At 36.8% G+C, this 144,179-nt stretch overlaps 5 protein-coding genes across 6 annotated transcripts in view; 2 read left to right on the forward strand and 3 right to left on the reverse strand.

Moving 5' to 3' along the window:
* Positions 1 to 19,173: 19,173 nt before the first annotated feature.
* Positions 19,174 to 57,094, reverse strand: LOC121866443 (palmitoyltransferase ZDHHC17-like). Its single transcript, XM_042366111.1, has 14 exons — positions 56,994 to 57,094; positions 56,105 to 56,251; positions 49,437 to 49,558; positions 48,434 to 48,511; positions 47,908 to 48,117; positions 46,972 to 47,134; positions 45,350 to 45,475; positions 37,875 to 38,075; positions 37,494 to 37,655; positions 36,580 to 36,736; positions 32,434 to 32,568; positions 29,828 to 29,934; positions 27,714 to 27,776; positions 19,174 to 24,751 (listed from the first exon to the last, which is right to left on the reverse strand). The coding sequence occupies exons 1-14, from the start codon at positions 57,054 to 57,056 to the stop codon at positions 24,557 to 24,559; spliced, it is 1,929 nt and encodes a 642-aa protein (XP_042222045.1). The 5' UTR covers positions 57,057 to 57,094; the 3' UTR covers positions 19,174 to 24,556.
* Positions 57,095 to 58,857: 1,763 nt separating this feature from the next.
* Positions 58,858 to 72,910, reverse strand: LOC121866444 (methylthioribose-1-phosphate isomerase-like). The gene is made up of 6 exons (XM_042366112.1): positions 72,100 to 72,910; positions 68,671 to 68,903; positions 66,258 to 66,463; positions 64,108 to 64,316; positions 63,289 to 63,445; positions 58,858 to 60,149 (listed from the first exon to the last, which is right to left on the reverse strand). The coding sequence occupies exons 1-6, from the start codon at positions 72,229 to 72,231 to the stop codon at positions 60,031 to 60,033; spliced, it is 1,056 nt and encodes a 351-aa protein (XP_042222046.1). The 5' UTR covers positions 72,232 to 72,910; the 3' UTR covers positions 58,858 to 60,030.
* A 1,457-nt stretch (positions 72,911 to 74,367) lies between these two features.
* Positions 74,368 to 101,308, reverse strand: LOC121866445 (hyaluronan mediated motility receptor-like). Of its 2 annotated transcripts, XM_042366114.1 has the most exons (24): positions 101,118 to 101,308; positions 99,944 to 99,987; positions 96,992 to 97,092; positions 95,664 to 95,810; positions 92,366 to 92,526; positions 90,211 to 90,303; positions 88,970 to 89,097; positions 87,869 to 88,014; positions 87,330 to 87,554; positions 85,646 to 85,825; positions 85,240 to 85,407; positions 84,625 to 84,834; positions 83,901 to 84,089; positions 83,392 to 83,496; positions 81,988 to 82,166; positions 81,189 to 81,445; positions 80,476 to 80,624; positions 79,593 to 79,841; positions 78,655 to 78,828; positions 77,358 to 77,591; positions 76,882 to 77,039; positions 76,536 to 76,704; positions 76,196 to 76,372; positions 74,368 to 75,104 (listed from the first exon to the last, which is right to left on the reverse strand). In XM_042366114.1, exons 2-24 carry the CDS (start codon positions 99,984 to 99,986, stop codon positions 74,889 to 74,891), a joined length of 3,858 nt encoding a protein of 1,285 aa, XP_042222048.1. In that variant the 5' UTR covers position 99,987; positions 101,118 to 101,308; the 3' UTR covers positions 74,368 to 74,888. The 2 variants fall into 2 exon arrangements, with proteins under 2 accessions (XP_042222048.1, XP_042222047.1); XM_042366113.1 differs by lacking the exon at positions 101,118 to 101,308 and having other exon boundaries at positions 99,944 to 100,103.
* A 628-nt stretch (positions 101,309 to 101,936) lies between these two features.
* LOC121866446 lies at positions 101,937 to 111,987 on the forward strand. The gene is made up of 3 exons (XM_042366115.1): positions 101,937 to 102,224; positions 109,342 to 109,842; positions 110,178 to 111,987. The coding sequence occupies exons 2-3, from the start codon at positions 109,395 to 109,397 to the stop codon at positions 111,533 to 111,535; spliced, it is 1,806 nt and encodes a 601-aa protein (XP_042222049.1). The 5' UTR covers positions 101,937 to 102,224; positions 109,342 to 109,394; the 3' UTR covers positions 111,536 to 111,987.
* Positions 111,988 to 123,372: 11,385 nt separating this feature from the next.
* The window catches only part of LOC121866447 (NFX1-type zinc finger-containing protein 1-like), a 34,210-nt gene continuing 13,403 nt past the window's right edge, over positions 123,373 to 144,179 (forward strand). Inside the window, 10 exon segments of the mRNA XM_042366116.1 lie at positions 123,373 to 123,852; positions 130,900 to 133,890; positions 136,908 to 136,991; positions 137,311 to 137,413; positions 138,033 to 138,201; positions 138,726 to 138,872; positions 139,772 to 140,857; positions 141,119 to 141,308; positions 142,051 to 142,207; positions 143,130 to 143,241. Coding sequence (XP_042222050.1) covers positions 123,510 to 123,852; positions 130,900 to 133,890; positions 136,908 to 136,991; positions 137,311 to 137,413; positions 138,033 to 138,201; positions 138,726 to 138,872; positions 139,772 to 140,857; positions 141,119 to 141,308; positions 142,051 to 142,207; positions 143,130 to 143,241 — 5,382 coding nt within the window. The 5' untranslated portion in view covers positions 123,373 to 123,509.

Raw genomic sequence — 144,179 nt, forward strand, 5'->3', positions numbered from 1 at the left:
ATTCACTTCCCCAAAGTCGATAATCTAATTTCCCGAAAATTAGAAAATCTATCTACTTTTCGGGAAACCAGATAACCAACTTCCGTGAAAGTAGATATTTCCATTTTTATGATACAAATTTCCTGGCTTTATGATAAGTTATTTTCGAAAGTTGGTTATCTAACCAACTTTCGCGGAAAGTAGATATTTCATTCTTTATGATGCAAATTCTCTCTGCTTTTTATGATATCTATTTTCGGCAAATTTGGTTATCTAACCAACTTTCTGAAAGTAGATATTTCCCATTTTTTTGTGATACAAATTTCCCGTTTCTATGATATTCCATTTTGGCAATTTGGTTATCTAACCAACTTTCCCTGAAAGTAGATATTTCCATATTTTGTGATACACTTGCTTTATGATAATCTACTTCCCAAAATTAGGTAATATTTCCGAAAATACGAAAATCTACTTCCCAAAAAGTCGAGGCAATCTAATTTCCCGAAAATTAGAAAATCTATCTACTTTTCGAAACTAGATAAACCAACTTTCCGTGAAAGTAGATATTTCCATTTTTATGATACAAATTTCCCGTTTCTATGATAATCTATTTTTCGAGAAAGTTGGTTATCTAACCAACTTTCGCGGAAAGTAGATATTTCCCATTCTTTATGATACAAATTTCCGCTTTCTATGATATCTATTTTCGGCAAATTTGGTTATCTAACCAACTTTCCCGGAAAGTAGATATTCCATTTTTACGATACAAATTTCCTGTTTTCATGATATCTATTTTCGGCAATGGTTATCTAACCAACTTTCCGGAAAGTAGATATTTCCCATTTTTATGATACAAATTTCCTGTTTTATGATAATCTATTTTCGGCAAATTTGGTTATCTAACCAACTTTCCCGAAAGTAGATATTTCATTTTTTTGTGATACAAATTTCGCTTATGATAATCTACTTCCCAAAATTAGGTATTTCCTGTGGTCATGAAAAATCTACTTCAAAGCGATAATCTAATTTCCTGAAAAATTAGAAAATCTATCTACTTTTTCGGGAAACCAGATAACCAACTTCTTCCGTGAGTGATATTTCCCATTTTTATGATACAAATTTCCTGTTTTCTATGATAATTCATTTTCGAAAGTTATCTAACCAACTTTCGCGGAAAGTAGATATTTCCCATTTTTATGATACAAATTTCTGTTTCTATGATAAGTTATTTTCGGCAAATTTGGTTATCTAAATCCAACTTCCCCGGAAAGTAGTATTTCATTTTTTATGATACAAATTTCATTTTCTATGATATCTATTTTCGGCAAATTTGGTTATCTAACCAACTTTCCCGGAAAGTAGATATTTCCCATTTTTGTGATACAAATTTCTGTTTCTATGATAATCTACTCCCAATCAATTTATTTCCCGAAAATACGAAATTTACTTCCCAAAAAGTCGATAATCTAATTCTCCTTGAAAATAAGTCTATTCATTTTTCGAAACCAGATAAATCCAACTTCTCCGTGAAAGTAGATATTTCCCATTTTTTATGATGCACTTCTGTTTATGATAATCTATTTCGGGAGAAAGTTGGTTATCTAACCAACTTTCGCGGAAAGTAGATATTTCCTATCTTATGATACAAATTTCCTGCTTATGATATCTATTTTCGGCAAATTTGGTTATCTAAACCAACTTTCCCGGAAAAGTAGATATTTCCCATTTTTACAGATACAAATTTCTGTTTCTATGATAATCTATTTTCGCAATTGTTATCTAACCAACTTTCCGGAAAGTAGATATTTCATTTTTTGCGATAAATTTCTGCTTATGATAATCTATTTTTCGGCAATTTGCTTGTCAATCAAACTTTCCCGGAAAGTAGATATTTCCCATTTTGTGATACAAATTTCGTTTCTATGATAATCTACTTCCTAAAATTAGGTAATATTTCCCCGAAATACGAAAATCTACTTCCCAAAAAGTCGATAATCTAATTTCCTGAAAATTAGAAATCTATCTACTTTTTCGGGAAAACTAGATAACCAACTTCTTCCGTGAAAAGGAAGATTCTATTTTTATGATACAAATTTCTGCTTTTATGATAATCTATTTTCGGAAAGTTATTATCTAACCAACTTCGCGGAAAGTAGATATTTCCCCATTCTTTATGATACAAATTTCCCGCTTTCATGATAATCTATTTTCGGCAAATGTGGTTATCTAACCAACTTTCCCGGAAAGTAGATATTTCCTATTTTATGATACAAATTTCCCATTTTCTATGATAATCTATTTTCGGCAAATTTGGTTATCTAAATCCAACTTTCATTTTTTTGTGATACAAATTTCCCGTTTTCTATGATAATCTACTTCCCAAAATTAGTAATATTTCCCTGAAAACACGAAAATCTATTTCAAAGTCGATAATCTAATTCTGAAAATTGTAGGTAAATCTATCTACCGAAACTAGATAACCAACTTTCCGTGAAAGTAGATATTTCCCATTTTTTATGATACAAATTTCCTGTAAATTCTATGATAATCTATTTTCGGGAAAGTTGGTTATCTAACCAACTTTCGCGGAAAGTGATATTTCCCATTCTTTATGATAAATTTCTGCTTTCTATGATATTTATTTTGCAATTGTTTATCTAACCAAATTTCCCGGAAAGTAGATATTTCCCATTTTTATGATACAAATTTCCTGTTTTCTAGATAATCTATTTCGGCAAATTTGGTTATCTAACCAACTTTCCCGGAAAGTAGATATTTCCCATTTTTGATACAAATTTCGTTTCTATGATAATCTACTTCCCAAAATTAGGTAATATTTCCTCGAAAATACGAAAAATCTACTTCCCCCAAAAAAGTCGATAATCTAATTTCGAAAAACTAGAAAATCTATCTAATTTTCGGGAAACCAGATAACCAACTTCTTTCCGTGAAAGTAGATATTTCCCATTTTTTTATGATACAAATTTCCTGTTTCTATGATATTTGCTGGGAAAGTTGGTTATTCAACCAACCTTTCCCCGGAAAGTAGATATTTCCATTTGCGATACAATTTGTTTTCTTTTATGATAATCTATTTTCGGGAAAGTTGGTTATCTAAATCAATTTTCGCGAAAGCAGATATTTCCATTTTATGATACAAATTTCCCGTTTCTATGATAAGTTGATGGGAAAGTTGGTTATCTAACCAACTTTCGCGGAAAGTAGATATTTCCTATCTTTATGATACAAATTTCCTGCTTTCTAGTGATATCTATTTTCGGCAATTTGTTTATCTAACCAATCCTTTCCCGGAAAGTAGATGTTTCCCATTTTTTATGATACAAATTCTCCTGTTTTAAATATAATTATATTTTCGGCAAATTTGGTTATCTAACCAACTTTTCCCGGAAATAAGATATTTCCATTTTTGTGATACAAATTTCTAAGATAGAATTACTTCCCAAAATTAGGTATTATTTCCGAAAATACGAAAAATCTACTTCCCCTGTGTCGATAATCTAATTTCCCGAAAATAAGAAAATCTATTCATTTTCGGGAAACCAGATAACCAACTTTCCGTGAAATAGATATTTCCCATTTTCTATGATACAGATTTCTGTTTTCTATGATATTTATTTTCGGGAAAGTTGGTTATCTAACCAACTTTCGCGGAAAGTAGATATTTCCCATTCTTTATGATGCAAATTTCCTGCTTTCTATGATAACTATTTTCTGCAAATTTGGTTATTCTAACCAACTTTCCCGGAAAGTAGATATTTCCCTATTTTTTATGATACAAATTTCCATTTTCTATGATAATCTATTTTCGGCAAATTTGGTTATCTAACAAACTTTCCCGGAAAGTAGATATTTCATTTTTTGTGATACAAATTTCCCGTTTTCTATGATAATCTACTTCCCAAATTAGTAATATTTCTGAAAACAAAATCCATTTCCCCAAAGTCGATAACGCACTTCCCGAAAATTAGAAAATTCATCTACTTTTCGGGAAAACTAGATAACCAACTTTCCGTGAAAGTAGATATTTCTATTTTTATGATACAAATTTCCTGTGTTCTATGATAATTATTTTCGGGAAAGTTGGTTATCTAACCAACTTTCGCGGAAAGTAGATATTTCCTATTCTTTATGATACAATTTCGCTTTCTTTATGATAATCTATTTTCGGCAAATTTGTTTATCTAACCAAATTTCCCGGAAAGTAGATATTTCCATTTTTGCGACATACAAATTTCCGTTTCTATATAATCTATTTTCGGCAATTTGGTTATCTAACTAACTTTCCCGGAAAGTAGATATTTCCCATTTTTGTGATACAAATTTCGTTGCATAATCTACTCCCAAAATTAGTAATATTTCGAAAATATGAAAATTCATTTCCCAAAGTCGATAATCTAATTTCTGAAAATTAGAAAATCTATCTAATTTTCGGGAAACCAGATAACCAACTTTTCCGTGAAAGTAGATATTTCCCATTTTTTATGATACAAATTTCTGTTTTATGATAATGCATGGTTATTATCTAACCAACTTCTTTCCCGGAAAGTAGATATTTCCCATTTTTTTATGATACCCTCCTGTTTTATGATAATCTATTTTCGGAAAGTTGGTTATCTAACCAATTTCGCGGAAAGTAGATATTTCCCATTTTATGATACAAATTTCCTGTTTCTATGATAAGTTATTTTCGAAAGTTGGTTATCTAACCAACTTTCGCGGAAAGTAGTAGATATTTCCCATTCTTTATGATACAAATTTCCCCGCTTTCTATGATAATCTATTTTCGGCAAATTTGTTTATCTAACCAATTTTCCGGAAAGTAGATATTTCCCCATTTTTTTTATGGGATACAAATTTCCTGTTTTATGATAATCTATTTTCGGCAAATTTATTATCTAACCAACTTCTTCTGAAAGTAGATATTTCCCATTTTTTTGTGATACAAATTTCCCGTTTTCATGATAATTCATTCCAAAATTAGGTATTATTTCGAAAAATACGAAATCTACTTCCCAAAAAAAAGTCGATAATCTAATTTCCCGAAAATAAGAAATTCATTTTTTGATACAAATTTCTGCTTTATGATAATCTATTAAAATTAGGTAATATTTCAAAATTAGAAAATCTACTTCCCGAAAAGTCGATAATCTGCTTTCCTGAAAATTAGAAAATCTATCTACTTTTCGGGAGATAACCAACTTTCCGGAAAGTAGATATTTCCATTTTTATGATACAAATTTCGTTTTCTATGATAACTACTGCAAAATTAGGTAATATTTCTGTAATTCGACAATATCTACCTGAAAGTCGATAATCTACTTTCCCGAAAAGTAGAAAATCTATCTACTGGAAAGTAGATAACCAACTTTCTCGGAAAGTAGATATTTCCATTTTATGATACAAATTTCGTTTTCTGTGATAATCTACTTCGCAAAATTAGGTAATATTTCAAATTCGATAATCTACCGGAAAGTCGATAATCTACTTTCCCGATAAGTAGAAAATTCATTTACTTTTCGGAAAGAGATAAACAACTTTTCCCGGAAAGTAGATATTTCCATTTTTATGATACAAATTTCCTGTTTTCTATGATAATCTACTTCGCAAAAATAGGTAATATTTCCTTAAAAATTCGAAAATCTACTTCCCCGAAAAAGTCGATAATCTACTTTCCCGAAAAAGTAGAAAATTTATCTACTTTCGGGAAAGTAGATAACCAACTTTCCCGGAAAGTAGAGATATTTCCCATTTTTGCGATACAAATTTCCGTTTTCTATGATAATCTACTTCGCAAAATTAGGTAATATTTCCTCAAATTCGACAATCTACTTCCCGAAAGTCGATAATCTACTTTCCCGAAAAGTAGAAAATCTATCTGCTTTTCGGGAGTAGATCAACTTTCCCGGAAAGTAGATATTTCATTTTATGATACAAATGCTTATGACAATCTACTCGCAAAAATTAGTAATATTCAAAATTCGATATCATTTCGAAAATTGATATTCATTTTCTCCGAAAGAATCTATTCATTTCGAAAGTAGATAACCAACTTTCCCGGAAAGTAGATATTTCCATTTTTATGATACAAATTTCCGTTTTATGATAATCTACTTCTGCAAAATTAGGTAATATTTCCCCAAAATTGAAAATTACTTCCCGAAAAGTCGATAACTACTTTCCCGAAAAGTAGAAAATTCATCTTTCTTGGAAAGTAGATAACCAACTTTCCCAGTGATATTTCACATTTTCTGTGATACAAATTTCCCGTTTTCTATGATAATCTACTTGGAAAAATATGTTAATATTCCAAAAAGTCGATAATCTGCTTTCACGAGGGAGGGAGGGGTGGTATGGGAGGGGAGGGAGGGAGGGGTGGTATGTGGAGGGAGGAGGTGTGGTATGTGGAGGGAGGAGGGAGGGAGGGGTGGTATGTGGAGGGAGGGAGACGTGGTATGTGGAGGGAGGGAGGTGGTATGTGGAGGGGAGGGGTGGTATGGAGGGAGGGAGGGGGTGGTATGGGGGAGGGGAGGGGAGGGGTGTGGTATGTGGAGGAAGGGAGGGGTGGTATGGGAGGGAGGGAGGGGTGGAGAGGAGAGGGTGGTATGTGGAGGGGAGGGGTGATGTGTAAGAAGGGAGGGGTGGTAGGGGGAGGGAGGGGAGGGTGGTGTGGAGGGAGGGAGGGGGGTGGTATGTGGGAGGGGAGGGAGGTGGTGGTATGTGGGGAGGGAGAGGTATGTGGAGGGAGGGAGAGGTAGTGTGGTAAGGAGGGAGGGAGGTGGGTATGTGGAGGGAGGGGTGGTATGTGGAGGGAGGAAGGCGTGGTATGTGGAGGGGAGTGAGACGTGTTATGTGGAGGGGAGGGAGGGGTGGTATGTGGAGGGAGGGAGAGGTGGTATGTGGAGGAAGGGAGAGGTGGTATGTGTATGAGGGAGGGGAGAGGTGGTATGTGGAGGAGGGGAGGGAGGTGGTATGTGGATGGAGGGGGAGGGAGGGAGGGAGAGGTGGTATGTGGTGCAGGATGGAGAGGGGAAGGAAGAGGTGGGTGGTGGGGAGAGGGAGGGAGAGGTGGTAGGTGGTGGGGGAGGGAGAGGGAGGTGGTATGTGGAGGATGGAAGGAGGGTGGTATGTGGAGAGGGGAGGGGGGAAGGAGGGGGGTGGTATGTGGAGGGAGAATTGGTCTGTGGAGGAAGAGGTGGTAGGTGGAGGGAGGGAGGGAGGGAGGGGTAGTATGTTGAGGGAGGAAGGGATGGTATGTGGAAGGAGGGAAGGATGGTATGTGGAGAGAGGGAGGGGTGGTATGTGGAGGGAGGGAGGGATGGTATATGAAGGGAGAGAGGGAGGGAAAGGTGGAATGGGGAGGGAGGAAGAATTGATTTGTGGAGGGAGGGAGGGAGGAGGGAGGGAGGGTGGTATGTGGAGGGGGCGGGTGAGGTACATGTGTGGAGGGAGGGAGGGTGGTATGTGGAGAGGGAGGGAGAGGAGCTATGTTGTGGGAGGGAGGGATGGTATGTGGAGGGAGGGAGGGGTGGTATGTGGAGGGAGGGAGAGGTGGTATGTGGAGGGAGAGAGGGAGGGAGAGGTGGAATGTGGAGGAAGAAGTGGTACGTGTTGGGAGGGAAGGAGAGGTGGTATGTGGAGGGAGGGAGAGGTAGTATGTCCTTTGCTGGACAGGCTCACTAGTCTGTAATTATTCGTGAATTACATGTGATATACTGTATTCCAAATAAATTCATAAAAATATATTGTATGTACTGTACATTATTACTAAAGCAAGTTTAGGGGAATTAAACAATCTGATATTTATAGTAAATTTATTGACCAGTCACTCAGATCTAGAATAAGCCCACCAGCTGATAACTATTTACATGGAAATGGAATAAAAAACCCATATATACTGTACTGTAACTAAAATCTGAGGAGCAAAGAATATCTGTATGTGATTTGTGCAACTGAACTATTTCTTAAAGCCAAGGATGGGTAACAGTTTATCTAGTAAATACAGATACAGTAACCAATTTCTGTTGGCTCTTATGATCATCTTCATATACAGTATAGTTTAAGATAATCATATACTGTACTGTATAAGAATTTATTGCATTAAGAATGAGACTAATGCTCATATATTTAGTCAAATACTTTTGGGAAATTGGAAGTTGCTGCTCAAGGCACTTAAAGCAAATTTATGTCATATGGAAATATACAGCAAGATTCATCTACTTAATTTTTTATTATTAAATGATTAATAATGTATGTAACATAAAGGATGAGGGATTTAATGAAGGGTAACTTAAATGGCAAGTGTAATTTTGTAAATTGCATTATTTATAGCAATCCATGTCACAAAGTTTCCCTAATCACATACAGTATTTACAATAATTCTACAGTAATACTGTCCAAACATGAAGGAGGCCTCCACATGCTGTATGTCATATTTTCTTTATACTGTACTGTACCACATGAGCATACAAGCTTGTGGTTTAATACTATTGGTTATGGTAAAAAACAACAAAAAACACATGGTTTGATACTATTGATTACGGTAAAAAAATATATATGCCATACACATACAATACAGTATATAATGTATTGTAATGTATCTTCAAATGTTGCATACCGGGGTAGTTTATTTTTTTTTAACCTTTTAAATCAATTTCTTCACAGACTATCCCATATAATGTGATGCAGGTACTGTAAGCTTGTAAAAGTAACTTCTGTTTTTAATGTTGTTTTAAGTACTGTACAGTATACTGCATTGAATTGAATCATGTTTAATATCTCATGGACTTGAAGTTGCTCGTTTCGTTTTTACATGTTGTAGGCATTTAGTTTTGTTATTGACATTATTCAGACATCTTTGATAAATTGAAATATATAGACTATCACCAGTACCAGACATTTGTGAACAAGGAAGGATTTGAGTATGAAATCCTACGTTATGATTTAAGGGGAATAGAAACAAGTGACCTGTGAGAACACTGCCATTAAATGTCCACTGTCTCCCGTAGTTTAATTTCAGGTTCACACACTCCAGGTAAACAATGTCTCTGATGCATAAATCCATGTGAACTTGGAAGAAAACGAAAGTTCTAAAAATGAACAGACCAACTGCCTGAATGGCTAGTAAGCTGATAAGTGGTAGAAATGATAACTTGAAGCAAAGCCTTGGGAACCTTGATGTTCTTACACCACTTCGAGAAATAAATGCACCATCACCTGATTTAAAACTAACCTATACCCCCTAAAGGTCTAAGAGAATGATATATCCTTCAAAGAAACAGAAAAAATCTTTCAAAACAGTATGAGGATATAATGTTCTCTCACCTATTTTCTGACACAATAGCTGAAAAGTGATAGAAGAGAGGCTTTGGACCAAGTTCAAACAGGATAGGAAATTTTAAAAACATACCATAAATGATACTACAGATCTCACAGACCAAATCTGACATGACTCCTGACATTTAAGAGAACTGTTTGCTTACAGGAAGATTCATGAAGAAGATGTACAGTACTGTACATTAATCACTTTAAAATAAACTAATGGGTGATTGGGATACAGTATTCAATGGATAAATAATCAACTCTGGCTAACATTACAGGGGTAATATAAATACAAACTTTACCCCTTCCTCAAGAAAGTACAGTAAGTCTGTATTACAGTACTGTACAAGGAGCTGCTTGAAAGAGTACATCTTCTGTATTAACCAGTAAGATACAGTAATTATATGCCATTGAAAACTGAAAGCTTTTGTAAAATTATATGTAGTTTGTGAGAAGGTATGCAGCAATTTATTTGAATAACACTTGGCTAAGTTATACTATAATATATACATTCCCAATCCCCATATTTCATTAAGTCTTCCATGTATCTGATAGAAACTGTTGGTAAGTAACTGGATTCTTATTGGACTCTGAGACAAACATTAGTTCATAGATTCTGATGGTCTGGATTTTTTTTCCTCACTATCAGGCTGTGTCCACCTGGACCTGGATAGCATAGCCTACCATTGATCTACCTGTCTACAGTATAATATGGTCTCTCTAAAGGGCATAGAGCACTGTCACTAGCAAACTTGAAAGAAAACATAACACAGTAAAGGACTGCACAAATACTCCTGAAGTTGTACTTTAGAAATATAGTAAAATCCAATTTATAATTAGGTAATGCTCTGGATTGTCTGTTGATTGATGCAGTTACCAGTTCTTAAAGTTGTGAGTTGTTACAATGGTGAGTGGGGAACTTAGTTGGTTTAGAAATTGTGTTCGGTAATGGAAGCTCCAACATGGTTTTATCAAGGTAATAAATCCACACATCACGAGCTTATTAAACAGATTTCCTGATCAAATATTATTCGTACATATGAAGTTGTAAATTGCAATAGAATCATGAGAAAATATTACCCAAAGAATCATAGAATAATTACTTAAATTTTACCAATTTACACCTGGTAATATAACATAAAGTTCATGCCAGTTACATCACAGATTGCACAGTACTGTATGTGATATAGTACGAGTATTAAAGAAAAAATCATAAAAGTTTTTTTTGAGAGATTAATATTACTATACAAGTGATATGTCCATTAGCCAGAACAATTGGTGCAGAACACTTGCAGGAATGAGAGATTTCCGGGTAACGAGACAACTCTCTCAAAGCCGGAAAATAAATTCCTCATCCCCAGAATTTTCTGGGTAACGGAAAAATGTAATCGTAAGTTCCAGAAATTGCCCAGTATATCATCTCTTGAACCCTGAAAAAAAATCCCTCATCCCCGGAATTTTTCGGGTAGTGGAAAATTTTTCTCGAAATTTACAGAAAATGCACCTGATTTTCATCTCTCAAACCTGGAAAAAATTCCCCCATCCCTGGAATTTTCCAGGTACGTATTGGGAAAATTTTCTCAGAATTTTCCAGAAAATCATTTCCAAAGCTGAAATTTTCCGGAAAATTTCGGCTTTTGGGAACAATTTTCCGAGAAAATTTCAATTCCGGCTATAAAAGAGTTCCGGGTTTAAGGGATTCCGGCTAACGGAGATATTACTCTTGACAGTTCAGTTATTGTGACTCCCCATAACTATTTATTGTACAGGTATTAGTAGAAGAGGTTTTTACTGTTGTGTTATACCTGTAAAAAGATATACTATTGTAACACGAGCATGTAAAGGTAAACTATAATATGCTGCACACATAAGTACAGTAATATAGTACTGTATAAACTTTCTTCACACTGCAATAATTATTTCAATGTTTCCCGTTATCCTAAACAGGGATTTTAGTCAAACCGATTCTAGTGATATGCTGTACAGTACTGTACTGTATTTATATTGAATGCCATTAATTGTACTCACTAGGTTGTTTCCCCACAAAAATCACTTCACCAGTGTCAGAGTTGGAAAATTATGTGTTTTAAATTAAGATGATATAGGAAGAGTTGAAAAATTTATTGTACAGTACAGTACAGTATATGGATTGTGGATTTTGCAAGAAGTGTGATTTTGAGAATACTGTATCAGCTATTGATTTTTTTTCATTTATAATGTATTCATAAACATGCCAAGAGATTTAGATTACTGTACAGTACATGGTATTGCTTCATTTTGTAAATACTGTATGATGATGAAAAAATTTACTGTTTTTTAAATGCAGTACAGTGTAACATGTATTGCTTGATGTTTAAGATATACTGTACTTGTACAGAACTGTACTGTACTTAATATACTCATACTTATTGACTGCTTGGTATCTTACTAGCTGGTTGGCCAGTTGGTTAGTTCTCTTATAGCACACTAGTATTGGCACATACCAAGCAAACATAGACTTTTGATTGTGTCTGAACATGCGATAGTGTTTGACAATCTTGGGCATGAAAGAGTTCAGCTTTGGTGCTGTCACAGTATCTCTCTGGTAGACGGTGCCATGATGGTACTCTCACTCTAAAATAGTTCTGACAGCGTAATGCTGTGACCTCTAATGGAATGGCCCCAAAAATGTTTCATGGAATTAAATAAATTTTTTTTTAAATTATAAAATTTTCTTGTTGTCAAAATCTACTTTTCTTTTCTGACTCACAACCAAACCTTACATTTTACTTTCACCTGTACCTCAACATTAATTCCATAATAAGTTATCTTTTACGTATTTCACTTACCAGTGCCTTGAGCATAAACCAGTGACTTAAGGCAGGAGATGAATGCTGTTTCCCCTGGGCAACTACACCCCTTACTGTGCAGGACAATACACCTCTTCCTCTTTCTCGTCTTCACTGAGAATGTAGCCAGCATGGGATTAGGATGTTAAGGTAAAAACACTTAATTTTGTTCATACATTGAAAATTAAATTTTTCTTAGTCTTTTTCTTACGCACTGATGAACTATTTTTGAAAGCAGGCAGTGAAAGAAAGACGTTTGGGAAGCAGCATTGTGTGTGGATGGTGGGGTCCAGACAAAACCCCCCTGGGTTAGGTGAGGATAGGTTTGTTCAAGGGGGTTGTCTTACACTCATGGATGATTGAAGGGTAACATTCTGAACTAATTTACCAACTCCCTTCACCAAAACAGCTTAATAAATAATGAATCTGTCTACCAGTATTTAGTTATCTTTTTCAGTTTTGAATTTTATTGTACAATTGATGCTATACATTGTAATAGTTTTAATACTGTACAATTATTAGGGGGATAAATTCCAGTAAGGGATGGTGTCATTGGTTCTTAGACTTGACCCTTTATTGCACAATGGATTTGCAACTACAGCTTGGGTAGCCTTTTTGTACACATCTGGACCTCTCTGCTTCGATCTGAAATGGTATTCATTGTGAGATAAACGGTAGTTCTCGCCGAGGCTGGCTGCTTTGTTTATATCAATTACCACTCTCCTGAATATACAATACAGTGGCCCCTCGGTTAACGAACTCAATCGGTTCCAGAAGGTCGTTCGTTAACCGAAACGTTCGTTAACCGAAACCACTGTTTCAATGGGTTTTTGGGTAATTGGTTCCAGCTCACCGAAAATTTCCTAAATTCAACAAAAATGGTAGAAAAGTTCACTTACTTTGAGGTGTGTATGTAGAAGGCTCCTGATGATGATGATGATGATGATGGGATTTAGAATGGGGGTGGAGGAGAAGGAAGAAGAGAAGGCATTGGGGTGGAAGAGAAGTCACCCCATGGTGCCATTTCACCCATAAAATTTTAGCTCTCTGGTTTAATTCAAGATTATATTCTTTAAATCAACGCTGCACTGCATTATATATTGTCAATATATAAAATATATTTCAAAATGACCAATAATTTGCTTGGAAACACAGAAAAAAAGCATTTAGTTGAGAGAGTCTCAAGCAAGATGTTACCTCCAGTGAAAACAGAGAGAGACTGACGCCTGTTTGCTGTGTTAAGAGGCTGGATGCCGCGCATTAAACTAGTCACTTTACCTTCAATTTGTTCAATAATTGTTAAAATGACTAAAAAATTGAATATTAAACTTTTAAAATTATTGAATAGTATAAACTTCTTGATATTTACAAAAATAGTAAGGAATTTAAGCCCTAGAACCGATTAATGTATTGGCGGACTGATACTAAAGCTGGTTGCCCGGTCAGTGCAAGCGAAAACATGTTGAGGTCGGTTCGTAAGAAGTTCGTTAAGCGAATTTTTTTTCGTTAACCGAATTGAAGATCCTTATGGAAGGCAGTTCGTTAATCGAAATTACGTTAACCGAGGTGTTCGTTAAACGAGGGGTCACTGTATAATATGTAAAGAACTTGTCTGAGAACTTCTTCAAGCAGTATCAGTTGTCCTAACGCTTCAAAAGTGGTGACATTGCTAGCTCTGAGCTATCTTGTAAATAAACTTTCCTTAGCTCTGAACAAACTGTTTGGCAATTTTCTCAAATAACAGGAAAAAATTCTCAGGGTCATTCTCATCAAAACTAGGTACTAATTTAACATGTTTTGGAGCATCAAAAGTAGTGGCATGTGAAGTGTTTACACTGTAAATTTGATTATTTCTAAGAAAATCCCTTTCCTTTTCCTCACTTTCCAGCTGTTTTATAGCCAATTCATGTGCTCTCTGAGCTTTCCTATCATTTATTTCTAGAATTTTAAGTTTCACCAATTCACAAGAACCTTCTTCACACAAATTTAAAACACTAAGTGGTAACAACTCAGCACTAACCATATAAGCAAGCACATTCTTTTTAATCTCTGCTTTAGTTGCACCTGCTCTGTACTCCACTTTATAGAATTTAGCAAGAGCTATCCAATCATCTTTCTTCATGTTTACATCAATCAATTGTTCGATACTTGGGTTATTGGTAAATTCATTAACATTAAACTCCATGGTTACACTTTAAACAAGTGAATCAACGGGCGTATCAACTGTTGGACCAAATAGTTTGAAAATCTGGGACAGGCCCCCAATATTTGTAACGTGTCAAAGGAGCAAGGCTCGTAAAAAAGAAAAAGTTAATGTATTTAAAGAGAATTAAAATATATGGTTCTTTAATTTGTATCGAAAAGAACTCCAACTACGGTGTAATGTATGGATTGAATGCAGCCCCTTTTAATAACTGAATACTTGATGATTGGAGTAAAGAAACTTAAATAAAATGTATAATTATATTTACAAACGTTTACCCCTAATAACAATGAAATAAAGCTAATCAAATAGACATACTGTACTAGGTTACTTTAAGGTTGTCACGTAACAATAACTTTAAGTGGGGAACCTTTCAGTGGATGAAATACTTGCACTATGGTTATCAGTTCATTAACAAAAAATGATATGGCATCTGCCATCAGTGTGTCAAGAATCAAATGATTCTTTCATCAAATGCTGGTTTGTTCTACACCTTTAAATTCATTATCCAATTGATAGTTCTATTGTTGAATATTATACAGTACAGTAGTTAAAATATGAAAAATATTAAGTACATATACAGTGATACACATAAAATTTACTATATTTCAACCCAGGATTACAGCAACAGTCCTTGATATATAACTCGGTTAGTGTACTTGCCAAACGTATTGAGGGATGATGGTGAAAAGTTGAGGAAGGCTCTGTGTGTTTTGTTTGCATGATGTATGTTCCCTCCTTCCGGCCTCCTTCCACCTTTTCAGATGTTCCTTGAGCAGGTTATACATCACATTCATTGTAACTATTTGGCTCGAAGTGTCAGAAATTTATGTACTTTTTATGCATCTACAGTCTCTCCTCGACTTACGACTTGGTTCCATCCCGACGACCAGGTCGTAAGTCAATTTGGTCATAAGTAAAAAGTAAAAAGTACATAAATTTCTGACACTTCAAGCCAAATAGTTACAATGAATGTGATGTATCAATGGGTATCCAACACAAGTCAAAAACCCATTTGGATTACAATGTTTACCTTTTACTGTATAACTACATATAAATTAGAAAAATATGTTACAGTAGTTATGTTAATATTGTGCCAAGACATATAAATAGTGGGTATAACAAATGATAATAAAGGAAATGCTTGTTGAAATTTGAGTGCAACGATTGAGTGGATACAATGCTGCTGTCTGTTCTAAGTGTCACTGGTTCAACCTTGGATGACTCGTGGTCCACCAAGCTGTAAATATTTACCTAACCTTACAGTTGGGGAAGTGAAGGTGGTGGTGTGTAGCGATTACACTCATGTCTCCTGGCAACGTACAGGCTCTCCTCGGGTTATGTAACACTTGGCTTCATAAATTTAACTTTACATATAAGTCCAATTGAAAATAATAAAAATTTAGGATACATAAATTTTTTATGTTACGTATAGGCTAACCCGGGTACTACCAGTGGTCATGTAGCATTGTGGGGCAGTGTTGATGACCTGGATGACCCTACAGAGGAATTTGGTTATTTTCTTTTCCTCTCCCACTTCCATGATATTGTAACATTGCCATCACTGCCATCCCTTCAAATTAGTAAGTTATCACTAGGAATTAAGGTAATGTGCTAGTACAGTATTGTAAATGTACAATTTATCATATATTATCTATTGATACATTAGTATAGTTTATTTCAGTTCAGTGCATACAAAATTATAATGTACTGTACAGTACTGTAGTTATATACTGCATGTATTAAGGTTGCATTACCTTACATTCAGTAGGCAGACTACCAGTGGTGGGCACAGCTAAACGAAAAGTTAGCTTCGCTAACAGCTAATCTGCTAACTAAAAAGTTAACTTCGCTACCGCTAAACAGCTAAAAAAATTAGCGGAAGCTAACGCTAACCGCTAACTTTTATTACATGAATTTAGCTTCGGTTTGTTTGTTTGTTTTTGGCTCTAAAACCCTTAAAAACAGACCTAGAGCTGAAATTTTCATATGTTGTCTTGTAGCTTAGACATAAAGCTTTTCAAAAAGGTATAGCATGCCAAGATCAGATGATGATCAAGGTGTACACAAATAATTAAATGAACAAATGAAATTAAACATTAGTTTACATTCAAGTTTCAACATACCAGGTACACTTTATAATCTTTATTTACTGTACGAAAAGACAGAAAGTATTAAACGAATCCAAAAACTATAGTACTGTATAGCATAGGTAGCAAATAGCATCATGCCAAGATCAGATGATGATCAACTTATCAAGGTGTACACTATACACAATTTCACAAATAAATAATTTGCATTCTCATACAACCTATCGGCCTTATTCATTATTCATGTAAATATGCAATACCAACCACATACACATTATACCAGTGCATTTTTATATAACTTATTGTTGGTCTTAGTAATGGAAATAAACAGAATGCTCTAAACTTTAAGAAAAGTAAGTTTTTAGAAAATTTTTTTGGGCGCACACCTTGGATGACATCCTGGTTATTAACTTATGCAGTACTTAGCATAACCAAATATATTGACACAAAAAAATACTAAATAAATTAACAAATAAATGAGAAATGAAATTATACGTCGACAAATCATATCTTGTCACGTTTACACGTACTAACACGCAGTCAGCCAAGCGTGCCTGACTGGCTGTTGGAGACACGCATCGCGGCGTCACACGCTTACAACAGACAGGAACAAACATGTATAAATTTTGTTAGCGGAACTAAATTTAGCGGAAGCTAATTGGTCCGTTAATGGTTTCCAAAGTTAGCGAAAACGCTAATCCGCTAACGAGAAAGTTAGCTTCACTAATTAGCGGTTAGCGGAACCGTGCCCACCACTGTAGACTACCCATTTAAGCGTAACCGAGTAAAATTCTATTTACATAAAATTCAAATTACTGTACATGATTGTTCCAGAATCGTACCTCTTAAATTGTACATATAAGAATACTGCATTCACACTGCCCTTAATAGAGTCATTCCTATGGGGCCCACAATCACTGTTTTTTGTTGAAATTATTGCTAACAATCAGTTGATACCTATTTAGAAGTTAAGTGTAGTCTGGGGAATTAATATTGTGATCATTATCATTTGGCTTGGGTTGGATGGATCACAATTATGGAGGGATTTTCAAAGCTTCAAGCTTTGCAGCTTCTGATCTCACAGTCTACTTCAAATTTGTTTTGATTCAACCTGCATTAGGAAGTTGACTACTGTCAATTATTTTCTATTGGCCTGTACCATGAAATAATAGTTATGTACAGCTGGGTTTTTCTTTTGAATGAAACATCTTGCAAAATATTTTTTACAATATAACGGTCTTCTTCCACTTTGTGAAGGATGTAACAATGAGGCTGTAAGGATCATTCTAGAGTAATATGAAAAGTGAAACATTGTGAAAGTGATAGGTAATAGTATAACATTCTTGGTATTCCTTCTAGTGTCATAATCATGTGATTATTGGCTGGGCACTAAGTTTTTATTTTGAATGTAACATTTACAAGGTAAAAAAAAAAAAAAAAACATGTTATAAGATACAACAGATCAAATAATTTAAACAAAATACGATTAAGATCTTCAGTTTCTAAGCCTTAAATATTGCCAATTGATATGTAACCTTAAAAAATTACTGTTAATCCATAAAAAATCCCTGAAATTTATCAGCTTCCATTGCTGCTGAAGTTTTCATTACCTGTACTGGACAATGAAGTTGTTTATTTAACCAATTGTTACACTACATATTGGAATTGTGCTAAAAATTAATGTTTATCTTAAACCTACTTAACTTACATGAATTTCTTTCAATTTCGTTTGAAGAGTTGAAAATTAGAAACAAATTTTCTTAGACAATATATGATTCTTCCCCTTGCTTCCCTCTTGCGATTGATTACAATGTTGATACGGTGAGCAGAGATGTCACTCAGTAATGCCAAGGCTTTGGAAAAGTTATTGTTTCTCACAAGTTGTGGACACCCTGCTGACAGTGGAATGTGATTTTATTGATATTGTATGAGCACTTTAAACTGAATTTGCAAAACTTTCATTATAATACAATCCAACATATGCATATATATATATATATATATATATATATATATATATATATATATATATATATATATATATATATATATATATATATATATATATATATATATATATATATATATATATATATATATATATATATATATATATACAGTATACATAGAAATTTGTTCTACAATGAAATTTTCATTAATGAGAGCATGAAATAGTACTAAAATCAAGTTCTGGAGTTGCCTGTTATGGGTCACATGATCACACTTGTGTGAACATATTCCATACACTATCAAAATTACTGTACAATGGGAAATGGTGTATCAGATACACACTGACTTACTGGAAGCATGTACAGTAGTAATATTTTATTTGCATTAACATGAAGCTAACCCATGTTGCCTTTCCAACATAAGTCACATTTATTCAGACAGTCCTCTCATTATCATTCTCCCTTCCTTCATTCTTTAATTTTGCTTTTGTCTTTTCCCCAACTTCCAAAAATACCAAGTCCATGAATATAATTATCTGCAATATTTTTACTTCTAAATTCCTCTTTTCCACATTTTCTACCTTCTCCCTTTAAATGTATAAAAATCCACTTTCCACCTCCTATCTCTTAGCCATCATCCATCTTCATAAATGCATATTGTGTGGATAACACCACTGTTTTCACAAATCTTTACTGTACCTACAAACTTTGTCTCATTCCTATTTTTCTTGACAACAGCAGTTTCATAAAACTGTTTCCCCTATTCAAGTAAAGTATTGTAAAGCTTATTTAAAAAAAAAATGATGTATCAGACTCTATAGGTGCTTTCCAACTCTACTTATTGACACAACTACAGCACCACTTTTTTTTTACTTGTACAGTATTCTAATCCCACTTTTTTATCTAAAGATTTGCAACCCACAGCAAATTATAGGGTGGAAATTGGCATTGATTATAATACAGAATTTATAAATGTAATGTGACAGTTTCTACCCTACATTTAAATGCATGGAAAATATCCTGTGTGAATGTCAATAACTTCAGTTGGGAAAAAATGCCCCACTAAGGCACAGATCAATTATCCAAAGTAGAGCGTAATTACATAGTGATACAGTACTGTACCGAGTTAGGTTCAAACCAGTTGTCTAATTGCAGTACATTACAATTACATGAGGCATCTTATAGTTTTTTCAATTTAACAATTTTGTACACAGAGCAAATGGAAATGGCAGGTCACAATGGTACAAACAAGAATTGAAGGACTGGAGTATGAAATCCCATTTTATGGCTGAGGGAGTGAGTGACGTAGAAGATCTACTACCACGAAAACCCTGTGTCAGAACCTGCTTTTTTTCCAGGGGGCATAACATGATTAGTGGCAAGATACATTACCCAAACTGCCAGTGTTGGTGCTGTAAGGAGCTCCTCTCCCAGTGAGCAAGGTTTCTACCAAAAATATATTTGATGGGAATGTAAGATTTGCATACACTTGACATGGCTTGGTTTGTATAATCAATGTAAGAACTATGCTTACTTGTGAAGTGTAGCATTTAAGATTTCACTTGCAGAACAATATGGTTGCTAACTGACAGATTCATTGCTTGAGGAAAATACCATTTACCTGAGTTATTTAAATGCCTAAAGTGCTCTACAGACTGCGTGGCCTGAACTGAAAATTGAGAAATAATGTGAAAATATACAGTAAACTGCAATTATAACACTCACTCTTTGTTCACAGGAGAAATTGGTGTTGGTTCAGAGTAGCAGTACACTGACAGGTAAGATGTGGACTTCTTTTTATGGCTAAATAGGTCTGGAATACTGTACCTGAGTTTTGAAACATTGATCTAGACTCTTGCTGGTCTCTGAGACAACCACCGAACAGGTGGTTGTCTCAGAAACCCTGATATGATTGGGTGAGGATCTGCTTGCAGAGTAAACATTATCAGCCTGGGTAATGCATCCTGCCACAAAACACATCACACCCTTGTTCTGCTAGGAGGTGTTTAGCGATGATATATCTCACATGTGACTCAGGAAGGACCTAAATGCCATTAAAAGATACCACTCATAGCTACTCCTGTTCAGGTACATAAAATTTAGAGATGCCAAGTTGTGGTTTTCACATAGCAAATATTTTCCTTGTTTAGTGGTAAGAACTTAATCAAATTTTCAAAGAATATTTACACTTTGTTTTCACATTTCTTAATTATTAAGAAATAATAATAATAATAAAGACTGTGCCTGAATACTATTAGGTGTATCACAGCACTACATACATTTTATGAACATAATTTGAATATGTAAAAAAATTATCTGTGAATGAGTATTATTAAAAAGTTAAGGAAAATGTATAGATGATTATATTATTTTTTACTAAAACTTATTAAGAAATATAAAAAATTATGTCATAATAGTTAAGGTGAATACATGAAGCCTTGATATCAATTTATAGATATATGGAATGTGCAAAAGCTTACTTTTTTCCATTATAAAAATCCACCAATCATCAAAATTTGGTCCTAAAACAAATTATTACCTTATAGGTGAGGTATATTAATTGTGCTATAAAATCAAATGTTCTGTCTATTAAATAACTATGAATAATCATACCTTTATCACAAAAAGTAATTATTTACAAAGAGTACATGACATAAAAGTTCATTATCTGCTCAACATTTACTGATGGATCCTACATGTATGTAAGAGGCACCACCAGGGACATGCTATTGTACAAATACATCATCCATAATATTAAGAAGTAAACAAAATACTACAGTGTATTTATCATAATTTTCTTAATTATATGATTGCTTTTATAAGGATCATACTCAACTGTGAACCCTAATGTACAATTACAATTTTAAAAATTTATGCAAGGAGGACAGCCTAAGAATAAAGAAAGCTCATTGAATGGAACTTAAATTCCTGAAAACTAGCGCTTCAGTGAGTCTGAAACTGTGTAAGATCTGAGGTCTATGTCATAACACATTACTGACATTTTTTAAAGTATTTAATATCAAGTTACTGTACCTGCAATTTTACATGTAACTGGCCACTTGATAACTTGTTCAGCTTTGTTTTATCTAAAATCTGTGTCAATGGTTTTGAGATACTGTATATATAATTTTGTAGTTACCTTCAAGCTTCTGTTGAAGAAAGGATTAGTGGCAGAGTTGACAGCACAAATCAGCTTTCTTATGCCTATATTTGATAGACCAGTTGATTTCTGATAAGCTATTACAGATCCCATGTGTTGAATTTGATGATATTCTAAAATCAACTTACCATTCAAAAGTTAACACAAAAAGGTTTGTTAGTGCTCTCAACAGTGTTGTTAATCCATCTTCTGTTATGTCATATTTTCATGATGAGGTTTACTAAAGATGGATGGTAACTAAAAGAGTACAGAATTTCTAATTTGAAAACAATCACAAGAACATCAGAGAAAAGAACAAAGCTGAGAAAGTTGTCTAAATACTGATATAGACATCACTGGCTTCTAACTTTGAGGAGCATAGGTTTCAGAATTCTATGCCCTATTCATACATTAACTTTCATGAAATTTTGCTAAATTTCTCAGGCTATGAATGCTATACAAAACAGGCGGGCATGATATTGTTATACAATTCATTGTGTTTGGGCCATAAACATTCATCAAATGTTTATCTTATCAAAACTGGCCAGAAAGTAAGAAAACATGACCATCATGGCACATCACCATATGTAAATTAACATTTTCCAGTTATTTATCTACCGTATATACTTGAATATAGTTCAAGTTTTGTTGATAAAATTTTTGGCAAAAAGTAGGGGGTCGAGCTATAAACGCATAGCATTTGAGGGGTTAAAATTAATGAATTTCTGCGGGTCATTTACGGTGAACAATTGCTACCCGGGACACGGGAGGTGTTAAGGTTATTTGTCAAATCATAATTTCAGGTAGATATACAGTATGTAACTTTCATCATTTTTTTAAACTCGGATACGTGCACACACAATCCTACGTACATAGTGTGAAAAAAGTAAGAGAAATAATTATAAGGGCCAACTCATAAAGGGATTAAACATTTTTTTGAGCACAAGTTAGAAGGCTGAGATGGGGGCATTGCTAGGGAGGTGGTGGCATCCCCGGTAGGCTGCATTGTTATACCGACTGTTGAAGCGGCCACGTAGCCAGTGCCTATGCAAATGACAGTTGTGCTAAACTTTCATTTAGCATTTCCTTAATGGTTTTAGCTGCATTTTTCAAGTATAGAGTGTATACAAATGTTGTTTGAAGTAGCACAATTGTTAAACAACATAATAAATTTAGGCGGCATGATTTATGAATGCTGGGAAATAGGTACTGGGAGTTGAGAGTTTGCTTCAGCCAATTGACTTACCGTGTAGGCCGTCACATCTGTGATAATATTCCTTGCCTTTTTTTTTTGCTTGTTTTCGGTATTTTACATTACAGTAGTTTTGTATTTGTAATACATAGTAACACACGACTTGTCATTATAGCCACATCCCCCTAGCCATCTCCCTACTATTCCAGGCCAAATTGTGAGCTATGTTATAATTATTTTTCAACTTGGGGTAGATATACAATTTTTTTTTTTTTTTAGTGTACACACAATCTTAAATATAGAATGTGCCCCCCAAAATTTATAAAATAATAATTATCATAAGATCAAAAACATAAAAGGGAATAAATTTTCTTCGTGTGTTACGAGTTCACGTTAAACGGGGGTGAAGGGGGGGGGGGGGTCTCGGCTGTCTCCCGTGTGTAGCAAAAGAATTGACAAATTTTGTCATCCAGCAGCCAAATGGGAATAGAGTATTATTTTGTTCTATTTTATTTATTTGTATTATTTTGATTTATTTATCACATTTACTGGTATAAAGTACAGTATATTAGTTGATCTTATTCCTCATAAGAGTTGGTAACTGACGGGAATTCAGTTTCAGAGTTGGTAAGACTGTTCATAACGTTAGCTGTTGTGGTGGTAGTCACGGCCAAGATGCGTTGATGTGAATCTGGTGTCTTGCTACAAATTATGTCTAGGATTATACCCAGTATTTTTTAAAAGCTATAGTCGAATTATACAACATATATAAAACAGGATTTTTTTTTACAAAAAAATCAGGGGTTGAACTACATATGAGATTGGTTTATACCCAAGTATATACGGTATTCCACATACTGGGGCAATTGGCTGAATCTTGGTAGGATATTATTGAGCTGTGTACTCTTTCTTTGTAATGTTAAATATACAGTAGTGGTATAATGACCCCTTTTAGTGCTGATTCAATTAGCAGTCTTTTTAAAGAACCTAACCCCAATGCTAAATGAAGTCCACCTGTATATCAAAATCTTATAGTCCTAGGTTTGTGCCACAATAATTTATACAGAATACATCAGTCAATGTGTAATAGTACTAAGCCTTATACAAAATTAACATACATAATCACAAAAATGCAAATTGAGCAAAAAAGCTGATAACAGCAGCTGCACAACTGCATACAGTACATCATACTGGAGAGTATCTTTGGTGTACTCACAACATTTCACAAACCCAATTCAAACTTACAAAACTGGCAAAGGCCTCATTGTTATAAGTAAGTTATTTGTGACTAGTCAACTAGGGTAGATACAATTATTCAATATCTGACTCATGTCTTTGGTAATTTTCACTTTGTATCAGTTGAAACTCCTCTCAACTTGCTGTACAGTTTTGTCTATATTCAACAGTATAAAAGAAAAACACTGCAAGTTTTTGAGAGCCAGAATCTATATCCTAAAAGGAATGCAACATTCATTACATTTAACTATGGAATTATTTTATCGTGTACAGAAGAGATGTACACCAACAGTTTCATGGTACAGTATAGTTTTAAGTAATAGCAGTATAAACTAGTTCATAAAAAGATCACATATTGAGGTGAATTTTTATAGAACTTCTAGTATAATCCTTTGATCTATCTAATTCATGAAATGCAAGTCCTTAGTAGGCAGGTAAGAAAGAGAAGATCCATTCATTGACCACACTCGTAGCGGCAAGTAAATTATACCATTTTCTATTTATTCATTTTAGTGGTAATGACAGAATGGATGGATATAACTAGCAGAATGGCAGTAACACATGAGATCTTAACAATAAAATAAAAAAATTACCGTGAAGCTTAAACATACTGATACATATCTGACTGTGAGAGAAGAGGTTGTTTATCTTCTGCAGACTCGGAGAGAGTGTATATATGTAGCCAGTCTGTTCTGTCTGGCTTAAAGATACCAAAACACTGCCAATTGAGTAGATCTTGAAGGTTCTGCCATACACCATGATGGAAAGGTGAACGAACTTCTCCTTTCTTTCCAACCTGTAGATAGATTATCAATGAGTTTGTGGGGTTTTACAAAAAATTCCCCTAAATCCACTTCTAAGCAAGGTTATTATAATAATTGCGTTATGGGACGTCAAAATATATACAGCAATAAACTGAAAGTCCCATGACAACTCTGAAAATAAAATCATGTAATTAAATTCATTATGTCTGGTTTTACAGATAACAGAATAGCTTTTGGTCTTTTGTGTCTATTCCCACAATAATGCAGATGGCTAGAATTAAAAGTAAATGCTCCTTTCATTAACTTTAATGAACATGTTTTACCTTAATATTCCTTTTCCACAACAAGGCCCCATAAAATAAATTTGCATTCATAACTCAGAGTTCTGTACTTTCCCCAAAGAAGTGTAGTGGTGAACTGGATACAGCATTTGACTCCTGTCCTTAGGGTCAGTGTTTCCATGGTCTAACAAAACCCGTTGGGCAAAGCACAGTTTCCCTCCCGCACTAGTCAGGTCTACGACGTCATGTGCACCGGAACCTGACTATGTTGGGTTCTGCTCTCTCTCTCTCTCTCAGTAAGATTAAATTAAAATTTCAAAATATTTACCCCAAAAGAGTTATAGAAATAGTTTCTGAAACAAAACTATGTACTTTATTACATAACCAAAGAAGACTTCATAATTTGAAAAAGACTTTTTGTCCTCTTGATCCTATAAATGTATCTAAGGTACTACTCGCTTATGAACATGCTGCAAACTTTGGAGTGATAAATAAATGCTTTGCAGAGGGTAATTTTGTGTGATCTGAGAAACAGGCCTTATTGCATCCACTTTTTAAGAAACCTGGTCTTGATACTGAAAATACGTTAAATTATTTTCCAGTGTCCAATCTCTCATCCTTATCAAAGATCATAGAGCATGCTATGCTAGATCAGTTGCTTCCTCTGTTAGAAACAAATGGAGTGACCCTCTGGTCCAGTCAGCCTATATAGGAAGTATTATTCAACTGAAACTACCTTATGTAAAATTCATAATGATTTGGTAATAAACACTTGTATGGAAATGGCCTCCCTCCTGGTTCTGCTGGATCTCTTTGCAGCCTTTGACACGGTAATCTTCAGGATCTTTGGTCATTCATTGTCCGTGATGACGCACTCTCACTGCTTGAGTATTATTTGTCAGGGCAATCTCAATGTGTGATCGTTGTTGGAACCATTTCAGACCTGGTCACCTTTGTAGTCCCACAGGGATCAGTTTTGGGACCACTTCTGTTTACAGTCTGTACCAGCAGTATTGCATCTCTGCTGGATGCTGCTCATGGTGTTGCCTACCATTTCTATACCGATAATACACAGCTTTTGTGAAAATAACAAATGTCGAGGATATTGAGGAGATAATGGAATCTTTGACGTATGACATTAAAATTTGGATGGCTAGGAGAAAACTTTTGCTGAATGATGGCAAAACCGAGATTCATCATCAGAGGAAATAGATGACAGCACGGATGGTTTTGGCTCTTTAACCCTTTGGCCTTGGGAGGTTACCCTAGGCTGAATACAATCGTCTGGCGATAGCCAGAATAAAATGGCAAGTGAGGGAAACGTAGCGAAAGGGTTAAGCGAGACAGGTCTTAAACGTTGGGGAAGTACAAGAAGCCGGTTCTCTTGATTCTGTTTGTAATCTTGGAGTGTGTTTTGACTCAAAACTGAATTTTAAAGAGTAAATAAATTTGGTGGTTAAGAGTTGTAACTTTCATATTCAAAATCTATATTTTGTGAAATAGTTTTTGGATAGACAGTGTCTTGTGACACTCTTATATTTACTTATTTTGTCTCGGGCTGATTATTGTAACCTAATTATCTACTGAAGAAAGTTCAGACAGGAGCCTAGAGCAGTATGGGAATGATCTTTTGCTGCTCGATCCTTTTCCTATACAGCACCCAGATTGTACAATTGGTTGCCTGCATCCATGAAGCAGCTGACTTCTGTGGAGGCCTTTAAGAAACAACTGAAGACTTTTCTCTTTTTGATGCTGAATTACAGGGTTTAGGAAGTGTTACAACTGAAGGATACAGTAAAAGAACTGTCACTTTTTGTACAATAATATTTTTTTTTTAGTATCTTTTCTTTTTCTCAGGGCCTTGACTTTGCAGTGTTTTGAGAGTTGGTGAATTGTTTAGAAGAACTGGTGCTTTTGAGAAACAAAAAAGAGCTCTTATTATTATAAAAGGAAGTCAAAATCACTGTTTCTGCCACAGTATGATAAACTAGAAGAGAGAGAGAGAGGGGAAGTGTTTACAACGAACTTTGCTGAGGTGTTAAATGTGAAACAGATGGCCCTCGCCTCGGGGCTGACTAACTCACTCCCTGTGGGGTTCAGAAGATAGTCTCTAGCCATCCAGTGAGCTAACAAGTCAGGGAGCTAATAAGTCCTACATTAGACCCAAAACACATAAGTTTTATATGGTTTAACACCCCACTCTACTCAAATATATCATATAAGAACATAAGGAGTCTGCAATAGGCCGGTTGGCCTGTGCATGGCAGCTCCTGTCGAGAGTTACTACCACTCTCTATCATCCATGAATCTATTTAGCCTCCTTTTAAAACTTTCCAGCGTTCCAGCACTTACTACAAAATTGCTAAGCTTGTTGCACTCGTCCACCACCCTATTTGTGAACCAGTTCCTTCCTATCTCCCTCCTAAACCTAGTTGTTAATAGTGAAGGAACGTAAAAGTGATTTAATTATCTCACATGTAACATATGTAATTTGTACTTTGCAGGTTTTGACAGAATAAAGAGCAATCGAGTCCTATGTGCAAGGGTCTCGTTATCCCACAATCGCTCATCAGGCGGTTACAATCACATAATTATCTAATTAGTTCTTTAAAAGTCTTATTTATCTTTCACAACAAGAGGTTATCTACAGTAGTATGTACAGAAACACAAAATCACATAGTTTATCTGTAAACAAAACTTTGTTCATACATACCTGGAAGTGTTTGTATCTGTAACAGTTCATTCTTTCATTGGTGGTCATGCCAAGAATTAATACCTGAAATAATTTTTTTTTTTTAGATTACAATGAATATTGTACAGAATATAAGTATTCTGATGCTGGAATTCAAAGTGAAAACAATGTGGCATTCTATGTTATTGTCACCATAAATGGTTATGTTCAGAGGTGTGCTGGGACTGATTCGCCCGAACTGGTTGTGAAATTTTGATTGGAGCAGTGAACTGTTTTTTTTTTTTTTTTTTTTTAAACAAATATTGAACACATTAAAATTTTATCTTGAAATTTACAAACAAGCCCTTATTTTCCTTACTATTACCTACTACATGTCACACAAATTAAAGCAAGTTTATACTGCTTGTCAGAGCATCATTTAGACAATAACCTAACACGGCTTTTGGTTCCACAAGAGCCTTACATTTTAAATACAGCCACTGAAATATGGCATTATTATTTCCTGCATTTAGTTTCTACTGGAAAATTCCTCAGTACCCGGGTACATTCCAGAACTATTCACTCATGAGGTTTACTTCGTTTACTGCTAAGTTCGCCAACTCTTCCCTACCCACTGACTGCAACTGACTGGTTCACCAAGTACAGCTAGACCCCGACTTACGACCGTCGGGACTTACGACCGCCGCAGTTGTGACCATTTTTTTTTTTTTTTTTTTTTTCAAATTGACACACGCATTTTCTATACCGAAACATTTCCAGTTAATGTAGTCTCCATGTATAATTAGAAAATTATGGGGGCCCCATGTGCATTCAGCTGACTAAATTAAAGGTAAGTGCTCAGTCACACTGTATCCATTCCTCATTATTTATTACTTTCACTGTACTGTATCCATTCCTCATTATTTATTACTTTTACTGTACTGTATTTCATTGTAGATTTTTTATTTTTTTATTTATTTTTTTTTATTTATTTATTTTTTTATCTATGTCGGACTTACGACCATTCGGACTTACGACCTGGATTTGGGTCCCTAACCCCGTCGTAAGTCGGGGTCTAGCTGTATATATCATTGCCATCGAATCAGAATTTGAGATCAATATGATGATCATCAATCATTGATCAAATGTGGAATCAAAGAATATTCTTCTTCCACCTACCATTGCTAAAGCTAAGAAAATAATGAGCACAATTGTTATTAGGGGTGTAGAAACAGAACAAAACTTCAGTGCTATGAACAATATTGCGAGAGTGGAAAGAAGAAACTTTCTGTTAATCATATTTCCAGTCTGATGACAATAAAAATATTAGGAAAGCCTGTAGCAGACTGGGATGCTGTGCCATATGTCAAGACTTGGCTAAGAAATCCTCATCAAGGTGATGCTACTAGAGTTCGTGAGAAAAGTGATATCCAACCATTGCAAAACGAACTAGTTTTTTTAAACTTCTTGGATGAGACAATATAATTGAGCAGATAAATTTATATCTAAATGTTGTTTTCAATTTTTCAGGATTTTATAGAAAAATATAGGTAGTATCACAAGCAGTGGTCATTTCAATATCTATTTATTTTTTTAGAAAAATCAGTTTATTTTTTATATAATTATGTCATTAATGAGTATAAATAATTTCTCCCAAAATGTTACAAAATGCAGTTTAAAAAAGCTAAAATGGTGGGAGAGCTATCACTCAACCCAGACCCCCTAGCTTCATGGCTCGCATCACTGGCACTTGCCGATTTACACCACTATCTGAATCAGAACCAGTTGTTAAGAAATTAGCAGCACACCCCTAGTTATGTTCATCTTGTTTACAGGACTACATTATTTACTATTATTGTTAGGCATTTTCACATTTGCTACATTGTTCTGGCATGGTGAACTACTTTTTTGATTAATCATTAATACTTTACAGTATATGGTTTTTAGAAAGAATTTTGGCTTAATACCTGTGCATTACTAAACTGGGACTTCAACACAAAAATGTTTCATGGTTTTGAGGGGTGCCAAGGATGATTGACTTTTAAGAAACTAAAAATAAAAAACTCAGTATATTCTCTCTTCCAATAGTGCTGTACAGGTATTTCCAATTTATTACAGCCTTATCTGGCTACAGTATAAATATAAAATTATATTACCTGATAGAGCTGGCAACCAAGAAGTGTAGCTACCCAGAGAGCGTGCAATGTGGCATTGGCACCAACCCATGCTACCCATGGCTCACATGTGCCTACTGAACCTAGACCTGAAAAATATTGTCAATAAATCAGTGCATAACATGAAGACATTTCTTTTAACAAACATCATGAGAGGTATTACTATACTGTACATGAAACATTTACAAGAAAATAACCATTAATTTGCCTTTACAAAATACAGTATAGCCTTACGAGAAAAATTATATTAACTGAGATTTAATCATTAAAACAATAACAGTTACCATTTGGAATAATTTATTTGTTCTAGACTTACACCAAATAATAAAGGGGGTTTGACCATGCAATACAGTAGTACCCTGATTTACGCGGTCAATTGAACCCACAGGGTACCGCGGAAAGTGGAAAGTGAAAACCGCGTAAAGTGAACAACAGAACATATGGGATTACTTCCAATAGAGACAGGCCCGACCCCCAAACTCCACTTTTTCCGACACAATACAGTCGCCAGGTTAATGTCCATTCAAATAATGGACTCAAATCCCCCCCCCCCTTCCCAGCTCACTAGCTCCTACCTCTCTGAGAAATGTTTGGGTGAAAAAACTAGATTTTAACTTTTAGCAATTAATAATGCCTCAGACTAAAGTTAGGAAAATATAATTGACATTTCTGGATTCCTTGAAGGTCAGGGAATATTTTGAATGTAAACTTCATATATTTTGCACAAAAGATAAAATATTTGCTTTGTGTAAACCAAATTATTACATTAGATCTAAAATTTGTATGTCTAATGCAAAATCCATGATGTTTATATTCAAAATGATCATCATATTGTAAGAATTCCAGCAATGTAAATTATATTCTGGCCGGGTAATTTGTATGAATTTTATGAGCTAAAGAAAAAAAAAAGAAAAAAAGAATTATACTTCACCGCGTATATGAGTAGATGCACCGCAGAAAGTGAAAGAAAGTGAAAGTCCGGTTCTGGCAAGGTAGTAAATGAGAAATTGCGGAAAGTGAAACCGTGTAAAGCGGGGTAATACTGTACTGTACAGTAAATTATAATAATTTAGTGAGACAAAAAATAAAGAACATGAATTATTGAACTGTGAAATACCGAAGCTCTACTGTACTTCTGAGCAGTATGGAGACCAGATTGTGGTATCTATGTGTAATAAATATACAGTACAGATATACTAATAAATACAAATACTGTATATAAATCAAGTAAACAAAGTGTGATTTTATTATGTGATGTGAAGTTAAGTGTATCTCACCACTTCATTGTCATCAGGCATCACATTACACTCTTATATTAAAATTCTAGAGAAACTGGATTTTGCAACCAAAAGGAGGCCAGAAATAGACATTCTCTTACTTCTCCATTACTTTAACCCCCCAAGGCTTTTTATTTTTTAGGTCTTCTTAAGAGGCCATTGTTGACGTAAAATTTCTGAATTAAAAAAAACACTTAAGGCAAATAAACACAAATCTTGGAGCACACTTCAAGTCTGAAAGTTTGCAAATACAGTACTTGAACATTACAGATTCTTGAATTTGGGATTTTTTAACCCTGACTGTACATGTCATAACATGGAATAATTGGAATAATTTAATTTGTTTTGTAGCCTTAATTACTCACCACCTATAATTTTCTTCTGGCAATATACATTATTTCTGAAAACAGCAAATTAAAGTACAGTTAACCCTCACTTTACGCGGTTAATGTAACCCGGAGGGTCCCGCGTAAAGTGAGAAACGCGTAAAGTGAATAACATAACATATGGGATTAATTGAAATGGAGTCCGGGCCGATCCCCAAACTCCACTTTTTGACGACACACAACTATGTTGTAGTAAAAATATTATCTTAACTTTATGATGGTATGCACACACAATTAATAATTAAGAGAAATATCAATAATATTAGGTTTTTTAACACTTACATTAGTAGAAAAAATGGCTGGGCACACGGGGATGGGCGGTTGGTTCCGAGGCAGAGGGCAGATTATTGGCCCTCACCTGTGTCACTTGTATCAATTGTATCACTATCCACCACAGAGGCTTGCAGGGCCTCTTTGTCAAACTCCCCAAAGTCCATATAAGTCCATATCCTCACCATAATTATCACTATCACTGACTTGGGCCGGCTGTGGTGGGTGGCGGGTGAAGAACTGGTAATGTTTTGATGACTGGGCGACCTTGTGCGCACCATGTTCGCGCAGCTTACACAACATGGCGGATGGCGGGAGGTTTGGATCCAAAAATGGCGCGGCTCGCCAGCCGCTCTCCGCGTAAAGGGGTACACGCACCGCGGAATGTGAGCATCCTGGGTTCCGGCAGGGCACCGCGTAAACGTGGAAACGCGGAAAGTGGGACCGCATAAAGTGAGGGTTGACTGTACAGTGTATTAGGGTTTTTTCCCACACAATAAAAGAGAAACTGACAATAAATATAAACAGACAACAAGAAGCCAGTGACATACAATACTACAACATCTGAATAATAATCCCATTAAAACTAAGTAAATTTTATATTATATAAAATGTATATATATACAGTATTTTAAAACAAACACAGTAAACTTACTGGACCAGATTCCCTGTTTCGAGAAGTCAATATTACAAGCACCATTCCAAAAGGAGAAGCAGCCTTGCACAACAAAGCAGCTCATTGCACACAGCATTATGAGATAACCAATAAAATACTTCAAGTTGTTGGCACCTGAAAGGAAATGGGAAAATTAGTTTTATAACCACTTTCTGTAAACACCAATTTTCTATTCTGCTTTACCTCTTCACACCCTACCATTCAACTAACCTAACCAAGTCTTCCTTCACATGGAATACTGTTCTTATGTGTGTGTAGTGTTGCTCTTTAACCCTACTTAATATTGTTACAGAAATGGACGATTAATCCTGAAATCCAATTTTATAACCAAGCCTATATTTAGTGACATACATATTACCCAAACAAGTCTGTAGGTTGAACACCCAAGATAACTCTTGATATTAGTGGCTGAAACTAATTCAATGTCCAGTTCATACCTTCCAATCACATCCCAGTACAGTATCTTAAAAAGAGAAGAAAAAAGTAAAACCTAAGGGAACAAGTCACCAAGTCCGAAATGTATGGGAAAGTGTCCAAGACCAACCGAGATAAAAGGGATCGAGTTGGTGAAGATTTACAGTACAATAGTACCTCGATACCTCGGACTAATTAAGGCAGATCCCAGTCCAGAAAAAGCAAATCTATGGGGGTCCAGACATAACTCTGCTTATCTGGATTGCTTCCGAAAAATCAGATACAAGTCTCATTGCCAATAACTGTTTTGATTGATATGACTGTTTCGTTCTGTAAAATGTTTACCCATAGTATAAATGGTATTAGAGCTGCTCCAAGTGTTGCCCATGTACAGGGTAGAAGTGCATCATCAACACATGTACGAGGTATTCGTTGAACTTTTCTAAGTTTTTGCCTTTACCATATTGATGCCCCATGCCCATAAACCTGTTGTTTATGAGAACTGAAAGAAATCCAACCATCTGAGGACACCTGCGCTTGGGAAGTACTGTACATGGACAAGTTTTGACAGCATTGTCACGACTCAAATCTCCATTCCTTGTAAAACTAGCCCTATTAAGTCTGCTTTCATTACTGTACTTTAAAATGAAAATACCTGTAATAATTTACTGTAGTGTGCCTGTATACAGGCACACTACAGTAAATTCAATGATTTAATCTTGTTACAGGTATCCCGATCTATGATCCCCCTATCTACAATATTCCACTTTAATGATAGTGATGTATTAAGACAACCCCCTATTTACAATGTAACATTCCAGATGAACGATGGTCATCACCCAGCAATGCGCAAAATATGGAATGCATCTCTCACTGCATTTGTCAGCTGTGGCATCAGCTACCCACGCGCCGCCAAGCAGCCATCTGATGCACTACAGTCCAGCGCATTGTTCCATGGTGATCGTATCTATCCGTGATTGTGTAGTTCAATGATAATTATCAGTCAGTATTGGTGTTGTTACTTATCATTGGCATTTTTTTCCTTCCATTGAAAGGACATCACTAACGTTGATAGTGTAATTTGTTTTGGTGACTGTGAAGTAATTTTTACAATGTTTTTTGCGACTGTAAAGTCTTTGCCTCTGTTGTTGTGAACATAATGTGAGCAGTGTCAGCCACTATCATTGTTTTTACGCTACCATCTGTATTTTTTATCCCCTCACTAACATTCAGATTGTACTGAGTTTTTGTGATAAGTACTTTTGCTCATTTTTTGTGATTGTGAAGTGCTTTAGCTCCATTTTAGTGACTGTGAAGCACTTTCTCTCTGTTTTTGTAGCTATGAAATGCTTTTGCTCTGTTTTTGTGACTGTGAAGTGAGCAGTGTAAGTTTCAAGTCTAGCTAGTGTGTTGCCAAAGATCCTACGCCTGGGAAGGCCAAGGCGCCCAGGAAAACCATGCCTCTGGAGGTGATGCTTGACATTGTAAAGTGGCATGAGAGAAGTGAAGGAGCTTGCTATATTGCTTGCACTCTTGGCCTGATCCAGTGAACGGTGTCTACCGTCATTAAAAAGTCACCAGAAGTAATGACCACGACGCAGAACATGAGCTTAGTTTCCGCTTCTAGGTCATTAAAGAAGCATGAGCCTATCATGGATAGGATGGAGGAGCTACTCCATGACTGGATTCAGGACTTGACTTAACTCCGCTTAACTCTTTCCACAGCTATCATCATGGTGAAGGCATGCAACATCTGGACAACGCAGTGCTACTGAGGCCTCGTTCAAGGCAAGTCCTGGGTGGTTAAATTGTTTCAAGAAGCAGGCCAAATTCCACAAACCTTTGTCTGACTGGTGAGGCCGTCACTGCTGGAGTACCAAAGCCTTCCCAGCAGTCCTGAAGGCTAAGATGGTGGAAGGAGGATACAACACCAAGCAGGTACTGAACTTCGATGAGACGACCCTGTTTTGGAAGAGGATGCTATCGAGGATTTCCTGGCTAAGGAAGAAAAGACTGCACCAAGCTTCAAGAATGTCAAGGACCACCTTACATTGCTGCTTGGAGACAATAGGGGACCTTGAGTTGACTCCGATGCTGGTGTACCAGTCAGAGACCTCTAGAGCTCTTAAGGAAGGGGTTTATTAAGGAGCACCTCAATCATCTTGCACTCCAACAAGAAGGCCTGGGTCACGACGGTGTCATGCCAAAGTTATGTAGTTGGCTACCTCTCCAAATGCCTCAAGGAACATCAGTGAGATGTTCCTGCCCCCTGAACATCACCTTACTCAACCAGCAGATGGATCAGGGCATAATCCCAACCTTCAAGGCTTACTACTTGAGGCGACAGATTGAGAGGGAAAGCCGAACATCAAAGAATTCTGGTGCAGCTACAACATCAAGCACGCCATACAGAACTTTGAGAAGTCATGGAAGGAGGTCACGGTGTGTGGAGGAGTGTGGCCTGACTTTGGCGGCTTCACCGATGTTGTAGCTGTACACTGCAACATAGCCAGCACCTCCAAGGAAGTTGACAAGGGGAATGTGGCTGAGATCTTCAAGAGCCACTCCAGGAACAGCAGCAGGCAAGGAAGGAGTCAGCGGATGAAAAGAAAAATCCTGCACCCATGACACTGACTCTGATGATGTTCAGCACTACCATTGACGGTGTAAGCTCTGCCTTTTTCAACCCCATCACAGCCACAACCCTCGACTTCTGGGGTCACCCAAGAACTTCACCTTCTATGGGTTTGTGTTGTATTGATAGTAGTGGCGTAGGAATTTTATTTTTGGTGATGCATGTGGGTGTCGGACGGGCTAGGAACGTATCCCATTGAACCACATGTTATAATGATCCCGATCTACAATATTTCACCTTGTGATGGGTTTTTCATGAACATAACCCATCATAGATCAGGGGATACCTGTAACTTGTTTTATTTTATTTCTCATCATAATAAATGGAGACTGTCTTAAAGAAATTTTCTATTAGCTAACGATGTCCTAAGAGGGGGGAGGGAGTGAGGCGTCACCTTCGATAAACGTATTCTTTTATTTCCAAGTCAAATTACAAATAATAGTCTTGTATTTTTTTCTATTATTTAAAATGTTATATTATATATGATGAATTATAAACCATAAGAGGCTGATCAAACAAGCCTGTTTACATATGCAGTGTCTTATTTCTTGTACAGTACTTAGTAGCTCTCATAAGGCCTACAGCAAATCTGATTAGATCACTGCACAGTATTCAGTGAACAAATATTACCCTTTTTCAAAAGAATTTTTTTTTAATTCACTAAAATTTCTCATAAATTACAGTAGGTTGTGAGGAGTGGCAGGACTCAGACTGTGGCACATGCTGCATGACACCCACACACGAACGTTCAACCACACGTATGAACTGACTGGACGGATGCTGGATTGTCCCGACTTTTTTTTTTTTAATATTTCTTGTGAACAGTGGGGCGGTCCGGAGCACCTTAGATAATCCCAAAAAACAAATTCTGGTGTATTGAAGTCCAGCATACATATAGAGGTTCTACTGTATATGCAAGACTCAACTTTCAACTAAAATGATAGTCATATTGGTTTATCAAACCCTTTTCCAATGAATAAATACATTATATACAGATATTCAACAGAGTAATAAAGGGCTAAAACAATCACAGAAGAACATGGTGATTATACAATAATACTCTTTAGTAATCATACCTATACAGTTTCCAACCCAAGGGCAATGGTGGTCAAACTTGGCAATACATCGGTTACATACAGAACAATGTTTGGACCGTATTGGACGCCGAACCAAACACGTTGAACAAAACCATTGAGGATCAAAGCCATCTCTTTCTGCCAACTCAATGATGGTCTGAAATAGAACCAAGATATACATTAACTTTCATTTAGATAATCACTCATAACCAGACAAGATAAAATTTCCTATAATAACTGCAATAAAACATTTAAGATACAAAAATTTAGAAATACAAAAAACTTTTCCTCCTTGAAGAATAATCTTGCAAAAAAATTATCAACACAGTCTGAGGTCTAAAAGTCAAATATACAGACATTGATCATCCTACCATATCCTGCATTTAATACATAAGGAGACTAAGTAATGTTTATTATCTTACTCCTGATAAAATCTTTCAATTTAAAATACAATATTTTTACCTCTCAAAAACTGAAAAGTAAAAGTAGGGAAATTTGTTAACAGTGTTTTGTAACTGACTCCATAATAAACAGGACCAAGTCAGGTGTGTTTGGTTGGACAGTAACTCAGGCTTATTTGGGATTAGTGTATCCTAATAATTATATAAATTTGAACTTCCTGAAGGGTCCTCTACTCTAATAATCTGAAAATTACAAAATTGGGAAAACCCATATTAGAGGTTGGTCTTACCTCCAAGTCTGTCAGTCCAAGTTATCTGAATTTCATCTTTGCAAACTTTTGAATAAATTTTTGTAACTTTTCTTGTTAGCTTGACAATGATTAATCCACATCCAGACAATCAGTCATTTTGTGTCTTTATTACCTGTTTTCAATTTCAATCCACACAGTTACCACCTTGTACAGTATAGTAAACCCAAAGTGATTTTACCGAGAAAGTTCATTTGCTACCTACCTGATACTTTTGAGCCTGATCAGCTGTTATGACTCCTGGATCACCTCTCCATGCTCTCATAAAGTTGTACCATAAAAGAAGTGAAGAAAGAAAGAACAGTGCTGTTGTTTGAAGTCCAGAGTACTCATGAATGTACAAAATCCAGGTAACATAACACCAAAACTGAAACACAATATACAGTACAGTGGATCAGATAGGCTGTAAGAAAATCACAGTGTCTTATTTTAAACATAATGCTTGTTTAATGAGAAATTTTTATCTACCAATATTCAGTTAATTAATTAATTCTGTACTAAATGACACTGGAATAATATACAGTATATTAGATATATCAGATTTTCCAGCCAACACCAATGTGAATAGAGAACTCATTTAACATACCTTAGTTGCTAAATAAACTGCCATTGGCATAACTGTCATGAGTCGCTCGTCATATAAAACTCTTGAGATTCCATAAACTACAATATACAATGCAGTGAAAATACCCAACTTCAACACATAATAAAGATTTAGTTTCAAGACGAGGCCAATCACGTAGAAAACGAGAAAAGGAGTTCCCATCATGGTCCAGTATCGAAGACTCTGTAGAAACATTACATGATGAAAGTAACTAATATTTACATAGTAAAAGACAAAAAATTTCTCTAACAGGTAAAATAACTTCCTGATGCACTTTCAGAAATATAAGTATTCAAACAAATTTACTGAGCAAATCACACATGACAAAGTGGATATACACTAAACTGGAAAGTAACAGATACTCATATTTGGCATGAGCAATTTTACTGTCAGGAGGATATGCTAAACAGATTTATTACTTTTACAGTACATTAGGGTTATATAGATGTTAAAACTTTTCTATAATATATCTGAACAAATTGTACTGATCTGTGCTGCTAATGAATCTTACATAAATAATGGAATATAGTTCCTCTAATATGATCTTCACAATGCAGTATGTGTCTATATCACCTGAAGAAACCTGATCTGCTCTCTGCCTAACATTTCTTTCACTTCTACATCTCCTTATTTTTGGATTTCTTATTCTCCACATAAATACATCAACCTTTTACACAGTATGCCAAATAAGATTGTTCAACAAGCTTCATTTCAAAGAATTGAAGTTTGTACTTCATTAATTTAGAAAAAAGTAACTAAATAATGCATTTGAAGCTAAGCAAGTCAGCTCCAGCTGAGCAAATTTTTAGTGCTGAAGAAATGAGTTTACATTGGAAACCTTTACCCAATGAAACACACTTTACTAAAAAGGAAAACTCTGGTCCTGAATCTACAGCACCTATTGATCATATGATACCATTTCTTTATGTTAGTACAGTAAAGCACCACTAGTAACTTCATGATTAAACCTTTGGTGAGGTCATAATCCCCATGCATTCAGAAAGGCTTCAAAATAAGCAAGCTATCAGTTTTTTGGATGTCAAACAAAATAGTCATAAAGATAGCCATTCTCTTTGAAGAATGCATTCTAAATTATACAATTCCAGCCATTAAAGGGCACTCTGAAGATACATACCTGGCAATGAAGGGATTGACCTTGTTAACAACACACCGAGTCATCTTCCCTACCTGAACAATCTACATGAAACATCAAGCTCCTCCCTCTCAATATCACTTCAACAGAGTTGTAAAAACTACTGAACTTTGTTACTTAAGTAAAAATATTGTTACATTGGCAAAATGTTACTCAAGTAGAAGCAAAAATGTTTCTCATTCTTAAAATACTCAAGTACAACTCAAGTACAGTACTGAAAGTAAGAAGAAACAACAAATATTAAAATAAAACCATGGTAAATTATAAAAAAAATAATAATTAAAGATTAAAAATAAAACACATAGCACTACACATGTTTATTTGCAAATCTTTCTATTGAGATTAATCGGTGCTACTATAGTATGCAGTCTACCGAGCTGGAGCTACTATAGTTAGGTTAAGATATATTAGATTAAGTTAGGTTGGGTTAATAGATGTTACAGTGTAAATGTCCCTGTAGACCAACTCCAGCTCGGTAGACCATATCCAGCTTGGTAGACCGCATACTATAGTCGCGCCGATTACTCAATAACTGATTCTCAAAATTATGGTTGTCCTATCAGGATCTTTTATGCCTAAATATAAGCCCAGCATGATCTACCGTTCAGCCGCTCTTCTCCCTACAATCCTTTGCAGGGATGGTGAACGGGCTGAAAATATATCTAACCAACACTATGATCACTGTCTTCCTTATCCACACAAGTATTGTCGACGTGGACTTATGGTCCGTATACATATGTTGTCTCTGCTCGCATTAGGTTAGGATACAGACTTATCTGGCATGTATCTGAGGTAGGGGATGACCAGCACTTCTCTTCTCGTAAACTCTGAAACTGTCGCTTCAACACTACTGTATTGCCTTCACTGTCCCACTGTCAGGGACCTCCTACCACAGGACGAGTCACTAACCACTTTATGTCACCACCTACTTATTCGTAATAATTTAGATTACTTCTTGTTTGCTACCCACGCTTTGGTGGATACAAACTCCCATTGTCCTTAAATCATATCAATATTGTCTCCATATCACAGGTCACAGCATGTCCTGCGAGACACGAGTACCAATGTATTAGTCTTGTGACTAGTCTTGTCGTCCCCTGGGGTGTAATAAATTAATTAAATAGTAAATAATAAGCCCAGCATTACTAAACAGATGCTCACAAGCAGCAGATGTAGGTAGTGGGATGCTAAGCTTCAGAGATAAGTCACATAATGTCGGGAAAGACCTCAGTAGCTCCATTCCATTCCTTGGGCATGCCAAGTAGCTATCAAGCTCCTTCAGTTGAAGAGTTTGTGGATGATTGTTGCCTCCATAGTGACCGAGTCTGACTAAGACTCCCTGTGAACTGTCCCTCTAATTGGGGGTGTGGCTGTGGTGACATCACTCTTCTATTCTAATTGATGAGTGGCTGAAATTTTCGCACCATGTAACATCTGGCGGGTGCTGGCGAGAGGAGGGGTGGGAGGGGGACAGTGGTACTTAGTTATTTAAGCAAAATTTTATATACACATAGTCTCACACATATGTATAGATACTAAATTGCTTTTCATATTATGTAAAGCATTTTAGAATCACAGCTTCTTTGAAATTCATTTTAGGTACAGGGTTATGCAAAGCGCAAATGACGTCTAACAGGAAGTTGTGGGGGAGAAGAGAGGGAATTCGATGGGGGGATAGGCTAGGTGAGGTGGGTGGTCAAGGTGCTAATAAACACAGGAAGTTCAAAGGGAAAGTCCACTGTCATGGCCACTGCCACCTGACCTGACATCAACTCACCTCATGAGACCTCTAGGTATGTGACTGCGTGGTATCTCCCCACACCTAAACTGTACCCTTCACAGCTCCACCCACACAACTCTTTTACTATGGATAATAATTAATTAATTTAAAATATATTTTTAGTTTGTTACAGACATTAAAACTCCTTGTTTGTTTGAGGCATGTAACGAGTAACGATTTTTGTTTTTTCAATTGTATTGGAAAAAAGTATTAGAAAACCATACTTAAGTAAAAGTAATAAAAAAAATTTAGTACTTTTTAAAAAGTAGATACCCAAAAATGTTACTTGAGTACAGTACTCAAGTAAATTTATCTCATTAATTTCCAACTCTGCACTCCAATAATACATCAGATGGACCTGGCTCTAATATAGCAATTTACTACTACAGTCAGTTCTGCTATAACGCGATAGTTGTGTTCTTGTAAAACCTCGCGTTGTAGAAATTCGCGCAATAGAAATAACAGGGCTTATGGAGAAAATAGGGTTAGGTGCAGATTACTCGAAATCGAAAAAAATTTAGTATTAGCCTAACACAAAGGATAGCACAGTCTAAATAAATGTTACATTCATATCTAATAATGAAATCATACAGTAAATGTAACACTTTACCTTGAAAAAATATGAATATAACTTGATGGGGGAGAAGGGTGATTTTGAGGTTGATAACATCGAGCTTCTCTTCAAGTGTTATTGCCTTTCTTTTACGATCACCAGAACGCTTCTTGGAGATATTCTTCTTTTCCATATTCACAGTTAATACCACAAAATTGGAGAAATAGGAAGCAAAATTTGCGTTACAGCAAACAAGCGTTCGCGTTTTACAATTATCGTTCTTCAATTCATCAATCGTGTCATAGCCAATTCGCGTTGACAAAACAAGCGTTATAGCAGAACTGACTGTACTCTATTCTAAAAATGTTTTATTATCCATTTAACATGTGCAATATCATAAGCTACATTTTCAGTTAATTTATATTATGTCTATATAGCTTTCTCAATGTATTCCCTGACCTCCCTATTTCCCAATGATCTGAAGGTTTTTAGTTATGTGGGTCTAAACCAGTGGTGTCAAACTCAAAACCTTTTGAGGGCCAATTCTTATTTTAGTTACCCTCTTCAGGGCCAACACAAGTGCTATATCACATATTTGCAGGACTGAAGTTTACAGCTTCATGCATTGCCTTACCTGCAGAACAAGAACTATCATGCAACTCACAACTTTGACCTCATTTTCCACTGCACTGCAAGCATTTTACTTCCACAGTTTTTCTATATTTGGCTGGAAAGGTGATATTCAGAGTCGGAGAATGGCATCCACGTGCTTCAGTAATACGGGTATGGTACTTAAGATTTATTTATCTTCACCCGAGAGAATAACTGTTCACACGCATAAGTACTTCTAAACTGAACAGCCCAAAAACACACATTGTAATGAATGTGTGGTAAAGACTGCGACTTCGTTTCTAATTCTTTAGTGATTTTCATTTATAAGCATTTCCCATTTACAATAGTGTTATTACTAGCATTAACAATATAAATTCAATTATTGCCACAATGATGTAAAGATCATTTCGGAATTTACTGACTCATTCATATCTGCATTTTTCCCTTCATATCTACAGTGGTCCCTCGGTAAACGAGCACAATCCGTTCTAGAAGGTTGCTCGTTAACCGAAAAACTTGTGAACCGAAACCATTGTTTCAATGAGTTTTTGGGTAACTGGTTCCAGCTCACCGAAAATTACCTAAATTCAACAAAAAAGGTAGAAAAGTACACTTACTTTGAGGTGTGTATGTAAAAGGCTCCTGGATGATGATGATGATGGGAATTAGAATGGGGGTGGAGGAGAAGGGAGAAGAGAAGGCATTGGGGTGGAAGAGAAGTCACCCCATGGGCCATTTTACCCATAAAATTTTAGCTCTCTTGGTGTAATTCAAGATTATTTTCTTTAAATCAACACTGCACTATTATATATTGTCAATATGTAAAATAAATTTCAAAATGACCAATAATTTGCTTGCAAACACAGAAAAAAAGCAGTTAGTTGAAGAGAGTCTCAAGTAAGATGTTACCTCCACTGAAAAGACACAAAGACTGACGCCTGTTTGGTGTGTTGACAGGCTGGATGGCGTGCATAAAACTAGTTTCCTTACCTTCAATTACGTTCAATAATTGTTAAAATGACTAAAAAATTGAATATTAAACTTTTAAAATTATTGAATAGTATAAATTTCTTGATATTTACTAAAATGGTAAGGAATATAAGCCCTAGAACCGATTACTGTATTGGCAGACTAATACTACAGCTGGTGGACTGCCAAATGCAAGCGAAAACATGTTGAGGTCGGCTCGTAAGAAACTCGTTAATCGAGGGATTGCTCGTTAACCGAAGTTAAGAATCTTATGGAAGGTAACTCATGAGCCGAAATCTCGTTAACCGAGGCGCTCGTTAATCGAGGGACCACTGTATTTCTATCATAATTCCAAGGGCCACATTTGGCCTGCGGGCCATGAGTTTGACACCCCTGGTCTAAACAAATCACACCTGAGATTATATCCAGACATTACACTAACAGACCCAACTGTAAACAGAAGGGTGTACTGTACATGACTAACATAAGAAAATGAGTGTTAACTTGCATATATTATTCAACAATTCAAAACACAATTCTGTATTAAATACATTATGCACAATGGGAAAAAAGTCTCGTGTGTTAAGTGTGATTTGGCTACTCCTTTGAGTCTCTCTCTCTCTCTCTCTCTCTCTCTCTCTCTCTCTCTCTCTCTCTCTCTGTATATAAAACCTTAAGGTATATGTATACAGTATAAGTATAAAAAATAAATAGGTATCAAAAGAAATAATACACAAACCCCTTCCCCAAGCAGATTGATTAATAAAGTTTTTCTTTAAATCTTATTACAATAAGCTCCCACAATTCCAGATTAATAGAGACGAAGGTCTATCTGAAAACAATTGTTTGGTTTTCTTAAACCAAAGGTACCCTCACCAGCAAATATAGTCAAGGCAAGTTATCTCATGCCCACCCCAGACATAATAACGTGTCCAGCCAATGCCCTATTCTCTTCAACAGCCAAAGATGATATTTTGGAAAAAATAAATTGAATACTGTATGTACAATATAAATTCTACAACAGTAAACTGATTTTTTGCCTAAGTTCTTGACTGAGTTTCTAAAAGAACTCATATTCTCCAAATTAGACACAGAAGCATCACCAACCATCTACTAATGGTACAGTCTCACCCAAAAGTTCGTTAATTCTCCCAGCCAGCAATTGCTGCACTGCCTGCTTCAGATGTTTGAAACTGTCTCAGTAACAAACAGAACCTGAAACCGATACGAATGAATCTAAAGGTTCGAAGTAACAGACTCAAGTTCATACATCTGAAGCAGGCAGTGCAGCAATAGCTGGCTAGGAGAGTTAACAAACTTTTGGGTGACTGTACCACTTTACCGGTACACTTTCCAACTCTATGTACTGTACTCCTCACTTTCCTGGAGACTTGCAAATTCCTCATGTTCCCTTTTCTGACATAATATCATAATACAAGCTGAAGCAATTTTCCATTCTGAACTACATCTATCAATTTCAGCTTTTCAGAGATACTTCCTGCTAAACCTATGAACAAAGGCACCACCACCATAAGCCATAGTTAGAGCATGTAGCGTCAGAGCATCACACAGTACAAATAAAAAGGAATAGTACAAAATGTGTCTGAGCAGAGCCAACACAAGGACCACATGTTTACAGCTCATGTGAGAAATCATTATAAAGGCAATGCCCTGGATTTCAATGCCATACATTCAAGATTTCTAACTTTTCCAAAACTATTAATATCTATTCAAAATCCCCAAGGATCACAAAAGTAACAAAATCCTAAAACACTGAAGTTCAAAATTGCAAGAGTTTATCTATAATTACATGGTGGACAAAAATATTGTATTAATCATTTAGTTGATATACAGGGTGAGTCAAAAATCTCCATACATAGGCAAAATTATCACTTTATTATGCAATCACTTGTAAGTCACAAAATATGCTCTATGTGGGCACCATTATATTTCAGCAAGATGGGGCGCCGCCCCATTACGGTATCCGCGTGCGCCAGTGGCTGGATCTGCAGTTTCCAGCTCACTGGATTGGCAGCCGTAGTCCCGTGGAGTAGCCTCCAAGGTCCCCAGACCTCAGCCCCCTTGATTTTTACTTGAAGGCCATGGTGGACCAGGTGAAGATACAAAACACAGACCACCTAAAGGAACGCATTCGTGATGCGTGTGCGCACATAACGCCAGACTTGTTAACACGCGTTCGCCATGAGTGGGAGCAATGCATCAGTATGTAAATTCAGTGTAATGGTGCCCACATAGAGCATATTTTGTGACTTACAAGTGATTGCATCATAAAGTGATCATTTTGCCTATGTATGAAGACTTTTGACTCACTCTGCTAGTTTACAAAAACCATTTCACAAAAGATTATTTAACACAATTAGTTAACTTACCTTGTCATTAGATATACGATAACAAATATTTCTTGCTGACTTCTGCATCTCCTGAATCTTTTCCAAAACTTTTTTGTCAAGCCATTGGGTCTTCCTCTTCATTATCAAGCTATAAGCAGACTCTCCCTGAAATAACATATAAAGTAAACTTGATGCCAATATAATATATAAAGTAAACTTGATGTCAATATAATATATAAAGTAAACTTGATGTCAATATAATATAAACAAACTCTTATTACCATTATATGTAACTGTTAACTTTTGGGCAATAGAATATGTCAAGGAATAAGTCAGCATGCTATCCATTGATTAAGAGTTCCAGCTGTTTGTGTCAGGCTTATATTGGGTTTTCAAGCGACAGACTTGGTATAGTATCCCCCGATACAAGAAGGGGTTGCATCCAGAGAAATTTATTCGTTAAAAGAAAATGTCTATATCAAATGGTAAACCACTGTATTATTGAGGCTTACATTCCAAGGGAAAAAAAAGCAATTGTATATCGATCATGAGTCCATACATGCCCAGTATTTCCCAACACTGGATAACCGAGACACGACCGACCACCAAAGAGGCTAACAGAACGATTAGTGGTGAAAGGGATATGGTACAATACGGTACACTACAGGGATACAGTGGAGCCCATGTTTTGTTGGGAATTATGTTACAGGGAGGGAAAATATTGGTCAACTGGGGCTTTTTACACATAATTCACCATTATATGTTCTGTAAAAATAATAACGTAGTAAAGAATAAATTAAAAACGATGAACATTGTACAGGTATTATAGAGTGCAAATGTGTCTTTGTGCATCCTGGGTGACCATCATGACCACACAACAGCTAAAAGTTTGCATTAAAAAAAAAAGTGAAATAATATGAGTGTTATTTGTTAAACCAAATGCCCCCTGTATTTATGTTCATATTAGAAAGGAGTGTCTGAGTGTGATCTTTATTTGTGAAAGCTAATGTTTGGCTTGAATAAAGAAAAAAGGTGTCAAATTGTTAGTTTTGTTCCAAATTTTTTTAGTTTATTGGTCATATGTACAGTAATGTATATTGGAAGACACTTATACAGGAGGTCCTCGCTATACTGTACCCAACCACAACAATAACAAACACCAGACTGACCAAGCATGGAGAGCAGTGCAGCGAGTGTTACCCACGTGGCCAAATATGCCGCGATTTTCCAAGATAATTTTATATAACTCGGCATTCCCGAGTTACTTTATAATAAATTCTAAGACCATATACGTGCTGAATTATATGAAATTCCGAGACATTGAATGCAGAGTCACCAAGTACTGTTCTTGATTCCATAGCTTGAGCTGGTAGAACGTTTCATAGTACCTCACCCGTGAATTATTGCAACTCCACTGTAATATTCACTATCGGAATACAGTATTCAATAACTAAATGGCTTTCATAGAGCCTATCCCATTTGGATGATAATATATATATATATATATATATATATATATATATATATATATATATATATATATATATATATATATATATATATATATATATATATATATATATATATATATATATATATATATATATATGAGTCATTCAATCCTGGCATAAAATCCTAAAACACTATGAACAGCTCCTCACCTGAGCATTAGCAATATCAACATTGGCTCCATGGTTGACTAAAACACTGACAGCCATGTGATTTTTTGCTATAACTGCCCAATGTAGCGCAGTGTTGCCATGAAGACGATCTGCCATGGACGTACTCGCACCAAATGTTAAGAGTAACCTTGTAGGGTCTAGGCTGTAATGATATAGAAAATCCTTATAATAAATGACAATACTAGTTTTGTATAGAATTTATAAAAGAAAGTATTTTGTTGCATCTCTTGTCATGTCTAAAATGAGCCACAAAAAAATCACATGATTCTCTATTTAAATTGGATGTTTGTGAAACATGTACAGCCCTACAAAGTTTAAAAAGATGATTGAAAACTATAACCAGCAACTTCATCTTTATCACAATGCACACATTCACTATCCTTCTACAACACTATTGCCACTTTTTTCTTTACAATCATTCATAATCAAATACAAGAAGAATCTGGGTAAACATTAAAAAATAACATTTAGGCAAACCTAATCTAATTTGCAAAGATGGTAAAAGATGAAAAAACAACATAACATGACCAATATTATCAAACAAACATCTGGGGAAACTGTCCAGATAAAATTACTCCCAGTGAAAATTAATTATTTTAAGGATGTGTATTATTGCCATGGTTGTTCAAGATTCTCATTGATGGAGTAGTAAGAGAGGTGAATAAAAGAGCAAGATTGGTATATTAGGATACTAAATGAAATTATGAGGCGAGTCAGTTACTGCTTGCAGATGACACTGTTCTAGTAGGTGATTCAGAGGGAATGTTATATGTGTTAGTAAATGAGTTTGGAATAATGTCTTGTGGGAGAGTTAACTCTCGACAAACTAACGGATGGGTGAAAGAATGACCTATAACTACCAGTAAATATATACAGTACAGGATCTGTTAATTTGAAAAACTTAGTATGACAAACCTAGTGACCCTGTAGGCACTCCACATTAGAGGTGTCATTCCATTTTTATCCATGAGGTTTACATTAGCTCCTCTGGCAACAAGATAAGCAACAATAGCTGTGTGACCAAACTGTGCTGCCAGATGTATGCAGGAACATCCCTCACCATCACGGAGGGAAGAGTCAGCCCCATGCTTCATTAACAAAACAACCATGCCTAGATGACCTTGTCTGTAAATAATACAGTTCAGTTCAGTATGTGTTAACAAGTAGTAGACTGAAAAGCAATACAATACAGTATATATTACTAGGGAATAGACTTGAGTTATTTAAAGCATAAATAGACAAACAAGTTAGAGACTTGGGAAAACATAACTGACATGAAAAATCATGTGTAAATAAATAAGGTTATAAGTGAATATTAATGAAGATACTTAACATTGTTGATGCTACTGTATATAAAAAATTACAGATACTCATCTTATTTTAAATACGAGTCAGTAGACATTTTGGCCAGGAAATAAAACTGTATTAACACAAAACCAACCTGGTAGCCCAATGCAGGGGCGTAGACATTAGCTCGCCACCGACTGCATCTACTACTGCTCCTTTGGATACATAGTATCTGTACAGTATAAGAAAGAATAATACTAAATACTGTATAATGGGATAAAAAAATTTTTATTAAATTATAATAGTACAATACAAAGAAAAATCTTAATCATTAAATGTTGAAATCTTATTCCCCCTTACGTATATAACCCTTAACAATATGCCAGATACAGGAGTGCTTCAATTTACGAAAGGGACACGTTCCTGAAAAAAACTTTTAAGGTGAGTAGCCGGCCAGACCCCGAGTGTCTCGCCGGAGAACACCTCTACCTAAGAGTGCTAACAGGGAAAGAGCTAGGAGTACAGTATGTGGCTATAGGTATGAGTCTAACTTGGCAACATGCCACCAGCAATGTAAACATATGCAATTAAAACATACAGTTTTTAATTTTCATTAATATATAAGCACAGAAATGTTGCCACACACTAGCCTGCACTACAGTACAGTCCACTGCTTACTGTATGTGCTCAGCATGGAATGCTTTCAGATGTAAGTCAGCAACTTAGCACCTTGAATACTAAGAAAAAATACGTTGAATTTTGTTCATAAAAGCGGGGTTTTCATTTGTACAGTACACCAAAGTACAGGGTACTTGAAAAAAATATATTTCATAATAGAGAATTTTGGTAAATCGAGGTTTCATAAATCGTAGCACTCCTGTGCTGCTTAAAGTGTTGAAGAAATTTTATCCACAGCTGTACTGTATACACAACCAGTGAAAAACCACCCCAAAATTTAATTCCTAACCAAAGAGCCAAATTAGATCAAGAAAATCAAAATACTGTATGCTAGTTTGTTGGGTAAGCCATCATAACTAAAGTTAGGAGGCTAATGCTCTGACCACCATGCCAAAATCTCAAGGATCATGAAAAATTATAATTAAAGAGGGGATGTGCACAACTTGGTCCAACGTACTGTTGTGTATAAGCAGACTAACCTGACAATTTCTCTTCTGTTATTGATAGCTGCCCAATGTAGAAGTGTAACATTTTCATTATCCCTCTTGTTGATGTCGTAGCCACCTTCAATTAATTCCTTACATCTCTCAATTGCACCATACTGAAAAGTTAAGCAGAAGAAATATATTTACAGGTATGCACTCTGTATAATAAACAAATGTGCAGTGTGCAATTCATTTTCAGAATTAACACATTTACTTTAGTTACCTAATGGCCACCCACTAGAGGTGGCCATGCCAGGGGAAGGAGGCCAGTGGCCTGTGTAGGAACCCCCAATTCTTCTTGATAATTTTGTCAGGGGCTATTTTGGTGTCCAGTACTGTTCTTGATTCGACCACTCCATGGGTCTACCATCCTCTGTGTGAAAAAGTATTTCCTTAATGGTGTTCTGCATGATAGCTTGGCAAGCTTGTAGTTATGTCCTCTCGTGCTGGTGGAGCATGACATGACAAAAAAAATGTCCCAGGTTTACATTTTCCATTCCTTTCAGAATTTTCAAACTTTCAGTGAGATCTGCCCGGTTGTGTTTTGCCCAAAGGGTTGTTAGTCCTATGGCCCTCAGTGTTACGTGATGTAAGTTTAAATGACCGCACTGCATATCCCAGGGTTCTTTGTTACTGTTTGTTGTATGGGACATGGCCACCAAGTAAACATAAGAACTCTTTTCTCCATGTATTATTATCACCCAACAATTCCTATCGCCTTGCCTGCTCGACACGTAACATGATGGAGAGGAGTCAGGCCAAACAAGAATTACTGACAAGAAGAGGAAACACTGCTGCAGTGGAGATTTGAGCCACTCTTTTCTGGTGAGAGAAGGCTGAGAGGACGACTGGAAGCCAGAAGGTGCTAATACTGTGTGTCGACATGGACTGTTGTGTTCACCTACCTGTTGTGATAATCGCTGTGCAGATCTACCATAACTGCTGCGTTGCTGTGAAGATGACTCGATCCTCAAGCTAAGTACCTAATTATAATATCACTCAACCCTATACTACCTGGTATCAAGCCACCACAACCACTGTCACTTGGTTCTAACATAGCCAAGAATTGGAAGCTGAGGTAGAAGGACTATGTAGTGGCATGCAGTGCTTTCTCAATTGGACAAGCGTGACAAGGTGGTATAGGTAGCTTTGTTCAAGCATGTGCTGGCTGATGACGCTCTTAAAGTGTACAATAGTTATGCATTCACAACCGAGGAGGAGTCAGAGATAACTGTCAAGAAGATTATTGAAAAATTTGAGGAGCAAGCCATAGGAAACAGTAGAAACCAGGCTGAAGGTGAAACTTTTGAGCAGTTCTACTCTAATCTGAGATATCTTGCAAAAACTTGTGCTTACTGTGACAGTTGCTTGCGTCAATGGTCAGGGATTATATTGTCTTGGGTATTAGAGATTCAAGTTGGCAAAATGACTGCTTAAAGTGCGAGACCTCACACTGGAGAAATGTATCGACATATGCATAGTTGCTGAAAATGCAACAGCTCAGAACAAAATGATAAGACCAGACACAGTAAATAAGGCAACAAAGGAGAACAGAGATTATAAGGAGACGAATGACAGAGGGAAAGTGAAATATGAGAAATCTAAGAACCACAAGTTTTGTGGTTACAAACATGCTCTTATAAAAGAGAAATACCCTGCATATGGCAAAGTGTGTATCATGTGGCTTCAGTAATCATTTTGCTAATGTTTGTAAATCACAGACGTCAGTCTAGTCATAAGATCTATATTGTATGTGACAATGACTGTGACATCTGAGTCTAAATCTTCCTCAACAAAGGCAGCTACTGATTTTATCCATTCTGGGTCTTCTAAACCTAGATCACATGACAACAATCACAAGGAAACTAAGTGTAAGATGGTGATAGGAGGTAAAGAGATAGTCTTTCAGATTAGCACTGGTTCTACTGTGAATACTCTTCCCCCCCATTTTAGCCAAACATGTCAAACCTACAAATAGAGTCCTTAAGACTTGGAACCAAGGCAGTCAGGTTACATTGGTATGTGCACTAGGAATTTGAAAACCCTGTAACCGGTCAGAAATGTCCTATTGATTTCATTGTCTTTAAAGAGAATCTTACACCACTTTAAGGGATGAATGTTAGTCAACACATGGGACTGGTGGAGGTAAAGGAGGACAACTTTGAGCGAGTGTACAATATCAAACTAGAAGATGAGTATTTGGTTGTGATGAAGGGCTCTCTAGAAACCCACCCTGGTATACGGTCCCTCAAAGTTGACCCAAATATTAAAGCTGTAATTATGCATGACAGACACATGCCAATATCCATGAAGCCTAAACTAAAGGCAGAACTAGACAGACTAGTCAAGCTGGGTGTAATGTACCTGTAGATGAACCAACCCCTTGGGTGAATCAAGTTGTTGAGAGTCCCAAAATGCAGGAGTGGGTCCAGAAATATCAAAAGGGGTGGGGGGGAAGAAGTTTTGGGTGAGTGAACATGGCAAACAAAGCAAGCCCACCGAGCTGGGAGGGTTTTGGGGAGGGCGCTGTAAGGCCCCCTCCCCCCTGAATTTTTTTTAAAATCTGGCCAATATCATGAGCATTTTGAAGCCATGTGCACTTGATATTAGGAGCTATACTGAGGTCAATAATTATTTTTTATTATACAAAAATGCCAGAGTACAATACTGCATTAAAGTATTCAAATTTTCAGATGAAAAGGGGGGGGGGACCCCTGGATCTGCCCTTGAAAAGGATGAGCGTCAGAGCTTGCACAGACCCAAGAGAGCCAAATAAGGCCCTTCAGAGAGAACATTATACATTTCCTATTCTGGAGGACACCCTTCATGAATTGGGCCAGTCTAGAGTGTTCTCAAAAGTCGACTTGGCATTTGGCTATGCTTGATACTCCTTCTAGCTACTTGACCAAATTCCAAACATGTCATGGTAGATTTAGGTGGCTGCACCTACCTTTTGGGATGAAGGTTTCTTCAGAAATTTTTCAGAAGCGATTACTTGAGGCACTAGCAGGTTTGAAGGGAGTTGTCTGCATTGCTGACGATGTCATAATACAATAGAACACAATGCAAACCTAGAAAGTTTTCTCAAATGTTGTAGAGAGAATAATATCCAGCTTAACAAAGACAAGAGTTGCAGAGTGACACCTTAACGTTCATGGGACATCAAATAACCAAAGAGGGTCTACAAGCTGATCCCGAAAAAGTAAAAGTAATTAAGGATTTCCCAACTCCAGAATCCAAAACTAGCCTCAGATCATTCCTATGTCTGGTTACTTATGTGTCCAGATTCCTCCTTAATGTGCATGATATCTTACACACCCTTAATAATCTGTTGAAAAATGATGTACCCTGATGCTGGTCCAGTGCACAAGAGCAGGCTTTTCAGAAAGTTAAAGGCATGATAGCTGACAAATCTCTACTGGTGTTCTATGACCCTATTAAAGGGTTTAATGCTTGAGAATGATGCTAGTGAATATAGGCTCAGTGCTTCTGCAGGAAGGAAAACCTGTTGCTTTTGCAAGCAAGTCTCTAAGTGAGGCAGAGAGGAACTGTGTACAAACAGAGAAAGAAATGTTGGCAGTTGTCTATGGTATTGAGAAATTTCATCATTACACACATGGTCGCTTTGTTAATGTAATTACAGATCACAAACCCCTTGTTAACATTAGAGACAAGCCTCTGTCTCTTGCTCCCAAACGTTTATAAGCAATGCTAATGAGAACTCATAAGTACCACTATAACTGAGCCACAAATCAGATAACATCCCCATGACTGATGCCATCTAAAGCCCCTGTAGATTTATAACTCGACTGACACTCCTTTCAAACCAGGCAAATTGTGAGAGGTTACAGAGGCCACTGAGTAAGATGAAATACTGAGTCAACTGAAGGTAGTTGTTTTAAAAGGTTAGCCAGCTAACAAAAGTAATGTTCTTGTGGGTGTGTCACCTTATTTCAGCTACAGAGATGAGATAACTGTTCAAGATGGTGTGTTGCTGCGGGGAGAGAGTTATAATTCCCAGAACATTTCGGGGTGAAATTAAACACAAACTACATGTGGCCCCTTCAGGAATAAACTCATGTCCGAGACGTACCAGGGAGCTGATTTTCTGGCCCAGCATGTCTTCTGAAAATAGGCAGTACATAGAAACATGTGTTTGTGCTTCTTCAGCTAGCAGACAAACCCCGGAGCCACTATACATGCATGACGTACCAGACCGTCCATGACAAAAAGTGGGGACAATCATTCACAATCAAGTGTCGAGCCTATTTAGTTACCATAGACTATTTCAGTCAGTTCATTGAGGCTGACTTCTTACCTGTATCTGACTCTGAGAGTGTTGTTCACAACCTTGAAAGTCATTTCATTCATCATGGCATACCTGCAACCCTAATCAGTGATAATGGACCACAGTTCACAATGCAATACAATACTTCCAGCAGTTCACCACAGCTTGGGACAAACATCTCCCATGAGACGTCAAGTCCAGGCAATAATAAGGCTAATGGAGCTGCCAAAGTAGCTGTGAAGACTGTGAATGGAATGATAAAGCGGTGTTTGAAGGCAAAAGAAGACATGTACCTAGGACTTCTGAACATCCGAAACACCCCACAAGAGGGACTAAACACGAGTCATGCACAACGGCTAATGGGGAGAAAGACGAAGACAGTGATGCCCATAAATGTTACCCACCTGAAGTCCAAACAATGTTCTCTGGATGAAGAGAGATGGCTAATGCAGAAGAAGAGTACTGTGGCAGAGAGACACCAGGACCATAGATTGCTGAGACCGCTTTCAGACCGAGAGGCAGTCAAGGATGCAGCCCATTGACAACAAAACGTAAGAGTGAAAAGGGGCTACAGTAACCAAGATCAAGAGCAGAACCTATGAAGTCGAGACAGAAGAAGGCAAAAAGTATAGAAGGAATTGGCAGTTGATACGACCCACAAGTGTTAGAAGAGTAGAAGACATTAATCCTGCCAAAGACAATAAACATCAAAGAAGCCTAGAACCTGAAATCTAGGAGGAGCTTGAGGGGAAACCAGTAGGGTCTGAACATGGTGCAACTCCCAAAGCAGAACACTCTAAAATACAGTAGAAGAAAAATACAGGACGTGAAGTGACTGCCCCAAGGAGACTGGACCAGTAGCTTGACTAAATCAATGAGATTTATCTACCTGCTCATAGTGACTTTGAGGACTGATTAAAGGCTCTAACTACGTAGGTTCTGTAAATTATATACTGTACTTCGCATTAAGTAGTGTATTATCGTGAGTGTATTTTTGTAACATTCCACAAAATAACTACCTATGTTACTTAAAGAATGACGCCTTGATTTTAATCTTCGGGGCATCCATTAATATTGATGTAATGAAGTACAGAACATGATTTTCTCATTTCTATTATTATCTTGCATTTCTATTTTTCTTTACTTGAATTTTGTCAGTACATTCTTTTTCTCGAAGGGAAGGATGTTACGTGACATAAGTTTAAATGACGCACGCTGCGCATTCCAGTGTTCTTTTGTTACTTTTTGTTGTATAGGTCATGGCCGCTGAATAAAGAGAAGGGCTCTTCTCTCCATGTATTATTATCAACCAACAATTCTTATTGCCATGCCTGCTCGACACATAACATTCAGCAGACATGGATAATGGAGATGACATAGTTCCAGAATCATCTTAGTCGTTCTGTGTTGCATCTTTTCTTGGGATGTTAGATCTTTCTGGAGGTAGGGTTTCCATGCCCCTATACAGTAATCCAGACTGGGATGTGTACAGTTGAAGGAGCATTTTCCTACCTTTGTATTCGAAGGTACACTTTATAATTCACAAATCTCAATTTTTCTCACTGCTGCCCCCACCTGTTGCGCTGCCTTCAGTGACTGATCTATCACAACACCAAGATCTTTCTCCTTATTGACAGTATCCAGGAAAGTATAATTTGCAGAAAAGTTGTGATTAGGGTTGCTGTATCCTACATGTAGGGTCTTGCCTTTCGTAATGTTAAAGAGTATTTGAGCAGCTCACACAGGCCTTACTGCATTGTTGAGACATATCTTGACTTGCTACCTCCCCAAATATCTTCCTGTTGTCCAAAAAATTGAGTTGTTAATTCACTTCAAAATCTGCAACTGCATGATATACACTAGCACAGAATAGTAATAAAACTCATTATATATAGGTTTATACTGTATCTCATATACTGTATAGTATTTTTGAAATTTAAAAAAGTTTGAAATCCTATTTTATAGTGAAAGGTGAGATATACCAACACTATGACAAGGTTGTGTAAAATGCTCTATCAAGGGAGATGTTCTGAGATGTAATGTCAGAGGTCATTTGGCGAATGACCGACAGGCTAGAAAACATGTACTGCACTGCACATGTATATATACAGTATATTATTAATAATAATAACAACAACATTGATGATGGCATTAATAATAATACAGGTGATAACATTAACTGTAGTTAATAATAAATATACTGTTATTAAATACTGTATAACAAAACTACTTGTCTATAGTACTATACAATTCTGTAATGTAGCGACTTAAATATCCAAATACCTGTAGTAATATATGCCTTAGATATTAGCAATAATAGGTTGAAAGATGTATGCCCTCAAAATCAATAATGCAATTCATTTGGTTTACTCACCTGCGTCGCTTTAACAATGTCAAAAGTTGAGAAATCGGACTCATTTGTGTTGCGAGTAGTAGGCTCAGAGTTCTGAATACTACCTGTAGCTTCATCACCGTCAGTCTCCCGCTCGACACCATACATTCCACTCGGATTACAAGCATCCTGATAAAAAAACTATGCATTAGAAAGTTGATGTATTTCAGATCTCATGAATATTATGAATACCCACTTATTTCACCTGATGATTAAACACCCTGATACTAATCTAACCTTTCAGAAAAATCTATGAAAGAAAACTTCTAGAATATCCAAAAAAAGTCAGAGGAATTAAAGTGTTAACCTACTTTCCAGCATGTGACCTAATGCTAATGTTTCCCAGTGAGCTTTCCATACCAACACAAAATCACCCTAAACTAACCCCACTTCCATCCGAGGATATAATTATAGATTTAATTGGTTTTTCATATTTTTTAATGTCATCAGCTGCTGGAAAACGTTCATGGGTATGATTAAATGTGCTCAGGAATGCAACTCTGTTAATATAAATTAAACAGTAGAGTCAGTATTGGGATGGTGACAGCAGTATGCATAAGGCCCACATGTAAACGTGTATTTAAAACAGCTATGGTACTTCTGTTGTCACCTCCACAAATACAGCCCAGCGTGCATAAGATCGTGTACAATAAAGAAATAAACAAGACATTAATAACGTAACTAATTATGAAAGGCGTGCTGGTCTGGGCTAAAGAAAACTAGTGTGAATGTGAAGTGATGGAAGTCCTGGCGCAGTATAACCTTAATTATCTCATCATATCTTTCTTAAGCTTGTAATTTTTTTTAAATAGCTATGTGCTTATAAGCTTAAATCATATCTGTATAAACTTTAACAACACACTATACCGACCTGACCCATTAAATCGACGGGATTGCATGACGGGTCAACCTCACCAGCCATGTCTGTTGTCATTACTACTCAGCTGTTTAGTGTCGTCTGCAGAAACTACTATTTTATTATATCAAACCTAAATTATTTGTATTTATATATATAATGATACCTCTTTACGTATTTGATAGTTATTTATCTGTGTACTATGAGTAAATCTATATTTTTCCATAATATTTATGTCTTGTGATTTATAAATTCATAGGCGGGAAATTTGAATAAGTTTGATAAATGTTAAAATATGTCTCAATTATCCTCTTCACCAGACAATCAGAAGTCAATTTTACGTTATCAGTAATTACTTGACATCCACAGGCTCTTGGGTGTATCTGAATAGTGTTGAGCGTGTATTAATGAACCACTTTCACTTAAACTGAAATGAGTGTGTGAGTGCATGGTTAGCTAGCTTGTTTCACTTCAACACACCAACCCCAAACAATTTTAAGTACCTAAGATAAGCTGTAAAGTTAATTACTTTCGACAGGGTTAGGGACCTAAATCCATGTCGTAAGTCGAAAATGCGAAGATAATACATTGAAAATCTAAAATGGGTGTCTCTTTTTCTTCTCAGCACCACAAAACTCTCACTTTTAAGCATGCCAGCCATTTTAAAGGTAATTGCAAACGAAAATTTTGTTAGTACACAGCGCAATCACTGACGTCGGGACTCGAAAATACATAATTTGAAAATTTTTTAGTACGACTGGGACGGTCGTATGTCCGGGTGGTCGTAAGTTGAGGAGTAGCTGTATATATGTATGGGATGGTCCCGATTAGACCATATTCCTATTAATTCTTATGGGAATTAATTCCTCTTTACAAGTGATTTCATTATCAATGGCATTTTTCTGGTCCCTATTAACCACTTATAACGAGGACCCCCTGTTTGTAGCAGTGACAAGCATGAAGCCTTTTGAGATGATTAAGAATTTAGAAAATTACTGTACTCTAATTTTTGGTGATGCCAATTAGGGAGGGGGGGGGATATGCCCCACTTGACAGCGAAGTGCAACGTATACACACATACACTCACACACCTCCTATCATCACATTGGGCCCCAACACTCTCCAGGTTGTCGACTTCACCAAGCTCCTCAGCATTACTATAATTAAACTAAATTGTTAAATACACATTAACGCAATTGTCCAATCTTCTTGCTTTCATCTCTATTTCTTCCGTCCTCACAAGTCCCTCAGAGTTCCCGCGCCTGAGCTTTTCAGTGCTTACTCAACATTTATACTTCCTAAGTTCAGCTATGCTACCTCTGTCTGGTCTTTGTCCTTAAATGCTACACAGCTAGGACTCCTAGAAAAAGTGCAGAAGAGGGCATGCAAGATTATTCTCTCCCCCTCCTACTCCACATGAAGAAGTGGCTACCACCCAAGATCCCTCATCCACGAATTGCTGTCCAACACCACAACCACATCCAGCCCATACAATTAAGTACTGTACTGTACTGATCACTAATAGAACAACCCAATCCCAACTATCGTAAAAATTATCAACTACCGGTACTCACAGTTAACCAATGTGTTCACTCCCTGCCAATCTCACTTTCGTATTGTTACTGTGCTGAAATTCCTTGTTAATTGACCCCCTCCCCCCTTGCCATTATATGTAAACTTGTCACTATACTCATATACCGTTATTATATTTGTACCATGTACGTTACCTGTATATTATTTGTCAATCAAGTAATCCATTTCCCACTTACGTAACTTTCAACATCTCCAGCCCTTTGGCTGCCATGTTCTTTCAATTAACCATTAATTATTATTACAAACACAAACATACACATACACCCAGGGTGATTCAAAATTATGCAATTATAGGAATATTTATTTTTAAGTTTTATAATAACAGTTCCCACTGTCAGCCTCTGACAAGCACACACACACATACAAATTCTTGAATGCTGATTTCAGTGAAAAAAAATTAAACATTGACATGTCAATTTTAGCACATTTGTTATGGACTGCACTGATTTATAACACAGAACAGTGCACTACTGAAAATTTAAAGAATGCAATCAGTAACAAATATAAATGTAAATTTTTAGATTTCTGCTCACTCCAGAAAAATCCTGCACTGCAATCCAGCGATCTTATTTAAAATTTGTACTAAGTTTTCTGAAAACTGAATTTAAAACAGAAAACCAAACATGTTTGATAAGCTAACTATGTACAGTAGTCGTCTTTTATTATTATATGCAGCCTAGTCCATAGTAATTAGGAGTATCTCACAAAAACTTAATTTCTAGGTCAAACAAACAAAGGAAAATCACCATAAAACCCCAACACATTCCATAACAATTTATTATAGTTCCAGGTGTAATACATAATATATCAACTACTATAAACATTCATGAATACTTGGCAACTTCATGAGGCAAAAATATAATACTAAGTAATGTAGCAACCATACAAACTTATGAAAAGTAATAAAAAAGCACATTACTAAACAAAAATAAAATGTTCACTAATATAACAGGCACCCCATTCCTCTTTTTCATCATTCCATGTTCATATTGAGAACTACCCTTACGAGCATATACAGTACTGTACTGTATATAACTTAGGTACATAACTACTTCATACCATCTTTTACTAGCTTTCATCAATATCAGTAACTATCAAGATAATATACTGGTGTTAACAGGATATTTTCATGGTATCCAGTGCAAGTTTTTATTGGTGCAGCTATCACGTTAAGTCCTCAATCTCAACTATAAAATCTCAAGTTTGAAAAAATTTGGAACAATCTATATTCAGTTTGAAAAATAAACCAGAATCACATGAAAATTTGCCACCCCAACTTTTTTCCACTTACGATTAAACTCCCTAATACTACCTGGGGGCATTGGGTTGGGATGGGTTGTGTTAGGTTTACTTGAGGGTGGTTAATCTTAAGATGAAATAAGTTGGGGTGATTACTCATGTGATCCTATACCAATACAAAAAATTACATTGTAAAAGACAAAACAAAAGTTTACTCTCTTTAGGCTTTCAATTTGTCAGCCAACTCTGCAGGTTTGAAGATTCCTAACTCTGTGACAATTCCACCTGTGATCAATTCTGCAGGAGTGACATCAAATGCAGGGTTCCAGCAAGATATACCTGGAAGAAACATTAAAAAATTTAGTCAGTAAAACAGTCACGCTAAAATTTACCTCGTACTCTTAACCCATAGACAAAATTCTACAGCACATTCTTCAGTTCAAGAGCAAGTGTAAACTGGGTTTAATTTACCCAAGTTAATAAAATCCCCAAGAATAGTGCTAAATATGACAGAATACCTGAGAGAAGTTTCACATGGCAAGAGTTCACGTAAATAAAGTCTGGGCAGAACTTTGACCAGACTGAACATCTTTATGTTGAAACACTTGTGGAAGAATACTTGGTGCAAAGCTTTTTCTCAGGAAAAACGTCACAAAATGGTGATTAAAGGATCCTACTGGAAACAAGCATCTGATGGTTTTATTGGCTATACTATACTTAGTTGAATTACATTACTGTTTATACCTGCAGTCTATGTATAATACATACCTGCAGTCAGTATGTTTATATACATGCTGAATTGTGTGCTTCCATTATATGTACAATATATATGCAAATAAATCACTGTAAGTGCGCGTGATCCATGTATAAGCCGATAACCACAGAGGAAACAAGAAAACACAAAATTCCCAAGTGCTTTTGTGTAAATCACATCTTCAGGAACATAACTACTTCATACCATCTTTTACTTACTTACATCAATATCAGTAATTATCAAGAGAATATACTGGTTAAGATATTTTCATGGTATACAGTCTTCTGCCAATACTCAAGAGAGGATATACCTGGTATATTGATGTTAACAGCAATCTTTCATGTGCTATCACAAATTTACCAAATGAATATCTATCTATCTAAAATGACAATGTCAAGGAGTGGATAATATATTTACAAGCACATAATTTCTTAGTGGGAACATGGGTATGGTTAGTGAGAGGGGTATATTGAGGAAGATCATCACTTGAATACAGGACATGCTTGAATACAGGGCAGACAGTTTACTAACAATAATTCTGAGGTGATGATAAGCTTTCTCTTGTGGTGCATATGGAGGAGGGTTGGGTAACATTTGTAACAATGATTTAGTAAAGAATTAGAGATTTGTTACTTATGGACTCTGTGGAGAGATTTTCTTGACTGCATTAGACATAAAGAGTCTTGAAAAAATAAACAATATATTTACTTTCATCCCTATATACTGCCAGATTGGGGGTCACTAATACTAAGGCTAAATACTTAACTCTATCTTAATTTCTAAGGGTCGCTGCCACCAGACCCCCTCTGGACAGCAAGTAGCTCGTTAGGTAGCGTGCAGAGTGGACTAGGCATTGGGTAAGGTTTTCCATTGACCAGATCGATAAGGGGAAAGAAGGGTGAAACCATAACATGTCTTAATTAATTTATTCCTTATAAAGCATACTGGTAAAAAACATACACATGAATTGGTCTTCCTCGGAAGAACAACGAAAATGTTGGTCACCCAGATGGGCACCAGACGTCTTACATTAATGGCGTGTCATCCACATACTTATTGCATAACAATCTGTGACCACCTTACCTCGGTCATTCCTTCTTACACTATCCCTTAACACATCAGACTGCTCCACCTGTATGGAATATAGCACCGTCGGTTATCATACATAGTAGCACCATCTCAACACACGTGTTACACTCCACCCCTGCAGGTATGGGACTCCTTGTAACTTTTAGGTATACACAACAGGCACCTCGTTCGCACATCGCCCTCGGTGGGTAAAGACGAGGGCTTCACCAAGAGACATACCAGTACTACTTCTACGCCTGGTATTATAGGTCGCTCCAAGTAACGACCGCAGAGTTTCTCACGGTCTCCTTATTTGTTACTACTCATTTGGAGTGGTGTGCTGGAAATCCACAGGTTCACAGTGGATTGGCATAGCTGGGAGTAGTCACCACCTGTTGGGACGCTCATAGGGATAATGGCTGCCAGGCAGCAAGGCACTCCGACCGCATGGAACCTGAGGTGACGGTAGAACGGAGGGTACTGAGAAATAATGCCTGACGGGCGGTTATCAAACCCCCTAACACATTACTATTACACTTATATATCAGGCAAAGCTTTAAACTGTAATAACTTCTATATAAGCCTTAATTATAGGGCGGGATATAGCCCGATAGGACACTGACCTGAGGTGACGGTAGAACGGAGGGTACTGAGGGCAGTGCCCTGCCGCTCATCACCGCATAGGCCTACAGTTTCCAATCTTCAATTTTTACTTTTATTTCTTACGGTTCTCACCTGAACACTTTTCGGTATATTATCACTCATGCCGTATAAACACATATTTTAATCCTAAATTCCCCTCTAAGGCAAGGTCTTGTTTTGCTAGTTCGTGGGTAAATTCATTGGGTTATAATATCAACGCGGCACACTCGAGGCGGGTACATGACGCGCCTTAAAACAAAGGCTGAATGTTCATGGCGGGGGTGTATCAACTTCACTTAAAACTGTAATGAGGGATCCTCCTCTCACACATTGCACTATTTGAACACAGACATAAGATTCTCTGGTCACTGTACCTGTGGTGGGTATATGTCACGTGAGGATACGAGGTGTATTAAGTTCATACCGACGCATACAAGATATTTCCTTTCAAGTATAGTTTCTGGGTCACTTCCAACACCTCACATAGTTCTGATACATTTATCCTTTTTCCAGATCATTGTTCTCATGCATTTTCATATGATATCTGTGGAAGTTATGTTCGCTACACGCTCACAAACGTAAATAGTATGACCTTCAAACCCTGATCCACACTTAGTCCTACAGTACAATAGTCCAGCTCAACTGGACTTTAACATTCATCTTATGGATACCCTGAGTTCTCCTTAATGCTATGAATACATACAATTAATATTATATAACTGTACCTGGGTACAATACAACACATGGTCTAGTAACATTGAGTAGGTGAGTTATCCTTTATCAATGTTTCCCGTTTTCTGAGGTTCTACAAGCGCGGTGGATTTGAATGTTATATAGCGTAATATGAATTAAATGGGGTTTTAGGAATGACAATGATGTGCGCAGTACACCTAAACAACAATAGACAGACATACTGTATTGCATTTCATCATCAAATAAAAATAACAAATTGAAGAAGCTTTCTGACAACCAACGCACCATAATATTAGTACAGTACAGCACTGTGATCCTCACCTGGGGATGCAATCTTAATACCAGCAATATCTGTCATCTCATTGTGTGGTCGTTCTTCAATTGGTATATCCTTGCCCACAGCTAAATTTAGGTCAATGGATGATGTAGGAGCACACACATAAAATGGAACATTATGGTGTTTAGCAATGACAGCTAACTGAAAAAAAAGGTTGACCATTAATTACAATACTGATGATCCACTTAAGCATGATACTTTCCAGTTTCAAGAGAAAAAGTATTTTCAGACCAAACAATTCCTGACCTTGGTGTTTTTTTTTATTTTTATAAATTTTTTAATTACTTCAATATTTCTTATATATTATATGCTGATTAAGAATTAAAGATCATAGAATGTGAAATCTAAAAACTTACAAAAGAATACTGTACAGTGAATATCTCTATTAGCCAGAACAATTGGTGCAGAGCACTTCTGGGAATGAGAGATTTCCGGGTAACAAGGCGACTCTTAAAGCTGGAAAAAAAATCCCTCATCCCCGGCTAACGTAAAAATTTTCTCGGAAGTTCCAGAAATAGTGCATTTACATCATCTCTCGAACCCAGAAAAATGTCCCCCATCCCCGGAATTTTCCGGGTACTGGAAAAATGTTCTCAGAATTTACAGAAAATGCGCCCAATTTTCATCTCTCAAACACGAGAGAGAAAAAACCAATAAAATAAAAATAAATAATCCCCCATCCCTGGAATTTTCCGGGTACTGGAAAAATTTTCTCGGAATTTCCAGAAAATTTCAATTCCAGCTATCAGAGAGTTTCAGTAAAGAGGGATTCCGGCTAATGGAGATATTACTATATTACACACCTGATAGGTGCCTATCTTATTTGCTGTATCACCATTGCTGGTAACTCGATCAGCTCCAACGACAATGGCATCAATCTTGTGAGAATTAATCAAGGCTGCTACCATACTATCACAGATCAAAGTTCCCGGTATTTTATCATACACCAGCTCATACGCAGTGAGGCGTGCACCTTGGTTGTATGGACGAGTTTCTGTGCAGTAGGCCTGATCTAAAATAATAAAAACAGATATAAAAACACAGTACAATGACATTTGGAACTTATCATCTTCATCACCTGTCAGCTTAACCCCTTGTGTACATGGGCTCTCTGTGCAGAGTAAAATTTTCTGACATTAACCAAATAAAATTCTGAAAGTAGTGTCACTGGAGTGAAGGGGTTAACACATAAAATGTAACTTAATCTGATTAAAAGTTTACAATCATACTTCCTTGATCTAATGCCTGTCACTGTTAACCATAACACAATAGCTATTAAAGCATTCTCCACACAATTTAACTGAAAGTAACTGAGGTTACTGGAAAATGCTTACTGTACTGTAAATCTCCAGTTTTTATTAATTCATTTTAATTTATCATTTCACCAGCTATCAGCTTACTAACAGTTCAAGTGGTTGATCAGTTCTTTGCTACTTTCTTAGGACCTTCATTGTCCAGTGTTAGTACATGAGGAAACTGGAGCACCTAGAGGAAGCCTGTAATGCCTGGAAAAAGCCCTACTCTTACCCAACCTGCAGACTTGAACTTGCAATTGCAGTCATGAAACCTGAAATCCTATATTCCAGCAAAGCTCATTGCCAGACAGCTCTTGTTACTGCATTAGCCACTTCTGGGAACTTGACAATCACACTGCACCTCTTAGCCAGCTAAGAGCTGATTTTATGACAGCCCATCCCCCACTGTTCTTTTCAAAACTGCACTACATGTATCCTTGATAATCATGGGGTTAGGTTCTAGAAAACTACCGGGATAAGCAAAACCATACATATCGTAACACATTACATATGGGAAAAATTAGTTTCGTCACATGACCCCAAAGATGCATCCACTAATTGACCAAAATACGTATATCCTCAAAACTGTGTAGATACTGTACACTAAAAAATATAATACTAGTAACTTATCTTTACTAATTACTGAATAACAAATAAACAATATACAGTACTGTACAATATTGTATCATGAATGACAGTCATAGTAGAATGAGAAGCAGAGTGTTGGTGAGAGCAGTGGGTGTGAGGGAGGGAGGAAGGTGGACAGTGGGTGGGATATTGTGCTGTGGACATTGTGCTAATCTGATCTGGCTAAAGCAAATCCACCATTGAAATTATGATTTAGGTGGTGATAACAGAGGTAGTGGTGGTGATCATGAAGCTGGTGGTGGAGGGGGAAATTGTGGTAAGTGGTGAGGAGATGATGCATCAATCGGTTTGTTTGGTAACACTGGCTGCAGCACTGCCAGACACAACTGAATAGCTGATGTCTACCCACAAAACATTATGTTGCATAAATTTTAAATTATGGAGTGAGAAAGCAGAAAGGTGGAGTGGAAGGAAGTGGTAAAATGCAATAGGTGTGTTGCCAAGTGCATGCTTATCCTTGTCGGGAAATTGGAACATTCAACCAGAGAATACACGTGTCTTCATCGCTTGGCTGGATCAGGAACCTTAACACTATTCTTGTTCACAGGTGCCATGGTGGAGGGTAAGTAAAAGTTACAAAAACTGCACCATAAACAAGCGCGGAGCAGGAAACGGTCTTCAAGCACCGACCAAAACAGTAAGGGGAAACAAATGCTGTCACTGGAAGCTGGCGCTACGAGCCGTGCTGCCATCTCTTGACAGTCGGTGCTACTGCTGGCTCTTGCAGACCCACTGCTGTCCCATGATAATTCCGCGATAACCCAGATCAACCAGTGATAAGCGTACACATGGTCGCAATTGAGGATACCATGATAAGTCAGATGAGTGATTATTGGGTCCTGTGATTATCGAGGATACATGTGTATTCAATCTCACAATTCCACTCCGTAACATCACTGAAATCTTTATTATTGGTTTGCAATATTACATCATTTCTCATTGAAATTTTTACTGCATTTGCACAACTACTGTACTTTACTTAAAAAGTCAAGTAAATTTTGTCAACTCACCTAAGCATCCACGTGCATGAATGGATCGAACAACTCCAAGTGCTGTACCATAGCCAGCAGTTGCCAGTGAGCCAGTGTTACAGTGTGTCAGTATCTTTACATTCTTGCCTCCAGCAGATTTCAAAATTGAGTCAGCACCAAAGTCACCAATTTTCTTATTAGTACTAACATCATAATTTAACATCTTCTGGCACCAACTAATTACTCTGAAAATTACCAATACCATAAAATAAAAAGATTAAAACTTCATTTTGAATACACTATACTGATTCTGGGTATTTGTTTACTCTATACAATATAAATACCACAAACCTATTCATTTACAGTACTTTATCAAATCTTTTTTCACACTGACTATGTAGGCAAGTAACTCCAATAAGCACTCACAAAAATGAGAATTTGGTCCAGGTAACCACAATGTAGGATAAAATTTTTTACAGTATTATCCAAAGTGTTACTTTTTGAAAAGTATAATTTTCCCCTCTGAATAAATATGAATAAAAATTTGGTATGGGTCATCCAACTGCCTGGTAAAACACAAAGGCGATGGTTGCTTAACCCCTTTAGGGACTTACAATGCAGCTTCATATCATGCATTTATACTTTTGGCATGTATTTAGTATCTTTTTGAACCATTATTCTTAAAAAAAATTATATTTTGGAAAATTTTAAGAAAAATAATGTTTTTTTGGTAAAAATATTTAATTTTGAACAAATTTATGATTTTCAAGTAATTTCAAAGGCAGATATAAAAACTTCATGGTCTCATGGTCATAAGAACTTATGAAATTAAAAAACAAAATTCAGGAACCACTCTAAAATCTTATCGCGTCCCTGAAGGGTTAAATGTCGCAATGGTGAGGCATAGTGTGTACAAGTTTTATTCACCTAACATATACACATAAGAAAAGGGCCAGCAAGACTTTGTAATGCCTATATGTTGTATGGAAAATAAGCGTCAAAAGTAAGACAGTGTGTAAATGTACGTAACTGGGAATTTTGATAACAAATTTCAATGTTGCTCTTTAACATAAAATGACATCAAATAAATACTACAATACAGTACTGTATTGTGTTCTGAATGGCCACCTACTGTACAGTAAATATACTATATTGTAATGAAAATCGTGTTGGGGTATTACTTAGATTCATATGCAAATCACAAATTTTCTTATTTTTCCTTTTTAATGAATAAAAATATAAACTTGCTTTACTAGAAAATTTACTTCATCTTACTTCTCTTTGGTCTCACTCGTGTTATCTTTTGATGGATGTCCATTAACAAGTAAAACAACATACTGTATACAGTAAATATAGTACAGGGTACTGCTACTGTACTTTGAGTACCGTATGTATATACAGTACGGCTATAATCATTCACATTAATATTAAGCATCCACTTATACAGTACAGTAATCTATTTAACAACTGAGTACATCCACAGTAATAGAGGAGATGGCGAACACTACAAGGTGTTGTTCTATTTTGTTCATTTTTTTCCACAGAAGTTCATATCATTATAATAGGTATTTTTAAAGGAGGCAACTACTTTTTATTTTAATTATAAGTATTTTTTTTTTTTTAGTTTTCTCTATCTACGATCATAAATCACCTGTAGTGAGCAGGGCATGAAGGATGGAGGAAATTGTGGGGTAAGCCAGTGAAAATTAATCTTATGACACTAAAATGATTTCTCTACATTTTTTATAAAAATGATGTCATTATGTGCTTTATACGTGAAGAAATTAATTATTTACTGTAAATACTTCTCCGAAAAATCTACCAAGTCAACACATGTCTGTCCAGTTTGTTTACAACCGACCCGCTCAGTCTAAGCGTACTCTCGTGTCCACAAAAATGTACAAATTATACCATGTCGCTTCAACAAAGTTGCTTTCACTGGTACCATGTATCAAAACAAGTACTTTCTGTTTAATATGGCAGAGGATCCAGGGCTGCCCCCCCCCCCTCATCCCACCTTGGAAATTAGGCAGTTTTCTTTGGTTGGTTAGGTCAGGTACTAGTAAATGACACCTCTTTTAAAATACAGTACTGTACTTACTATAATGATAAGAATATCTGTGACAAAAATGAACAAAACTAAACAATGCCTTCTGGTGTTAGCTATTTCCTCCAGGATTACCACTTCCACATACACCAGTGTGACCCGACCAAACATGGCAGATTTTCTCTGCATATTCCAGTTTCCTCCTGTACAAACACTGGAAGGGCAATCACATCAGTAAAAATGGGGGTTAGTGAGCTGATCAGGAAGGAAATAGATAAAATAAATTAACTCTTTACTTTACTTTATCCACTTTGCCACTGGACAAGCCACCAGCTTCCTTTCCCCCATCTAAGCATAGAATTAAATATCATACCTATTCCATTATAAGTGAAGTTTGGTACTCACGAATCGACCATCTCTGTAACTGAAACCTTATCATTATACAAATTCTTAGTAAACGATGTCAGTTCTTCAGCAGCTTTCTTCATGTTAACAGCAGTAGGTCGAGCTGTTACTAGATACTGCAACTTTTCACATATGGTTTCGAGCAGCTCATGTTTGTCCTTAAATGATGCCTGACTCAATTCAGTTGCTAGACTCAGACAACCAACAATTGCAATTGCAGGAGCTCCTCTAACCTGTAACAGGCAGTCCAGATAATAAAATGCATAAGACAAGGGGAACAGTGTCACATTATTTGAATAAAATATCTTGCAATGCATACATTTGTGTTTACCTGTATTATTATTATATTTTTTGAAAGTTCTTTCAGACTGTTGATAAGTATTGAGTACCATATGCACTTTACAAGCTCTTAAATGTATCTGAACATAATATTCCAATGGTGGTCAAATCTGGAATTAAAGGAATTCATACATGGTGCTGCTCAAAATTTTCTAGTAGGTTATGCCCATAAAGTTGGGAAAAGTCAAATGAAAAAAAAGTCTAAAATCAAGCCTTAACCTAATTTTCCTTAAGTTAAACTGTACTTTAGAGACATGTCTATAACCAATGACTTTTTTGCAACTATCATTGCAAAGAAGTTAGCTATATCATATACAATTCTAAAGTGCTGGTAATACTTTACAATGTATATGCATAACTAAACTTAAAATTTTGGAATTTTGTTTATAGAATACCCTGTATTTGTTAGTTGAATATACACTGCAGTACTTGTACAGGTACCTGTACTTGTAATAGACAGGACAGTGAAAAGTTGACTTTATTGAGAAAATTGCAAGAATACATGCCACTTAGTTTTTGGTCTTTTCACTTCAGAAAGAACTGTATAATTTGGTGGGAGACACTGTTTACATCTGACTCACATGACTGTGTCCCTCCAATCACTTTAAGTCTGGGTGTCATGCGACTACATCCTGCCAATCACCGTAAGTCTCAGACTCCTGTGAATATGTCCCTCCAATCACTAAGTCTCAATGTCATGTGACTATGTCGTGCCAATCGCCACAAGTCTAGGTGTCGCGTGATACTCCTGCGCACGCTGAGAGTTTCAAATTTTACTTAGCTAGTTGTAAGATGGCTTCTCTCTGCATTGGGTGTTCTTCCTCAGTTTGGCATACCAGTTCATCATGTACAGTACTGTATTTAAAAACAAACCTGCTGCCATGGAAAATTTTAAGGCTCCAAGTATTCTGCAAACCTCTGTGAAGTGTGGAAAGTGCAATTCAGACTGTCACTACTGTCAAGATAACTTTTGGTTTTAGGCAATAAGACAAAGTTGTCAAGACAAAGAAATCTCGGTAAAATTATTGTTTCAGTCATCCACCTATGTATTTGGAAGTTGAAACTCACAAGTTGTAATTTGCGATAGAAATGAAGGTCAGAATCATTCAAAACACATCAAAAACCATTGGAAAAAACACAATTTCAACCTAACTGGAATCATTATCGTTTTGGTCATCCAGCAGGTTAGGTTAGGTTGAAATTATCTTTTTCCGATGGTTTTTAATGCGTTTTGAATTAATTCCTAAATCCAAATAGGTGGATGACTGAAACAATAATTTTACCACCTAACCTAATCTAAAATTTGCTGAATGACCGAAATGATAATAATACCAGAATCACTTCACTTGTGTTTCTGAACTTATGGGCACTTATGGGCCAATGTATCTGCATGTAGCATCACTTTGTCCTGCTTCTTATAATTAAGGTTCAGTTAGGTTGAGTTAAGTTCGGTTATTTTTTTTTTTTGTGTTTTCACCCCACAATTTCCCTCTACTTTAAAGCACAGCCCAATTTGTGCAATCAAATTTGTTAGTAGAGTGGGGACATATTTCCGGTATTTTTTTTTTTTAAAGTAGACAACCAACAAACCTCTAGGTTAGGTTAGTTAAGGTGCTTTTTGGTTGTTGAGCAATGTGTTTTTCCAATATTAATATCAATGATTGTCCACTTGTAAAAATTTACCATATTTCCTTACCAGCCATAGGAGGTCAGATCAGAGAAACATCATAGAAGAAAAGTGTCTTAGAATTGTCTAAACTATTGATTGCAAAGATAAAATTCCCAAGATTCGGTGGGTGGCAACAAATGCAATACCACATAAAGTAATTTTCCTCTATCTTCCTATACAGGTATAAGAATCAACATACAAGAAATACCATATAAAACTCCGTGCATGGTCACTACAGAATATGGAATTAATGATGACTGACCCGCGGCACTCACTGATGAAAATACTGTATAAGAAAATAAACATCAAAACAAATACATGTTGGATATTTTGCTGTACCCGGCTAAGCTCCTACTAACGCTATTTTACCGTGAGTACTTTCTGTTTAATATGACGGGGGGGATCCCCCCCCCCGCTTAGGAAATTAGGTAAGGTTTGTTAGGTTTCTTTGGTTGGTGAGGTCAGGTTATATTAGGTTCAGGTAAATGTCACCTCTCTTATAATGATAAGTTTTCATGCACAACAGAAATATGGTTAGGTATGTTTACAGCTACTCAACGATCCGGTCCAAATAATTACCCAAATGTACCCAAATGTCGCAAAATGTAGCCGCAATGAAGTCAAATGATGGCCCTACAAGCGTAAATCGGGCTGTGAATCACTTCTCGATTATTATTTGGTGTCAAAGTCACAAAAAATTGGTAAACTTAATCTAATTTGAGTTGTGTTAGGTTAGGTTAGGTTAGGTTCATGCACTCGATCTATCAACTCAGATTAAATTAAGTTTACCAATTTTTTGTGACTTCGTGACACCAAATACCAGTCGAGAAGTGATTGGCAGTCCGATTTATTCATGTAGGACCATTATTTGACTTCATAGCGACTAAATTTTGCGACATTTGGGTAATTACTCGCTCCCTCGGTACATGCACGCGATCTATTAACTCAGATTAAATTACGTTTTCCAATTTTTTTTTACTTTGTGACACCAAATACTAGTCGAGAAGTGATTGGCAGTCCGATTTATTCATGTAGGACCATTATTTGACTTCATTGCGGCTACATTTGGGTAATTAGTCGGACCCCAACGATCGACTCAAGGCGAAATAAACGCCAAATGCCGCCAGTCACGGTCAGATATACAGTAGTTCTCACGTTGCTTGCCAGTAATGGATTAGCAATTCACGGTAAAATAGCATTAGGAAGAACTTACCGGTAATGGCAAAATATCCACTGCCAAACAATTAATGCATCCGCCGGTCAGTCGTCAATATTAACCTGGATTATTTACCCATGATATTAATATACTGTAAAGGTAAACTTCAATTTATTTGACAATGTCAGATTAATAATGGTGAGAATCTTTTTGTTGGTCTGACTTTTCGTATTTCAGGTGCAACACTATTGTATACTTTTCTTACCTGCATCTTATTTATGACTTGCCAGCCTTCTTTAACATTGTTGACAGTAATATATTCTGTTTCTAACGGCAAGCGAAGTTGGTCAAGGATGTATAGCTTATTTTCATTCCATTTTATTGCTTCCAAAGCCATTTTGTTAGTATATTTCAGTGACCGGCTGCTGCTCCTCGCCTTATTGTGAAGCTCTCTTTGCTCTGTGTCTGGCTCTCACACGCCAAAATCGTGAGTTATTTTTTCTTTTTTCATTTTCATCTTCAAATTTTGAGCAATATTACTGTCTGGGAACATTTTCTTTAATAATTTTACCAAGTGATCTGCAATTGAAAAATCCATTCTATGCTCTACCATGAATTTTGAGAGCAGTCTCTACCTGCCGAGCTTGATCATGTAGATCTTGCCTTGAAGTTTTTTCAGTAAGTATTGTATATCAGAACTATTTTTTTTTAGATAATTTTTTCATGTGCTTGGTGGAAGCCTTGTGCTTGAAGAGCCCGGACTTGTTACAATTATTTAGTTTACAGTTGCATACCCTGCATAATGCAGCATATTTATCACTTACATCAGGTTCCACCCAGTCTTTTAAATCTGGGTCGGTCAACCACTCAATTTTAAATGCTTGCTTTTACCATATTTTGCCTTCTTTTTGGGGGGAGTACTAGCTTCACTGTTGCCTCGGTTCTCTGCATCACTCATTGCCCCTATATTTACAACTAAGTTGAAAATATCACCAATTTAGTAAAGAACAAAACTGTTTAGCTTTGGCGTCATTCTGCTCGTTTATCAAATTTTGGTCTTTTTGTTCCGACCTTTTGGGTTCTTGGAACTTTTCAAGAAAAGCCTAATTATCTTGTTATTATATATATATATATATATATATATATATATATATATATATATATATATATATATATAATTTTTTTTTTTTTTAATTTGTATCATGTACCGTAAGTTTATTATACACGGTATTGAGGGTAATGTTTTCACAGCTGGACTTCTCACTTCGAATATATAGTCAGCACACTACCAGTGTACAATTCCTTAGTCTTTTCACTTTATATTGCTCACAACAATTCCACAATGCTGTACTTGCACACCAATTATCTTCAGTTGTCCTACTATACCCTTTCTACACTAACCTGGCCCACAGGCCCCTCCCCTTTGCCATACTAATATGTCAAGGGTTCGAGCCTCGGCCTGGACACCGTGAGATGGGTATTGTTATCCAGTGTGACCCTCACTACCAAACACCACAGGTTCCCCAGTCCTTGGTTTCCTCCTGTACTAACATTGGATAGACCGCCCAAACGGCTAGTAAGCTGATAAGTGGCGAATGATAGAAAATTCAAATGTGTTCACAACAGGCTGATCGTTGCCCCTTAGCACCAGCCATCTCTAGTTTTCCCATCTGAGTGGAATGCTCTGCTTTCCCTCTCTTGAAATTGTGGGCACTTTTAGTCTGGAAATGTCCATCTTCGCCAAACAACTTTTCTTTTCAATGTTCTTCTCTGTTTTGCCCTTCTCTCGCTCTCGTTTAACTTCAAAACTTTTTCAATTTATGATCCATTAACTTGTGGCAAATGTTAAGATGCATATTAGTTACATTCTTTATCAAAATGTATTTGTTCTCTAATATATATATATATATATATACTGTATTATAGGTTAATTTATTAATTTGGATCAGTCTATACACATACACTCCCCCCTCCCACTGCCACCACGACTACCACACTACCAACACACCACCATCAGCACCACACCGCCACTACCACCAGGCCCGTCCTTTAGGGGGCCGACTGCCCGGGGCCCTGCGGGCCCAGCGATCTCGGACACATTACCTGTTGACTGGTTGATCTGACCTGATGGCTTACGCCACCAACACGACCGCGACCTTACCATCCATAGCGACAGTCTCATTCTCTGTCATTACCAATTGAGAAGGGCTCGTGATGAGCCGAAACTGAATTGATGTGTGGTTTTTTACCTTATATATATATATATATATATATATATATATATATATATATATATATATATTTTTTTGGGGACGGCCCTGACTACCACAACCCCCACCACACCACCCACACTACTGCCACCACCTTCACCATTACAACCACCACCCATTACCACATCACGCCTCTTCCTTTCTCCAATCACAGCGGCTGAATCCCCTACTACAATACATAAATCTTATCTCGTTCCCTACACAGCTTAGTTATCAGCTACCATGACTCAAAAAATGGATGGTAACAAAATTAAACACTTCAATACTGTACTGTATATACTTATCTTTATTGTCACAAAAACACACTTTTTTAAATAAAAATAAAAGTTCAGGAACAAGTTCCCTTAAAAATACAAGGAAATAAAAAACTTTCTTACATTACATGAAAATATCAAGAACCTGTAAGATGGAATATGTGAATGTTGATTTATGGCAACAATGTTTGTGATGAATGTTATTTACATATGGCATAAAATATATCACAAATTATAAAATGTAGAATGCTATATCACTAATAAATGATAACACTATCTACCCATTTATGTTCGTCCAAATATTTTATGTTGAAAATAAATATGGACATGACAGAAAACAAGGTACAAGATCTCACCAAAATATTTCATGGAACACAAGGTCTGAATCTAAAATTATTATTATTATTAATCATCAGGCATATTCATGTAACAAATTTGGTACTATCATGCACATCAAAAATAAAACCAATAATCTTGATTAAACGGGTTAATCTAAATAAACCACTACTGTACATATGGCCAGTCCTCCATCAAAGTCTTTGTGGTTTATTGCTAGTTTTAAGTGGGGTTGATGCCATTGGTAGAACAGCACCAGTAGAAACATGGAAAGAGTTTTCTTTGTCACCCAGCAATTTGGAGGCATCGTTAAGGCGACTAGTTGACCCACTCAGTTTCACCATTTTGTCCTCCAACCGCCTGATATTCTTGCGCTGCCGCTCAATCTCCTGGCGTAACTTATGAACTTCCTGTAGAGTGCATAATAATAGGTAAATTGTTATCTAATTATGAGCCTCAATGCTAAAAGGTACACAAAGTGAGTGTTGTAAAGTCACAAAAAATGGTAGAGAAGGGTAATTGGTATACAGTACCCACAGGGATTAGTCTTTCACCCTGGTTTGTATAAATATGCAATGGAAGGTTTATCATTATTCCCCAGTCAGCAGCTGTACAGTCAACCCTCGCTTTACGTGGTCCCACTTTACGCATTACCCTGCCGAAACCGGAATGCTCACTTTCCGCGGTGTGTGTACCCTTTTACGCGGAGAGCGGCGCGAGCAGGGTGCGCACAAGGTCGCCCAGTCATCAAAACATTACCGGGTTCTTCACACCCCACCCACCACAGCCGGCCCAAGTCAGTGATAGTGATAATGATAGTGAGGATATGGACTTATATGGACTTTGAGGGGTTTGACAAAGAGGCCCTGCAAGACTCTGTGGTGGATAGTGATACAATTGATACAAGTGATACAGGTGAGGGCCAATAATCTGCCCTCTGCCTCGGAACCAACCCCCCATCCCCGTGTGCCCAGCCATCTTTTCTACTAATGTAAGTGTTAAAAAACCTAATATTATTGATATTTCTCTTAATTATTAATTGCGTGTGCATACCATTATAAAATTAAGAAGTTATTTTAACTACAACGTAGGTATTGTGTCTGAAAAAGTGGAGTTTGGGGGTCGGCCCGGTCTCTATTTCAATTAATCCCATCTGTTATGTTGTTCACTTTACGCGGGCCGCCGTGGGTTGAATTAACCGCGTAAAGTGAGGGTTCACTGTATATAGAGAACCACCTGGAATTAGGAACATCAAGGAAAGGAGGATATATATTTATCTAAAACCCACTGCAGGTAGTTTACATATTAAGTTGAGGAAATGAGGAGTACATTGAGGAGTGTTCCTATTTGCTGTTTCACTCCCTTCTTGTCACTTTCCTCATACCACTGCCCATATTTCCACCATTTTTCTATCTCCCATAATGCATCCCAAGCACATGGAAGTGGAGAAAAGATAACATAGATAAAGCATAAACAATTACCACAAAAGTATTGATCTTACTTCTTTAAGTATGCTGTTCTCAGTCTTGAGCTTGAGCACATGCTGGATTTTCTGTTTGTGATTCTGGTGACCTAAAAGTGTTGCATACTGTTTGCTAAGCTTGTCCACCTCTTCCTTGGCTGCAGAGCTACGTTCAAGAAGGCTAGCTTTCTCAACCTCATATGCATCTAGTTGCTCCTGTTAAAAAGTTGTTGTTTTTATTACTGCACATAAGACATCAAATTTTCTCAAATCTTGGATTATATTGCACTTATCTTATAAAAATTTAAAAGATTTGAAATAAAGATCAATTCTGAATTACTGAATGATGAACGAGGAGAGAAGATTTTTTTTAACTTACTCTAAATGGTTCAACCATTTTTTCAAGATGCTGGAATTTGTCCTTCCAGAAAGTGACCTCCTCCAATAATGCTGCATTAGTGTCCTTGAGGTCTTGCTTATCAGCTTCCAATGACTGAGTAACACGAGACACCTCTGCAGTCTTCTCCTCAGAGTATATTAATTCCAATCTGGGCAAGGATGATAAAAGATGTACAGGAAAGAAGTGCAAATATTGCACTACTAACATCAATGAAGAATTTTCTGATGTGATATTAATCTCAGATAAAGTTAACCTTGACAGCTGACAAATTTCCAATACAGTATTATCATCAGAAACCTATGTAAATTTTTTTTTGTACAAATACCTAGACAACTGGTTTCTGGTACTGTTGAGGGTTTCCTGAAGGTTAGTAATACTATCAGCAGCCTCCTCTTTTTCTCTGATTAGCTTCTCCTCTTTTACTTCCAATTCAAGCAGACGGGTCTCACACTCTACCAGAGCTGCCTGTTTTTCCTTGAGGTTCTGTTGGGAGATTGTTTTGTATTACAACATGACCAATTTGTAAAAAAACAGTAAGACTGCTTAACTGTGGCTTTCAAATTGTTTTTAAAGAAATCAATTATCGGAAGAATGTTCAATAATAAAATAATTATTAATAATAATAATAGTAAAAATAATAATAATAAAAAACTTAAGCTTCCACTCTTTTCCTGGTTTATTGTCCATGAAATAGCAAAATATCTCGTTGATTTTTATCTGCATTTAATTTTATTACTTATGTTCTTATACAGTATATCCTGAACAAACAACTTGCTTGGCGAGATACATCATGCTGCTTACCTTGTAGAGTGACTGCATTTCATCACTTTTTGTATCTAATGTATCATTGAGAGATTCCAGGATATTATCTTTTGATGCTAGAGTCATGCTCAGGGTGTCTATTTCATCCTTCAGTCTATTCATGTTAGTTTCCAAGCTGTTCACTTCTTCCTTCTGGGATTCTAAGCTCTTGCTAGCAGCAGTATATTTCTCCTGCAAGTCTTCAGCCTCTGAAGTTTTCTCTAACAAGGAAGTCTGTGTAGAAATGAACTACAGTAGTTATGTCTCCCAGGTGTGTAAACTGTGTACTCATTGTGCATTTTTTTTGGCCAAATAATGGCAGCAAACTGTGTGTGTTTGTGGGAAGACCATGAAATTTTATTCAGGTCAGGGAGAGGTGCATCTAAATGTTATAAAAATTAAATTTCATATCGTTTACATTTTGCTTAGCTCTGTTAACAGTGTCTATAAAGTGGAATCAAGAAAAAATCGAACATTGATGAAACAGCCTGGGAACCTAATTAGGTAATCCGGTGACCTACAAAAAACCTATCAAATTCAGTGGGATATTTTTTTTTGCTAAACTGTTAAGAAACATGTGTAAGGTATAAATATGTACAAGCACACATCAAATGTCCCCAGTATATGCAGTGTGTGTGTTTGTTTTAAAAACAAGGTCAGCTTGAGGGAGCAGTGGGGCCAACTCTAATGGAAAATGAAGCAAAGATCTATAGCCAAAGAATTCATTGTTATAAGCTGACACGAACAGACAATATTATAATAAAAGAATAATAAGAAATCAGTGTCAACTAAATTTTTTTTTGAAAATACAGATTTAAAGGGGAAAAGTGAGTGTACTTGACAGAAGTAAAAGAGAATGGGTAAAGAAGATCGAGGCATGGTGGAAAGGTACAGTAATATAACTGTTACATAAAGTCTTACCGGACTATTAATAGATGTCCTTATGAACTAATGGACCAGTAGGCATGGTGGAAAGGTACAGTAATATAACTGTTACATAAAGTCTTACCGGACTATTAATAGATGTCCTTATGAACTAATGGACCAGTAGGCATGGTGGAAAGGTACAGTAATATAACTGTTACATAAAGTCTTACCGGACTATTAATAGATGTCCTTATGAACTAATGGACCAGTAGGCATGGTGGAAAGGTACAGTAATATAACTGTTACATAAAGTCTTACCGGACTATTAATAGATGTCCTTATGAACTAATGGACCAGTAGAAAAGAATCACAAAATGCATAAATAAACTAATTAATTTAATACTACAGCAATTTTAAATGTATCACCAACCTGCAAGTTTTTCAGTTGATCTTCATAACCATTATATTTTCTATCCATGTCTTCTAACTTATGAGTTGCCTGTGTCACCAAATGTGTCTTCTCTTCCAACTGCTTCTCATATGATTTGGTAAGCTTTAGTTTTTCCTCCTCAAGGAATGACATTTTATCCTCCAAGTCACTTATCTAAAACACATCAAAATAAAGTTTCTACTGAGCAATCTACTATTTCAGAACCGACTACAAACAGAGAACTAAATACAATATAGCAATGAACTTGATGTTATAAGCAAGAGGCAGACATTTTCACCACATTCAGAAGACTGAGAGAAAACTGATCTGTTGTGTCTGACTCATTTTTATCTTCCTGGAGGGTTGAATATGAGCTTCTAGTAGAATGCATTTTTTTTTACTTTTGCAGTAAAACAATTCCAGCTGAAATAATATTTTTTAAGGAGCCATATTCATTCTTATTTGATCTTTAAACTTTAAGTTTCAATCAAATGGTCATTACCTTTAACTTGAACCTACAGAGCCGAGTCCAAACCAACTCAAAATCATAGAGGATACGATAAGAATCTTTGAGTCAGCAGTTTCCTGTTTTAGTTTGTATTTTAGAGTTCAGCATCATCAATAAACTATCTACACTGTGGAATGCAGAGAATTTGTGATGTTTGAATTATTTATTATGGGATTGCAATATTTTCCCAATTAAGTAATTATCTCTCCCTTACCCTTCTTCCTTATTTACTTAATGCCATGGAAAGGTGTTTACTTTTGAGATCATATAGTGTTAAAAGTCCCACATACTTTTTCAAGGCTCACATACTATAGCAGTACCAATATTTTTTAAGACACCAAACTTTATAAGTGTGTGAAATTTTGTGGGAAAAGTTGTAAGTACATAAGCTATAGATACATCAAATACGAACAACTTTCTTATCAGTTACCTTATTTTCGGCTTCTTTAAGGTGATTCTCAAGGTCCGCAATCCTTGACCTTAGTGTAACACGCTCTTCTTCCATCTCTCTCTCTTCTGTAGATGCCCGAAGATGTAGCTGTGCAATGGTATCCTCTTTAGTCTCCACTGTTTTTTCTAGATTGTCTCGGAGAGTTGTTAGGTGCATTTTCTCCTCGCGTAATGTTTCAATACACTGCTGCATCTCTTCTACTGCTTGAGACTTTTTTCGCATATCAATCTGAGGAAATATCATAACCATTAGACCATTATCTGTACTTGCATGTGTTAGCCATGATTACCTGATGGATTATCCTCATACCAATACAGTATGAGTAATCTTGATGTAGTTGCACTCAATATATATCCACAAAGAGACTGATCTACTTTTGTATGCCTAAAATTAACATAATTTGGAGCAAAAATATATCAGTAAAATATATATATATTTTATCTTTAGGTGTCAAATCTCCTTAGTGTATATGGATCATGTGAAAAAGCCACGACAGTACTGTCAAATAAAAGGAAAACATATTAAATTTAAGTGAATTTTCAGTATAACAGAATGAAATATGACCTGCTTCGGTAATAGAAAATAATGGCTGTGGTCAATAAAAGTTTGCAGAAGCCATTGGAAAAAAATAAAAAATAATGAAAAAAATAAAAATTAATGAATTTGTAAACAACCTGTTCCCACTTGCTGCAAAAGGTGAAATAAGCCTTTAAAAGTGGAGGGGGATCAAACAAGTTAAAATTATTTCAACATATAGTTTTCCCCCACAAAAAAACCACCTTGATTTAACTTTAAGTCATGTATATATTTATTTTCACAACTCTGACATAAAATCAATTTATCATTTAAGTAAAGAGGTTACCTTTAACTGTGTTATCTGTGTACAAAATCCAGAACTTGATGTTTGCAAAGCTGAAAGCTCTTTCTCTGTGGCAGCAGCAGCTTCCTGTGCTAATCGCACCTCTCGCTCCAGTTTGTCTTCAAGATCACGATTCTCCGCTTCCTCACAAGCTTAAAACAAAATTAGTTATTTTCATTTTAGAATTAGTAATTCAGATGTATTAAAGAAATGAATAATATCCTACACTCTGCTCGTGGCAATAAGTACTGAATAACTTTCTGATCAATTTATGTCTCTAAGTGAACACTACAAAATAATCTGATGACTTTACCTTTAGGTTAACAGACACCAAAACAAGCCTAGTCAAAAATGTATGCCTCAATGTGAGATAACTGAACCCCCCCCCCCCCTTGGGTTACACACGAAAGAGTGATCCTATCAAGCGACTAATAGAAAAGTGTAACATATTCAATTTAAACATTACAACCTAGAAACCTTCCTCCTTTCCCCATGATCTAATGACAGACTGGAGAGTGTGAACTACATGTTTCTTTCCATCCATGACACCAATAATTTTGTCCAAATTACAATACAGTATCACAAAAACATACACTAAGTATAATATATATACGTATATTGTATAGCTAAGTATAAGTTACTCATACCTGAGCAACAAACTATTAGGCTAAATAACCCTGAAAGCAAACCTATTTCATATGTAAAACACAACTCACCCAGGGCATCTTCCAAGTTGGTATATTTCTGAACCAAATCCTTGAGGTTTGATTCCATTGTTTTATTCTCCTCTTTATAAGCAGATACTTCTTCCTTCAAGCTCTGGATGTCAGCATCTGATGCCATGCGGAGAAGATTCTCCTTCTCAAGCTGTTCTGTGGTCTGAGTGAGGGCACGACGTGTAGCCTCTTGTTCTAACAGAGCTTCAGAGTACTTCACACCCAAATCATCCAGATCTCTTTCTATGCGATTTAACCTGCATACAATATTTAGTTTAGTTAGCAATGTTTTCCATCAATATTTGGACAATTAATGCAGACCAGTTTGACAAAGCTAACACAAACCCTTTCTGATTACCCGTACCGTAATTTGGGACTTTTAATTTTATAACCGCAATCACCATAAACAGGCTAATAAGAATGATGCAATTAAAGCAATAAAACTTCATACCCAAATCCTTTTCTACAAACAAGACCAATTTTAATTTAATTTTTCTTTCCACATTAACATTCTGATTCTAGAATCCAATCTCAATAACTAAGTTGGTTGAGGGGTTGGTTATCACAGGGATTGTTGATGAAGGATTGATTTTATTCCAGTGAGCTGGCAGGAAAGATATGTATGGGTACTGACAAAATAGACAGGAGTCTGTTATTACAACTTCCCCATGAAATTCTCAAAAAGGATGACAGTATCAGTGATTTAGAATGCTAGGTACAAAACCAAATTACAGTACTTTTATTTATATACAGTACAGACACCTGCAAATGAATGCAATGTAATTTTTAGCACACATACCTAGAAATGTGTTGAGCTTCTCTGTCACTAATTTCTGCCATGAGCTCCACCACCTTCTCCTCTAGCTGATGGTTATTATCCTCCATATTGGAAGTTTTCATCTCAAGGCTTGCTAGAGTCTTTTCACGTGATGACAGTGCATCTTTCATTGAAGAAATTTCTTTGTTTAGGTTTGTTATCTGTTAAATGAAATATCCCAAATGAAAATATGCTAATACGTAATTAACATTTATTTCATCAAAGAAAAGATGTTTGTACTTACCTGAATAAGGTTCAAGAGGGTTCATGTACAATGAAAATCTGAGAAGCTTGAATCTTCTACTGCCTTTGAGTTTACTGTAGCCTGAGGTAGAAAGCCAACACACTGTCAACAATCAGTCAAGGTATTTGAAAAGGCAGTAGCAGGCAACCTCTAAGCAATAGCATGAGAGTTGACTCCACTGTCCACATTCAATACAAGCCATAAGTAGTCAGCAGTGCACCAGAAGACGTAATAATTGTTATTTTTTCGGCAACTGTGTCCAGTTTATAAGATATAATTAAAGAGATACTGTATTACCCCGCCTAACGCGGTTTCACTTAACGCGTTTTTTCATATACGCGGTGCCTCGCCAGAGCTGAACTTTCACTTAACACGGATTTTTTCCACATATACGCGGTGAGTGTCCGGCTCGAGACGCTATTTTTAGATTTGCCCCACCCGCCACCCTGCCTGACTGCCTGTTTTAGCTCATAAAATTCATACAAATTACCCGTCAGAGGAATTTTATTACTGTTGGAATTCTTATAATTTGATGATCATTTTGAATATAAACATCATATATTTTGCATTAGACATACAAATTTTAGATAAAATGTTTCTCTAAGTAAATATGTTATCTTTTTTGCAAAATATATGACATTTTATATTCAAAATATTCCTGGTCTTACAAGGAATCCAGCAATGTCAATTGTATTATCCTAACTTTAGTTTGAGGTATTATTTATTAAAATTTAGTGGTTTTCCCCAAAACATTTCTCAGAGAGGGAAGAGCCAGCAGTGTAGTGTGAGAAGAGGGGAGGGAGTTGAGTCCATTATTTGAATGGACATTAACTTGGCGACTGTATTTCTCTATTTCTCTTAAGTATTAATTGTGTGCATGTACCATCATAAAATTAAGATGTTATTTTTACTACAACATAGTTATGTGTCTTCAAAAAGTGGAGTTTGGGGGTCGGGCTGGTTTCTATTGGAATTAATCCCATATGTTCTGTTGTTCACTTAACGCGGGACCCTCTGGGTTCTATTGACCGCGTTAAGTGGGGTACAACTGTAATCTGGTTTCTGGTATCGAATAGGTTTGCTAACCCTTAGATGGTGGTCATCATTAATAATAATTAACATCTAAACCTGGAGTAACTGACCTGTTCTTTCTTTTCCTTCAGCTTTTCTTCCATCTTGTTTGTGGACAATGACTGTGCTTCACATCTGTCTTGCAAAATGCTTGTCTCGTTAAGCTTTTGACTGATCTGCAAGGTAAAGGAAATTTATAGAGATGATGATGATACAGTATTCTACCTTTAAATTGCAGTCTTTACAATATAAGTGAAACTTACAAAACCTACAAACAAAATACTCAAATTCAACACAGGTTCAGACCTCAGTGTGATTCGTGTTTTCTTTACCAACACCTACTCAAGGTACATAAAGAAAATGGAAAAGCCACCAGGGAAATTTTTTAGCTGTTTCCATAACTGCCAGATTTCTTACAATTGTCTGTCAGTAGAGGAAAAAAGACAGTTTCTAGGTAAATGCTTGCATCTGATGTTTCTATACTATACTTAATGCAAAGTACCAAATTTGTGGGAGATTCAAGACTAAGCATTCTACTATCAAGATTAAATGTTTAGTTGATCATCTGTAATTTTCATACCTCCTCTTGAAGTGTACTAATTAGCTCTCCTTTAGCATCAATATCATAATCCTTTGCACTAATGGTTGCTTTAAGTGTCAATACATGGTTGAGTTGAGCTTCTGCTTCTTCTTGCAAATCCAGAGCTACCTGACAAGCTGTATCCAGATCACTCTCGAGTTTCTTCACCTTTGTTGATGATTCCGATATCTGAAGAAAAAATACAGAAAATTATGTAATAAACCTAATGTATAGAATAACAGTAAGTTTCACTCTCAAGTCTTTTACTTCTATTAAAAAAGGTGACTGGAATCAAGAACAACACACAAACAGACTCTTCTTTCATTCACTGTCACTCAAATTAATCTACCTGTGCATCACTTGTGCTAACATGAGCCCTTGTAAAATTCCTGACATCACTGTGTAGGATGCCTGGTGTTATACTAAGCTCTTGTGAGGTGCCTGAGATTATTATGAGTAAATATCTGAGCTATGTGAAGTCACTAGGAGGAGTTGTGTAGAGAGAATATTTTCATGTAAAATGTAGCAGAGGTGTGCACTGGGTAGATGAAAGACCACTACATCAGTGGAAAGAAAGGTGAAACAATACATTAAGAGATAAGGTACATAGTAATAGGGTGGTCTGGAGGCTCTCTGAAGGGGCTGAAGAAACAAATACAAAGAGAAAGAGCTATTTTTGACTATGAAAAGGAAAATACTGGTAGATGAGAAGACCAATTCTTACCTCAGCTTCTCGTGAAGTTATTTCCTTTTCTAGGAATTGTTGCACTACTTCTTTTTCTTTTATCTGCACTTCAAGTAGATGGATCCTCTCACTTAATTCAATTGTTTTCTTCTGTTCCACTTCCAGGGTAGCAGCCAAGCAATCTTTCTCTTGTTTAACTTCATTAAGCTTCCTCTCAACTCCATGTATAGTTTCTTCTAGCTTACTAACCTGTAAATCATAAATTAATTATATATTATATCTCACAATGGTTTTGTTTAAATTGTTGCTTCAGGAAACAGTTACTTTTTTTGTCTGTACAGTCAGTCCAAGCCTACTTCTCTGAACTAACTAACTTCTTGATAAATAATTTTCCCAACATTGTCTGGAATGTTTTCATCTGCACTAAACAAGTAAAAGAAAAACAGCTTTCCCCCCACTTGATGATAATGTTTGTCCATGCCTCTAGTAGTGTTGTAGTAAGTCTGATTTTCTCCCCTTGACCCACAGATAATATTGATAGTGCTGTATATATACTGGAGTTTCTTAACAAGCAATTCTGATTAAGGTAAAAATTCAGATGGTGGAGTAAATCGGCGAACGCCAATGGTGAGAGCCATGTATATATATACTTACCTCTTCTGTTCGATGATTCAGGTCCTCTTCCATCATGGATTCCATTACCTCCTTTTCTTTATTAATCAAACTAAGATCAGACACTGTTGATTCCAAGATAAAAATTTTGCTACTTCGTTGACTCACTTCTTCCTGAAGACTTGACAAAGTTTGTTCGTATTCTGCAATCTGTGAATGTTGGGCAATTAATATTTTTGTGTACGATGTAAAAATAAATTTTTTTTGAGAACATCATGAAATATGTTGCCAGCTTTACTACATTTAAAAGCAAATGGGTAAGTTAAATATTACTTCCAAATATAGACAGATTAACACATGCATGAGTTGTTGGCTAATGTAAACAGAAACTGATAAAATGATTGGCCAAATAAATGAACAAAGTTAAAATATTGTACAGTTTACTTACTTTCATATTAAGATTATTCATACTACCATTAAGAAGCTCAATCTCAATATCCTTTTTGGCTAAGATCTCTATATGCATATCTCTCTCTTCCACCTGGTCCTTCATCAAGGCCTCATACTTGGCTATTAGGCCGCGAACTTTATATTCTGCCTCATTGCGTTCTTTGAAACTATTTTCAATCTGCAAATATAAATTATATTTAATAAGAAAATAGTCTGGCCATTTTCATGAATTTTACATGAAGCACCTTTATAAATACAGTAAAATATATATATATATATATATATATATATATATATATATATATATATATATATATATATATATATATATATATATATATATATATATATATATATATATATATATATATATATATATATTATATATACAGTGGGGTATGCTATAACGAACGGATCCTACTACGAATATTCCTATAACGAACGGTTTTACCTATAAAATTGAGAATGCTATAACGAACGAAACTCCTACAACGAACATTATTTAATTTTTTTTTTTTTTCTAATTTATTGTTTTTTTATTACAAATATTAATGATATTCTTTATTTCAGGGGTTTAGATGCATATTTATGCACTTTTTTACAATTTTTACAATTTTATATTATATTTTTCAGTGTTAAGTGGTTGTATTTGGGGGCCTGGAACGGATTAATCCTATAACGAACGAATGCTATAACGAACAAGGTTCTAGAACCAATTAGATTCGTTATAGCATACCCCACTGTATATATATATATATATATATATATATATATATATATATATATATATATATATATATATATATATATATATATATATATATATATATATATATATATATATATATATATATATATATTTCATGTAGATCCACAATGAAAACGTGGATAAGATAAATCTTGATAAAATCACACGGGAAAAAGGAAACAACGGAGCACCTTAGCTTTCGTCTATATTCAAGACATCTTCAGATGTAACTGGATTACATGGACAGAGAGAGGCTTAAATATACAGGGTGACCTTAAAAACATGAGGTCAGGTCATAATGATGTCATCCACTAATCTCCACACCATCACACACGTAGAGGAGCTTAAGAGAAGGGGGGTGACGTGACTAGTCAGGTCAGGTCAAAAATAAGGGACCCACAAAATAACTATCATACAAAGGAGGGTGTGAGTGTGGAAGGAGCTATTTTTTCTACATTAATATGTGCTACAGGGTATTGTATTTTATGATGTGCTATGTATCAATTTAACTTTTTATAATTTTTGGGGGGTAATTTTAGACAAAAGCAAATTAAAATTTGTTTGAATTAGGCTCACCTTGTATTCACTAAATCGTTTAATTCTGAACCATATCAATTACATACAAGTTTGGTGTTAATAAATAAATAGTTTAACTTCAAAACCATTTATAACAACTCTTATTATTATTAGGGAGTACTGTACAGTATTCAGTGTATACTGCCCTGCCGTTTCAACCTGTTGTTTACCCTCTGTGCTTCAAAGTTCTCTCTCATTTAGTGATTATTTTGATTATCGTTAGATTTTTCAGGAATGCAATCTCATCATTAAACAAGGGATACCTGTAGTAGCTATATGAGAAAATTACAGTCAGATTTTCTATGACATGTAAAAGCAAACAGCCTATGGCTACACTACTACAAGATTTATACTGTACCTCATCCTCTATGTGTTCCAATTTGGATTTGTAAGATTCCATCTGGTCATGGTAACCACGTCCTTCCACCACAACTTCATCAAGCTGCACCTGAAGTTCAGCAATCAAGTCGTCCTTGATATATATAGAAGCTTCTAGGTTATCCCGCAACAGAGTCAAATGATCTACGTGTTCTCTCAAACCCTGTAGCTCATCTTCAGAGAGAGATTTACGTTCTGCGGATTCCTATATTGGGAGAAAAGAGGGAATGAATATTATCATAAGTTTAATCTCTTAAGTCACATGAAATCAATGTTCTTTCAGATTTTGTACCTAATTTGCAAAATCCTAGAGAGAGAGATGAAGGGGAAGCCAGCATGTTTAAGCATTGTTCCACATAATTCAATACACTGTGAAAATACTATTTTGTAACAATGGATGGAATAAAACCGACAAAGAAAACAAGGCAGTTTATTAACAGAGCCAAACAGACAACAGAATTAAATTAATATTTTTTCCAGAGCAAATACTACAGTAAGTTTAGTGTGCATTGTCCTCACCTCTAATTGTTGTATTTTAAGTTGCAATCCTGATCGTTCATCAGTGAGACTTGAGACTAGTTGCTGTGCTTCTTCCAGGTCCTTTCTTGTTGACTGAAGTTGTTCTTTTAGCATCAAGTCTTCCTCCAATTTGTTTCCTCTGCTTTCTACAAGAAAGGGATAATTACAGTATTTATATGTAATCGGGACCTAAGACACAATAGATGTTAACCATTTAGGTATACTATATACATGTACATATACTGTGTTGTATATTTAGGAGAAATTTCATTGTACTGAAACTGATATTTAAGTGTCTTGATGCCAGCTAAGAATTCAAAAAAATTGGTCTTAATTTTACCCAATGCAATCATCCCAGGGAAAAATTTTAAAATGCTTTCCTAAGGTCTTTAAAAAGGAAAGTAATTTCATACAGTAGAAAGCCTTGCCAGATATATTTTTTAATCTGATCATGGTCAGAAGCATAAGACCTAGTTCTAAAGATTAAATTGTAATTAATTAATTCTGAAGGATTTGCAGAAAAACTTAAAACATATCTTTAAATGAGTGAAGTAAAAATTCTTCAATGGTTCTGAGGACACATTTGTACAAAGTTAATTAATCTAAAATCTTGTTATTGGAAAGACACTATGAGTAAGGAAACTTTATAATGCTTCTGAGTAAACTTGTAATAGCTGTAGCAAAACTCCTTTGAATACTGTGCATACAAATTAAGAACATGTCATTTCTACCCGTCTCACCCCTCTTCTATGGCTTATTACAAATGTGTAGCATCACTCCCTATTATTTCACTGGTTAATTCACATTGAATTTTTAGTGTACAGTACTAAATCAGCTATATGTCAAATGTTTAGCTACTGGGGGAGTGGGTAGTACAGTAGTGAAAGGGTTCAAGACAAGTTTTAGCGAACTCTAACTGCTGAGCTTGCTGTCTTTGTATATTTACTGTACATGAATAAAGTATGATTAGTACATGTTATGTCTCTTGGAGTTTACAAGGGGAATCACAGCTTAATGAAAGATGAGTCTTGACTCGCTTCAAATATTTTTGTACTAAATTCTTTAATATTTATAACTAAGATACTGTACTCTAACTATTACCAATCAATTCACAGAGATGATCAGTTTGTTGTATCAGGGCACTGCTGGTAATGGAAAGAGAAGTGAGATGTTCTTCATTCTTCTTCAGGGTTGATCTGGCATTCTCTAACTCAACTTGGTTCTGCTCCCTGGTAAGAAGATGCAAATATAATAAATAAGTAACTTTAGAGATTAAACATACAAGCTTCAGCATTGCCCCCCCCCCAGCCTTTGATCACTTAATGCAAGCTGGAGAACAAGCGTACACACACACACATACAATGTCACTTCATCCATTACTATTGCTGTAAAATAAGAAATACAAATACAAAATTCACTGAAATAACCAATACACCTAACTGAATTACTTTTGTTAATTTTACCTATCTGGGAAAGATCTCAAAATAGTAGTAAATAACAATAAACAAGCAAATAAATGATAGCCACTATAATCCTCCTAATTGCATATTACATAACACAATTAAACATAGCTTGACCATCTGTACATCAAACATTACTAGTTAACATATGACCACCAATTGTATACTGTACCAAGTTTGCATCAACAGTAACACCTCATTCTGTGCCATGCCTTATTATTGTTGTGTTATTTTTACTTTACAATTTAATAGTGATGTAACCATTTTAAAACCCCTAACATCCTGACTGAAAAATTATTAATACTGTACAGCAAAATACAAGAAAATATTTCACACAGGAAGACTTCTTAATAATTTGATTAAGTCTGGTCTTCATGAGAGGTTGAAAATGGCAAGTGAGCATTTTGGTGATTTGAGTAGAAAATACCACAAAATTCCAAGGAATTTAATTAAATAAAATAAAGAATTGTTGGAGAATGCTAAGTATTGTAGATCCCCCGGCAATTTTAGGAAAAAAAGACAAAATCCCTGAGACTCCCAAAAAGGCACCTGCATATCTTCCTTTGATTGTGATGGTGCCTACTGTTTTGACTATATCCATCCAGAATTGTAAAATTACCTGTAATGACAAGTTTCAGATTACAAACACACCAAGGATGACAACAAAATACCCTTGGCCAAAATGCAAAAATACGCACATCACATAATTTTAGGAATGGTGGAAATCCTACTTCGCATAAACTACATTAAAGGACAGGGTAAAACTTATTTATAAGGACTTCTAACTTAAAACATAAAATGTATTCAATATCAGCCACAGGCAACATGGAATACATTAATGAGAACTAATATTATCTGATTCTGAAAACAGCCAGGGCTTACCTGCTTTGATCCATTTGTAACTCCTCAGCATCCACACAAACAGCTACATCCTTTGACTCTGTCCTACTAATCTTGGATTTCAAACTTTCCAGTCTGCAAAGAACTCTTTATATATATATACATATATATATATTATATATATATATACATATATATATATTATATATATATATATATATATATATATATATATATATATATATATATATATATATATATATATATATATATATATATATATATATATATATATATATATATATATATATGTATATATATATTTCATGTAGATCCACAATGAAAACGTGGATAAGATAAATCTTGATAAAATCACACGGGAAAAAGGAAACACCTTAGCTTTCGTCTATATTCAAGACATTTTCAGATGTAACTGGATTACATGGACAGAGAGAGGCTTAAATATACAGGGTGACCTTATTAAACATGAGGTCAGGTCATAATGATGACATCCACTAATCCCCACACCAACACACACGTAGAGGAGCTTAAGAGAAGGGGGGCGACGTGACTAGTCAGGTCAGGTCACAAATAAGGGACCCACTAAATAACTATCCTACATCTAGATCCAAGGTTTACAAAGCATTTTTAACCTTGGGCCACTGACAAATAAATTTATGTAACATATTATCAGTTTTGAACTGACCATCACTAAGGTTTATTGATTTTAATTCCTTAATCAAACTAGCTTCAACCAGAAGTCTTTCTGTGACACAAGATGATTTGAACACTTCCAAGCTTTTTTCCCAAGCAATGGGATGATTATTATTCCTAACATGAACGAACAGGGCACTGCTTTCAGATGCTGTTCTGATATTGTACTTATGTTGTTTGATTCTGAGCTGCAGTGTTTTTCCTGTCTGGTTTAAAAGGGTTAAAAAATCCTTTCATTCCTCTCAAACCAGGCAAATTCCTACACTTAAGAATATTTTGACTCTGCCCTATCGCAATGAATTTGTCCCGTTAGTTCGGTCCCTCAAGCTACTAAATATTAATGTTGTTTTCAAGTATGACTCAACCATTACCAATATGTTAATAAGAAATAGCCCAAGTTTGAATGTAAATGGAAGTGTTTATTGTATTCACACATAGGTGTATATGGAAGTCCATGATTATATATATATATATATATATATATATATATATATATATATATATATATATATATATATATATATATATATATATATATATATATATATATATATATATATATATATATATATATATATATATATATATATATATATATATATATATATATATATATATATATATATATATATATATATATATATATATATATATATATATATATATATATATATATATATAGAGCATGGACTTCCATATACAAACAATACCTCTATGTGTGAACAGGGATCGCTAACACAGCGCCTCTAGGACAACAAAAGCAATCCTAGGCTTTGTTTCATTTCACACAAAACCTGTCCATTCGTCTTTTTTTTTAAGCAACGTGAACCTACATCGTGGTGATGGTAGTGATCCCTGTTCACATGCAGCGGTCCAGGGTTTGATTCCCGACTAGTGTGGAGGGATCATTGTGACTTAGTGCTATGAATGGTGAACACGTCGAATGTCTACCCAAACCTACCCTAATGATATACTGTACAGTATATCCATACACCATATGAAACTCAAGCATACTAACTATGAGCTATGTGAATATTCCTGTTTGCATTACACAAATAAAATTTATAAGGTTTCAATGCCGTTTCATTTCAATGTGAAGACCCTGTATAAAGAACTACCAGACTGACACCTGCCCAGTGATCAACCAATTGGTGGTTCAAAACATTATTACATAAAATGTATTTCCAAATCCATAAAACTTAGGAATACTGTATCAAATCTGCATTAAAAGCTTTGCTTTACCTGTTCTTAATATGAACATCAGATTCAAATGTTACATGACTATATTTACTGAAATAAATTTTTTCAGTGAAAGTTGGTAAAAATGCGAAAAATGCTTTGTATGTTTGCATATTTTATTTTCTTGAACTAAAATGTAAAAGTAGCTAAAGACATCTCCCATATATTATGTGTCTACACTGAAGAAAATAAATAATTTCAATACACTCATCTCCCCAGAACCAATGAAAATAGGAAAACTTACTGTGTTTCTAGCTGTGATATGAACAATTTCATTTTGTTTCTCTCTTCAGTGAGTTCTTGAATTCGCTCTTCTAATTCTGCAACTTTACTATCCCCTCCTTTCGTTTGCCCACGTATGGTACGCATTGATGATGATCGAGTAAGTGTATGTGGATGTGGAGGCTGGAAGTAAACATTTTTTTTTAGTATGGAAATATACACACACACTTCTATGGGGGTTTCAATATAAAGCATATTTTCTAAAGCATCAGAAAATCAGCAAAAATACCCCCATGGCTATCATTGAGTGTCCCCTAGAAACTTATTCAAAATTTGATGTCCACTTTAATGCATTTCAAAATATCTGGGGCTCTGAATCTATTTTTTTCTCCATTTATTAGGTCTCTTGGAAAATTACTTTCTTTATAGTACAGTACAGTACAGTACTAGCCTTGGCCAACCACCACTACACCAAACTTCCAATATTGTCAGTGCCCCAGACCCATTTTTAATGATACTCTGCATATCATATTTTTAAGTGTCAATCATCTTGAAATTGTGAACAGTGATTCGCTCTCACCTCACAGAAAATACCAGCAATCTCTACTGTTACACCAGTAACCACCACTCAAGTTGTAACCATTACAAAATACAGTACTTGAAATCATTTTTGTTAGAATGTCAAGCTGTTCAAATATAAGCTGTACATATAGTACGTTAAACTTATAAAACTTAAAGACATAAGCATAAGGTACTACAGGTATGGTATATCAACTGTAATTAGCAAAAACCACAATAAAATAAAATTACTTGTACAGTATTGTATGTACAGTACTTGTAAGTGATAATAAATCGAAAATAAATCCATAAGAAAATGTTTACAGGAAGAAACCCAAGACACTGTTTATGCTGTATTCCAAGTCACAAATATTTTAATGAATTAAGAGAAGGCAAAAAAATACAAGTGTTGTGTGTGACTTAGGAGAAAGCCGAGTACAGTATGTCAAAGTAGGAGGAAAGTCACAGTTTAGTTGGGTTTCCGTTTATGAACATGTAGATTTTTTTCATCAGATTGCTTAGTTTTTCTAACAACCAAAGAAAATATTCAAAACCTAATCTAACTGCCTAAAATGCTTTTGGTTTTATTACTTTACTTTTTATTGGCATCTATATATAGTGTGACTTTTTTCCTTTCACAGAGTACCCTGTACTAAACTGTACAGTATGTAGTACTCAAGGGATGAAAAAAAAAAGCACAGTGCATGAGGGAAATAGGAAGAAACATGTGTTATTGTCAATAAAGATACTGAATGGAAGTAGTAGTGTTTCATCTATCAAGGGATGGATGTGACAGCATATGGATCTGAGAGATGAACTAATATAGCAATGAGGTAAAAATGAGTACAGTATAAAGAAAAAAATAGGATCACCTGAAGATTCGCCCCCAGCTTATTCCACCTGAAGATTAACCATTCTAATGCTACCAGTAGGATTAACTTAGGTAATGCAAGGTTAGGATTTGAGTTGGGGTGGTTTATCTTTAAATGAATAAGCTGGACAGGAAAATTTTCAAGTTATCCAAAAACTATATCAAAGGAAACACATATGGGGATGTACAGCTGAGGGAAACCTGAACTGACTTTATTATGTGAGTACTCTGGCTGTTGTAGGCCAGGGCAATTTATAAGTGACAAAAATAACATGTTGGTAAAAGCTTTATATTAAGTATAGGGTAAATAGGATGCTACAGTAATAAATACAGTCAATGCTCGCCCAATGCTGGTCTGTCCAATGCGATTTTGACTATACGCATTTAAATACATGCGACCAAATAATTTGCCCAACAGAGAAAAATTTAAATACAGGTATAAGAACGTTAACAACCTTTAGTGTTTTTGCATTGCTTTGTGTTTGCCATTGCAGTATGGCCCCAAATGCAGAGGTGATGCTAGTAGTGGTAGCACACCCAAGAAAAGTAGAAAAGTGAAGACATTAGACGAGAAAATTAAGATTTTAGATCAGCTACGTGCAAGAACGTGTAGCAATGCTTGCCCATGAAAACTCTGTAAATGAATCCACCATACGCACAATTCGTAGTGGTGAGGACAAAATACATGCAAGTGTAAAAGCATCTGCATTTCTTAGTGCTAAGGTACCCCAAGTACCAAGGAAGGATCGGTACTTAGAAAAAATGGAAAAACTATCAAATGTTTGGATCAGTGAACAAGTGAATTTGAAAGGATCTGTTGTTGATAGCATAGCAATACGTGAGAAAGCACGCACCTTGTATGCTCATGTTGTGAAAACTGAGGGGGCAGGGAGTGATGCTGTGACTGATTTCTAAGCAATGTAAGATTGGTTTGAACATTTTAAATGCCGCTTTGCTTGACATAATGTGAAGCTTTAGGGAGAGGCTGGACCAGCAGACAAAGAGGCTGAAGAGCACTTCAAGCCCATGCTGCTTGAAGTGATAAAGGACAAAGGATATGCCCCAGAGCAAGTGTTTGACGCTGATGAGACTGGCTTCTAACCATGGATTGGCGAGTACAGTAATATGACTATATAATGCGTCTCATTAATATTTTTATTTGTTTTTATGGTATGTTAGATCTATTTTTATCAAATATGTGTATTATGTAAAAGTTTAAAAGGTATGCATTTCACGTGATAAGAGTCCATACATGGCCACGATTCCGCCACCCCATTTTTCCCATAAAAAGGTAAGTTTGCCCAACACGCCATTTTCGAAGAACATAACCCCCGTGTTGGGCGAGGGTTCACTGTACAGAAATAAGGCGATATGGAAGTTAAAAATTACAGACAAAGATAAAGGTCTCGGCAAGAAGAGATAATGAGAAGTGCAAAAGACGAAGGTGGATGGTAGGAGGGGAGGGGGGACAGGGAGTGGCAAGGGATATGAAAGTGTAGAGTGAAGGGCATAGTGGAACTGAGGAATGGATATCTTGGGAGCAGTAGGTAGTGTGTGTGTGTGTGTGTGTGTGTGTGTGTGTGTGTGTGTGTGTGTGTGTGTGTGTGTGTGTGTGTGTGAACGGGTAAAGAGAATGAGAGAGTGATCTTCGAGGAAGGACATGCTGTTCATGGGTAATGGTTGAATGTGTGAAGCAAAAGGAATAAACAATATGGGCATTTGAGGTCTTGTTGTGGAAGGGACTATCACAGCAGGTCATAAAATACTAATTACAGCATTAAGAATGATTGAACGGTAACATATGGAGGGGAAATTTAAGTGTGCGTGTTCTAGATTATAGCAGCAAAAGGCATGAAAAAGAGTGAAATTTATAAATACTCATGTGACTCACACTAAGAAATACTTTACTGCTTGAAGTAGATGATCCGTTTGAACAAGTTGATATAGTAGAAGTGTCAAGGCGTGATGATGATGATCTTGTGTGTTTTTTAACTGGAGATACGCTCTCACTTCTGTAAGTTCCTGGGCCTGGGGTTGTCTGTGGATAAATTAAACAACCTGCTTTTATAATTGTAAATGCAAAAAGGATTACTGTATTATGAAAATGTATATGTAATGAATTTTAACAACTTTTATTGCTACTCAATCTCCTTTGTTTCAGTATTAATGACTCGGTATTACAGTACGGTTTAATTAATAAGAAAATAAAAAGAAACTTCTGTATACAGTAGTACATTCTATTAAAATCAAGCACATCTGGAAAGAATTCACCATGATATCAGGTGAGGATATGTAATTCAACTACAATTACTGTACTACATCCAAAATTACCATAATACAGTATCCTCAAAAACAAAAGTGCCCCAACATACTGAATAGAGTAAAACCTTCTAAAGTATTCAAAGAGAGGAGTAAACATACAGTCACTCCAAAAGGTATCTTTATGGAGGGGTCCGGTGAATTTCAAAATGAACACTGCGGCTCCAGTTGTCTCGGCAGGGTTGTTAAAATCTTTCGTCAGTTGTGTCATATTGTCTCACACAAACTCATAAGATACCATTTGGAGTGAGTGAATATACTCTGTACAGTCCCCTTCAGTAGTGTGTTTACAGGTGCTTGTCAGGTTTTGTACAGTGTGGCTGCCCTGTGTTCGTTTACATTCAACAGAAGGAAACTCGCAATCGTAAACATACTATGGAATCAAATTAAAACAATTCTAAAACAAATACCTCAAAGATAATGATTTGTGGAATGTTTATATGACGAGCTCCTGTAAATGCACTAGTGAAGAGGACTGTACAAATAAATACTATACTGCCATTAAGGAAGTTTCTCAAACAAATAAAAAATAAATAAATAAAAATTCCACACAGATGATCTAACCTAACTTAACCATTAAGAAAGATGGCAGATATCACACAAAACAGATAATCATCTAGCAGGGACCTGTACATATTGTGATGAAATTTGAAAAAGTTTTGATCATCAGTGGTTCCCAAACTGGAGGCCAAGATGTTAAAAAAAACAACAACAAAAGCAAATGAGCTACTCATTTACAACAGAACTGAAGGTCAAATTCGTATGAAACTCAATGAAATACACAACAAAAACCCATTTTCCATAGTAATTTCTGTGCATGAAAACTGGAATATTTATCTTCGTTTCATCCCTTTATACTAATCTCAGATAAGGTTTGATATAAAACGAGGTCACCCTTACCTCATTGGTTGACCTCCATCTCTCAGACTTGTCAAGAGTTACAGCTATACATTTATTTTCAGTCTTCTTAGGGTTGTATGCTGTGGGTGGTGGAGCACAACCTGTAACAGAAAAATGGATTGTGATTTCTTTTATACTGTACCTAATAAAGAAGAAAAAAACAGGATTAAAATATGGGATCTTCTGATAATTAGGCACCACAGCTGATGTCAAATAACGGTTAACCACTTTTCTACATGGTCCCTACCCTGCTGAATAAAATTGTATGGTGTTAGCCAAATAAATTACAAAGTGGTTATTTGACCGGGATTCCCAACCAATTAATCATCATGGGGATTGTGTACTATTTTAATATGCCTTTAATGGGATTATGGTCAGGATGGCTGTAGGCAAACACTAATATTTAAATGATGAATGATTTATCACTAATACAGTATCTTCTTTATTCGTCTTCTCATACTCATAGCCATATACAGTATAATGTACATGTATTATACAAATTATACATTGTGGGCTTTCTGTGCTTGGTAAAATGTGAGGTATCATTCTCATGGTTAGGTTAGTAAAATAATAATTATTCACATGGTTAAATAATGCAAATACAACACACATTAATATTATACACAATCCATGGTAAAATAGCCAATAGCTATTTGGCCGGGTACCAGTCAAATAACCCCTGCCAATAAAATATTAGAAGTAGCATCTCTACAGTGAAGGGGTTGAATGCTATCTGGATGGGTTAGGGAAACATTAGGGTATTTACCAGTATCACATGAATTTCACATATACTCGTATTTGATTTACTGGAAGAGAAATGACTAACAACACCAGCCTTCAGAACATTCGCCAGTATAGCTTAGAAACTGCACTTCAGGATCAGTTCAAATTGTTCCATTTATATTGTCTTATAATTAAATACTTTACCACAAGATCTAAACAAATTTTTCGAATGGTCTGAAAAATGGCAGATGAAATTCAACGTGGACAAATGTAAAGTACTCAGTATAGGAGATGTAAACAGGGAAACCAGATACCAGATGAACAACGATGCCATAGAGAAATCAGACTGCGAGAGAGATTTAGGAGTAATGATAAGTAGGAACCTTAAGCCAAGTAAACAATGTGTTTTTGCTCGTAACAAGGCTAATAAAGTACTTGGGTTCATACAAAGGAGTGTTAGTTACAAGACTAGCGAGGTCATCCTAAAACTGTATCTTGCTCTTGTGAGACCACACCTGGATTACGCAGTTCAGTTCTGGTCACCGTATTACAGAATGGATATAGAATCCTTGGAAAGAATTCAGAGGAGAATGACAAGACTAATCCCGGGCATTAGGAACCTTGAGTATAGAGACAGGTTAAAGCATCTTAATTTGCACTCCCTCGAGAGACGTAGAGCGAGGGGCGACCTGATAGAGGTGTACAAGTGGAAGGCAGGGCTAAACAAAGGGGACATTACAAAGGTACTCAAACTATCCAACCAGGAACGAACTCGTAACAATGGTTTTAAATTAGACAAATTTAGATTTAGGCGGGAAATAGGTAAACACTGATTTGGAAACAGAGTGGTGGATGAATGGAACAAGTTACCAAATATCATCATTAACTCGAATACGCTGAATAGCTTCAAACATAGGTTGGATGCTTATATGAGCAATAGGGGTTGGGTGTAAACGGGACTGTCCAGTATGGGCCAATAGGCCCGCTGCAGTTTCCTCCATTCTTATGTTCTTATTACTCACCCTAGCTGAAGGATTTGACACCAGCAATGAGTGCAAATGCACTACAGGAGGATTTAAATAAACTGCAGGGGTGGTCAGAAAAATGGCAAATGAAATTCAACACCAGCAAGTGCAGCGTACTTCATATTGGAAGAACAAATACTGTCAATGCATACAGCCATAACAACATCAACCTAGAGAGGTCGACTTGTGAAAGAGACCTAGGGGTACTTGTAAGCCCGGACCTACGGCCTAGAAAACAGTGAGTTAATGTTCTAATAAGGCAAACAGAGTATTAGGTTTTATATCTAGAAGTGTAAGTAATACGAGTGCAGAGGTCTTATTGCAACTATATCTTGCGCTAGTCAGGCCGCATCTCGATTATGTGGTTCAGTTCTGGTGCCCCTATTATACAGTAGAATGGATATAAATTCACTAGAGTCGGTGCAGCGCAGAATGACGAAAATTATTCAGGGACTTAGAAACCTTCCATATCAGGATAGGTTAAAGAAACTAAACTTGCATCCCCTAGAAAGACGAAGAGTGCGGGGAGATATGATAAAAGTATTTAAGTGGGTAAAAGGAATCAATAAAGGAGATATAGATAAAGTTCTTATAATATCCGAGCAGGATAGGACTCGGAGCAACGGATTTAAGTTGGATAAGTTTAGGTTTAGGAGGGAGATAGGAAGAACTGGTTCACAAATAGGGTGGTGGACGAGTGGAACAAGCTTAGCAACTTTGTATTTAGTGCGGGAACTCTGGAAAGTTTCAAAAGGAGGCTGGATAGATTCATGGATGATAGAGAGTGGTAGTAACTCTCGACAGGAGCTGCCATGCACAGGCCAACCGGCCTATTGCAGACTCCTTATTTTTGTTATGCTCTTATGTAACCACCCTAAAGCTAACCTAACTTATCAACATCTATTTATCTATCTAACAGTCGACTAGGATGAATGAATAACTTTATGGTGAAAAATGCTTACTGAAGATCTATCTAACAGTCGACTATGGGTGAATGAATACTTTAAGGGGCAAAATGCTAACTGAATAATAGTCGACGTTGAATATTACAACTACAAAAACATGAATCACATTAATGAGTACCAAACACGTTAAATAATCATGAGGTAAAAACAAATAAAATCAATCAACATTTTGTTTATATGACTGGACAGAGTTTGGTCACTTCTATAGTAATTTAAATTGTCTTAATTCGATCACTTACCTACTTCCTCGTTGAATCTCTTTATCTTTGCCTTCGAGAACATCCTGGAATGAAAAATAACAGACCGTATAAGAGAAAAATTAGCACAGTAAACCACACAACTAGATCAAACTACACCACCACAGCCGCCACAACACACACCCGGGAGATTTAAATTACATAAACCAATCAGAAGTGAGGAAACTGGAGCTGTAGCCAATCACCGTCCAGGACTGAATCAGCTGTCGGTGAAGCCACGCCACCAAATATTAAATTATCTCTATTTTAATTTCCACATATACAGAAGAAAGAGACTGACTAAAATGTATTGTAAGTAAACCAACACAATTTATTGAGGTATTTCAATTAGATATTTTGTTATTTATGTATAAAAAATTATGCCAAGTGTATGTGGCGGTATGATTTGATCTATAAATGTCTGAAGAAAAAACACGTGATATATAAATAAATAAAAAGATTATTTATGAATTTTATATTACCTGTAGTCTTTATTTCATTTTAATATGAAACTGTAATATTACACAAACCATATAATTTACGGCGTTAGTAAAAATTGGACCGACATTTAAAGGGATGTCCTTCCTTACGCATGCGCGCACTCTCGCACGCACGTACCCCCACACGTGCCCGTATGCGTACAGACACGCACACACTCAAAAACACATCATGCATAGACGACAAAATAACCAAACTCACTCTTATAACTACTCACAATCAAATATGAATATAAATTTACTGTACACTATCCGGCATCATAATTTATGCATGAATACGGATACACCCCCATTTCGTCACCAATCTGAAATCCGTTTCGTCACCACTAACAGTTAGTGGTATTAGTGACAAATTGTAGGTTATTATTTTACACGAATAGAAATTACACATGTATACAGACGACTCGAGAAGTATTGTTTCATTATTATACATGAATATTAATTATTTAATGAAGAAAACCATTAAAACATTGGTAAATAAACAAAGTACAGAAATGAAGAATTATTGTGTTATTACTATACATGAATATTAATTGTTTAATAAAAAAACGATTCAACATTGGTAAATAAAGCAAAATACAGAACAAATGAAGGTGATATGGCCCCTCAGTCTCTTTCACAAGTCGACCTTTCTAGGTTGATGTTGTTAAGGCTGTATACGTTGACAGTATTTGTCCTACCAATATTAAGTACGCTGCACTTGCTGGTGTTGAATTTCATTTGCCATTTCTCTGACCACCCCTGCAGTTTATTTAAATCCTCCTGTAGTGCAGCAGCTAGTTTTTCATTTCCAACGGATTCGCTCAGAGTGCACGATTCTAAATTCCTTTCAGCAGGGTGACGGGTGCTGAACTGAGTCACTTATCTCACATGTTCTGAACATGTACGTGAGTCATCGCCTTACAAGTGGTGATCACACCAAATGTTCTCAGTCTGGCTCAATCTATCATTAGAAAAATATGTGAGTGCACTGTATGTGCATGTTTTACGTGTGATTATAGGGACTTTATGTATGTTTACATACAGTATGTATGGACTTCATGCATGTTTGTGTGTTTGCCATTCGGATTATTTTCTCATTTTTGTTTTTTAGTATTAAATTTTTTAGTCTTTATCATTCGTTTGTTTCTGTGAAATTTTTTTTAAGAACTAGTCAACATTTAGAGAGAGAGAGAGAGATTACAATTTTTTGGTAAAACCAAGAGATTCATGATTGTCTTATATATGAGAAGAGACAAGGAAGCGAGGGGGTGGAAGATAGGGGAGGGGTGAGTGAGGAAGAACTAGGCCGGGGTGGGAGAGACGAGGTAGGGGAGGGTAGCAGTAATGAGGTCAGTTCCAACATGACAACACAATCTAGCTTGTTGAACATGTAAAAGATTCTCGGGGGGTAATCAATATCAGCGAATAAGAGCAACAACTAACGTATCTATCATCGCAGTGGCAGTGTTTATCGATATTTTCTGTTTCAGAACACTGTGTTGCAAGATTCTCAGAAAGGCCGTGTGAGTGTGTGTGGGGGGGGGGGGATGAATAATCTAAACACCAAACACCGAGGTCACAGTAAAAGTTAACGTCACGCTTGGCTTCGTTTTCTCTAGTATGTAGGCAGAGGCAGTAGGTAAGTAGAGGCGCGACGTGGTGTATGCTTGGATACTGTTTGTTGTGGAACCTTAAAAGTATTGAACCCTCGCTCCATCCACATGTAGAACACAATAGCAATGTGAGTGTTGCCACACCACCTCCACCACCACCTCCTTCACGGGTAAAACTTAAACAATACTCAGGTGAGTGTCAACCATCATTACCTTGCTAAAACGTGTAATCTCACAATTATTTACTGTTGGTGAATTACGACGCGTTATAAAATAACACCTCTCTCTCTCTCTATCATGGGAGTCAAAAAACAAGCAGGTCCTGGGAAGTAGTGAAACAGAAGTAGATAATGCTGAAAATATAGTTAGTCATAATAACAAACATCAAAGTAATAAATGTAAAACAGATAGAAACGGAAGAAATATATTGAGTGTTTATTATACTAATAGTAGAAGCCTGTGTAATAAAATGGACCAGCTCAGAGCCATTGTTAGTAAAGAGAACATAGATATAATTGCAATAACGGAAACATGGATAAATTCAAACAGCAAGCATTTTTTAGCAGAATTTCATATTCCAGGATATAACCTATTTAAATTTGACAGAGTAGGAAGGAGAGGTGGCGGTGTAGCAGTGTATATCAGGGTGTCATTAAAAAGCTGCAATAAATCAAACATTAAAACAACTAGCGACAATGAAAGTATTTGGGTAGAGATTGGTGAGGGCAGTGAATCCGTAGTCATTGGTGTTATATATAGACCACCTAATTTGAGTAGGAAGGATGGTAAATTGCTATGGGAGGAAATAAAGAAGGCATCTGATAGAAACAATGTATGTATTCTAGGCGATTTCAACTTTTCAGGCATAGATTGGAAAAATCAACTTAGCGATAATGAATCTGAAGATTTTCTAGAAGTAGTACAAGATAGTTTTTTATATCAATTCATAAACTCGCCCACTAGAGGAAATAATATCCTCGATTTAGTTCTCAGTAATAATGAAAATCTAGTAAAAGATGTTGGGATTGGAGACGAACTAGGAAACAGTGATCATAAAGCCATATATTTTAACATAATATGGGATGGCAGGAAGAAGGAAAATTCGGCCTTGATCCCGGATTTTAGGAAGGCTAATTACGGTAGCTTAAGGAGAGACCTAAGGGATGACCCTATGGTCAAAAGATTAATCCCCCCCACACCTCCGGAAACTGTCAACTTAGGACGGGATAACCCCGAATTTAATTTAGCAGCTACTTATGAACAATTTATTGCGACAATCAATAATGCCCAAAATAAACACATCCCTAAAAGAAAATTCAGATCGATACGGAACCAACCAAAATGGATGAATAATAGACTCTTAGATCTTCTAGGGAAAAGAAAGGAGTATATAGAAAAAGTTAAGAAAGGCGAAAAATCACTTACTTGGTTACTATCCAGAACCTAACAAGACAGGTAAAAACAGAAATTAGGAAAGCAAGAGAAATTATGAAATCAAGGGTAGCAAACGAATCGAAAAAATAACCCCCAAAGCTTTTATCAACTGTATAAATCAAGGTTAAGAATACAATAGGTCCCCTTAAAACTACGACAGGAGAAATGACTGATGATGAGTTAGAAATGTGTAGTACGTTAAATGGTCATTTTCGCTCCGTATTCACAAATGAAAACCTAGCACAGTTTCCAGAAGTTCATAAGGTATATAACGACAGTATAGAAAATATGTTGATGAATATCAATATTACTAGTAACGATGTGCTTAAAGTAATTAACAAACTGAAGCCTCATAAATTGCCTGGTCCAGACGAGGTATATGCTAGAATATTAAAAGAATGTAGAGATGAGTTGAGTAATCCATTAGCAGTTTTTAATAAGTCATTAGAATCGGGCCTAGTGCCAGAAGCTTGGAAACTTGCAAATGTAGTTCCGATTTTCAAAAAGGGTGATAAATCAATAGCATCAAATTACCGTCCCATTAGTCTCACGTCAATCATAGGCAAGTTGCTAGAGTCAATTATTGCTACAAAAATCAGAAGCCACCTTGAAACATTCAACTCAATTCATTCTTCTCAGCACGGGTTCACCCAGGGACGTTCTTGTCTCAAATTTGCTTAGCTTTTTCTCAGAAGTATATGAAGCGGTAGATAATGATAAGTCATATGATATAATTTATTTAGATTTCAGTAAAGCATTCGATAGAGTTCCTCATGAGAGATTGATAAGGAAGGTAGAAGCACATGGAATAAGTGGATCAGTATTAAAATGGATTAGGTCATGGTTAACTGGTAGGAAACAAAGAGTCAGCATAAATGGATTAAAGTCAGATTGGGGTGCGGTTAAAAGCGGAGTTCCCCAGGGATCTGTATTAGGCCCTCTGCTGTTTGTTATATTCATTAATGATCTTGATTTAGGCATAACTAGTAGGATTAGTAAATTTGCAGATGATACCAAAATGGGGAGAGTGATAAATTCAGACAGCGACTTTGAACACCTTCAAAGAGATCTAGATACCTTACATGAGTGGTCAGTAGACTGGCAAATGAATTTTAATACTGATAAATGCAAGGTACTACAGATAGGGAAGACGAATACAAACGTTAAGTATAAACTAGGTAACACGGAAATAGAAAACTCAGTTTTGTGAAAAAGATCTAGGTGTATTTGTTAGCAACGACTTGAAACCTAGAAAACAATGTATTAGCGTTCACAACAAGGCAAACAGGATTCTTGGGTTCATATCTAGGTCTGTGAGTAACAGAACTGCTGACGTTATCTTGAAACTTTACCTAGCATTAGTGAGGCCACACATGGATTATGCGGTTCAGTTCTGGTGTCCTTATTATAGAATGGACATAGATTCTTTGGAGAGAGTACAAAGAAGAATGACAAAATGATCCATAATATTAGAAACCTTCCATATGAAGAAAAGACTGAAAAGCTTAGGCATTCATTAGAGAGGCGTAGAGTTAGGGGAGATATGATAGAGGTGTACAAGTGGGTAAGTGGGATTAACATGGGTAAAATGGGAAGATGTTCTGAAGCTCAGTAATAACGAAATAACTAGAACAAATGGCTTTAAATTAGATAAATTCCGATTCAGAAAGGATATAGGCAAGCACTGGTTTGGTAATAGAGTTGTGGATATGTGGAATAGGCTACCGAGTGCTATAGTAGGATCGGGGACGCTAGGGAGCTTCAAGACGAAGTTGGATAGGCACATGGAAGTGCTGGGATGGGTGTGAAAGGGATCTGCCCTGTATGGGCCAGTCGGCCTCCTGCAGTATCCCACTTTCTTATGTTCTTATGTTCTTATATATGTAGTGTGCGTTCTTGAATGATGTGGGCCACAACGATGTGCTTCTTTTCAAAAGACCGCCACATTGTAACTAATGTATGTTTTTGTCTTTCGCTAATGTTTTATAAGCAGTGGTTCTAAAGTTTCTTCTATTGTCATATCGGCAGTGAATAGCAATTTGCCATTAAAATAAAAAGATAAAAAGTACAGTGGAGATATTTGGTACTACATAGAACGTCTGAGATGGATCAAGGCAAGGGACAGTGGCCGAAAACCTACTACAGTAGTACTACAGCATCTGACAATATGGAGGCTGTGAGGTAGAAGCCTCGCCAAGGGAGTAGAGACGTAAACTTTCTCATTTGGTAGGAACTTGACGATCAACGGTTTGCAGATCTGTTCATGACGACCTGTATCCTAATAAAGTAGATTTATTGCCAAGTCAAACCGGTAGAAATAAAAGGGAGAGGCTCATTGAATTATGTGAGTATTTCCTTGCAGATACAAAATGAACAACAATTCTTTTCGATCTGTCTCCAGCTGCATACTCTCTCTGAGATATCATTAATTCAAAATATATTGACAGCCTCAATACGCTGGAAGAATTGATGATAAACACTGGGTCGCGCGGATTGATCATGTGATAACTTTGGATTGATCGATGGATTTATTTATATGATTCACACTACTGTACTTTCTGTTATGAATAAAATATTTTGCTTATTGATATTTTTTTAGGCCAAAATGACCAAAACAGATTCACAAACAATTCAATGACAATCTTTTAAATCAGGGCACATCATTGTGGTCCACCATGTTGATGTACCCTGCATGTACTATGTGATGTAATGTTCAGCATGCTCACCTCGTAAGATAGTTGTCCCGGGTTCGATCCCCGGCAGAATGAAACTATGGGCAAGTTTCTTTACGCCATTTGCCTCTGTCTACCCAGCGTAATTGGGAACTTGGATGTTAATCGATTTGCGGATCGTATTCAGGGGTAATGGTTAGACAGTGGAGTTGTATGGTCTTCTCGGACTATTCCTTGACACTGGGTCAGGCAACTCGTTAACTCAGGGTGTGGTTGTTGTGTTGGCGACAGCTTCTACACCTTGAACAAGTTCACGTCTAGGTGGCCCTTGTGCCGGCCATCCTCGATCTCGAGGGGCAACCATTAAACAAAATAATGTATGTATGTCTACGTGTATTTGTATGTACTGTATATACACATGTAAGCATGTATGTGGTTGATTGCATATGCATATAAGTGTGTTTAGTGTATTTTGTAAAAGTACTACATATGTATTATTATGCATGTGTTTGTTGTGTACTAAGAGCAGAACCAGTTAATCACTCCCTGAAAATCTTCACAAAAAGGCCTAGAAGTTGTCCCCCAATTATACTCGCATAAAGTGATATTTAAGACTCCTGAGTCCTGATTGAGTTTTGTCCTTGAAACATTGAAAAAAATCATTGTTGTATTATGACGAAAGCCTCCATTTGTTTGGTTACGTACATCACTAGGTTCACCACACCCGTTGGCATAAGTTCACAAAAACTCATTATGTGTGTGGGGGACAGGTGTGTGGAAGTGTGTGTGTGGAGGGCAGGTGTGTGTGTGTGTGTGTGGAGGCCAGGTGTGTGGAAGTGTGTCAATGCCAGGTGTGTGGAAGTGTGTGTGTGGAGGGCAGGTGTGTGGAAGTGTGTGTGTGGAGGGCAGGTGTGTGGAAGTGTGTGAGTGTGGATGACAGGTGTGTGGAAGTGTGTGTGGAGGGCAGGTGTGTGGCGTGCATGCAGTGTGTGTGCGACGTGAAGTTGGTCACTGGTGTTGATGTATTGATCAGTGTAGTGGAGTGCCGTCCCCTCCACCCTCTTCATACCACCTTCCCTCCACCACACAACACTCTCCACTATACAACACCCTCCACCACACAACACCCTTCACGATACAACACCCTCCACTATTCAACACCCTCCACCATACAACACCCTCCACCACACAGCACCCTTCACGATACAACACCCTCCACGATACAACACCCTCCACGATACAACACCCTCCACGATACAACACCCTCCACGATACAACACCCTCCACTATACAACACCCTCCATTATACATGTTATTTACTTAGACTTTAGCAAAGCATTTGACAGAGTACCGCATCAGAGGCTTCTGAGAAAAATTAAGGCTCATGGTATCGAGGGGAAAGTTTTAAATTGGATAAAATCATGGCTCACCGATAGAACGCAGAGGGTCAGCGTAGATGGTGTTAAATCTGAGTGGGGCCATGTAACCAATGGGGTTCCCCAGGGGTCAGTACTACGCCCACTCTTGTTCATAATCTACATAAACGATCTAGATGCTGGGATCAGCAGTGACATAAGCAAGTTTGCGGATGACACCAAAATAGGGCGGCAGATTAATTCAGGGCAGGATGCAAATGCATTACAGGAGGATCTAAATAAACTGCGGGGGTGGTCTGAAAAATGGCAAATGAAATTCAACACCAGCAAGTGCAGCGTACTTAATATTGGAAGAACAAATACTGATAATGTATACAGCCTTAACAACATCAACCTAGAGAAGTCGATTTGTGAAAGAGACCTAGGGGTACTTGTAAGCCCGGACCTACGGCCTAGAAAACAGTGCGTTAATGTTCGAAATAGGGCAAACAGAGTATTGGGTTTTATATCTAGAAGTGTAAGTAACAAGAGTGCAGAGGTCTTATTGCCACTATATCTTGCGCTAGTTAGGCCGCACCTCGATTATGCGGTTCAGTTCTGGTGCAGAATGACAAAAATGATTCCGGGACTTAGAAACCTTCCATATCAGGATAGATTAAAGAAACTTAACTTGAATTCCCTAGAAAGACGAAGAGTGCGGGGAGATATGATAGAAGTATTTAAGTGGATGAAAGAAATCAATAAAGGGGATATAGATAAAGTTCTTATAATATCCGAGCAGGGTAGGACTCGTAGCAACGGATTTAAGTTGGATAAGTTTAGGTTTAGGAAGGAGATAGGAAGAAACTGGTTCACAAATAGGGTGGTGGACGAGTGGGACAAGCTTAGCAACTTTGTAGTAAGTGCGGGAACTCTGGAAAGTTTCAAAAGGAGGCTAGATAGATTCATGGATGATCGAGAGTGGAAGTAACTCTCGACAGGAGCTGCCATGCACAGGCCAACCGGCCTATTGCAGACTCCTTATTTTCTTATGTTCTTATTAGTTTAGGTGAGGTGAGGTAAATTTAAGTTGTTAGATTGGATTGTGTAAGGTTAGGTTATATTAGTTATAGGTCAGCGCTAAGGTGGCTAGTGTTAAGGTGAAATAATGCTTGGGGGCTGATCCTGAGGGAATACCAACTACCATCAGTAATAACACCAGAAATACGTCATTATTGTTCTCAGTCAGGTTTACATAATAATACTCGTTGGTGGCGGTGAAAGACGGCCGGCTGAAGACCATCCAGGTGGGAATTTGTTTAATTTGTATATTATCTGTATACTGTAGGTGCAACCACACCATTCTTATCCTTGCCACATAGGTGAAACGGAGCAAAGATACTTGTCCATAGTTTCTGTTGTTTCAACCTGCTCGTGCGCGCGTGTATGTACATTTGTAGGATTTACAACTTCTTAATATTAATTATTCTCACGTTATATAACGTTTGATCATGTCCACAAGCGTCGAGTTAATATGTGCACTCGGTAAAAACAAATTTTCAGGTGGAGTCCGATGAATTTGGAACTTAACAATTATGTTGTCTCGCTAGGGTTGGTAGGCGTGATTGTGAGACATTTCCTACCTATTATTGTAGGCCTAATTTAGTTATTTCTTTCGAAATATAAAATGTGTTCGTTGTAATATGATAGGTTAATAACAATATACCTCGTGGGCCTTTATCAGAAACCACCATTCGTGGTGTCACTTTGTTTTGCACAAGAATTGTAAAGATAGTTATTTTTCCCAAATGAATCATATTAAGTGTTCTTTGTCGTTTGTGTTGGCAGCATCGACCAGATAATTGAGGGTCGTGGAGGGCGAGGTCCGTCATGACCCGAGCATGGACAGGTGGACCAACAACTTCTACAAGCAGCAGAGTGGTGGTGTTGTGGCAGGTGATGGTGTGGTAGAGAGCCGAGGCCACCAGGGCAGTCTCACAGCCAACAGCCGTCGGCGTCGCAGCAGCCATGGCAGGATAGAGGGCAGAAAGGTGGCACACCTGTGGGTCTTCCGCGTGGTGCACCTTACAGAGGTCACCCTCAAGTCATTTGTTGAACGTCAAGGTATCCAGGTTTTTAACGTGGAGCAAGTGTCGCACAGGGAGGCGGCATACAAGTCCTTCTTGCTGACGGTAGATGAGAGGGACGCCGTCACGCTGCTCCAGAGAACCTTCTGGCCTGGGCTGGTGGCATGCAGACTGTGGCACGACAGAGGTGACGGACGGCGGGGTGATGCTTTTAGCAGGAGGTCTGCCAGGGGCACCCGCACCGTCCTCGAAGCCCTTGATAGTAAGATACTTAAGTATACTTATATATGTTTACGCTATACAATATATATATATATATATATATATATATATATATATATATATATATATATATATATATATATATATATATATATATATATATAACAGTTTCTAAACCATTTATTCACGAATCTCTATAACTCTTGGAAAATATTTATTTTTATGCTTCACACTAATAATGATTATTATATTATTTGAACATAAACTATTATTTAATAGTTATTTTCGTTCGTTCTTATTAATAAAGTTAACGGAGACAGGTGACAACCTGCTAGAGTGTGTACTTGTACTTAATTAACAATTGGTACTTTACAGGCCAGGTTGGTGGTGGACAACAGAAGGGCAGGGACGGCTCCTTCCACACACACACCAACACTTACAGGTCGACGCGCTACGAATCACCACCTTGTAAGGAAAGACACAGAACTATCACTCAGGTTGGCTCAGGCTTGAAAAGTAACAATAGAGAAAGAAAATATGAAGAGAAAAAAGGCAAATACAATAATGGTTTGAGAAAAGATAATAAAAACAATTCCGATAAAGAGGGTAAAGGAGACAACAGTAATAAACTAGTAGGTATTTCGAAATTAGGAAGCAAAACAAAGACTACTATCGGAAAAAGTGATAAGAGTGTAAAAAGTAAGGAGACTAAACCTAAGGACAACAAAGAGAAAGTAGATAAAAATAAAATAAAAAGGAAGGAGAAACACATAGGTGAAAAGGTTAGCAGGCGCAATAAAGAACCAGATAAAGGCGGTAAAACAGCTGGATACAAAAAGAGAGAAGTTTCGCGAGTATCTGACAGAGCCACAGATCGAGGAGATGTAAACAAAAGATCTAAAGACAAACACAACGAGAATAAGAAGCCACCAGATGACAAAGACAAAATGCAAGCAAAGTCAGCTGAACATAAAGGATATAAGAGACATGTTGGTGATAATGAAACAGTAGATAAGCAATATGATGAGAAATATACTCATGATGAACGTGGAAATATGCGAAAGAAGATAGATAAACAAAGAGGCTCAACTACCCAGCACGTAAAGGGAAAACATTGGAACCAGGGTCCCGAGACGCATGATCACCCCCGTAAGGATGGGTCAGTAAGAACGTCTATGGACACACATTACTCGAAGAACCCAAACAAAAGTGTAGTTCAAGATACAACAGATGTCAACAGTATAGAAAAAGAAAAGACAGAGTATCCTAACTGGGTGATGTCGTTGAGCACTTTATTGATACTGTCGTCAGAGGAGGTGGTGTACAAGTTACTAGGCCCCGATTATGATGAACTGCTCGGACAAGAAGATATAGCTGACGATGAACTCTTCCTGGGAGTCAAAGTTTTAGCCCACTCAGCGCGGGCCAAGTCAAGCCAAGATGACTTAATACGACTCCTGAACAAGATCTGGCAACCTCATATTATCAACCTAATCAAGACGTTCTCTGTGACGGTGGAGAGGAGATACCCTGAGAGAGCTGAGAGATACTTCTGGGATCTGGCTGAGTTTTTAGATCTTTGTATTGTCAGTAGTGTGTTTATTGAAGGTATGTGTGGATTACTTAGCACCTGTGTCTCGGAAGTGTTAGCGCTCAATTATAAATCCTACGTCAGTGATGATTTAGTGAAGGTATACAGGAGGATGCAGGAGAAGTGTGGTAGATTATCTTGAGTCACTTCCAGATTATCTTGAGTCACTTCCAGATTATCTTGAATCTGTGCTAGATTATCCTGAGTCAGTTTCAGATAATCTTGAGTCAGTGTCAGATTATCTCGAATTAGTGCCTGGAAACAGCTTGTGTGTGATCTGTGTCAACTACATATACATACATGCGTACAATGAAAAACAAAAGTCGTGTCGTGAAATTTGGTGAAAACATATGCCGAAGGGCTAAACTTTTGGTGCACCTTGCCTTGTGATTGGGGGCTCTCATAATGTTTCACGAGTTATATTTTATCTTCGGACAAAACCGCCACACGAATTTTGTCTTCGATTGTACATACATACTGTACATACATACAGGGTTCAGCAGGATATAGTTGTATCATTCATATAAGAACATAAGAACATAAGAAAGTGGGATACTGCAGGGGGTCGACTGGCCCATACAGGGCAGATCCCTTTCACACCCATCCCAGCACTTCCATGTGCCTATCCAACTTCGTCTTGAAGCTCCGTAGCGTCCCCGATCCTACTATTGCACTCGGTAGCCTATTCCACATATCCACAACTCTATTACCAAACCAGTGCTTGCCTATATCCTTTCTGAATCGGAATTTATCTAATTTAAAGCCATTTGTTCGAGTTATTTCGTTATTACTGAGCTTTAGAACATCTTCCATTTTACCCTTGTTAATCCCACTTACCCACTTGAACACCTCAATCATATCTCCCCTAACTCTACGCCTCTCTAGTGAATGCAAGCCTAAGCTTTTCAGTCTTTCTTCATATGGAAGGTTTCTAATATTATGGATCATTTTAGTCATTCTTCTTTGTACTCTCTCCAAAGAATCTATGTCCATTCTATAATAAGGACACCAGAATTGAACCGCATAATCCATGTGTGGCCTCACTAATGCTAGGTAAAGTTTCAAGATAACGTCGGCAGTTCTGTTACTCACACTCCTAGATATGAACCCAAGAATCCTGTTTGCCTTGTTGCGAACGCTAATACATTGTTTTCTAGGTTTCAAGTCGTTGCTAACAAATACACCTAGATCTTTTTCACAATCTGAGTTTTCTATTTCCATGTTACCTAGTTTATACTTAACGTTTGTATTCGTCTTCCCTATCTGTAATACCTTGCATTTATCAGTATTAAAATTCATTTGCCAGTCTACTGACCACTCATGTAAGGTATCTAGATCTCTTTGAAGGTGTTCAAAGTCACTGTCTGAATTTATCACTCTCCCCATTTTGGTATCATCTGCAAATTTACTAATCCTACTAGTTATACCTAAATCAAGATCATTAATGAATATAACAAACAGCAGAGGGCCTAATACAGATCCCTGGGGAACTCCGCTTTTGACCGCACCCCAGTCTGACTTAAATCCATTTATGCTGACTCTTTGTTTCCTACCAGTTAACCATGACCTAATCCATTTTAATAATGATCCACCTATTCCATGTGCTTCTACCTTCCTTATCAATCTCTCATGAGGGACTCTATCGAATGCTTTACTGAAATCTAAATAAATTATATCATATGACTTATCATTATCTACCGCTTCATATACTTCTGAGAAAAAGCTAAGCAAATTTGTGAGACAAGAACGTCCCTGGGTGAACCCGTGCTGAGAAGAACGAATTAAGTTGAATGTTTCAAGGTGGCTTCTGATTTTCGTAACAATAATTGACTCTAGCAACTTGCCTATGATTGACGTGAGACTAATGGGACGGTAATTTGATGCAATTGATTTATCACCTTTTTTGAAAATCGGAACTACATTTGCAAGTTTCCAAGCTTCTGGCACTAGGCCCGATTCTAATGACTTATTAAATAAAACTGCTAATGGATTACTCAACTCATCTCTACATTCTTTTAATATTCTAGCATATACCTCGTATGTACAGTATAGTCAAGGGATATGTTTGCGTTATTCTATTTTTATATACGAAGATAGAAGTGATGTCTACAATAATGGTGAGGAGCTCATTATGCATCTGTTAAGTATGAAACAATATATATATAGATATATAATACCTGTCGAACTGTGTTTCTTTACCTGCCTGCATTACCGTGCCTCGCCACCATGCCTTGAAGTACAACGCACGAGAAAAACAAGAAATGACTTAAGTTATTAATTGAAGACAAAGACGTGTAAATATGCTTCCATGACAAATAATTTATCTTATTCGCCCTGATAAAGCTTTGAAACACCAAAGTGTGTGAACGCAAGAACATAAGAATGGAGGAAATTGCAGCGGGCCTATTGGCCCATACTGGGCAGTCCCATTTACACCCAACCCCTATTGCTCATCATTAACTCGAATTCGCTGGATAACTTCAAACATAGGTTGGACGCTTATAATTATGAGCAATAGGGGTTGGGTGTAAATGGGACTGCCCAGTATGGGCCAATAGGCCCGCTGCAGTTTCCTCCATTCTTATGTTCTTATGTTCTAGTGCTCCTATATCCATCCAACCTATGTTTGAAGCTATCCAGTGTGTGTGTGTTTGTATAATTAACGGTTGAAAATATACAATGAACAGAGATGATAAGTCACATATGGTGAAATCGGGTAGTGGGTCACTTGATTAACAAAAGCTTTCAATATGAAAATATAAGAAACATATCGATTGGCTTTAGATCTGGTACTGTGGGAGCTGGTCTGTAGACATTCTTGTGACCTGATGTCGGCTTCAACAAAGTCCTTCCCACTGTCTTGATGGCCGTTGTACCCAACTGTTAAGCCGTTACCTCACTACAACTGCAGAAGTACCACGTGGTCCGGGGTAGGTCCTCCAGCTCACACAGGGTGTTGGAGATGGCTCTTGTTCCTCATGTGATGTAGTTAGGAATTCATAGTTCCTCACCTGGGTGGAGTAGGGAGTCCTCAGTTCTCTTCTGGTGTAGTTTGGAGTGTTTCTTGGCTTCTCATCCAATGTTGGGGGTGGCGAGTGTACCACGGGCGGGCTGGGTGCGTCAGGTCAACATTGGCCGCTAAGTACTGATTGTCGCTCTCACAGTTGTTTCGTCCTTTCGAGTTGAAATTGTCACTTTTGAACATAAGAACATAAGGCGGGTAAACAAAGTAAAAGATTACAGGGAAATAGTGTTAGGAATGATGACAAAACTAAATTAAACAGGGAGTTTGAAACTAAACGCGGTAAACATAAGAACATAAGAATGGAGGAAACTGCAGCGGGCCAATTGGCCCATACTGGGCAGTCCCGTTTACACCCAACCCCTATTGCTCATATGAGCATCCAACCTATGTTTGAAGCAATTCAGCGTATTCGAGTTAATGATGATATTTGGTAACTTGTTCCATTCATCCACTACTCTGTTTCCAAACCAGTGTTTACCTATTTCACGCCTAAATCTAAATTTGTCTAATTTAAAACCATTGTTACGAGTTCGCTCCAGGTTGGATAATTTGAGTACCTTTGTAATGTCCCCTTTGTTTAGCCCTGCCTTCCACTTATACACCTCTATCAGGTCGCCCCTCCCCTCTACGTCTCTCGAGGGAGTGCAAATTAAGATGCTTTAACCTGTCTCTATACTCAAGGTTCCTAATGCCCGGGATTAGTCTTGTCATTCTCCTCTGAATTCTTTCCAAGGATTCTATATCCATTCTGTAATACGGTGACCAGAACTGAACTGCGTAATCCAGGTGTGGTCTCACAAGAGCAAGATACAGTTTTAGGATGACCTCGCTAGTCTTGTAACTAACACTCCTTTGTATGAACCCAAGTACTTTATTAGCCTTGTTACGAGCAAAAACACATTGTTTACTTGGCTTAAGGTTCCTACTTATCATTACTCCTAAATCTCTCTCGCAGTCGGATTTCTCTATGGCATCGTTGTTCATCTGGTATCTGGTTTCCCTGTTTACATCTCCTATACTGAGTACTTTACATTTGTCGACATTGAATTTCATCTGCCATTTTTCAGACCATTGGAAAAATTTGTTTAGATCTTCCTGTAGTTTTGCCGAGTCCTCGTCAGATTTGATAACACGTCCTATTTTAGTGTCATCAGCAAATTTACTTATGTTGCTGTCTATGCCGATATCTATGTCGTTTATGTATATAATAAACAATAATGGTCCAAGTACTGAGCCTTGGGGAACTCCACTTGTGACGTTGCTCCAATGGGACTTAGTGCCGTTAATGCTCACTCGCTGTTTCCTGTCCTGTAACCACGCCCTAATCCATTTAAGGATGTCACCTTTGATGCCATGAGCTTCTACCTTTCTAATTAGTCTTTCGGGGGACTCTGTCAGGCTTTGCTAAAGTCGAGATATACCACATCATAATTGTGCCCCTCGTCCACTGATTCGAAAACTGATGAAAAGAATGTTAATAGATTAGTTAGGCAAGAACGTCCGCTTGTGAAGCCATGCTGGGAATCATTGATCAATCGGTGCTTCTCCAGGTGATTTCGAATAGAGTTTGAAATGATTGCTTCCAGTAATTTGCCTACTATTGATGTTAGACTGATTGGGCGGTAGTTAGAGGATAGTGATCTAACCCCCTTCTTGAAAATCGGTATTACATTTGCTATCCTCCAGGATTCTGGTACTACACCTGTTTTTAAGGACATGTTAAACAACTTTGCTAAGGGCATACTAAGCTCTTCCTTACATTCCTTTAATAATCTGGCAAATATCTCATCGGGACCAGGTGACTTATTAGGCTTTAGTTTGTCTATTTGCTTACTAACATCGTTACAAGTCACTACTATCTCACTTAATTTGTTTTCTTCACTATCTCTGAATAGAGTCGGTGCCTCGGGTATCATGTTTAAATTTTCGGTGGTGAAAACTGTTGAAAAATAATTATTCAAATTATTGCTCATTTCTCCGTCGTTATCAGTGAGCTCGCCGGAGTCTGACCGTATTGGTCCAATCTTTTCTCGTGTTTTAGTTTGATACATTTGGTAGAATCCTTTGGGGTTTGTCTTCGCCTCCCTTGCTATCCTTACCTCATTATTCCTCTTTGCTTTCCTTATCTCGGTTTTAACCCTACTCGCCAATACCCTATAATAGTCCCGGAGGTGAATTTCGCCACGATTTATCCTTCTACCTATAGCCTTCCTTTGGCCAATGATGTTCTTTAAATAATTATTTATCCATTTAGGGTCATTGTTGTCTGCTCTGAGTTTTTTGTATGGTATGTTCTGCCTTTGTGCATTAAGTAACTCACTATTTAAATTGTCGTGGAACTCGGCAATCTCAGATCTCGTTATCAGGTCTGTGTCATCTGTCAGGTTCGCGGCCAAGCGCGACACCCCCTCTCTCAGCTGCCTCTTTAGACTGTCAAAGTTTGCCCTTCTGAAATCTGGTACTTTAGTGGAATTTTCCTTACGTCTGCCCTGAAAATCTAACTGGAATCGAATTTCTTTGTGATCGCTGTTTGCAAGTTCGTTCCCTACCTCGACATTGCTAATGAGGTTTTCTCTGTTCGACAGAACTAAATCCAGTATTTTATTACCCCGTGTGGGTTCGGTTATATGTTGACTTAGGAAACAGTCCTGGATCGTCTTGAGAAAATCCTCTGATTCTGAGTTACCCGTAAGGACAGTCCAATCTATTTGGCCAAGGTTAAAGTCGCCTACTATACAGACTTTGTTGTGTATGGAAGCCCTGCGCATTTCATCCCAGATAAGTCGCTCATTGACGCTATCAAGATTGGGGGGTCTATATATTACTCCTGTGATTAATTTTTCCCGACCGTCGCTTAATTCTATCCAAATTGTTTCTGTATTCCTCTCAGTTTTTATTTCCTTATTTATTTCACACTTCAGATTATCCCTAACATAAATTGCTACTCCGCCTCCTTTCCTGGTCTGCCTATCGGTATGGAACAGTTTGTAACCCGCAATTTGGTATTCGACTGGTAATTCACGTGTGTCTAGGTTGATCCATGTTTCAGTGAATGCAATTATATCGATTTCTTCGGTACATACCAAGGCCTTAATATCATTCATTTTGTTTCTCATACTTCTACTGTTCGCGTAGTATACATTTAAGTTAGTCGTGTTCTGAGTCCTTCCCTTACCGCGTTTAGTTTTAAACTCCCTGTCTAATTTAGTTTTGTCATCATTCCTAACACTATTTCCCTGTAATCTTTCGCCTTGTTTACCCGCTCCCACTGCAGTCTCCTCCACCCCCGTGCCCCTATGTTCTCTTAGCAGTTTAAAGACTTCGATATCTTTTGAACTGCCCCCTCTAGAGCCCCAGCCAGGGTTGCTACTCCATCCCTAGACAGGTGCACCCCATCCCTAGCATAAAGGTCCCTTCTGCCATAGAAGTTGTCCCAGTTGTCAATGAATGGGACTGATATTGACTTGCAATATCTGTCAAGACGGTCGTTAACACCAACTGCCCTTGACAACCATTCACTGCCAACTCTCCTTCTAGGCAGGACACCGCATATGATAGGGATCCCTCCCTTAGTCCTAATACGATCTATGGCTGCCTTGAACTTATCAAGAAGTTCCTCACTCCTAACCTTACCTATGTCGTTTCCTCCCACACTAAGACACACTACTGGTTTGGTACCCTCCCCTGACAAAACTCTGTCTAACCTCTCGGCTATATGCCCTATCCCAGCCCCAGGAAAACACACCCTAGTCCTACGTTTCCTATCTCTCGCACAAAAAGCCCTATCCATAAACCTCACCTGGCTGTCACCAACTACCACGACCTTACCTGTGGGCAGGGTTTGTACAACTGCCCTTTCCTCTCCTTGATCCATACCGTCCTGCCTCTTCTCTTCCTCTCCAGCTTCCTGCAGCACCTGGTAAGGGTTACTGCACTCCACACCCTGGTCAGCTTTCCTAAGCCTGACCCTAGTCCCCTTGGAGACAACCACTCTCCACGCCTGCTCCTCCTTCGCAGGTGTCCTGCTAGGCAGGACACCTACCTGAAGGAGTTCCGTCCTGAGGGCTTCATTTTCCCCCTTTAGAGTGTCAACCTCACTCCTCAACTGCCCCAGCTGCCTTAACAGCGTGGCAAGGAGGTCGTCCTTCCCCACACTCCCCTCCTCTTCCCCCACGGCACAACGATCCAAAGCGGCCATTTTCCTTGGTCTCTAGCGGGAGCACGATCGCACGACCTTCTCCAAGCTGGGTCAGAGGTCACGACTAACTTAAATGTCTACTCCGCGAACAGTAGAAGTATGAAAAACAAAATGGATGATATTAGGACCTTGGTATGTACCGAAAAAAATCGATATAATAGCATTCACTGAAACATGGATCAACCTAGACTCACATGAGTTACCGGTCGAATACCAAATTGCGGGTTAAAAATTGTTCCATACCGATAGGCAGACCAGGAAAGGAGGCTGAGTAGCAATCTATATTAGGGATAATCTGAAGTGTGACATAAATAAGGAAATAAAAACTGAGCGGAATACAGAAACAATTTGGATGGAATTAATCGACGGTAGGGAAAAATTAATCACAGGAGTAATATATAGACCTCCCAATCTTGATAGAGTCAATGAGCGACTTATCTGGGATGAAATGCGCAGGGCTTCCATACACAACAAAGTCTGTATAGTAGGCGACTTTAACCTTGGCCAAATAGATTGGACTGACCTTACAGGTAACTCAGACTCAGAGGATTTTCTAGAGACGATCCAGGACTGTTTCCTAAGTCAACATATAACTGAATCCACCCGGGGTAATAATATACTCGATTTAGTTCTGTCGAACAAAGAAAACCTCATTAGCAATGTCGAGGTAGGGAACGAACTTGCAAACAGCGATCACAAAGAAATTCGATTCCAGTTAGATTTTCAGGGCAGACGTAAGGAAAATTCCACTAAAGTACCAGATTTCAGAAGGGCAAACTTTGACAGTTTAAAGAGGCAGCTGAGAGATGGGGTGTCGCGCTTAGCCGTGAACCTGACTGATGACTCCGACCTGAAAACGAGATCTGAGATTGCCGAGTTCCACGACAATTTAAATAATGAGTTACTTAATGCACAAAGGCAGAACATACCATACAAAAAACTCAGATCAGACAACAATGACCCTAAATGGATAAATAATTATTTAAAGAACATCATTGGCCAAAGGAAGGCTATAGGTAGAATGATAAAGCGTGGCGAAATTTACCTCCAGGATTATTATAAGATATTGGCGAGTAGGGTTAAAACCGAGATAAGGAAAGCCAAGAGGAATAATAAGGTAAGGATAGCAAGGGAGGCGAAGACAAACTCCAATGGATTCTACCAAATGTATCAAACTAAAACACGAGAAAAGATTGGACCAATACGGTCAGATACCGGTGGAGAAATGAGCAATAATTTGAATAAATACTTTTCAACAGTTTTCACCACAGAAAATTTAAACATGATACCCGAGGCACCGACTCTATTCAGAGATAGTGAAGAAAACAAATTAAGCGAGATAGTAGTGACTAGTAACGATGTTAGTAAGCAGATAGACAAACTAAAGCCTAATAAGTCACCAGGTCCCGATGAGATATTTGCCAGAGTATTAAAGGAATGTAAGGAAGAGCTTAGTATGCACCTTAGCAAAGTTGTTTAACATGTCCTTAAAAACAGGTGTAGTACCAGAATCCTGGAGGATAGCGAATGTAATACCGATTTTCAAGAAGGGGGATAGATCACTATCCTCTAACTGCCGCCCAATCAGTCTAACATCAATAGTAGGCAAATTACTGGAAGCAATCATTTCAAACTCTATTCGAAATCACCTAGAGAAGCACCGATTGATCAATGATTCCCAGCATGGCTTCACAAGCGGACGTCCTTGTCTAACAAATCTATTAACATTCTTTTCATCAGTTTTCGAATCGGTGGACAAGGGGCACAATTATGATGTGGTATATCTCGACTTTAGCAAAGCCTTCGACAGAGTCCCCCACGAAAGACTAATTAGAAAGGTACAAGCACATGGCATCAAAGGTAACATCCTTAAATGGATTAGGGCGTGGTTACAGGACAGGAAACAGCGAGTGAGCATCATTAACGGCACTAAGTTCCATTGGAGCAACGTTACAAATAGAGTTCCCCAAGGCTCAGTACTTGGACCATTATTATTTATTATATACATAAACGACATAGATATCGGCATAGACAGTAACATAAGTAAATTTGCTGATGACACTAAAATAGGACGTGTTATTAAATCTGACAAGGACTCCGCAAAACTACAGGAAGATCTAAACAAATTTTTCGAATGGTCTGAAAAATGGCAGATGAAATTCAACGTGGACAAATGTAAAGTACTCAGTATAGGAGATGTAAACAGGGAAACCAGATACCAGATGAACAACAATGCCATAGAGAAATCCGACTGCGAGAGAGATTTAGGAGTAATGATAAGTAGGAACCTTCAGCCAAGTAAACAATGTGTTTTTGCTCGTAACAAGGCTAATAAAATACTTGGGTTCATACAAAGGAGTGTTAGTTACAAGACTAGCCAGGTCATCCTAAAACTGTATCTTGCACTTGTGAGACCACACATGGATTACGCAGTTCAGTTCTGGTCACCGTATTACAGAATGGATATAGAATCCTTGGAAAGAATTCAGAGGAGAATGACAAGACTAATCCCGGGCATTAGTGACCTTGAGTATAGAGACAGGTTAAAGCATCTTAATTTGCCCTCCCTCGAGAGACGCAGAGCGAGGGGCGACCTGATAGAGGTGTAGTGTAAGTCAGGGCTAAACAAAGGGGACATTACAAAGGTACTCAAACTATCCAACCAGGAGGGAACTCGTAACAATGGTTTTAAATTAGACAAATTTAGATTTAGGCGGGAAATAGGTAAACACTGGTTTGGAAACAGAGTAGTGGATGAATGGAACAAGTTACCAAATATCATCATTAACTCGAATACGCTGAATAGCTTCAAACATAGGTTGGATGCTTATATGAGCAATAGGGGTTGGGTGTAAACGGGACTGCCCAGTTTGGGCCAATAGGCCCGCTGCAGTTTCCTCCATTTTTATGTTCTTATGTTAATGGTATTTAACTAAAATATGATTTTTTTCCTGGTAAGAATTTTTTTATCTGTGACTTTATTTTCGTTCACCTGACTGACCATATACTGACCATCCACTACATCCTTGACCACTGAAGGGTCAAGACGTACCTGGCGCTCCTCTGGGAGCAGCCAGGTCAACTGTTAAGTTGGCCCATACCAACCCCCTCCCCTGAACCCTCCTCCCCACCGGAATATCAACAAGTTCTCACCAGAATTTACAATTTCATTTAGAAAAGGAATGGAACCAGTGTTGAACAGAGGTGAACAGTGGTGAACAGTGCTTAAGTCAGTGAGAACAACTCAACAGTAACAGACGAGTCGTACCCAAGGTAACCTTCACACAGTGAGGTCCCAGGTACCCAGTGATAACGGCCAGGGAGACCCAACAACAACCAGCGATGTGTTAATCCGTCTACGATAGGAAGGACTGGGACCACACCTCACTCATATAACACCATCTGTGAGGGAATTACTACACCACATGTCCCTCATAACACCATATGTGAGGGAATTACTACACCACGCGATGCCCCTCAAAACACATCTGTGAGGGAGTTACTACGCCACGTGAGGCCCCTCCTAACACCCTCTGGGAGGGAGTTACTACATCACGTGAGGTCCCTCATAACACCATCTGTGAGGGAATTACTACACCACGTGAAGTCCCTCCTAACACCATCTGGGAGGAAGTTACTACACCTACATTAATCTGTATGTTCCTTTACCTTTCTCTAATGAAGACTTTTGTTAAATCACCAATGTATGTAATAAGTCATTTATGACCAGTGTATATTTTCAGCCTTCGGGCTGCAGAACTTTTTCAATAAACCGTTAATTATTATTATTATTATTATACTACAGTACATAGACCAAGCAATGTACAAACAATGGTAAAGCAGACACATGTGCCAAGGGTAGCTCTAGTAACCTTATTTTTATTAGTTTTACACTTCTATCCATACAGAATATGTAATTAATATCGGATCACGCGAACATTAGGCACCCCAGGTTATTCCATCTGGTGATTAGCCATCCTATTACTATTATACTTGGGAGTTTAGTTAGCAAGTTAGGGTGTCTAATCTTCACGTGATATTCAACATCTAATACAGAGGCTGGTAAACCCATGGAACGGTCTACCAGCCCAGGCTGTGGAATGAAGCGTAGTGCTTGGCTTCAAAAAGCCATTACATAACTATTAAGAACAATGGGGGATCCTACACAGGCCTCTGGCCTCCTTCTCTTGGCATGGCCACCCATAGTTAAGGCAGGTAAAATAAGGTAAATAGTGGTATGAGATGCGCGCGTTACTGCTACTGCTATACCTGCATTGCACTATGTATAATAAATATAGTACTACCTGTATACAATATTATTGTATACCTTACTATACAGTACTATACAATATCTACAATGTTTATATACATGCTGAATTTGTGTGAACTTGTATCAAGAGTTTTCTTAATAAATATTAAATCACATATCTATCCTGCGACACAGTATACGTGAAGTGGACTTAATCGGTTGGTAAAATCTTGCTACGTGTTGCACTTGCACCCTCACTCACAGGTCCTGGACGTGTCCATACGGTGCACACTGCCACAAATAGGTTGCCAGTTGATGATTTAACACTTATTATCATAGCTTACCAAAAGAAAAACATGTTATGAAAATCTATATGTAAGAACTCAACAAAATTCTGAAGATATTTTTTTCTGAAAGAGGAATGCTTAAAAGAGAGGCAGAATGTAGATGAATAATAATTGGTCTGCGTCTCTGAAGCAAAGCAGCAGCAGCAGCTGACTCATATCCTACCTACCGCAGCTCGCATCAGGATCGGCAACGCACTGTTTAAAGTATTTCTGGTGCAGTGTACACACCTCTATGTGGCAATTTAACATTATCTACTACTGATACTGTGTAATTGGTTAAAAAGTACTGTGTGACTTATGGATAAGAAGCGACGAGTCATAAATCACTATGACCCTCTAAAATGCCGACGCGTTGACTTCAGTGACGCCCCGCCACACAACACACTCATCTACACTGACTATAATAGTCTTGGGTGGCCGGACAGCATTACCACCCAGACTGATACACCTATTCGTCCACAAGACGCAAAGAAGAAATCCCGGGATCTTAGACATCTATTGAATGAGAGGAAATATGCAGACGTTGAAACTGGTATGGTTAATGAAACTCGTGACGCAAGGGAGATATCCCGGGATCTTAGACATCTATTGAATGAGAGGAAATATGCAGACGTTGAAACTGGTGTGGTTAATGAAACTCGTAAGTACTTCCTATATAAGGCAAAGTAGATAAAATTGTAAATATGTTCACTATACCTAACCTAACGTGGATAACATAAATCTTGATAAAATCACACGGGGAAAAGGGAAACGATGTAGAACCTTAGCTTTCGTCTTTATTCAAGACATCCATTAATCCACACACCAACCCTTATAAGAACGGGCGACATAGCAACCGTAGTCATGTCAAGTCCGATAAAAAATATGAGACCCACTAATCATCTATCCTACATCTACCTCAAATGCTTTCAATCCATATTTAACCTTGGGCCACTGACAAATAAAATTGTGTAACTTGTCAGTTTTGTACTGACAATCACTAAGGTTTAAATAATTTATCTTATCAAACTTGCTTCAACTAGAAGTCTTTCTGTGACTCATGATGATTTATACACTTCTAAACTGTTTTCCCAATCCATGGGATGATTATTGTTCCTTATATGAACGAAAATTGCACTGCTTTCAGATGCCGCTATAATATTGTACTTGTGCTGTTTAATTCTGAGTTGCAATGCTTTCAGTCTGACCTACATAATTTCCATTGCAATTGCTACATGGAATACAGTAAACACTTCCATTTACATTCAAGGTTGGGCTAGTCTTAATTAATATATTAGTAATAGTTGGGTCATACTTAAAAACAACATTAATGACCTGACCTCATGTTTTTAAGGTCACCCTGTATATTTAAGCCTCTCTCTGTCCATGTAATCCAGTTGCCTCTGAAGATGTCTTGAATAAAGACGAAAGCTAAGGTGCTCCGTTGTTTCCCTTTTCCCGTGTGATTTTATCAAGATTTATCTTATCCACGTTTTCATTGTGGATATATATGCTGATAACCACACGGAAAAAAGAAAACACAAAGTTCCCAAGCGCTTTCGTGTAATTCACAGCTTTAGGGGTGAGTACAGACTAAAGAGAAATAGAAACCAAGGTGTATATATACAGAGGAGGGTGAGACCAGGTCCACAATGGTCAGGTATTAGGTAATGACCCTACTAATCTTTAAATAGCACACAACGGTTGGTGATCAGGTCAGAGGGTAAGGTGACCCAACCTTCTCACCTGGTTACAAATCTTCTTAATTACAAAATTGTCCAGCTTGTACATGCCGTTACTTAAATTCATGTTGAATGCTTCGGTATGTTTAATAAGACTAGATTCTATGATGTTCCTACTATCAATTGAATTACAAGGTAATATTGAGGAGGCATTACCCCAGTCAATGCAATGCTTGTTATTCCTCAAATGAACAAACAGAGCATTGGATTCCTGGCCTGTCCTAACACTGTATTTGTGTTGTTTAATTCTAGTTGCAAGATCTTTACCTGTTTGGCCTAAGTAAAACATATTACATTCCTTGCAAGGAACTTTATAAACGCAACCAATTGTGTTGTTGGGGGAGTTCTTGATTAACATTTGTTTAACAGTGCATGAGTTTTTATATGCCACATTGACGTTCCTGTTTTTTAGTTGTGAAGGAATGTGTAAGAAATTTTTGTGAAATGGTTAATATTAAGATATTCTTATGGTCATGGGTGGGCTTGGGATCAGTTCTATAAAAAGTTTTCTTAGTAATGTTTAGGCATTTGTCTATGAAAGGTCTAGGGTATTTAAGGTTTGAGCCAATATTATAGATCACGCGCACCTACAGTAATTTACTTGCATGCATATATATATATATATATATATATATATATATATATATATATATATATATATATATATATATATATATATATATATATATATATATATATATATATATGCAAGTAAATCACTGTAGGTGCGTGATATATGTGATAACCTTGTGGTTATCAGCATATATATGTGTGTGTGGATAACGCGCACCTAGTGATTTACTATATATATATATATATATATATATATATATATATATATATATATATATATATATAGAGAGAGAGAGAGAGAGAGAGAGAGAGAGAGAGAGAGAGAGAGAGAGAGCTGGCTTGTGACTACCGTCAGCGTCATGGTAAACAAACATGGACAGGTCCATGACGTGTGCGGGTGAGGGGAAGCGGTGGTGATGTGGTACCAGCCCCGGAATTTCTCCTCAGTTCTTTGTCAGCCACCGAACTACCGAGTGTGACACGTGTGGCATGAGTTGATACCGTACGTCATAGGTGCTGTAACCGTAACCTAATGGATCACTGAAGCTTAAGGTCAGTCTAATATTAAAACCGAAGACCAATGAGTGTAAATATTATGCCTGTTAATTGAGAGACATCCTCATTCAGACAGTTTTCAGAGACGGCCGATGTAACTATGCACTTGTAACATACCAGGTTAACGTGACGCATCCTACTCGAGTATCAGCTAGATTGCACACGGATTTTTTTTTAATACTGACAATTTATATACCCAAATCTAGAAATGACTAGTTTAATTATATCTACACTCAATGCACCAAACAAATGTGGGAAAAACTTCAAAAATGATAGGAAATTATTTTTTATATATGGTCTGGGAAAAACCAATGATAGGTTATATTAGTTAGCTTAATAATTTTGGGGTTAGAACAATACCCCATAATTATAGGCAGCCCAGCCAAGAGATGGGTTTATTATTATTTTCTTATTAATAAAAATTGGGTAATTCTGAAGCTAACCTTTGTTTTTAATACATGTACAATATACTGTAGAGGTAAAAGGTAAGCTCATGAAGGGTTTACACTTGGTTAATAAACATGACCTGGACTTCAGTATGACAAGAGGTGGTACTTGTGTAGATTTCAAATGTGAATTGATTTTCTTCTATGGTATTTCTTGTGTAAATTGATATTCTCTAATGGTAGAAAAAATGATGTATCTTGAAATATGAGTCAGGTTGTTAGATTCTTTTGGGGTTTCTTTGTTCTTGTTAGGTCAGGTACAGTACGCCACAATTTCCCTCAACAGTACAGTCTTCTCTCCATAACATTCATTTGTACAAAAAAATGATGGTCAGAATCACGCAAATTGGCGAAATCCATCAGAAAAACCAAATTCATGCCAAAGTCTAGGTCGTATGCTTAAACCAATTACGGTACCTTAACCTTATAAGAAATTACTTATCGTGACCAACCATTAATTAACCCCTTTGTTTTAATGTTCTTGATACTGTTCATATTGAGTACTATAACAGTATACGTACATAAGAATGGAGGAAACTGCAGCGGGCCTTCTGGCCCATACTGGGTAGTCCCATTTACACCCAACCCCTATTGTCTATATATCCATCCAACCTATGTTTGAAGCTATCCAGCGTATTCGAGTTAATGATGAAGTTTGGTAACTTGTTCCAATCATTCACTACTCTATTTCCAACCCAATGTTTACTTATTTCTCGCCTAAATCTAAATTTGTCTAATTTAAAACCATTGTTACGAGTTCGCTCCTGGTTAGATAGTTTGAGTACCTTTATAATGTCGCCTTTGTTCAGCCCTGACTTCCATTTATAAACCTCTATCACATCGCCCCTCGCTCTACGTATCTCGAGTGAGTGCAAATTAAGATGCTTTAACCTGTCTCTGTACTCAAGGTTCCTAATGCCCGGATTAGTCTTGTCATTCTCCTCTGAATTCTTTCCAAGGATTCTATATCCATTCTGTAATACGGTGACCAGAATTGAACTGCATAATCCAAGTGAGGTCTCACAAGCGCAAGATATAGTTTTAAGATGACCTCACTAGTCTTGTAACTAACACTTAGAAATAAGGCAAACAGAGTACAGTATTAGGTTTCATATCTAGAAGTGTAAGTAATTAGAGTGCAGAGGTCTTAATTGCAACTATATCTTGCGTTAGTCAGGCCGCACCTCGATTATGCAGTTCAATTCTGGTGCCCTTATTATAGAATGGATATCAATTCACTGGAGTCGGTGCAGCGAAGAATGACAAAAATGATTCCGGGACTTAGAAATCTTCCATATCAAGATAGGTTAAAGAAACTAAACTTGCATTCCCTAGAATGACGAAGAGTGCGGGGAGATATGATAGAAGTATTTAAGTGGGTGAAAGGAATCAATAAAGGCGATATAGATAAAGTTCTTATAATATCCGAGCAGGATAGGACTCTCGTAGCAACGTATTTAAGTTGGATAAGTTTAGGAGGGAGATAGGAAAGAACTGGTTCACAAATAGGGTGGTGGACGAGTGGAACAAGCTTAGCAACTTTTTAGTAAGTGCTGGAATGCTGGAGAGTTTTATTAGAGGCTAGATAGTTTCATGGATGATAGAGAGTGGTAGTAACTCTCGACAGGAGCTGCCATGCACAGGCCAACCGGCCTATTGCAGACTCCATATTTTCTTATGGACCCAAGTACTTTATTAGCCTTGTTTTGAGCAAATACACATTGTTTACTTGGCTTAAGATTCCTACTTAACATAACTCCTAAATCTTTCTCTTGGTCGGATTCCTCAATAACATCGTTGTTCATCTGGTTTCCCTGTTTGCATTTCCTATACTGAGTACGGTACTTTACATTTGTCCACATTGAATTTCATCTGCCATTTTTCATGAATTTCATCTCCCATTTTTCAGACCATTCAAAATTTTTTTTTAGATCTTCATGTAATTTCGCGGAGTCCTCATCAGATTTAATTGCAAGCCCAATTTTAGTGTCATCAGCAAATTTACTTATGTTGCTGTCTACGCTGATATCTATGTCGTTTATGTATACAGTATAATAAATAATAATGGTCCGACTACTGAGCCTTTGGGAACTCCACTAGTGACGTTGCCACCGGTGTATACTGTCCTGTAACCACGCCCTAATCCATTTTAGAATATCGCCTTTAATGCCATGAGCCTCTACTTTTCTATTATTCTGTGAAGGGGGACTCTGTCGAAGGCTTTGCTAAAGTCGAGATATGCCACATCATAATTGTGCCCCTTGTCCACTGATTCGAAAACAGATGAAAAGAATGTTAATAGATTAGTTAGACATGAATGCCCGCTTGTGAAGTCATGTTGGGAATCATTGATCAACTTGTGCTTCTCCAGGTGATTTTGAATAGAGTTTGAAATGATTGCTTCCAGTAATTTGTTTACAATTGATGTTAGACAGATTGGTCGGTAGTTAAAGGATAGTGATCTGCCTCCCTTCTTGAAAATCGTATTACATTAGCTATCCTCCAGGATTCTGGTACTACACCCTTTTTTAAGGACATGTTAAACACCTTTTCTAAGGTGCATACTAAGCTCTTCCTTACATTCCTCTAATACTCTGGCAAATATCTCAATGGGACCTGGTGACTTATTAGGCTTTAGTTTGTCTACTTGCTTACTAACATCATTACTAGTCACTACTATCTCTTAATTTATTTTCTTCACTATCTCTATAGAGTCGGTGCCTCGGGTATCATGTTTAAATTTTCGGTGGTGAAAACTGTTGAAAAATATTTATTCGCCTCCCTTGCTATCTTCAGTTCATTTTTCCTCTTTGCTTTTCTTATCTTAGTCTTGACCCTACCGGCGAATACCTTATAATAATCTCGGAGGTAGACTTCACCATGATTTATTTTCCAACCTATACAGGTAACCATCCTTTATCCAATGATATTCTTTAAATAATTCTTTATCCATTTAGGGTCATTGTTGTACAGTACACTGTACATATAAATCATCGATATCCTTTTGTTTATATATGCTATTTTAAATGGTAAACTGTTACTACTAAAGATACCATTGGGACTTGGTTGTGATGTAAAAGTGTATTTACAAATTAGTCGTGGTCTATGATGTATATACAGTACCTGTACTCGTATTCGATAAGGGAGAAAATAGTTTAAAATGAGGATTTTTACTAATATTCTTTGCCACTGGTTGGCTACAAATTGCCTAATGTTGGCAGCAGCCATAAAAAGTAAATTTAGGAGGAGTCTTTTGGCTTTTGTTTTGGCCATTACAGATACACATTTTATTGCTGGTCTGTTTTTCTTGTCAAATTTTCTCTTTCCTTTAAGGGTGACCATGAAAGGTATGATATAATGTTAACGGTAAGAACAAATAATACAATTTGTGAATGTTAATTTGTGTAAGATATGGTAATTAATGCACCTGTATTTTAATTTTATAAGGGCACTGGTTATTTTGGGGGTGCTCTACAAATACTGTAGTACTCTAGCCAAATGACATAACTCCTTCCTCACTTACAAGCCTTATGTACCAAAATGAAGATTGAAGAAAATTTTTTGGATGACAGTGGATATTAATTAGTGACATGGATTTCCTCCCTTTTTCCCAGGTCAAGTTTGAAATCAATAAGAAACTTAAGAGGAGTGTTGGTGGTACTGCAATAACATGATTATATCTCACGACTGTGTCCTTGGGTCATATTCTGGCCTGGGACAGATGGGAGAATGTTGTTATCAATTTTGATATATCAAACATGACTGGTTTTCACCTTGTACTATATACTGTACACAAGATTCCTGCTGTACTTGATAGCCCAAATGGCTGAGAAAGTGATGAAATGATAAATAAATGAGGAAAATAAGGTGGATTGTAAAATAGTGACTGATTTAGTTTGCATCCTCACGTGTCTGGGATCAGTTAGATTGTTTTGGTTGTACTGTATGGTACAGTACTGTGCTTATTGCATATTTTACACCAGGAAGAATGTCTCCTCCTTTAGAGCATTCCACATCTTGTGGAAAGAGGCAGAAAGTGTTTGAATGTAGTTATGTCATTTAAGGTCAATTGCTTGTTTCTCAGCAATTCATATCTGACAACTAAACTGTAGTAATACAGTACATTTTTTTATTTTTTTTTTAAACGGGGATTAGCCCACCCGGGCACAGGTCACTGATCCACACCGGGGCCTGGGGGGCAAAAATGTAAGAATAACAATAATTCTTTTAAGTTAAAAATGCCATTGTCACTTAATAAATTTAATAACTATTTTTGCTTATTTATTTTATTTTTTTACTTGCAGATATGATTAATACATTTAAAAAAGATATGATTAATAAATTTATGAAATATTTTTATATCTTCATTTTTTATTTATTTTTTATTTGCAGATATGAGCAATATGAATTGGCAAGGACCTGGCGACAATTATGGTATTCGTGGAGGTTATTCCAACGTCAGGTGTGAAGTCCAAGACAGAAATGAAAATGTGAACCATTTTAGCCATCCAAGTGAAGAAAGGGGTGATGGCAGGGGTCGAGGGCGTGGCTGGGGCCGAGGGCGTGGCAGGGGTCAAGGGCGAGGCAGGGGTAGAGGACGAGGCAGAGGCACTGATTTTAATGATACCAGAGGAGCTAAAAGTCTTGAGTCCCTGAGTAACTTCTCATCAGCTGACAGTAAGTTCAGGAATACAAGCAACAGGGGTAACAGACGGGAAAGGAATTATCCCATGGGTTACAAAGAACTAGAAAGAATCCTTACATTACCCTCTGATGCAGTGGCTTTTGAATTGTTAAATGAAAGATCAGGTTTTCGTCTACTTCTAGAGGAAGATAAGATGTCACTTGATAAATTAATCCTTCTGGTAAAAGTTCTTTCACAGGCAACAGGAACCCAGTCAAGCAAAGAAAATTTGTATGAACTATTCAATAGAACCTGTGAACAGAGGTTTATGGATAAACTTTGTACTTATTCCATCTCAATTAAGCGACAGTGTCCTGACAAAGCCAAGGACTTCTTCGCACACCTCCATGTATTCATAGAAGCTTATGCAAATGCAATGACAACCACTGCTATGAACCGGTTACCTGATTTAGTAGATATATGCATTTCAACTTTGACATATTTAGAACAAAATAATTTTGTTTCCAAAGAGCTTGTGAAACAATATAACAATCTGCAGGACATGCTGACAACAGCATCTAAATCCTGGGAACAAAAATTGAAGCATCAAGCTCAAGGAACGAGAAAGGGGATGAATGAAATGGACCATATGGCACCACCTGATGATTTTAAGGAGCTTTCAGTGTTTCCTACACCACTGGATTTTATGACAATTCATCGTCCATTTCTTCGTCGAAACTTGACACAAGGAAAGTATGATGATGGTGAACATTATTTAGATGTTCAGTTTCGATTACTTCGTGAAGATTTTGTAAGGCCTTTGAGAAATGGAATTAATGATTTCAAGGGGAAGAATCATTCAAAGGTTAGGGATGTAAAAATTTACAGAGATGTTGCTATTGTATCATCTCAAGTAAAGAGTGACACAATAATTTATATGGTACAGCTAAATATGTCAAAGAAAATCAGATTGGAAACTTCCAAGCGTTTATTATTTGGTAATCTTCTGTGTTTCACAAATGATGGTTTTAAAACTTTGATTCTAGCTTCTGTTGCCGAGAGAGATCCAGAGAAATCAAAGGAAGGAATTGTTGGAGTTCAATTTGAATCTGATATTGAACAGCTGGACTTGAGTGGAAGGTTCATTATGGTTGAGTCCAAAGCTTATTTTATGGCCTACAAACATGTCTTAATGGCACTACAAAATATGTCAGGAAAGACAATTCCTATGGCACCTTATATTATTAAGGTAGAACCGAATGTTGAAGCTCCAAAATATTTGACTGGAGGAGAGAAGTACGATTTGCGGGTCATGAAGAATGATAATATGATGAAAGAGTCAGAGGCACACAGTTCATTGTTTCATTTTATCAGAAATACTGGTACTAATGAACCTGAAGATGTTGAGGAACCTGAAGATGTTGAGGAACCTGAAGATCAATGTGATCCTCTTATGAATGTGGTTTTGGCGAAAGATTTGTCAGCCTGGCCATCTGAAGCCGAGCTTGGTGTTGATAGCTCTCAGTGTAGAGCTCTTAAAAGTGCTCTGACACGTCAGCTAGCAATCATTCAAGGCCCTCCTGGTACAGGAAAAACCTTCATAGGTCTCAAGATCACACAGATTCTGTTGCATAACAGTAATGCTTGGAAAGAGAAACAAGATTCAACACCAATATTAGTTGTGTGCTTTACTAATCATGCACTGGATCAGTTCTTGGAAGGAATGACTACATACACAAGCAACATTGTTAGAGTAGGTTCTAGATCCAAGAGTGAAACAATCAACCAATTTCAGATAAATTCATTATTGCGTACACTTCGTGCAAATCATGATGTTCCAAGAGCCGTCTTTGAGAGGAACTTTGAATTACGGAATGAGGTAAGGAACATAGGATATAAAATCAATGAATTGAGGTGCAATATTGAAAAATGTAAATCTGGAAAAGGCATACTCCCTCTAGATACCTTCGAATCAGAAGGGATTATACCCCCACATTTACAGCATCAGTTGAGGGCTCTCTGCTGTGATAAGAAGTTAACAGGATGGTTACTACTTAATATTCAACCTGAAACAGGATTATTTCACAAGCAGCTCCAAGTGGCCAAATTTAATGTAGTAGATAAACCCAAATCCTCAAAACCCACTTCTTCAAAACTACAAACAACAAGAGGAACTGTGGAAAAAGAGGAAGGTGAACTATCTGAAGATGAATTTAAAGATGCTGAAGAATTCCTTAATATTGAGGAGCAAGACAGACTAGTAGAGGATCATGAAATTGATGATTCTGCCATAATACATGGACAAATAAAATCGTTACGGTTTGAAACAACAGATAATCAGCTTAGAGAAGAAATAGTAAATGCATCGTATATGTTACAAGAAAACGAGGGTAATGAAGAGGCTTATTACAAACAGATTGTAACCACTGCACAGAGGGAAGCATTAAACATTGGCCTTGAGCTACCAGAAAATCCTGATGTAGTGTGCGAGTTGGAAAATCAGGAGCACTTTAACATATTTCATACCGACTTTCCCCAGAGGTGGCAGCTATATAAACACTGGCTGGGAAAACTCCTTCACAATATGACTAAAAAACTCAAAGCTTTGGAGTCAAATTGCCAAAAGAAGTCACGAGCCCTACGAGAGACACGGAACCAAGAGTACCTGTATGCCATGCGTAGTGCCTCAGTGGTGGGCATGACAACAACAGGTGCAGCACAATATAACAGCATTATGCAAGACTTGGCCCCATCCATTGGTAAGTAAGGATTATGTGCTGTATACAGGTACTTGCAATATTAGAGTGAAGGTACAGTAAACATTTGATAACTCAGCATTTTACATAACTCGGCATGGATATGGTCTTAATATGTACAGTATTCGTATAACGTGTGAAATGCAGATATATATATATATATATAATTATCTGGGAAAATATAAGCATATCTGACCACCTGCATCACTTACAATGCCTCTGTGTTGCCTACTATTGTACTTTATATATTATATAAAGTATTGTACATTACCCTTTATTCTGATGTATATACCCAGTACAGTACTTCATTTTTGTACAATACAAATGAAAATTTTTCTTGTACAGTATAGTAATTCATTGCGATATGTTTGTCTTTATTTACCGGTATTTAGTATGGTTTGTCTTTATTTATTTAGTATGGTTAAATTATATTTTGCTTTGCATACAACACTGCTTTCATTTTAATGGTATTTCTTTAGTCCAGTATTTGCAGTTACAGGTACATTGTTTACATAAAGTAACAGAGTACTGTATTATGTAGTCTCGTAAAACCAATTATTTTTTACATACCTCTGTATTTTTTGTATTATTATGACTAGTAGAGGCAAGAACATTTTTAATGTGGTTAATATTTATCTTGGTAAATACTTTTATGCAGATTGTAACCTTTGAATAAAATCTTAGCAAGCCAAGACTAAGGGAAAAAAGTACAATAAATATTCAAATGTTTATTGCAATACTGTACAGGTTGTACCTCTCTAGTCCGGCATTCTGTGGTCCGGAACGATATTAGTTTGTGCAATTGGTAGATAGGCAGTTTTTTTTTTTTTATCTGAATTATTATTATTATTACAGGAGTATTAAATTTTTGCCCCTCAGGCCCCAATGTGGGTCAGTGACCTATGCCCGGGTGGGCTAATCCCCTTAAAAAAAAAGCCGCGGGAAATTAAGGTTTGTTTACATCCGGCAGTTCGGCTGCTCTCTCTCTCTCTCTGCTTGTCTATACAGAGTACAACATTTAACCCTTCAATATATATGAGCAGTAAATAAGTGTTGCTTTCATATTCTTATGTAGAGTAATGACGATATATTTTCACATGTGCGCACTTACATACGAGCAGTCTCACTTTTTTTTACTATTAATGGTTAGCTACTTATATTGTTCCATTTATTAACATTAAATAACATTACAGGTTCTTCAAGCAACCATATTTATTTTTTACTTTAATTACTACAGCTAAGCTCAGGGTCTTATTTTCTTCAGTTTTATATGTAGAACCAATGAGTCACTGGTTTTGTAAGCTTTAACATAAACAATGCCGGCAGCCGTCTCGTCTCCTCTAATATTCCACGTATTATTAATAAATTGTATTGTTAATTTTGCACACGTACATTAATTCAATAAAAACAAATTCAGAAACATTAATTAAAATATATATGAACAGTAAACAAGTGTTGCTTTCATATTCTTATGTAAAGTAATGACGATATGTTTTCACGTGTGCGCATGCGCACTTACATATGCGATCTCTCTTTTTTCTTTACCATTATCGTTAGCTACTTCTATTGTTCCATTTATTAACATTAAATAACATTACTTAAAACAACCATACTAATTTTACTACAGCTACAACCAAGGTCTTATTTTCTTCAGTTTTATATGTAGAACCAGTCAGTCACTGGTTTTGTAATCAACGAAAACAATGCTGTGTTATTTCCTCGTGTGTTTTAATATTCTACGTATTATTAATGAATATTATTGCTCATTTTGCACACATAAACATTAATTCAATAAAAAAGACATTCAGTAATAAACAATAATGAATCTTTTGTACATAAGAGAAATGACGCTGTTTACACGATTATGCACGTCGTCTGCACGTTGGCGGGCCGTTCAAACCCGTCGAAATTCAAGTTCCGCCGTCAAAATTTTTATTTATTTATATTTTTGTGTGTTCCAATAAAATACGTTAAGAATTAAAAACTCGCGAAATTTGAGAAGCTATTATACGACATTTAACCCTTCAATATGTCTTCAAAGAGACCATGACGCAGAGAAAGTGGTGCTAGTGCTTCCAGGCATAAGCACAAGTCACTATCTATCCAGGAAAAGGGTGAATTTCCATGGTCCGGCACCGGTCAGGTCCCGAGGTTGCCGGACTAGAGAGGTACAACCTGTACTGTACTGTGTAAAAGTTTAAATTTTTGTACAATATCAGTGTTTGGTCATTGTATCAGTGTTTCGTCATTGCTCATTCAGGTAGTATTTAATAGTGCCCAAATTTAATACTGTAATGGCATTGGGTAAACTGGGTCAGTAATGCAGAGGACACCTTCAGCTTACTCCATACATTTTAGCTGGTTAGGGACTTTAACCTTAACTCTAACACCCTCTTGTTGAACCTTACCCTTAATCAACATATTTGTGCATTGTTATTGTTGGCCACCCCTGGAAAATAACACCTTGTGTGTACTTGTCTGTAGCAAATTGAAGACTGAAGTGTAGTGTTTGCAGCCATGATGCTAATAATGGGTTCATGACCCATTTGAACAGCTTAAGTGTCCAAATTTTTGGTACCAAGCTCTGAATGAACAACTTACGAATTGCATATTTTTAACTGTGGAAATTATTTTATCTTATGCTAGCTTGCAAATAGTCGAGCACTTTAACCTCAAACCTTGTCTCTATAAAATAGTTGCAAAAGCAATTCTGTGAAGGGCTTTTGTATGACCAGCAAGGCCCTACTGTACTGTTTAGAAAAGTACCATGTATGTAATTTTAAAGTTTTTACCAGTTGTTACATAGCTTTTGCCATTAATTATTATACAGTATTAATGTTCAACACTGTACTAGTAATCACTGTTTTGTGTAAGTGACGTGGCTACTGTACTTAGTATTGATTCTTTACAAATTTGATTTTAAAACTCCATGGAACAAATTATGCGCTGTTTTGTGTGAGGATAGATTATTATTATTATTATAATTTTTTATCCCCATGTTAAACTATTCTTTTCCGCAGTCATCATTGAAGAAGCAGCCGAAATTCTCGAGTCCCACGTTATTACCTCTCTTACTGCCAAGTGTAAGCACCTCATCTTAATAGGCAAGTTTTCTTTCTCTCCCTACCTCCCAACCATATCTGATTAGCCTTCCACATTATGTGAGTCTGGCTATTTAAAAATTTTAATGGTTTTACGATGAACTGAGAGAGACCAGATGTTGATTTTAATTTTATGGCACTGAAGATGTTGGAATTTTTCATAAATATACTGGTTATCACTTTTAGTAGATTATTTATACTCATGATTATCCTCATCTTTTAAATGCCTAGTGTAAAACTAATGTAACTGAATATGAATTGCAGTACTACATGTGTTTCTGTATTTATTATTACTGTATTACCTAAATACTCTTTCAAATAGGAGATCATCAACAGTTGCGCCCCAGTGCCACAGTATATGAACTAGCAACCAAATATGGACTGGAAACTTCACTGTTTGAAAGATTGATTAAGAATGGTCTGGCGTGAGTATTATGGTGTATTGTTTGTTAAGTACATACTGTTATCTGATTTTCTCCTTCCTCATAACCTCAGGTCAACCTGCGTTCACCTCTTACCAACTCGTCCATAAAAATGTTAAACCTCCATGATGACATTACACATCCTTGACAAAGTACATTTTCATTTGAAATCGGTTTCATTCTTCTCATCACCCCTAAACGTGCGTGTGTTTCTCACTTTAAGCTGTGGATAGGATTCTACAGTTTCTTGTTTGTTCCATGCACTTTCCAATGATTCTAACACTGATTTACAGTACTACTTCCATCATATTTTGCTTTTTCCCTTTCCTGGACTCCTGCTGCATCAATGATTTTATAATATTTAGACATCAGCTTATTACTTTTAGATATATTTTACACGTAACTTTTTCACCACCTGTCATCTTACTACTGCACTGCATGTACTGTATAGCCACCTTGCCTTTTTCTAATTTTAGAATTTTCAAGGCTATAATAGTTCTTCAGACATTTTCCATGGGATGATTAGCATATTTTTTAAAGAAGGTGATTGGGGGTGATGCTTTGCACTTGTTAATGTGCTCCTTGGCTTTATCAAAGTTAAATGTAATTTCCTTCTCTGCAGGTATGAGACCCTTGAGTATCAGCACCGAATGAGACCCAGCATTTCCAGGTTGCTGGTGCCATCCATTTATCCTGAGCTGAAGAACCATCCTTCAGTTGATTTGTATCCAAGAATAAGGGGCATTACCAAAGATGTATTCTTCATTTCTCATGAAATCCCTGAACGAGAGGTGTGTAGTAGTACATACAATTAAACTACTCCTGTAAATATAAGGGAAGGTTGGTGGAATGTCATCTGTTGTGGTCAGTGCCATGGAGTAAGGACTAATCTAACCTTTATCATCTGGGGGTTGTTACTCAAGTGTGAGAAATCGCTGAAAGGAGTTATACTTATGTCTCTTCTTAGTCTACACATGTTAATGTTGATATTCATGCTACAGATATCTAGGGAGACTTTGAGTTTTTCTCTTTCTACTCTCGTGAACAGTATCTTGGAAAATGGCTAACAAATATTCGTGAAATGTTGTGTTGAATCATTATTTGATGATGTACAGAATACCAGATTCAAGCATGTGTTGGTTAAGATCAAATTGGAGCACAAGTCTCATAATACTCCAGGTGATTTAGTGAAACTTTTTATGGTTATAAATTTCCTCACAACTGAAGTTTAACTATTATTAGTCCATATATTATAGCCATCACTGTCATCATCATAACTGGGTTCATTATATAGTAATCTTTGATTCCTTCTCAGGACACTGACGACAACAACAGCCATGAAAATGCATATGAAGCAGAATTCATGATATGCTTGTGTAGGCATCTACTGTTACAAGGTTATTCTTCAAAAGAGATCACTATCCTAACACCTTACTCTGGACAGTTCTTCCTGCTGCGCAAGGTTTGTCTGCATATATTTGTTTTCACATTACTGTAAGGCTTCAGTCTATAGCATTAATTCGTGTGGAAACCAAGTTCTTTAAATATTGAATACCCGGTATCCAGTTTATAAAATTTTAGCTTGACAACATAAGTTATTTTAACACTATTGTGCATAGACAGCCTTTGAATACCTCAGTTTAGGATGTTATCCTGAAACGGACAAGACAACATTATTCATTATCCCCAAATTTTTATGTAATGCCTGTTAATTGTCTTTTCCACAATCCTGAATGTAGACCTATATTTATACAACCCATGATTACAAATAATACTGTTAATATAATTTTTCTATAGTAATTATGTACTGTGTTACCCATGAAAAATGTCAAGGGGATAATTTATCACTACATAATTGAGAAACCATGCTTCAGAGAGTTGCGATCTTGCCTTTTAAGCTGTTCACAACCTGTGGGTTGGTGGTAGGAAGGACATTTGGCCATAAAACTGTACTTCAACCGGGTCTCCAGAGCTGTGCCCATCCCTGGGTCTAGGCTGCATTTTCTGGCTTGTGCCCTGGGATTGCAATGGTGAAGGGTGGGGGTGGGACATACTGTTATGGTTTTAGTACCATTTTACTCTAAAGCTGCCATCTGAGAATTAATCTACATTTTAAAGTGTTCCCTATCTGCTCATAAGCTAAATACAAGAGTAGATGTGAATGTGTGTGTTTGAACAGCCTTAATGGATTTCTCTTTACCACTAAATAATTTTTACCATTGCTGAGAGTAATCTTTCATTGTCAATCATATCCCTGTCAGATGTTTGGCATACATTGCCTCTGAATTTATCTTATGAAGGAATTTTTTAATTTTCTGCATTCACATTATGTAATATTGAAATAATTATTTCATTCCACAGATTCAGCGAGATCATACGGCATGTCATGGAGTGAAGATCTGTGTGGTGGATAACTTCCAGGGAGAAGAGAATAACATTATTCTGTTGTCTTTGGTGAGGAGTAATGTGGAAGGGAATGTGGGCTTCCTTCGCACTGATAACCGGATCTGTGTTGCCCTTTCACGTGCTAAGCATGGGTTATACATAACTGGAAACATGGAGCTCTTGAGTGCCCACAGTGAACTTTGGAAGAAGATTAAAGAAGATCTTGCAGAACAGGGTGCCATTGGTAATATATTAACTCTACAGTGTGAAAATCACCCTGATAAGTTAATCTCAGTGTCTTCAGGTGAAGATATTTTAAAGAAAAGTCCTGAAGGAGGATGTCTTCAAACATGTGGGAGTTCTCTACCACATTGTAACCATTCTTGTCCTAGGCTCTGCCACTTGGATGATCGTGACCACACTGAAGTTCAGTGCCGAGTACCTTGTCCCAAGATTCTGTGCGAGTTAGATCATCCATGTCCAAGGCAGTGTTGGGAGGAATGTACTCCATGTGAAGTTCTTGTTAACAAAGACCTACCATGTGGTCATAGTCATATGGTTCACTGTCATGTTAAGCCTGAGGTGTATAAGTGTCCAACTCCAGTAACAAAGGAAATACCTCACTGCCAGCATGAAGCTATAATGCCTTGTCATATTGATCCAAAATATTTCCTTTGTCCTACAGATTGTGACACTAGATTGGATTGTGGTCATAAATGTAGGCTTAGATGTCACCGTACAGTGGACCCTGACCATCTGACGTATAATTGTTTGGAAAGTTGTACAAGATTAAATGCAGGCTGTACAGAGAACCATCTATGTCAAAGGATATGCCATGAAACCTGTGGAGCTTGTATTGTAAAAGTTGAAAAAATTTTACCTTGTGGTCATAGAATGAAGAATGTGGAATGCTCCAAACCTGCAGAAGAGATCAAGTGCCGCAAACCTTGCAAGAAGACTCTCCCCTGTCAGCATCCATGTAAAATGCTTTGTTTCCAAGATTGTGGAAACTGTGCTTATAAAGTCCAGAAGACTATCCCAGGATGTAATCACACGGCTCAGGTGAGTTATTTGTTATTCCGTTGGTGGTGATGTACTTAAAAGGATCTGGTCGGCATAGGTTCTTGAAAAATGAGGCAAAATAATTAAATTTCTTCCATATTGAAGCTGAATATTTTCACTCCAGAATGATAACTAACATGCCAGATTAGGGAATCAATCGAGACTGCTGCATGCTGCATCTTGGGTAGAAATGTTAGTACAGTAGTATATATCATATACAGTATTCAGGATAAATTTTGCTGCAAAATTTACTTATTTAAGATTGAGTGTGGGCTGCTACCAACGAAGGACATGTGTGAAGGAAAATGCCCCCAAAAGTTGTCATGTGGACACCCTTGCGAAGCTCGCTGTAAGGACTTGTGTACTGTCTTGTGCAAGAAATTAGTCGTCTCGGCCATCAATTGTCCTAAAGGGCACTCCATCATGCTACCTTGTCATCTAAATAATACAGGTGTGTTAACTACCTTGCCATCTAAATAATAAAGGTGAGTTAACTACCTTGCCATCTTAATAATATAGGTGTGTTAACTACCTTGCCATCTTAATAATACAGGTGTGTTAACTACCTTGTCATCTAAATAATACAGGTGTGTTAACTACCTTGCCATCTTAATAATATAGGTGAGTTAACTACCTTGCCATCTTAATAATAAAGGTGTGTATACTGGATCATTAAATACTATGTTGTATTAGACCCTATATGAGTCACTCTTATTCTCGTTGGAAGATTTTATATATTTTGGTGCCATATTTAGTATAAACAACTGCCATTGTGCCTTTTTTTTTAATTCTTATAAAATTTGCTAAACTTAAAAAAAAAATTTAGGTTACCTGAATAAAATAATTTTGAAATTATATAGCACTTTTAAAAAAATATATAATTGCAAAAAATTTGGAAAAAAACAAAACGATAATATAATTTGAGTAAAACCTGTCATTTAAAATAACATGTAAATGAAAGTTCCCCTGATTGAGTCTTGGGCATAATATACACACACATTATTTATACAGCACCAGCAAGATTCTCTAGTTCTTAATAAGTCAACAAAATTCCTCTGCTCTATTCTAGGCAGAAAACAAGAGCTTGGTGATGATCCTTTCATGGAGATATGAGTACCTTCTGTGGAAGCCCAGTTTGTGAAATAAAATCTGGAGAAGTTCTATAATAATATATTTTTTTTTCCCACCCTCAGTAAATGGAGAAGAAGCCTGGTCATATTGTAAGGCGCCATGTAACCAGTTGCTGAACTGTGAACATAATTGTGTAGGTGACTGTGGAAGTTGCTTTCAAGGTCGTGTCCATGTCTTCTGCCGTCAACCCTGTAGAAAACCACTCGTGTGTGGACACATGTAAGTATATCTAGATGTGTAGCTATTTCCAGCTATTCGGTCTCTATTAACCCTCTCGTGCACAATAAGTCTTTTAAGTTTCTGTGACCAAGATAAAAGTCATAATAAAAGAATTTGAAATTATATAGCGCCAACCATTAAGGGATTACTCTGGGCCTCTTTAAGTTTGTCATCGCCTTACACGTCTGGGCATCTTTGTTTGGTGGGCAGTTTGTCCACAAAATTTTTTGGGGGCATAATTTTTATATTACTGGCATTGTTATTGATTTGGCTTTAACATAAGCTACAATATAAATAGATAAGACAAAAAAAGGATTTTTTTTTTCCAATGAGCTTTACAATGGTGGCTTTCAAATTCTTTTAAATCTAATAGTTTTTTAAAGTTGGTGGACTGACATTTTTCCCAAGTCAAGCTCCTAGACTATCTCTGTCATATGTTTTATGTATATACTGTAATCATATTGTGTGTATATATATATATATATATATATATATATATATATATATATATATATATATATATATATATATATATATATATATATATATATATATATATATATATATATATATATATATATTCCTTGCAAGGAACTTTATAAATGGAACCAATTGTGTTGTTGGTTGCAGTCACATATGTTACACAAAAATTTTGTGTGATTATCATGAAAACTTTTATGGGGGTCATGGTTCGTGAGAGGGATACTATTGAAATGTGAATTGGTGAGTATTTAAGTTCAAGATGTGAGAGTAAAATGTAGTAGGGTCAGAGTTAACTTTGGCAAGCTGTGAGTGTAGGTAGTTGAGGTGTGGCTGGTTGGTTCAATGACATCCACTCAAGATGATTATCATATGAGTTTATTTAATCTTTCTATATCCATTTCATAAGAATGTCATTTTTGCCATAATTCATCTTTTCCAGATGCAAGTATCCTTGCAGTGCTGATTGCCCTCCTTGTCAAGAAGAATGCCAGTGGCGCTGTAAACACAGTCGATGTAAAAAAAAATGTGGTATTCCATGTAATATGTGCAAGGTGAGAAAATCTCTCGTTATTAATAGTGTACAGATAAAACAATGAACTCCCTACTTTGTAGAATACCATTATGTATTTTGTCTCACACATGTAGAAACACTGTAACACTTACAGAATTTAGGAGGTAAGTTGTGTTGAATAAAATTAATAATGAAACCCTGCCTATTAATTAGCAATGTAAGTATAACTAATGTTTGAATAAATGTTCATGTTTATAGTAATTGCACCAGTCAGTATAATTTTCAAGTTGGTTGGTAAAAAATTGGGTATTTGCCAATGGCATTACTGTGAGCATGTCAGAAAGTTGAGGACAAAACAGTTGGGAATGAAATACGATTACCTGTACTACTGTCTGTTGTTGCACGGAAGACTGTAAGTGATGGTCAAACAAGGTGACAGGTGAAAAAAATACAAGAGTGGTGGGGTGGTTGTTGTTGTGGACTACTTTATGTAGATGTTAAGCTGATTAAGCTTAAGTATCATCGTAACTGGTTTATTGCAGCTTGTATGGGTTAGCCATGATAAACTGGTAGCAAATTTGAAGTGAGCATTATGGTTGGATGCTCTTCCTATTGCCAACCCACTTCACAGAGTGGGAACTGGCCATTATATTTAGGACTTCCAAAAGCCCCCTTAGCTGGCAAGGCAGGGTCACAATTAACCGAAACCATTGTTTCAATGGGTTTTTGGGTAATTGGTTCCAGCTCACCGAAAATTTCCTAAATTCAACAAAAATGGTAGAAAAGTTCACTTACTTTGAGGTGTGTATGTAGAAGGCTCTTGGATGATGATGATGGGATTTAGAATGGGGGTGAAGGAGAAGGAAGAAGAGAAGGCATTGGGGTGGAAGAGAAGTCACCCCATGGCGCCATTTCATCCATAAAATTTTAGCTCTCTTGGTGTAATTCAAGATTATTTTCTTTAAATCAACACTGCAC

Source organism: Homarus americanus, unplaced genomic scaffold (assembly GCF_018991925.1).
Source record: "Homarus americanus isolate GMGI-L3 unplaced genomic scaffold, GMGI_Hamer_2.0 scaffold16430, whole genome shotgun sequence".
NCBI classification, from domain to species: Eukaryota; Metazoa; Arthropoda; class Malacostraca; order Decapoda; family Nephropidae; genus Homarus; species Homarus americanus.

What these genes read in the sequence shown, in the direction of transcription:
- LOC121866443 (XM_042366111.1), bottom strand. Translation starts at nt 57,056, where the DNA reads ATGACAACAGACATGGCTGGTGAGGTTGACCCGTCATGCAATCCCGTC. An exon ending in AGTGCCTACAGGGTCACTAG is followed by an intron (nt 47,135 to 47,907) that starts GTTTGTCATACT and finishes ATATCATTACAG; the next exon opens with CCTAGACCCTACAAGGTTAC. An exon ending in ATCAGGCTCAAAAGTATCAG is followed by an intron (nt 36,737 to 37,493) that starts GTAGGTAGCAAA and finishes GTTCTATTTCAG; the next exon opens with ACCATCATTGAGTTGGCAGA.
- LOC121866444 (XM_042366112.1), bottom strand. Translation starts at nt 72,231, where the DNA reads ATGGCTTTGGAAGCAATAAAATGGAATGAAAATAAGCTATACATCCTT. An exon ending in TCATGCACGTGGATGCTTAG is followed by an intron (nt 64,317 to 66,257) that starts GTGAGTTGACAA and finishes TTATTATTTTAG; the next exon opens with ATCAGGCCTACTGCACAGAA. An exon ending in ATAAGATAGGCACCTATCAG is followed by an intron (nt 63,446 to 64,107) that starts GTGTGTAATATA and finishes CTTTTTTTTCAG; the next exon opens with TTAGCTGTCATTGCTAAACA.
- LOC121866445 (XM_042366114.1), bottom strand. Translation starts at nt 99,986, where the DNA reads ATGTTCTCGAAGGCAAAGATAAAGAGATTCAACGAGGAAGTAG. An exon ending in TGAATCATCGAACAGAAGAG is followed by an intron (nt 84,835 to 85,239) that starts GTAAGTATATAT and finishes TATGATTTACAG; the next exon opens with GTTAGTAAGCTAGAAGAAAC. An exon ending in ATCAACTGAAAAACTTGCAG is followed by an intron (nt 77,592 to 78,654) that starts GTTGGTGATACA and finishes ATTTCTACACAG; the next exon opens with ACTTCCTTGTTAGAGAAAAC.
- LOC121866446 (XM_042366115.1), top strand. Translation starts at nt 109,395, where the DNA reads ATGGACAGGTGGACCAACAACTTCTACAAGCAGCAGAGTGGTGGTGTT. An exon ending in CGTCCTCGAAGCCCTTGATA is followed by an intron (nt 109,843 to 110,177) that starts GTAAGATACTTA and finishes GGTACTTTACAG; the next exon opens with GCCAGGTTGGTGGTGGACAA.